Source organism: Strix uralensis, chromosome 3 (assembly GCF_047716275.1).
Source record: "Strix uralensis isolate ZFMK-TIS-50842 chromosome 3, bStrUra1, whole genome shotgun sequence".
Lineage (NCBI taxonomy): Eukaryota > Metazoa > Chordata > Aves > Strigiformes > Strigidae > Strix > Strix uralensis.
In genome coordinates, this window is record NC_133974.1 from 64836704 (window position 1) to 64978623 (window position 141920).

Below are 141920 nucleotides of genomic sequence, written 5' to 3' on the forward strand. Positions count from 1 at the left end.
CTGGAGGTTTGGTCTGGATGTTTTGTGGCAAACCGCACCGAGAAAGCGTCCCAGAAGCGGGAGCTGAGGCGGTCTGTCGTTTCGAAAGGGGCTGTTTCTTCCTGCCGAGCCGCCCGCCCTCTCCTCCCTTCGGGGGAAACGACACGAATAGTCCAGGTGAAAATTTCAAGCGGGCTCCTTCGGGGCAGCGCGGCTCTGGCTGCGCGCGGTGCCGGTGCCGCGGCGGGGCGGGAAGAGACCAGACGCGCGTCAGCAGCCGGCGCGGGGCGGGGCCGGGCCGAGGGGCGGGGCGGGGCCGGGCCGAGGGGCGGGGCCGGGCCGAGGGGCGCGGCGGCGGCGGGGAAGCCCCTTGCATTGTTTCTCTTGTCTCCCCGTTGCCGGGGTTTCCGCGTGTGGCAACCGGGGGCCCAGTGCCTCAGCGCGGGGCGACTCGCTGGGGTGTGGGTGCCGGAGCGCGCCTCCGCCTCTCCGAAGTGCTGTTTGACCGACTCGGGATTTCCTGGCGGTGCGGGAGCATTGAAAAGGACCGGCTTCGACATTTCTGTCACCGCGAGAACCCTTTCCAAGGCAAGCTTGCGGAGATTTTAAAATTTCCTGTCACCTCAGTCAGACGTTTGATGCGGTCCTTGCAGCACAAGGCTGTGCTAAATCTGGAGACGCTAACCAGGGGGTTTTCTGCCGTCCCAGAATCTGACAGTGTCTGCAGCTGAGGAACGGAAAGGAAAGGCAGTGACCGCAGCGATGATGCTGTTTTACGTTGATCGGGCAATAATGCAGTAAAATACCTTAAGAGCTAAGCTTGCTGAAATTGAAGGAAATGCAGAAGTTAGCGTCAGTGATATGTTGTAAAAATGTTTGCATGAGAGAAACGAAGCTCTTGCTCTAGAGCTGTTTTAATTTCAATGAAGCAAAATCCAGAGGAGATTAACGCCGTGGCGGGGGGGGGGGTGTCTGCTTGCACGTGTGGCGGCAGGGTCCCAGCCTGTGATACCAAAACCTCGACGCTGTGTCCGTTGAACTCCGTACATCTCATTTAAGAAAGTAGCGCGTGAGCCACTGAAGTGTGAGAGCTGGCACCATAAACTGATTGGGCTTTGTGAAAAGGTAGTAGTATTTGGAGGAGCAAAGAGTTCAAAGGAAAAGACATCTTGCACTGCTGGTTTTGCACAAACTTCTATCGTTCTATGGGAAACAAAATGGCATTATGAAATTTAAATAAACCAACCCCACTTTTGTTCCTAATGATAACTAACTGACATCAGAGTTTCTCTCGGCTTGCTGTTGTATGCTGTTGGATTTCCTCACTCCTGTTTTTTTTGCTAGAGCTAGTGAATGAATTCAACAAATAGTGGAGGTTTATTAATGCAAAGTACTTTAGCTTTACAACACCTATTGACCACAGAGCCTGTAGAAGCCCTGGTCTGTTTGGAGCTGACCCTGGGGAGGACTGTACGTGATTTGAATCAGTTAGTAGGGGACGAGACATCCTACCGCTGTTTACAATAGGGTTTTCATTAAACTCGATGTTTAATGAGCTTATCACATGCTGAGCCTTTTTCCTCAAGGGTTCTCTACTTTTTTATTTCCTTTTATTGTTAGTAATTAAAGGTTAAACTGCTTTGCAAAAGCAATCTCTGTATAGGGTTGCACAGTGAGATCGTTTGAGGCTTTCCTCATTTAATAATCCTTGTGGAAACTTGGATTTTCACCGCAACACAACTGCTTCTACAGGACACTTTGCAAGAACTACATCTAGCTTGTAGTACAAATCACCGTTTCTTTGAAGGGACGGAGTACCTCTCCTTATTGGTAGGCGGGAGTGTTTTAAGCTATCATGTGTCTAGTTCGTGCAGGTGGAGCTACATCTCCTTTGTGGTGAGTTTGCCTGTGGTGTCTATGTTACTCCTTATGCAGTCGTTTTGCTAAAGAAAATTTTTAATCTGGTTTTCATTGTGCATCGTTAGGAGCTCTCAAGAATGCCCCAACGTAGGAGCCTCATCGTTAGGAGCTGTAAAATGAGCTTTTCTTTTCTTGTCATCATTTTAGGTCAGCACAGTTTTTCGGTTTGGTTTCTTTTTTTTTCTCTCGGAGGTCTCTCTCCGCCCGGAAAGTATACGGAGCTTTGCTTCAGGAATCATTACATAATTTCTGTACATTCTTTGAGTAATGATAGCATAGAAATATTTTTTATTTTCTCACATACGTTTGCCTTGAAGTAAAAAACCAAAACCCAACAAACAACAAAAAACCACAAACACAAAACCCCACAAAAAGACCTGCAAAAGAAGGAAGGAGAATGAGAGGCTGTAAGCTGGAGAGGTGCATTTGCAAATAAACTTCGGAAAGACCCATACAATGACCTGAGGCAGAAGAGGAATTCTAGCAACCTTAGAACAAAAACTAGTCGTTAAAAAAAATTAATAGTAGCGCACAGAAGAGGCACGCAGATAATTAAACAAGCATGTTTAGGAAGGTTCGATAAAAATGAAGAAAAACACATTAAAAAAGTTATATATATTTATATAATGGTATCCTATAGCATTAAATTGAGAAGGAAACTAACTGGTTTTTGTTGTTGTTGTTTACACAGTTGGACAAACAGAACATTCCAGTGCAACTTTGAAAGAAGACACGGAAACTATGGAGGCAAGTCCGTCTGACTCAAGCACCAAGGACGGTGTAGTAGATGCTGAGAAAGAGGATGCTCATACAGTTGAGCAGTTGCCATCTTTGGAAGAAGACGCAGAAGACCGTGCATCTGAGCCACAGTCTTACGATCTGGGTTTTAAAAAGGTTTTTAAATTTTGGGCGTTCAGATTCACAGTGAAGAAGACACGAAAATCAGAACCTGCTGATTTTCAGCCTGTTCAACTGCTTACTGTAAAAAAGCAAACACAAGTCCCTGAAGGAGCTGGTGATCAAAAAGAAGTCGGCTCAGAAGAAACAGCGATGCCTGAGGATGCACTCTCTGCAGAAGACAACACCAAAGACACACTGAAAAATGAAAAAACAGAAGATGAATCTCCTAAAACACCAGAAGCAAAGGAGATTTGTTCTCAGTCAGCTGCCTTAGCCACTGATACTGCATCGCCATTAAGAAAATTTTTTACTCGGGGATGGACTCGATTTGGAAAAAAGAAGAGGTTTAGGAAGCCTAAAGAAGATGAACTACAGTCTCCTACTAAAGAAGATGGGCAAGAAAAAGAGGGGGCAACGTTAATAACTGAAACCAGTGAAAAGGAGGAGAAATCTGAGTTTGAGGAGCAAGATGAGGAGAGGAACGTGACAGAAGTAACTACTGAAGAGCATGAGAAGGAGCAAAGTGAAGATGAAAAACAGCCGTCAAAAAGGATTGTGGCAGACACAGGAGTGGAAGCAAGTGGGAAGGAAGAGCTAATCAAGCATGATGAGCAGGAACAAAAAGAGGCTGTAACAGCAGCAGTTGTTAAAGAAAGTGCGATGGAGAAAAAAGCTGGAGATGATCAAGAAAGAAAACTGGTGGAAGTCTCAGATGATCTTGGTAAAAAGGAAGAAAAAACTGAAGAAGGAGAAAAAGAAAGTGAGCAGCTAAAAACAAGCTCAGTGGTAGCTGTTGTTTCTGATATTGTGAATGGAGAATTGAAAACATCCTCAGAAGTCCTACCGGCGGGAGACAAACTGGAGTCAACAGGGAAGTGTGAAATAGATGTCAGAACTGAAATATCCTCTGAAGAGAGACCTGAAGCAGGGTCTTTGGCAATTGCAATTTCTAGTGAACAGCTTAAAAAATCTGAAGGAAGAGAAGGAAATAAACGTGCTCCGCTAGAGAAAGAAACATTTGATGAAAGAACAGAGGAAGCAGAATTGAAAATATCACCCACAGCAGAAGACATCACACAAGGAGAAGCTCTGGACACAACCACAGAGAAGAAAGAAAGCAAAGAACATGAGACAAAACTGACTCTGGGTGCTCCTGGATTGAAGTCCTTTTCTACTTCTGAATGCTCAGTTGACACAGAGGACGATCAACAGTCTATCAAACCCACTGGTGAAGGATTACAGGGAAAAACTAGCAGAGTTATGACTGATACTATCAAACCAGGTGAAATAACCACAGAAATAACGCCTGAAGAGGCAGCTGGAAAGAGGCCTCCAGAAGGTATCACAAATGAAGCTGAACTGCTGTCTTCTCAAGAAAAAAATAAACTGCAAGGCAGCCCTTTAAAGAAACTCTTTATGGGTACTGGATTAAAAAAACTGTCTGGAAAGAAGCAGAAAGGCAAAAGAGAAGAATCTAAGTTAGGGGAACAGGGTGAGCCAATTCAGCACTTACCAGCTTCCCCAGATAGCCCAGAGGAACAAAAAGGGGAGAGTTCTGCTTCTTCTCCTGAGCAGATGAATGAAATTCCTTCTTTGGAGAAATCTGTAGACGGAATGCAGGTCACTGAAAATGAAGACGCTGCTATTGCAGATGTGGCGCGCAAAAGAGAAGGTCTTACGCCCTGGGCATCATTTAAAAAGATGGTGACTCCCAAGAAGCGTGTCAGAAGACCTTCTGCAAGTGATAAAGAAGAAGAAATTGATAAGACAAAGAGTGTTGCAGTGTCTGCAACCGAAAATACTATTGATGAATATCAGGGAGAATTAAAAGAAGATGGGATGGACCAGAAACCAGAGAAAAGCACAGAAAAGCCCAAAAAAAAGGTTGGCACCTCTGTGTTCTGGGAAGCTTTTTTATGTGGAGGTTCTTCAAAGAAAAGAGCCAGGAAATCATCATCATCATCATCTGATGAAGACACTGAACATAAGCTTGGTCGAGAAAGCCAAAAAACAGACGAGTCTGGACAGAACAAAGAAACGGCAACAGGTGCAGTTCTTACTAGTTCTCAGGAGAGCGATCAAGGACGAGGGAATTCTTCCCCAGAACAAGCTGGAAGCCCATCCGAAGCGGAAGCTATTTCAACACGGGCACCATTTAAAAGGTTAGTCGCTCCAAGAAGGAGATCCAAAACCAGAATGGAAGAGAGAACGGAAGACTCTGTTGTGGGATCTAGCCTTGAGCATTCAATGTCGGACGGTGAGCCTGGAAAAGACGAATCATTCGTTCCATTTAGAAAACTGATGCCTGGGCGTAGGAAGAAAAAGTCAGATGGAAAGCCAGCACCAAGTCATCTTAAACAAGCAAGAGAAGACATGGCAGAAACAACCGAAGAAGATTTGGATATTCCAGCTGTTGTTCCTTTATCTGAATACGAAGCAGCAGAGCAGGAGAAAATGGAAGGCCAACAAGCGAAAGATGCTGAGGCGATGAGAGAACAAACCTCAGAGAAGGAGAGAGCAGAAAAATTGGAGGAGACCCTAAGAGTTGAGCAAGCACATGAGGCACTGGTACATGCAGTTACTGTTGCCCTTGTGGAAGGGGAAAGGGCGGTTACCGGTACCGAAGCAAGGTCACCACCTTGGCTATCTGCTGCTCTGACAGAGTGCATTGAGCAGGCAAAAGAAAAGGAAGAGAAAGAAACTGAGAAAACATTTGAATCAGATGTTCCTGTGGAAGAAGCAGTGGTAGCTGCTAAGACAGTGCCAGAGATGAGAAAGGCTGTAAGTGATGACACCACAGCAAGTGAGCTAGAGCTGACCTCAGAAGCAGTGACAGCTCCGGAGGAGACGGCAGAAGCTTCCTGCACTGAAGAAACAATGGAAGTGTCCCTTGCTGAGGAGACAGCTGAGATGGTTTCTGCTGTTTCACCGTTGTTAGAAACCCCAGATCCTACAGAGGAAGTGACGCCTGTACAAGAAGTAGAGGCCGCTGAACAAAATTCGAAAGAATTAGACAAACAGACACAAAAAGTTCTTCATGAAGTTGTTGAAAGAGTAAAGTTAGCAGGTGTAGCACAGCTGGTTAGTGAAAGACCCGGGTCAGCAGCTATAATTACAACAGTACAAGGCATTGAGTCAGAAGTGAAAGCTGACGCTAAAGATGGGAACACTGTAGGCCAGGAAACTGTTTTGCCTGGACAGTCCTTGGAAAAAGGAGAACACAAGGAGGATGGCCTCCAGCCCCAGGGAAGCGCAGGGAGCGTTCAGGGCCAAAACGGAGTCGAAGAGGGTGTTCTACCCGAAGGTTCAGAGAGAAATGAAGTACCTGCTGCAGTGAAAGAAAGCACAGAAGGATGTGAAAATGTAGATGTATTGAGAGACGAAAGCCAGTGGCAGGCATGTGAAAAAGCAGCTGTAGAAGACCATGAAGAAATACCTGAAGTGGAGGGGACAGTAGAGGAATCTTCATCACACGACAGAGTTTCACAGCGTCAAAGCAGTCACTTCCAAGGAAGAGATATCTGTAAAGGAGGAGCCTTCAGAACCAGAGAAGCTGCCCATAACAGAATTGACAGTAGAGGAGACGAGCGACGAACGTATTCCGGAAGTACAGACTGCAGTGAGTCTTACACATAACACAAAGGTTGATTTGTCAAATTAAAAACCAGCACGTGTTAGATCTTATACCTAATTCAAAACCAGGTCGTGGCCATACTACTGTCAAGGACCTTCCTTGTGCAGCCTGTGGCAACTGAAGTTAATTTCTGGCGAGACACACACACAGATGTCCAGAAGCAGCAGCCACTGAGGCTTGTGTGCAGAGTGAGGTGGATGCAGTTCCTGCAGAAATGGAGTAGGAGATGGTGTGCATTGCTGAAGCAATTGCCATTAGGGCTCCTGCACAGCACAGTGTGACTTAACGGATTATATGAACCCCTGAGATGCCTATGTGAGCCGTATGGCACCATACATAGTGGATGGTAGCTTCGGTTGTAGGCAGAGATACAATTGTAGCTGAAGTACCTCTGCAAAGGGCAGAAATGAAATGACACCACTATGGCCAGTTTTAAATGTGCGGAAATTATTGTGGCTGATGTTCTTCCCTACCTCCCCACCACCTTCCTGGCTTAGTCTTTGTTTCAAGTGCTGTCAGCTGTCCCTTGCTTTAGGCTGCCCTTTGTTTAATGAGCTGTGTGTCCTGAGAAACTGAACACAAGCTAGAATCATGGTGACCCGCTAGTCTCTGTGTCATCACCTCACACTCTTCCCATAACTTGTTTCTTCTCTGTACAGCCACCCTCACTTTAATGGCCTTTGACTCGGCCTGGAGTTTCGGGGGATATTTCTGGGAGGTAGAAAATGTGGCTTCCAGTTCTCCTAGATACGCACTCATACGGCACGTGTTTAATGTGTGGGATTTAATCTGCAAACACTCTTCCTCTCTAACAAAGCTCTTTTTAAAATCCTAAAGGATGTGAGCGTTGCCTTCCGTGGTAAACCTGGAGTGCCTTATGTACCAAATCTCTTTGCACTTCGGTGAAATCTGAATCGGAAATGATAGGCACAGTTTCTCCCTAGGATATTTAACTGCACTTGCTTCACTAAGTCATGAGACCTTTATCTCTGTCTTTGAGACCTGCCTGGGAAAATAAGATATTCTTGAGAGAATAAGTTGTCACTAATAAAGCTTTTTTACTGTCGTCTGTCTTTCAGATGTGCTAAGCATCCACGTGACATTTGGAGAGATGCCAGTCCTAGAGAACAACTGACAACCCTGCGACAGAACCGGGAGCTTTATTCACTACCCTTTATTCTTAGATGTTAAGACAGTTTTGTTATTTCTATTAAAAAAACCCAATGCCTTCAACGTTGGCTATATCCACACATTTGTTCCATTCGAAGGTCATTTGCCTCTGCCCCAAATACACCACTTAGACTGGAGATGCACAACCGAATGGATGGACAGACCACTACAATTTGTACCACAGTTATTGTCGTCCCCTCACTTCATGTGTGTCCTGTCTGTCCCATCTCCTTGAATCCCTTCACTCATCCCTGAATCCCCCCCCCCCTTCTCTCCGCAGTCTTCCTTACCCCCCACATCTTCCGTAGCTGCCTCGATTTGACCTACGAGTGGCTGTAGATGCTGCTTGACTTGTGTGTGAGGGGGAAGAGAAGGGCTGACTGATGGGAACACATGAGAGACTTCTGGCCCAGTGGCAGATGTGGCTTTATCAAACAGCAGGAACTGGATCACGCACAAATTCTTGAGCAAGACGCTCAAGATTGCTGCTGGGGTATACTCCTGACGGCACTGAAAATCCAGAGGTGCTTGTGATTTATGTTCACAGACCTTGGACTTCAGACATTAAATTTTTCTAGCCGTCTACGTGCTACGGGTAAGGATGTTTAGCGGCATTTGTATCTCAAAAGGCTTGCATAGATTCATGCCTGAACTCATTTTGTCAAGCTACATGTTTACTTTCTTATCTCAGCTAAGATGCTAAATCCCGTATCAGCAAATACCTACCTGCACTGGTCACAGCAGATGTAGGGATGTTGAAACACGACAGGGTGCCTGTCCCTCTTCTTGCTTTCATACTGCGTCAGGGGACTCCTGCTGCAGGTGACTGATCTCAGTGTTCAACCCCGGCATTTGGAAGTAGAGATCAAGCCAGCATCTCCCACCAGACTTTGTGCTCAAGGCACACAACCTCTGCCGGTCCTTTTGCAAGGTTTATGCATTTATGCTATCCTGTTACTGGTTAACGTGAAGCCCCTAAACAGGCATCAAAGTAGAGCTCGGAGACCAAACCTCTTGGCACGCCAGGGAGGTTTGTGTGCTGTCTTCTCTTTTGTAAGGCTCTTTTATTGGCAATAGCTCAAGCATCCTGCCTCTTAGCTCAAGCTGTGGAAGCAGATCTGGCTTTCCCATTTAGATCCAGAGCACGCGGGAGGCAGCTGTGCTCCTTGAGGAACCCGCACAGCTCGGATACGGCAAGTGCCTGGGGATGGGCAGGCAGCTTGCCAGAAGCACGGAGGATTCCTGAGATGGTCCCGTCTGGATGCTGAGTGCTGGATATTTGTCATTCACACCGCCACACGGGAGGGGAGCAGGCCTGAGGAGGTTGATGGCCCTGCAAGAAAGGATGTGGTTTGGCATGAGGAGCAATGTGGATCAGGCGGCCAGTGGGATTGGCAGCACAGGGTTTGGAGTGCTGGGTTTTGGGGAGATGGATGAGATGTGGTAAAAGAGGGTGACTCTTAGCTCTGTGAACATTTGAAGACGCCGCCAACAAGATGGAAGCTTAGCCACCACAATACTAATATCCAATTTAGGGCTGATGTCACTTCTAGCCGGACACTAAATTTAACCTTTACAAAAGTAAGAATGAAAGAGAAGGGTGTAGTAAAGGCCTGTGTCTGTCTGGCTCCAACATTCTCTTGAAAAAATATATCAACTCTTCAAAATAGGAAGAACAGTTTTAAGAAGTCTCCTATCCCTCCTTGAAAATTACACCCATTTCCAGAGCTTGAAAAACCGACAGAGCTCAGTCCTTAGTGCAAGGACTGATGATCCGATGGAACGAGGGCAGCAGAAGTCCAATATGCCATGGGAGCTGCTTCCTGGGGACGGTCTCTGTGTAAAGTCCTGTGGCAGCTTGACCCTGTCCTCATCATCTGGCCTGCAGATATGTCTCCATCCCTCCTACAAAGGCACCGGACTAGAAAGAATAACTAGCAAGACGCCTTTTCCTCGAAGCAGCTGGACAAGAGGGAATTGTGAAAAATTGCAAGGCATCTCCAAGCCAGCTGCTGTCCTGGAAGGCAGATGTCCTGAGAAGCCTCCGTCACACTGAGTTTCAGTGTGGAGAAACAGCAATGTTTCACGTGTTTGTTGTTTAGGAGGGGTGAACTCCTTGGGGCGTTTAACTCGCACCTCTGGAGGTTTGGTCTGGATGTTTTGTGGCAAACCGCACCGAGAAAGCGTCCCAGAAGCGGGAGCTGAGGCGGTCTGTCGTTTCGAAAGGGGCTGTTTCTTCCTGCCGAGCCGCCCGCCCTCTCCTCCCTTCGGGGGAAACGACACGAATAGTCCAGGTGAAAATTTCAAGCGGGCTCCTTCGGGGCAGCGCGGCTCTGGCTGCGCGCGGTGCCGGTGCCGCGGCGGGGCGGGAAGAGACCAGACGCGCGTCAGCAGCCGGCGCGGGGCGGGGCCGGGCCGAGGGGCGGGGCGGGGCCGGGCCGAGGGGCGGGGCCGGGCCGAGGGGCGCGGCGGCGGCGGGGAAGCCCCTTGCATTGTTTCTCTTGTCTCCCCGTTGCCGGGGTTTCCGCGTGTGGCAACCGGGGGCCCAGTGCCTCAGCGCGGGGCGACTCGCTGGGGTGTGGGTGCCGGAGCGCGCCTCCGCCTCTCCGAAGTGCTGTTTGACCGACTCGGGATTTCCTGGCGGTGCGGGAGCATTGAAAAGGACCGGCTTCGACATTTCTGTCACCGCGAGAACCCTTTCCAAGGCAAGCTTGCGGAGATTTTAAAATTTCCTGTCACCTCAGTCAGACGTTTGATGCGGTCCTTGCAGCACAAGGCTGTGCTAAATCTGGAGACGCTAACCAGGGGGTTTTCTGCCGTCCCAGAATCTGACAGTGTCTGCAGCTGAGGAACGGAAAGGAAAGGCAGTGACCGCAGCGATGATGCTGTTTTACGTTGATCGGGCAATAATGCAGTAAAATACCTTAAGAGCTAAGCTTGCTGAAATTGAAGGAAATGCAGAAGTTAGCGTCAGTGATATGTTGTAAAAATGTTTGCATGAGAGAAACGAAGCTCTTGCTCTAGAGCTGTTTTAATTTCAATGAAGCAAAATCCAGAGGAGATTAACGCCGTGGCGGGGGGGGGGGGTGTCTGCTTGCACGTGTGGCGGCAGGGTCCCAGCCTGTGATACCAAAACCTCGACGCTGTGTCCGTTGAACTCCGTACATCTCATTTAAGAAAGTAGCGCGTGAGCCACTGAAGTGTGAGAGCTGGCACCATAAACTGATTGGGCTTTGTGAAAAGGTAGTAGTATTTGGAGGAGCAAAGAGTTCAAAGGAAAAGACATCTTGCACTGCTGGTTTTGCACAAACTTCTATCGTTCTATGGGAAACAAAATGGCATTATGAAATTTAAATAAACCAACCCCACTTTTGTTCCTGATGATAACTAACTGACATCAGAGTTTCTCTCGGCTTGCTGTTGTATGCTGTTGGATTTCCTCACTCCTAATGTTTTTGCTAGAGCTAGTGAATGAATTCAACAAATAGTGGAGGTTTATTAATGCAAAGTACTTTAGCTTTACAACACCTATTGACCACAGAGCCTGTAGAAGCCCTGGTCTGTTTGGAGCTGACCCTGGGGAGGACTGTACGTGATTTGAATCAGTTAGTAGGGGACGAGACATCCTACCGCTGTTTACAATAGGGTTTTCATTAAACTCGATGTTTAATGAGCTTATCACATGCTGAGCCTTTTTCCTCAAGGGTTCTCTATTTTTTTTATTTCCTTTTATTGTTAGTAATTAAAGGTTAAACTGCTTTGCAAAAGCAATCTCTGTATAGGGTTGCACAGTGAGATCGTTTGAGGCTTTCCTCATTTAATAATCCTTGTGGAAACTTGGATTTTCACCGCAACACAACTGCTTCTACAGGACACTTTGCAAGAACTACATCTAGCTTGTAGTACAAATCACCGTTTCTTTGAAGGGACGGAGTACCTCTCCTTATTGGTAGGCGGGAGTGTTTTAAGCTATCATGTGTCTAGTTCGTGCAGGTGGAGCTACATCTCCTTTGTGGTGAGTTTGCCTGTGGTGTCTATGTTACTCCTTATGCAGTCGTTTTGCTAAAGAAAATTTTTAATCTGGTTTTCATTGTGCATCGTTAGGAGCTCTCAAGAATGCCCCAACGTAGGAGCCTCATCGTTAGGAGCTGTAAAATGAGCTTTTCTTTTCTTGTCATCATTTTAGGTCAGCACAGTTTTTCGGTTTGGTTTCTTTTTTTTTCTCTCGGAGGTCTCTCTCCGCCCGGAAAGTATACGGAGCTTTGCTTCAGGAATCATTACATAATTTCTGTATATTCTTTGAGTAATGATAGCATAGAAATATTTTTTATTTTCTCACATAAGTTTGCCTTGAAGTAAAAAACCAAAACCCAACAAACAACAAAAAACCACAAACACAAAACCCCACAAAAAGACCTGCAAAAGAAGGAAGGAGAATGAGAGGCTGTAAGCTGGAGAGGTGCATTTGCAAATAAACTTCGGAAAGACCCATACAATGACCTGAGGCAGAAGAGGAATTCTAGCAACCTTAGAACAAAAACTAGTCGTTAAAAAAAATTAATAGTAGCGCACAGAAGAGGCACGCAGATAATTAAACAAGCATGTTTAGGAAGGTTCGATAAAAATGAAGAAAAACACATTAAAAAAGTTATATATATTTATATAATGGTATCCTATAGCATTAAATTGAGAAGGAAACTAACTGGTTTTTGTTGTTGTTGTTTACACAGTTGGACAAACAGAACATTCCAGTGCAACTTTGAAAGAAGACACGGAAACTATGGAGGCAAGTCCGTCTGACTCAAGCACCAAGGACGGTGTAGTAGATGCTGAGAAAGAGGATGCTCATACAGTCGAGCAGTTGCCATCTTTGGAAGAAGACGCAGAAGACCATGCATCTGAGCCACAGTCTTACGATCTGGGTTTTAAAAAGGTTTTTAAATTTTGGGCGTTCAGATTCACAGTGAAGAAGACACGAAAATCAGAACCTGCTGATTTTCAGCCTGTTCAACTGCTTACTGTAAAAAAGCAAACACAAGTCCCTGAAGGAGCTGGTGATCAAAAAGAAGTCGGCTCAGAAGAAACAGCGATGCCTGAGGATGCACTCTCTGCAGAAGACAACACCAAAGACACACTGAAAAATGAAAAAACAGAAGATGAATCTCCTAAAACACCAGAAGCAGATGAGATTTGTTCTCAGTCAGCTGCCTTAGCCACTGATACTGCATCGCCATTAAGAAAATTTTTTACTCGGGGATGGACTCGATTTGGAAAAAAGAAGAGGTTTAGGAAGCCTAAAGAAGATGAACTACAGTCTCCTACTAAAGAAGATGGGCAAGAAAAAGAGGGGGCAACGTTAATAACTGAAACCAGTGAAAAGGAGGAGAAATCTGAGTTTGAGGAGCAAGATGAGGAGAGGAACGTGACAGAAGTAACTACTGAAGAGCATGAGAAGGAGCAAAGTGAAGATGAAAAACAGCCGTCAAAAAGGATTGTGGCAGACACAGGAGTGGAAGCAAGTGGGAAGGAAGAGCTAATCAAGCATGATGAGCAGGAACAAAAAGAGGCTGTAACAGCAGCAGTTGTTAAAGAAAGTGCGATGGAGAAAAAAGCTGGAGATGATCAAGAAAGAAAACTGGTGGAAGTCTCAGATGATCTTGGTAAAAAGGAAGAAAAAACTGAAGAAGGAGAAAAAGAAAGTGAGCAGCTAAAAACAAGCTCAGTGGTAGCTGTTGTTTCTGATATTGTGAATGGAGAATTGAAAACATCCTCAGAAGTCCTACCGGCGGGAGACAAACTGGAGTCAACAGGGAAGTGTGAAATAGATGTCAGAACTGAAATATCCTCTGAAGAGAGACCTGAAGCAGGGTCTTTGGCAATTGCAATTTCTAGTGAACAGCTTAAAAAATCTGAAGGAAGAGAAGGAAATAAACGTGCTCCGCTAGAGAAAGAAACATTTGATGAAAAAACAGAGGAAGCAGAATTGAAAATATCACCCACAGCAGAAGACATCACACAAGGAGAATCTCTGGACACAACCACAGAGAAGAAAGAAAGCAAAGAACATGAGACAAAACTGACTCTGGGTGCTCCTGGATTGAAGTCCTTTTCTACTTCTGAATGCTCAGTTGACACAGAGGACGATCAACAGTCTATCAAACCCACTGGTGAAGGATTACAGGGAAAAACTAGCAGAGTTATGACTGATACTATCAAACCAGGTGAAATAACCACAGAAATAACGCCTGAAGAGGCAGCTGGAAAGAGGCCTCCAGAAGGTATCACAAATGAAGCTGAACTGCTGTCTTCTCAAGAAAAAAATAAACTGCAAGGCAGCCCTTTAAAGAAACTCTTTATGGGTACTGGATTTAAAAAACTGTCTGGAAAGAAGCGGAAAGGCAAAAGAGAAGAATCTAAGTTAGGGGAACAGGGTGAGCCAATTCAGCACTTACCAGCTTCCCCAGATAGCCCAGAGGAACAAAAAGGGGAGAGTTCTGCTTCTTCTCCTGAGCAGATGAATGAAATTCCTTCTTTGGAGAAATCTGTAGACGGAATGCAGGTCACTGAAAATGAAGACGCTGCTATTGCAGATGTGGCGCGCAAAAGAGAAAGTCTTACGCCCTGGGCATCATTTAAAAAGATGGTGACTCCCAAGAAGCGTGTCAGAAGACCTTCTGCAAGTGATAAAGAAGAAGAAATTGATAAGACAAAGAGTGTTGCAGTGTCTGCAACCGAAAATACTATTGATGAATATCAGGGAGAATTAAAAGAAGATGGGATGGACCAGAAACCAGAGAAAAGCACAGAAAAGCCCAAAAAAAAGGTTGGCACCTCTGTGTTCTGGGAAGCTTTTTTATGTGGAGGTTCTTCAAAGAAAAGAGCCAGGAAATCATCATCATCATCATCTGATGAAGACACTGAACATAAGCTTGGTCGAGAAAGCCAAAAAACAGACGAGTCTGGACAGAACAAAGAAACGGCAACAGGTGCAGTTCTTACTAGTTCTCAGGAGAGCGATCAAGGACGAGGGAATTCTTCCCCAGAACAAGCTGGAAGCCCATCCGAAGCGGAAGCTATTTCAACACGGGCACCATTTAAAAGGTTAGTCGCTCCAAGAAGGAGATCCAAAACCAGAATGGAAGAGAGAACGGAAGACTCTGTTGTGGGATCTAGCCTTGAGAATTCAATGTCGGACGGTGAGCCTGGAAAAGACGAATCATTCGTTCCATTTAGAAAACTGATGCCTGGGCGTAGGAAGAAAAAGTCAGATGGAAAGCCAGCACCAAGTCATCTTAAACAAGCAAGAGAAGACATGGCAGAAACAACCGAAGAAGATTTGGATATTCCAGCTGTTGTTCCTTTATCTGAATACGAAGCAGCAGAGCAGGAGAAAATGGAAGGCCAACAAGCGAAAGATGCTGAGGCGATGAGAGAACAAACCTCAGAGAAGGAGAGAGCAGAAAAATTGGAGGAGACCCTAAGAGTTGAGCAAGCACATGAGGCACTGGTACATGCAGTTACTGTTGCCCTTGTGGAAGGGGAAAGGGCGGTTACCGGTACCGAAGCAAGGTCACCACCTTGGCTATCTGCTGCTCTGACAGAGTGCATTGAGCAGGCAAAAGAAAAGGAAGAGAAAGAAACTGAGAAAACATTTGAATCAGATGTTCCTGTGGAAGAAGCAGTGGTAGCTGCTAAGACAGTGCCAGAGATGAGAAAGGCTGTAAGTGATGACACCACAGCAAGTGAGCTAGAGCTGACCTCAGAAGCAGTGACAGCTCCGGAGGAGACGGCAGAAGCTTCCTGCACTGAAGAAACAATGGAAGTGTCCCTTGCTGAGGAGACAGCTGAGATGGTTTCTGCTGTTTCACCGTTGTTAGAAACCGCAGATCCTACAGAGGAAGTGACGCCTGTACAAGAAGTAGAGGCCGCTGAACAAAATTCGAAAGAATTAGACAAACAGACACAAAAAGTTCTTCATGAAGTTGTTGAAAGAGTAAAGTTAGCAGGTGTAGCACAGCTGGTTAGTGAAAGACCCGGGTCAGCAGCTATAATTACAACAGTACAAGGCATTGAGTCAGAAGTGAAAGCTGACGCTAAAGATGGGAACACTGTAGGCCAGGAAACTGTTTTGCCTGGACAGTCCTTGGAAAAAGGAGAACACAAGGAGGATGGCCTCCAGCCCCAGGGAAGCGCAGGGAGCGTTCAGGGCCAAAACGGAGTCGAAGAGGGTGTTCTACCCGAAGGTTCAGAGAGAAATGAAGTACCTGCTGCAGTGAAAGAAAGCACAGAAGGATGTGAAAATGTAGATGTATTGAGAGACGAAAGCCAGTGGCAGGCATGTGAAAAAGCAGCTGTAGAAGACCATGAAGAAATACCTGAAGTGGAGGGGACAGTAGAGGAATCTTCATCACACGACAGAGTTTCACAGCGTCAAAGCAGTCACTTCCAAGGAAGAGATATCTGTAAAGGAGGAGCCTTCAGAACCAGAGAAGCTGCCCATAACAGAATTGACAGTAGAGGAGACGAGCGACGAACGTATTCCGGAAGTACAGACTGCAGTGAGTCTTACACATAACACAAAGGTTGATTTGTCAAATTAAAAACCAGCACGTGTTAGATCTTATACCTAATTCAAAACCAGGTCGTGGCCATACTACTGTCAAGGACCTTCCTTGTGCAGCCTGTGGCAACTGAAGTTAATTTCTGGCGAGACACACACACAGATGTCCAGAAGCAGCAGCCACTGAGGCTTGTGTGCAGAGTGAGGTGGATGCAGTTCCTGCAGAAATGGAGTAGGAGATGGTGTGCATTGCTGAAGCAATTGCCATTAGGGCTCCTGCACAGCACAGTGTGACTTAACGGATTATATGAACCCCTGAGATGCCTATGTGAGCCGTATGGCACCATACATAGTGGATGGTAGCTTCGGTTGTAGGCAGAGATACAATTGTAGCTGAAGTACCTCTGCAAAGGGCAGAAATGAAATGACACCACTATGGCCAGTTTTAAATGTGCGGAAATTATTGTGGCTGATGTTCTTCCCTACCTCCCCACCACCTTCCTGGCTTAGTCTTTGTTTCAAGTGCTGTCAGCTGTCCCTTGCTTTAGGCTGCCCTTTGTTTAATGAGCTGTGTGTCCTGAGAAACTGAACACAAGCTAGAATCATGGTGACCCGCTAGTCTCTGTGTCATCACCTCACACTCTTCCCATAACTTGTTTCTTCTCTGTACAGCCACCCTCACTTTAATGGCCTTTGACTCGGCCTGGAGTTTCGGGGGATATTTCTGGGAGGTAGAAAATGTGGCTTCCAGTTCTCCTAGATACGCACTCATACGGCACGTGTTTAATGTGTGGGATTTAATCTGCAAACACTCTTCCTCTCTAACAAAGCTCTTTTTAAAATCCTAAAGGATGTGAGCGTTGCCTTCCGTGGTAAACCTGGAGTGCCTTATGTACCAAATCTCTTTGCACTTCGGTGAAATCTGAATCGGAAATGATAGGCACAGTTTCTCCCTAGGATATTTAACTGCACTTGCTTCACTAAGTCATGAGACCTTTATCTCTGTCTTTGAGACCTGCCTGGGAAAATAAGATATTCTTGAGAGAATAAGTTGTCACTAATAAAGCTTTTTTACTGTCGTCTGTCTTTCAGATGTGCTAAGCATCCACGTGACATTTGGAGAGATGCCAGTCCTAGAGAACAACTGACAACCCTGCGACAGAACCGGGAGCTTTATTCACTACCCTTTATTCTTAGATGTTAAGACAGTTTTGTTATTTCTATTAAAAAAACCCAATGCCTTCAACGTTGGCTATATCCACACATTTGTTCCATTCGAAGGTCATTTGCCTCTGCCCCAAATACACCACTTAGACTGGAGATGCACAACCGAATGGATGGACAGACCACTACAATTTGTACCACAGTTATTGTCGTCCCCTCACTTCATGTGTGTCCTGTCTGTCCCATCTCCTTGAATCCCTTCACTCATCCCTGAATCCCCCCCCCCCTTCTCTCCGCAGTCTTCCTTACCCCCCACATCTTCCGTAGCTGCCTCGATTTGACCTACGAGTGGCTGTAGATGCTGCTTGACTTGTGTGTGAGGGGGAAGAGAAGGGCTGACTGATGGGAACACATGAGAGACTTCTGGCCCAGTGGCAGATGTGGCTTTATCAAACAGCAGGAACTGGATCACGCACAAATTCTTGAGCAAGACGCTCAAGATTGCTGCTGGGGTATACTCCTGACGGCACTGAAAATCCAGAGGTGCTTGTGATTTATGTTCACAGACCTTGGACTTCAGACATTAAATTTTTCTAGCCGTCTACGTGCTACGGGTAAGGATGTTTAGCGGCATTTGTATCTCAAAAGGCTTGCATAGATTCATGCCTGAACTCATTTTGTCAAGCTACATGTTTACTTTCTTATCTCAGCTAAGATGCTAAATCCCGTATCAGCAAATACCTACCTGCACTGGTCACAGCAGATGTAGGGATGTTGAAACACGACAGGGTGCCTGTCCCTCTTCTTGCTTTCATACTGCGTCAGGGGACTCCTGCTGCAGGTGACTGATCTCAGTGTTCAACCCCGGCATTTGGAAGTAGAGATCAAGCCAGCATCTCCCACCAGACTTTGTGCTCAAGGCACACAACCTCTGCCGGTCCTTTTGCAAGGTTTATGCATTTATGCTATCCTGTTACTGGTTAACGTGAAGCCCCTAAACAGGCATCAAAGTAGAGCTCGGAGACCAAACCTCTTGGCACGCCAGGGAGGTTTGTGTGCTGTCTTCTCTTTTGTAAGGCTCTTTTATTGGCAATAGCTCAAGCATCCTGCCTCTTAGCTCAAGCTGTGGAAGCAGATCTGGCTTTCCCATTTAGATCCAGAGCACGCGGGAGGCAGCTGTGCTCCTTGAGGAACCCGCACAGCTCGGATACGGCGAGTGCCTGGGGATGGGCAGGCAGCTTGCCAGAAGCACGGAGGATTCCTGAGATGGTCCCGTCTGGATGCTGAGTGCTGGATATTTGTCATTCACACCGCCACACGGGAGGGGAGCAGGCCTGAGGAGGTTGATGGCCCTGCAAGAAAGGATGTGGTTTGGCATGAGGAGCAATGTGGATCAGGCGGCCAGTGGGATTGGCAGCACAGGGTTTGGAGTCCTGGGTTTTGGGGAGATGGATGAGATGTGGTAAAAGAGGGTGACTCTTAGCTCTGTGAACATTTGAAGACGCCGCCAACAAGATGGAAGCTTAGCCACCACAATACTAATATCCAATTTAGGGCTGATGTCACTTCTAGCCGGACACTAAATTTAACCTTTACAAAAGTAAGAATGAAAGAGAAGGGTGTAGTAAAGGCCTGTGTCTGTCTGGCTCCAACATTCTCTTGAAAAAATATATCAACTCTTCAAAATAGGAAGAACAGTTTTAAGAAGTCTCCTATCCCTCCTTGAAAATTACACCCATTTCCAGAGCTTGAAAAACCGACAGAGCTCAGTCCTTAGTGCAAGGACTGATGATCCGATGGAACGAGGGCAGCAGAAGTCCAATATGCCATGGGAGCTGCTTCCTGGGGACGGTCTCTGTGTAAAGTCCTGTGGCAGCTTGACCCTGTCCTCATCATCTGGCCTGCAGATATGTCTCCATCCCTCCTACAAAGGCACCGGACTAGAAAGAATAACTAGCAAGACGCCTTTTCCTCGAAGCAGCTGGACAAGAGGGAATTGTGAAAAATTGCAAGGCATCTCCAAGCCAGCTGCTGTCCTGGAAGGCAGATGTCCTGAGAAGCCTCCGTCACACTGAGTTTCAGTGTGGAGAAACAGCAATGTTTCACGTGTTTGTTGTTTAGGAGGGGTGAACTCCTTGGGGCGTTTAACTCGCACCTCTGGAGGTTTGGTCTGGATGTTTTGTGGCAAACCGCACCGAGAAAGCGTCCCAGAAGCGGGAGCTGAGGCGGTCTGTCGTTTCGAAAGGGGCTGTTTCTTCCTGCCGAGCCGCCCGCCCTCTCCTCCCTTCGGGGGAAACGACACGAATAGTCCAGGTGAAAATTTCAAGCGGGCTCCTTCGGGGCAGCGCGGCTCTGGCTGCGCGCGGTGCCGGTGCCGCGGCGGGGCGGGAAGAGACCAGACGCGCGTCAGCAGCCGGCGCGGGGCGGGGCCGGGCCGAGGGGCGGGGCGGGGCCGGGCCGAGGGGCGGGGCCGGGCCGAGGGGCGCGGCGGCGGCGGGGAAGCCCCTTGCATTGTTTCTCTTGTCTCCCCGTTGCCGGGGTTTCCGCGTGTGGCAACCGGGGGCCCAGTGCCTCAGCGCGGGGCGACTCGCTGGGGTGTGGGTGCCGGAGCGCGCCTCCGCCTCTCCGAAGTGCTGTTTGACCGACTCGGGATTTCCTGGCGGTGCGGGAGCATTGAAAAGGACCGGCTTCGACATTTCTGTCACCGCGAGAACCCTTTCCAAGGCAAGCTTGCGGAGATTTTAAAATTTCCTGTCACCTCAGTCAGACGTTTGATGCGGTCCTTGCAGCACAAGGCTGTGCTAAATCTGGAGACGCTAACCAGGGGGTTTTCTGCCGTCCCAGAATCTGACGGTGTCTGCAGCTGAGGAACGGAAAGGAAAGGGAGTGACCGCAGCGATGATGCTGTTTTACGTTGATCGGGCAATAATGCAGTAAAATACCTTAAGAGCTAAGCTTGCTGAAATTGAAGGAAATGCAGAAGTTAGCGTCAGTGATATGTTGTAAAAATGTTTGCATGAGAGAAACGAAGCTCTTGCTCTAGAGCTGTTTTAATTTCAATGAAGCAAAATCCAGAGGAGATTAACGCCGTGGCGGGGGGGGGGGTGTCTGCTTGCACGTGTGGCGGCAGGGTCCCAGCCTGTGATACCAAAACCTCGACGCTGTGTCCGTTGAACTCCGTACATCTCATTTAAGAAAGTAGCGCGTGAGCCACTGAAGTGTGAGAGCTGGCACCATAAACTGATTGGGCTTTGTGAAAAGGTAGTAGTATTTGGAGGAGCAAAGAGTTCAAAGGAAAAGACATCTTGCACTGCTGGTTTTGCACAAACTTCTATCGTTCTATGGGAAACAAAATGGCATTATGAAATTTAAATAAACCAACCCCACTTTTGTTCCTAATGCTAACTAACTGACATCAGAGTTTCTCTCGGCTTGCTGTTGTATGCTGTTGGATTTCCTCACTCCTGTTTTTTTTGCTAGAGCTAGTGAATGAATTCAACAAATAGTGGAGGTTTATTAATGCAAAGTACTTTAGCTTTACAACACCTATTGACCACAGAGCCTGTAGAAGCCCTGGTCTGTTTGGAGCTGACCCTGGGGAGGACTGTACGTGATTTGAATCAGTTAGTAGGGGACGAGACATCCTACCGCTGTTTACAATAGGGTTTTCATTAAACTCGATGTTTAATGAGCTTATCACATGCTGAGCCTTTTTCCTCAAGGGTTCTCTATTTTTTTTATTTCCTTTTATTGTTAGTAATTAAAGGTTAAACTGCTTTGCAAAAGCAATCTCTGTATAGGGTTGCACAGTGAGATCGTTTGAGGCTTTCCTCATTTAATAATCCTTGTGGAAACTTGGATTTTCACCGCAACACAACTGCTTCTACAGGACACTTTGCAAGAACTACATCTAGCTTGTAGTACAAATCACCGTTTCTTTGAAGGGACGGAGTACCTCTCCTTATTGGTAGGCGGGAGTGTTTTAAGCTATCATGTGTCTAGTTCGTGCAGGTGGAGCTACATCTCCTTTGTGGTGAGTTTGCCTGTGGTGTCTATGTTACTCCTTATGCAGTCGTTTTGCTAAAGAAAATTTTTAATCTGGTTTTCATTGTGCATCGTTAGGAGCTCTCAAGAATGCCCCAACGTAGGAGCCTCGTCGTTAGGAGCTGTAAAATGAGCTTTTCTTTTCTTGTCATCATTTTAGGTCAGCACAGTTTTTCGGTTTGGTTTCTTTTTTTTTCTCTCGGAGGTCTCTCTCCGCCCGGAAAGTATACGGAGCTTTGCTTCAGGAATCATTACAATATTTCTGTATATTCTTTGAGTAATGATAGCATAGAAATATTTTTTATTTTCTCACATAAGTTTGCCTTGAAGTAAAAAACCAAAACCCAACAAACACCAAAAAACCACAAACACAAAACCCCACAAAAAGACCTGCAAAAGAAGGAAGGAGAATGAGAGGCTGTAAGCTGGAGAGGTGCATTTGCAAATAAACTTCGGAAAGACCCATACAATGACCTGAGGCAGAAGAGGAATTCTAGCAACCTTAGAACAAAAACTAGTCGTTAAAAAAAATTAATAGTAGCGCACAGAAGAGGCACGCAGATAATTAAACACGCATGTTTAGGAAGGTTCGATAAAAATGAAGAAAAACACATTAAAAAAGTTATATATATTTATATAATGGTATCCTATAGCATTAAATTGAGAAGGAAACTAACTGGTTTTTGTTGTTGTTGTTTACACAGTTGGACAAACAGAACATTCCAGTGCAACTTTGAAAGAAGACACGGAAACTATGGAGGCAAGTCCGTCTGACTCAAGCACCAAGGACGGTGTAGTAGATGCTGAGAAAGAGGATGCTCATACAGTCGAGCAGTTGCCATCTTTGGAAGAAGACGCAGAAGACCATGCATCTGAGCCACAGTCTTACGATCTGGGTTTTAAAAAGGTTTTTAAATTTTGGGCGTTCAGATTCACAGTGAAGAAGACACGAAAATCAGAACCTGCTGATTTTCAGCCTGTTCAACTGCTTACTGTAAAAAAGCAAACACAAGTCCCTGAAGGAGCTGGTGATCAAAAAGAAGTCGGCTCAGAAGAAACAGCGATGCCTGAGGATGCACTCTCTGCAGAAGACAACACCAAAGACACACTGAAAAATGAAAAAACAGAAGATGAATCTCCTAAAACACCAGAAGCAGATGAGATTTGTTCTCAGTCAGCTGCCTTAGCCACTGATACTGCATCGCCATTAAGAAAATTTTTTACTCGGGGATGGACTCGATTTGGAAAAAAGAAGAGGTTTAGGAAGCCTAAAGAAGATGAACTACAGTCTCCTACTAAAGAAGATGGGCAAGAAAAAGAGGGGGCAACGTTAATAACTGAAACCAGTGAAAAGGAGGAGAAATCTGAGTTTGAGGAGCAAGATGAGGAGAGGAACGTGACAGAAGTAACTACTGAAGAGCATGAGAAGGAGCAAAGTGAAGATGAAAAACAGCCGTCAAAAAGGATTGTGGCAGACACAGGAGTGGAAGCAAGTGGGAAGGAAGAGCTAATCAAGCATGATGAGCAGGAACAAAAAGAGGCTGTAACAGCAGCAGTTGTTAAAGAAAGTGCGATGGAGAAAAAAGCTGGAGATGATCAAGAAAGAAAACTGGTGGAAGTCTCAGATGATCTTGGTAAAAAGGAAGAAAAAACTGAAGAAGGAGAAAAAGAAAGTGAGCAGCTAAAAACAAGCTCAGTGGTAGCTGTTGTTTCTGATATTGTGAATGGAGAATTGAAAACATCCTCAGAAGTCCTACCGGCGGGAGACAAACTGGAGTCAACAGGGAAGTGTGAAATAGATGTCAGAACTGAAATATCCTCTGAAGAGAGACCTGAAGCAGGGTCTTTGGCAATTGCAATTTCTAGTGAACAGCTTAAAAAATCTGAAGGAAGAGAAGGAAATAAACGTGCTCCGCTAGAGAAAGAAACATTTGATGAAAGAACAGAGGAAGCAGAATTGAAAATATCACCCACAGCAGAAGACATCACACAAGGAGAAGCTCTGGACACAACCACAGAGAAGAAAGAAAGCAAAGAACATGAGACAAAACTGACTCTGGGTGCTCCTGGATTGAAGTCCTTTTCTACTTCTGAATGCTCAGTTGACACAGAGGACGATCAACAGTCTATCAAACCCACTGGTGAAGGATTACAGGGAAAAACTAGCAGAGTTATGACTGATACTATCAAACCAGGTGAAATAACCACAGAAATAACGCCTGAAGAGGCAGCTGGAAAGAGGCCTCCAGAAGGTATCACAAATGAAGCTGAACTGCTGTCTTCTCAAGAAAAAAATAAACTGCAAGGCAGCCCTTTAAAGAAACTCTTTATGGGTACTGGATTTAAAAAACTGTCTGGAAAGAAGCGGAAAGGCAAAAGAGAAGAATCTAAGTTAGGGGAACAGGGTGAGCCAATTCAGCACTTACCAGCTTCCCCAGATAGCCCAGAGGAACAAAAAGGGGAGAGTTCTGCTTCTTCTCCTGAGCAGATGAATGAAATTCCTTCTTTGGAGAAATCTGTAGACGGAATGCAGGTCACTGAAAATGAAGACGCTGCTATTGCAGATGTGGCGCGCAAAAGAGAAAGTCTTACGCCCTGGGCATCATTTAAAAAGATGGTGACTCCCAAGAAGCGTGTCAGAAGACCTTCTGCAAGTGATAAAGAAGAAGAAATTGATAAGACAAAGAGTGTTGCAGTGTCTGCAACCGAAAATACTATTGATGAATATCAGGGAGAATTAAAAGAAGATGGGATGGACCAGAAACCAGAGAAAAGCACAGAAAAGCCCAAAAAAAAGGTTGGCACCTCTGTGTTCTGGGAAGCTTTTTTATGTGGAGGTTCTTCAAAGAAAAGAGCCAGGAAATCATCATCATCATCATCTGATGAAGACACTGAACATAAGCTTGGTCGAGAAAGCCAAAAAACAGACGAGTCTGGACAGAACAAAGAAACGGCAACAGGTGCAGTTCTTACTAGTTCTCAGGAGAGCGATCAAGGACGAGGGAATTCTTCCCCAGAACAAGCTGGAAGCCCATCCGAAGCGGAAGCTATTTCAACACGGGCACCATTTAAAAGGTTAGTCGCTCCAAGAAGGAGATCCAAAACCAGAATGGAAGAGAGAACGGAAGACTCTGTTGTGGGATCTAGCCTTGAGAATTCAATGTCGGACGGTGAGCCTGGAAAAGACGAATCATTCGTTCCATTTAGAAAACTGATGCCTGGGCGTAGGAAGAAAAAGTCAGATGGAAAGCCAGCACCAAGTCATCTTAAACAAGCAAGAGAAGACATGGCAGAAACAACTGAAGAAGATTTGGATATTCCAGCTGTTGTTCCTTTATCTGAATACGAAGCAGCAGAGCAGGAGAAAATGGAAGGCCAACAAGCGAAAGATGCTGAGGCGATGAGAGAACAAACCTCAGAGAAGGAGAGAGCAGAAAAATTGGAGGAGACCCTAAGAGTTGAGCAAGCACATGAGGCACTGGTACATGCAGTTACTGTTGCCCTTGTGGAAGGGGAAAGGGCGGTTACCGGTACCGAAGCAAGGTCACCACCTTGGCTATCTGCTGCTCTGACAGAGTGCATTGAGCAGGCAAAAGAAAAGGAAGAGAAAGAAACTGAGAAAACATTTGAATCAGATGTTCCTGTGGAAGAAGCAGTGGTAGCTGCTAAGACAGTGCCAGAGATGAGAAAGGCTGTAAGTGATGACACCACAGCAAGTGAGCTAGAGCTGACCTCAGAAGCAGTGACAGCTCCGGAGGAGACGGCAGAAGCTTCCTGCACTGAAGAAACAATGGAAGTGTCCCTTGCTGAGGAGACAGCTGAGATGGTTTCTGCTGTTTCACCGTTGTTAGAAACCGCAGATCCTACAGAGGAAGTGACGCCTGTACAAGAAGTAGAGGCCGCTGAACAAAATTCGAAAGAATTAGACAAACAGACACAAAAAGTTCTTCATGAAGTTGTTGAAAGAGTAAAGTTAGCAGGTGTAGCACAGCTGGTTAGTGAAAGACCCGGGTCAGCAGCTATAATTACAACAGTACAAGGCATTGAGTCAGAAGTGAAAGCTGACGCTAAAGATGGGAACACTGTAGGCCAGGAAACTGTTTTGCCTGGACAGTCCTTGGAAAAAGGAGAACACAAGGAGGATGGCCTCCAGCCCCAGGGAAGCGCAGGGAGCGTTCAGGGCCAAAACGGAGTCGAAGAGGGTGTTCTACCCGAAGGTTCAGAGAGAAATGAAGTACCTGCTGCAGTGAAAGAAAGCACAGAAGGATGTGAAAATGTAGATGTATTGAGAGACGAAAGCCAGTGGCAGGCATGTGAAAAAGCAGCTGTAGAAGACCATGAAGAAATACCTGAAGTGGAGGGGACAGTAGAGGAATCTTCATCACACGACAGAGTTTCACAGCGTCAAAGCAGTCACTTCCAAGGAAGAGATATCTGTAAAGGAGGAGCCTTCAGAACCAGAGAAGCTGCCCATAACAGAATTGACAGTAGAGGAGACGAGCGACGAACGTATTCCGGAAGTACAGACTGCAGTGAGTCTTACACATAACACAAAGGTTGATTTGTCAAATTAAAAACCAGCACGTGTTAGATCTTATACCTAATTCAAAACCAGGTCGTGGCCATACTACTGTCAAGGACCTTCCTTGTGCAGCCTGTGGCAACTGAAGTTAATTTCTGGCGAGACACACACACAGATGTCCAGAAGCAGCAGCCACTGAGGCTTGTGTGCAGAGTGAGGTGGATGCAGTTCCTGCAGAAATGGAGTAGGAGATGGTGTGCATTGCTGAAGCAATTGCCATTAGGGCTCCTGCACAGCACAGTGTGACTTAACGGATTATATGAACCCCTGAGATGCCTATGTGAGCCGTATGGCACCATACATAGTGGATGGTAGCTTCGGTTGTAGGCAGAGATACAATTGTAGCTGAAGTACCTCTGCAAAGGGCAGAAATGAAATGACACCACTATGGCCAGTTTTAAATGTGCGGAAATTATTGTGGCTGATGTTCTTCCCTACCTCCCCACCACCTTCCTGGCTTAGTCTTTGTTTCAAGTGCTGTCAGCTGTCCCTTGCTTTAGGCTGCCCTTTGTTTAATGAGCTGTGTGTCCTGAGAAACTGAACACAAGCTAGAATCATGGTGACCCGCTAGTCTCTGTGTCATCACCTCACACTCTTCCCATAACTTGTTTCTTCTCTGTACAGCCACCCTCACTTTAATGGCCTTTGACTCGGCCTGGAGTTTCGGGGGATATTTCTGGGAGGTAGAAAATGTGGCTTCCAGTTCTCCTAGATACGCACTCATACGGCACGTGTTTAATGTGTGGGATTTAATCTGCAAACACTCTTCCTCTCTAACAAAGCTCTTTTTAAAATCCTAAAGGATGTGAGCGTTGCCTTCCGTGGTAAACCTGGAGTGCCTTATGTACCAAATCTCTTTGCACTTCGGTGAAATCTGAATCGGAAATGATAGGCACAGTTTCTCCCTAGGATATTTAACTGCACTTGCTTCACTAAGTCATGAGACCTTTATCTCTGTCTTTGAGACCTGCCTGGGAAAATAAGATATTCTTGAGAGAATAAGTTGTCACTAATAAAGCTTTTTTACTGTCGTCTGTCTTTCAGATGTGCTAAGCATCCACGTGACATTTGGAGAGATGCCAGTCCTAGAGAACAACTGACAACCCTGCGACAGAACCGGGAGCTTTATTCACTACCCTTTATTCTTAGATGTTAAGACAGTTTTGTTATTTCTATTAAAAAAACCCAATGCCTTCAACGTTGGCTATATCCACACATTTGTTCCATTCGAAGGTCATTTGCCTCTGCCCCAAATACACCACTTAGACTGGAGATGCACAACCGAATGGATGGACAGACCACTACAATTTGTACCACAGTTATTGTCGTCCCCTCACTTCATGTGTGTCCTGTCTGTCCCATCTCCTTGAATCCCTTCACTCATCCCTGAATCCCCCCCCCCCTTCTCTCCGCAGTCTTCCTTACCCCCCACATCTTCCGTAGCTGCCTCGATTTGACCTACGAGTGGCTGTAGATGCTGCTTGACTTGTGTGTGAGGGGGAAGAGAAGGGCTGACTGATGGGAACACATGAGAGACTTCTGGCCCAGTGGCAGATGTGGCTTTATCAAACAGCAGGAACTGGATCACGCACAAATTCTTGAGCAAGACGCTCAAGATTGCTGCTGGGGTATACTCCTGACGGCACTGAAAATCCAGAGGTGCTTGTGATTTATGTTCACAGACCTTGGACTTCAGACATTAAATTTTTCTAGCCGTCTACATGCTACGGGTAAGGATGTTTAGCGGCATTTGTATCTCAAAAGGCTTGCATAGATTCATGCCTGAACTCATTTTGTCAAGCTACACGTTTACTTTCTTATCTCAGCTAAGATGCTAAATCCCGTATCAGCAAATACCTACCTGCACTGGTCACAGCAGATGTAGGGATGTTGAAACACGACAGGGTGCCTGTCCCTCTTCTTGCTTTCATACTGCGTCAGGGGACTCCTGCTGCAGGTGACTGATCTCAGTGTTCAACCCCGGCATTTGGAAGTAGAGATCAAGCCAGCATCTCCCACCAGACTTTGTGCTCAAGGCACACAACCTCTGCCGGTCCTTTTGCAAGGTTTATGCATTTATGCTATCCTGTTACTGGTTAACGTGAAGCCCCTAAACAGGCATCAAAGTAGAGCTCGGAGACCAAACCTCTTGGCACGCCAGGGAGGTTTGTGTGCTGTCTTCTCTTTTGTAAGGCTCTTTTATTGGCAATAGCTCAAGCATCCTGCCTCTTAGCTCAAGCTGTGGAAGCAGATCTGGCTTTCCCATTTAGATCCAGAGCACGCGGGAGGCAGCTGTGCTCCTTGAGGAACCCGCACAGCTCGGATACGGCGAGTGCCTGGGGATGGGCAGGCAGCTTGCCAGAAGCACGGAGGATTCCTGAGATGGTCCCGTCTGGATGCTGAGTGCTGGATATTTGTCATTCACACCGCCACACGGGAGGGGAGCAGGCCTGAGGAGGTTGATGGCCCTGCAAGAAAGGATGTGGTTTGGCATGAGGAGCAATGTGGATCAGGCGGCCAGTGGGATTGGCAGCACAGGGTTTGGAGTCCTGGGTTTTGGGGAGATGGATGAGATGTGGTAAAAGAGGGTGACTCTTAGCTCTGTGAACATTTGAAGACGCCGCCAACAAGATGGAAGCTTAGCCACCACAATACTAATATCCAATTTAGGGCTGATGTCACTTCTAGCCGGACACTAAATTTAACCTTTACAAAAGTAAGAATGAAAGAGAAGGGTGTAGTAAAGGCCTGTGTCTGTCTGGCTCCAACATTCTCTTGAAAAAATATATCAACTCTTCAAAATAGGAAGAACAGTTTTAAGAAGTCTCCTATCCCTCCTTGAAAATTACACCCATTTCCAGAGCTTGAAAAACCGACAGAGCTCAGTCCTTAGTGCAAGGACTGATGATCCGATGGAACGAGGGCAGCAGAAGTCCAATATGCCATGGGAGCTGCTTCCTGGGGACGGTCTCTGTGTAAAGTCCTGTGGCAGCTTGACCCTGTCCTCATCATCTGGCCTGCAGATATGTCTCCATCCCTCCTACAAAGGCACCGGACTAGAAAGAATAACTAGCAAGACGCCTTTTCCTCGAAGCAGCTGGACAAGAGGGAATTGTGAAAAATTGCAAGGCATCTCCAAGCCAGCTGCTGTCCTGGAAGGCAGATGTCCTGAGAAGCCTCCGTCACACTGAGTTTCAGTGTGGAGAAACAGCAATGTTTCACGTGTTTGTTGTTTAGGAGGGGTGAACTCCTTGGGGCGTTTAACTCGCACCTCTGGAGGTTTGGTCTGGATGTTTTGTGGCAAACCGCACCGAGAAAGCGTCCCAGAAGCGGGAGCTGAGGCGGTCTGTCGTTTCGAAAGGGGCTGTTTCTTCCTGCCGAGCCGCCCGCCCTCTCCTCCCTTCGGGGGAAACGACACGAATAGTCCAGGTGAAAATTTCAAGCGGGCTCCTTCGGGGCAGCGCGGCTCTGGCTGCGCGCGGTGCCGGTGCCGCGGCGGGGCGGGAAGAGACCAGACGCGCGTCAGCAGCCGGCGCGGGGCGGGGCCGGGCCGAGGGGCGGGGCGGGGCCGGGCCGAGGGGCGGGGCCGGGCCGAGGGGCGCGGCGGCGGCGGGGAAGCCCCTTGCATTGTTTCTCTTGTCTCCCCGTTGCCGGGGTTTCCGCGTGTGGCAACCGGGGGCCCAGTGCCTCAGCGCGGGGCGACTCGCTGGGGTGTGGGTGCCGGAGCGCGCCTCCGCCTCTCCGAAGTGCTGTTTGACCGACTCGGGATTTCCTGGCGGTGCGGGAGCATTGAAAAGGACCGGCTTCGACATTTCTGTCACCGCGAGAACCCTTTCCAAGGCAAGCTTGCGGAGATTTTAAAATTTCCTGTCACCTCAGTCAGACGTTTGATGCGGTCCTTGCAGCACAAGGCTGTGCTAAATCTGGAGACGCTAACCAGGGGGTTTTCTGCCGTCCCAGAATCTGACAGTGTCTGCAGCTGAGGAACGGAAAGGAAAGGCAGTGACCGCAGCGATGATGCTGTTTTACGTTGATCGGGCAATAATGCAGTAAAATACCTTAAGAGCTAAGCTTGCTGAAATTGAAGGAAATGCAGAAGTTAGCGTCAGTGATATGTTGTAAAAATGTTTGCATGAGAGAAACGAAGCTCTTGCTCTAGAGCTGTTTTAATTTCAATGAAGCAAAATCCAGAGGAGATTAACGCCGTGGCGGGGGGGGGGGGTGTCTGCTTGCACGTGTGGCGGCAGGGTCCCAGCCTGTGATACCAAAACCTCGACGCTGTGTCCGTTGAACTCCGTACATCTCATTTAAGAAAGTAGCGCGTGAGCCACTGAAGTGTGAGAGCTGGCACCATAAACTGATTGGGCTTTGTGAAAAGGTAGTAGTATTTGGAGGAGCAAAGAGTTCAAAGGAAAAGACATCTTGCACTGCTGGTTTTGCACAAACTTCTATCGTTCTATGGGAAACAAAATGGCATTATGAAATTTAAATAAACCAACCCCACTTTTGTTCCTAATGATAACTAACTGACATCAGAGTTTCTCTCGGCTTGCTGTTGTATGCTGCTGGATTTCCTCACTCCTATTGTTTTTGCTAGAGCTAGTGAATGAATTCAACAAATAGTGGAGGTTTATTAATGCAAAGTACTTTAGCTTTACAACACCTATTGACCACAGAGCCTGTAGAAGCCCTGGTCTGTTTGGAGCTGACCCTGGGGAGGACTGTACGTGATTTGAATCAGTTAGTAGGGGACGAGACATCCTACCGCTGTTTACAATAGGGTTTTCATTAAACTCGATGTTTAATGAGCTTATCACATGCTGAGCCTTTTTCCTCAAGGGTTCTCTATTTTTTTTATTTCCTTTTATTGTTAGTAATTAAAGGTTAAACTGCTTTGCAAAAGCAATCTCTGTATAGGGTTGCACAGTGAGATCGTTTGAGGCTTTCCTCATTTAATAATCCTTGTGGAAACTTGGATTTTCACCGCAACACAACTGCTTCTACAGGACACTTTGCAAGAACTACATCTAGCTTGTAGTACAAATCACCGTTTCTTTGAAGGGACGGAGTACCTCTCCTTATTGGTAGGCGGGAGTGTTTTAAGCTATCATGTGTCTAGTTCGTGCAGGTGGAGCTACATCTCCTTTGTGGTGAGTTTGCCTGTGGTGTCTATGTTACTCCTTATGCAGTCGTTTTGCTAAAGAAAATTTTTAATCTGGTTTTCATTGTGCATCGTTAGGAGCTCTCAAGAATGCCCCAACGTAGGAGCCTCATCGTTAGGAGCTGTAAAATGAGCTTTTCTTTTCTTGTCATCATTTTAGGTCAGCACAGTTTTTCGGTTTGGTTTCTTTTTTTTTCTCTCGGAGGTCTCTCTCCGCCCGGAAAGTATACGGAGCTTTGCTTCAGGAATCATTACATAATTTCTGTATATTCTTTGAGTAATGATAGCATAGAAATATTTTTTATTTTCTCACATAAGTTTGCCTTGAAGTAAAAAACCAAAACCCAACAAACACCAAAAAACCACAAACACAAAACCCCACAAAAAGACCTGCAAAAGAAGGAAGGAGAATGAGAGGCTGTAAGCTGGAGAGGTGCATTTGCAAATAAACTTCGGAAAGACCCATACAATGACCTGAGGCAGAAGAGGAATTCTAGCAACCTTAGAACAAAAACTAGTCGTTAAAAAAAATTAATAGTAGCGCACAGAAGAGGCACGCAGATAATTAAACAAGCATGTTTAGGAAGGTTCGATAAAAATGAAGAAAAACACATTAAAAAAGTTATATATATTTATATAATGGTATCCTATAGCATTAAATTGAGAAGGAAACTAACTGGTTTTTGTTGTTGTTGTTTACACAGTTGGACAAACAGAACATTCCAGTGCAACTTTGAAAGAAGACACGGAAACTATGGAGGCAAGTCCGTCTGACTCAAGCACCAAGGACGGTGTAGTAGATGCTGAGAAAGAGGATGCTCATACAGTCGAGCAGTTGCCATCTTTGGAAGAAGACGCAGAAGACCATGCATCTGAGCCACAGTCTTACGATCTGGGTTTTAAAAAGGTTTTTAAATTTTGGGCGTTCAGATTCACAGTGAAGAAGACACGAAAATCAGAACCTGCTGATTTTCAGCCTGTTCAACTGCTTACTGTAAAAAAGCAAACACAAGTCCCTGAAGGAGCTGGTGATCAAAAAGAAGTCGGCTCAGAAGAAACAGCGATGCCTGAGGATGCACTCTCTGCAGAAGACAACACCAAAGACACACTGAAAAATGAAAAAACAGAAGATGAATCTCCTAAAACACCAGAAGCAGATGAGATTTGTTCTCAGTCAGCTGCCTTAGCCACTGATACTGCATCGCCATTAAGAAAATTTTTTACTCGGGGATGGACTCGATTTGGAAAAAAGAAGAGGTTTAGGAAGCCTAAAGAAGATGAACTACAGTCTCCTACTAAAGAAGATGGGCAAGAAAAAGAGGGGGCAACGTTAATAACTGAAACCAGTGAAAAGGAGGAGAAATCTGAGTTTGAGGAGCAAGATGAGGAGAGGAACGTGACAGAAGTAACTACTGAAGAGCATGAGAAGGAGCAAAGTGAAGATGAAAAACAGCCGTCAAAAAGGATTGTGGCAGACATAGGAGTGGAAGCAAGTGGGAAGGAAGAGCTAATCAAGCATGATGAGCAGGAACAAAAAGAGGCTGTAACAGCAGCAGTTGTTAAAGAAAGTGCGATGGAGAAAAAAGCTGGAGATGATCAAGAAAGAAAACTGGTGGAAGTCTCAGATGATCTTGGTAAAAAGGAAGAAAAAACTGAAGAAGGAGAAAAAGAAAGTGAGCAGCTAAAAACAAGCTCAGTGGTAGCTGTTGTTTCTGATATTGTGAATGGAGAATTGAAAACATCCTCAGAAGTCCTACCGGCGGGAGACAAACTGGAGTCAACAGGGAAGTGTGAAATAGATGTCAGAACTGAAATATCCTCTGAAGAGAGACCTGAAGCAGGGTCTTTGGCAATTGCAATTTCTAGTGAACAGCTTAAAAAATCTGAAGGAAGAGAAGGAAATAAACGTGCTCCGCTAGAGAAAGAAACATTTGATGAAAGAACAGAGGAAGCAGAATTGAAAATATCACCCACAGCAGAAGACATCACACAAGGAGAAGCTCTGCACACAACCACAGAGAAGAAAGAAAGCAAAGAACATGAGACAAAACTGACTCTGGGTGCTCCTGGATTGAAGTCCTTTTCTACTTCTGAATGCTCAGTTGACACAGAGGACGATCAACAGTCTATCAAACCCACTGGTGAAGGATTACAGGGAAAAACTAGCAGAGTTATGACTGATACTATCAAACCAGGTGAAATAACCACAGAAATAACGCCTGAAGAGGCAGCTGGAAAGAGGCCTCCAGAAGGTATCACAAATGAAGCTGAACTGCTGTCTTCTCAAGAAAAAAATAAACTGCAAGGCAGCCCTTTAAAGAAACTCTTTATGGGTACTGGATTAAAAAAACTGTCTGGAAAGAAGCGGAAAGGCAAAAGAGAAGAATCTAAGTTAGGGGAACAGGGTGAGCCAATTCAGCACTTACCAGCTTCCCCAGATAGCCCAGAGGAACAAAAAGGGGAGAGTTCTGCTTCTTCTCCTGAGCAGATGAATGAAATTCCTTCTTTGGAGAAATCTGTAGACGGAATGCAGGTCACTGAAAATGAAGACGCTGCTATTGCAGATGTGGCGCGCAAAAGAGAAAGTCTTACGCCCTGGGCATCATTTAAAAAGATGGTGACTCCCAAGAAGCGTGTCAGAAGACCTTCTGCAAGTGATAAAGAAGAAGAAATTGATAAGACAAAGAGTGTTGCAGTGTCTGCAACCAAAAATACTATTGATGAATATCAGGGAGAATTAAAAGAAGATGGGATGGACCAGAAACCAGAGAAAAGCACAGAAAAGCCCAAAAAAAAGGTTGGCACCTCTGTGTTCTGGGAAGCTTTTTTATGTGGAGGTTCTTCAAAGAAAAGAGCCAGGAAATCATCATCATCATCATCTGATGAAGACACTGAACATAAGCTTGGTCGAGAAAGCCAAAAAATAGACGAGTCTGGACAGAACAAAGAAACGGCAACAGGTGCAGTTCTTACTAGTTCTCAGGAGAGCGATCAAGGACAAGGGAATTCTTCCCCAGAACAAGCTGGAAGCCCATCCGAAGCGGAAGCTATTTCAACACGGGCACCATTTAAAAGGTTAGTCGCTCCAAGAAGGAGATCCAAAACCAGAATGGAAGAGAGAACGGAAGACTCTGTTGTGGGATCTAGCCTTGAGCATTCAATGTCGGACGGTGAGCCTGGAAAAGACGAATCATTCGTTCCATTTAGAAAACTGATGCCTGGGCGTAGGAAGAAAAAGTCAGATGGAAAGCCAGCACCAAGTCATCTTAAACAAGCAAGAGAAGACATGGCAGAAACAACCGAAGAAGATTTGGATATTCCAGCTGTTGTTCCTTTATCTGAATACGAAGCAGCAGAGCAGGAGAAAATGGAAGGCCAACAAGCGAAAGATGCTGAGGCGATGAGAGAACAAACCTCAGAGAAGGAGAGAGCAGAAAAATTGGAGGAGACCCTAAGAGTTGAGCAAGCACATGAGGCACTGGTACATGCAGTTACTGTTGCCCTTGTGGAAGGGGAAAGGGCGGTTACCGGTACCGAAGCAAGGTCACCACCTTGGCTATCTGCTGCTCTGACAGAGTGCATTGAGCAGGCAAAAGAAAAGGAAGAGAAAGAAACTGAGAAAACATTTGAATCAGATGTTCCTGTGGAAGAAGCAGTGGTAGCTGCTAAGACAGTGCCAGAGATGAGAAAGGCTGTAAGTGATGACACCACAGCAAGTGAGCTAGAGCTGACCTCAGAAGCAGTGACAGCTCCGGAGGAGACGGCAGAAGCTTCCTGCACTGAAGAAACAATGGAAGTGTCCCTTGCTGAGGAGACAGCTGAGATGGTTTCTGCTGTTTCACCGTTGTTAGAAACCGCAGATCCTACAGAGGAAGTGACGCCTGTACAAGAAGTAGAGGCCGCTGAACAAAATTCGAAAGAATTAGACAAACAGACACAAAAAGTTCTTCATGAAGTTGTTGAAAGAGTAAAGTTAGCAGGTGTAGCACAGCTGGTTAGTGAAAGACCCGGGTCAGCAGCTATAATTACAACAGTACAAGGCATTGAGTCAGAAGTGAAAGCTGACGCTAAAGATGGGAACACTGTAGGCCAGGAAACTGTTTTGCCTGGACAGTCCTTGGAAAAAGGAGAACACAAGGAGGATGGCCTCCAGCCCCAGGGAAGCGCAGGGAGCGTTCAGGGCCAAAACGGAGTCGAAGAGGGTGTTCTACCCGAAGGTTCAGAGAGAAATGAAGTACCTGCTGCAGTGAAAGAAAGCACAGAAGGATGTGAAAATGTAGATGTATTGAGAGACGAAAGCCAGTGGCAGGCATGTGAAAAAGCAGCTGTAGAAGACCATGAAGAAATACCTGAAGTGGAGGGGACAGTAGAGGAATCTTCATCACACGACAGAGTTTCACAGCGTCAAAGCAGTCACTTCCAAGGAAGAGATATCTGTAAAGGAGGAGCCTTCAGAACCAGAGAAGCTGCCCATAACAGAATTGACAGTAGAGGAGACGAGCGACGAACGTATTCCGGAAGTACAGACTGCAGTGAGTCTTACACATAACACAAAGGTTGATTTGTCAAATTAAAAACCAGCACGTGTTAGATCTTATACCTAATTCAAAACCAGGTCGTGGCCATACTACTGTCAAGGACCTTCCTTGTGCAGCCTGTGGCAACTGAAGTTAATTTCTGGCGAGACACACACACAGATGTCCAGAAGCAGCAGCCACTGAGGCTTGTGTGCAGAGTGAGGAGGATGCAGTTCCTGCAGAAATGGAGTAGGAGATGGTGTGCATTGCTGAAGCAATTGCCATTAGGGCTCCTGCACAGCACAGTGTGACTTAACGGATTATATGAACCCCTGAGATGCCTATGTGAGCCGTATGGCACCATACATAGTGGATGGTAGCTTCGGTTGTAGGCAGAGATACAATTGTAGCTGAAGTACCTCTGCAAAGGGCAGAAATGAAATGACACCACTATGGCCAGTTTCAAATGTGCGGAAATTATTGTGGCTGATGTTCTTCCCTACCTCCCCACCACCTTCCTGGCTTAGTCTTTGTTTCAAGTGCTGTCAGCTGTCCCTTGCTTTAGGCTGCCCTTTGTTTAATGAGCTGTGTGTCCTGAGAAACTGAACACAAGCTAGAATCATGGTGACCCGCTAGTCTCTGTGTCATCACCTCACACTCTTCCCATAACTTGTTTCTTCTCTGTACAGCCACCCTCACTTTAATGGCCTTTGACTCGGCCTGGAGTTTCGGGGGATATTTCTGGGAGGTAGAAAATGTGGCTTCCAGTTCTCCTAGATACGCACTCATACGGCACGTGTTTAATGTGTGGGATTTAATCTGCAAACACTCTTCCTCTCTAACAAAGCTCTTTTTAAAATCCTAAAGGATGTGAGCGTTGCCTTCCGTGGTAAACCTGGAGTGCCTTATGTACCAAATCTCTTTGCACTTCGGTGAAATCTGAATCGGAAATGATAGGCACAGTTTCTCCCTAGGATATTTAACTGCACTTGCTTCACTAAGTCATGAGACCTTTATCTCTGTCTTTGAGACCTGCCTGGGAAAATAAGATATTCTTGAGAGAATAAGTTGTCACTAATAAAGCTTTTTTACTGTCGTCTGTCTTTCAGATGTGCTAAGCATCCACGTGACATTTGGAGAGATGCCAGTCCTAGAGAACAACTGACAACCCTGCGACAGAACCGGGAGCTTTATTCACTACCCTTTATTCTTAGATGTTAAGACAGTTTTGTTATTTCTATTAAAAAAACCCAATGCCTTCAACGTTGGCTATATCCACACATTTGTTCCATTCGAAGGTCATTTGCCTCTGCCCCAAATACACCACTTAGACTGGAGATGCACAACCGAATGGATGGACAGACCACTACAATTTGTACCACAGTTATTGTCGTCCCCTCACTTCATGTGTGTCCTGTCTGTCCCATCTCCTTGAATCCCTTCACTCATCCCTGAATCCCCCCCCCCTTCTCTCCGCAGTCTTCCTTACCCCCCACATCTTCCGTAGCTGCCTCGATTTGACCTACGAGTGGCTGTAGATGCTGCTTGACTTGTGTGTGAGGGGGAAGAGAAGGGCTGACTGATGGGAACACATGAGAGACTTCTGGCCCAGTGGCAGATGTGGCTTTATCAAACAGCAGGAACTGGATCACGCACAAATTCTTGAGCAAGACGCTCAAGATTGCTGCTGGGGTATACTCCTGACGGCACTGAAAATCCAGAGGTGCTGGGGATTTATGTTCACAGACCTTGGACTTCAGACATTAAATTTTTCTAGCCGTCTACGTGCTACGGGTAAGGATGTTTAGCGGCATTTGTATCTCAAAAGGCTTGCATAGATTCATGCCTGAACTCATTTTGTCAAGCTACACGTTTACTTTCTTATCTCAGCTAAGATGCTAAATCCCGTATCAGCAAATACCTACCTGCACTGGTCACAGCAGATGTAGGGATGTTGAAACACGACAGGGTGCCTGTCCCTCTTCTTGCTTTCATACTGCGTCAGGGGACTCCTGCTGCAGGTGACTGATCTCAGTGTTCAACCCCGGCATTTGGAAGTAGAGATCAAGCCAGCATCTCCCACCAGACTTTGTGCTCAAGGCACACAACCTCTGCCGGTCCTTTTGCAAGGTTTATGCATTTATGCTATCCTGTTACTGGTTAACGTGAAGCCCCTAAACAGGCATCAAAGTAGAGCTCGGAGACCAAACCTCTTGGCACGCCAGGGAGGTTTGTGTGCTGTCTTCTCTTTTGTAAGGCTCTTTTATTGGCAATAGCTCAAGCATCCTGCCTCTTAGCTCAAGCTGTGGAAGCAGATCTGGCTTTCCCATTTAGATCCAGAGCACGCGGGAGGCAGCTGTGCTCCTTGAGGAACCCGCACAGCTCGGATACGGCGAGTGCCTGGGGATGGGCAGGCAGCTTGCCAGAAGCACGGAGGATTCCTGAGATGGTCCCGTCTGGATGCTGAGTGCTGGATATTTGTCATTCACACCGCCACACGGGAGGGGAGCAGGCCTGAGGAGGTTGATGGCCCTGCAAGAAAGGATGTGGTTTGGCATGAGGAGCAATGTGGATCAGGCGGCCAGTGGGATTGGCAGCACAGGGTTTGGAGTCCTGGGTTTTGGGGAGATGGATGAGATGTGGTAAAAGAGGGTGACTCTTAGCTCTGTGAACATTTGAAGACGCCGCCAACAAGATGGAAGCTTAGCCACCACAATACTAATATCCAATTTAGGGCTGATGTCACTTCTAGCCGGACACTAAATTTAACCTTTACAAAAGTAAGAATGAAAGAGAAGGGTGTAGTAAAGGCCTGTGTCTGTCTGGCTCCAACATTCTCTTGAAAAAATATATCAACTCTTCAAAATAGGAAGAACAGTTTTAAGAAGTCTCCTATCCCTCCTTGAAAATTACACCCATTTCCAGAGCTTGAAAAACCGACAGAGCTCAGTCCTTAGTGCAAGGACTGATGATCCGATGGAACGAGGGCAGCAGAAGTCCAATATGCCATGGGAGCTGCTTCCTGGGGACGGTCTCTGTGTAAAGTCCTGTGGCAGCTTGACCCTGTCCTCATCATCTGGCCTGCAGATATGTCTCCATCCCTCCTACAAAGGCACCGGACTAGAAAGAATAACTAGCAAGACGCCTTTTCCTCGAAGCAGCTGGACAAGAGGGAATTGTGAAAAATTGCAAGGCATCTCCAAGCCAGCTGCTGTCCTGGAAGGCAGATGTCCTGAGAAGCCTCCGTCACACTGAGTTTCAGTGTGGAGAAACAGCAATGTTTCACGTGTTTGTTGTTTAGGAGGGGTGAACTCCTTGGGGCGTTTAACTCGCACCTCTGGAGGTTTGGTCTGGATGTTTTGTGGCAAACCGCACCGAGAAAGCGTCCCAGAAGCGGGAGCTGAGGCGGTCTGTCGTTTCGAAAGGGGCTGTTTCTTCCTGCCGAGCCGCCCGCCCTCTCCTCCCTTCGGGGGAAACGACACGAATAGTCCAGGTGAAAATTTCAAGCGGGCTCCTTCGGGGCAGCGCGGCTCTGGCTGCGCGCGGTGCCGGTGCCGCGGCGGGGCGGGAAGAGACCAGACGCGCGTCAGCAGCCGGCGCGGGGCGGGGCCGGGCCGAGGGGCGGGGCGGGGCCGGGCCGAGGGGCGGGGCCGGGCCGAGGGGCGCGGCGGCGGCGGGGAAGCCCCTTGCATTGTTTCTCTTGTCTCCCCGTTGCCGGGGTTTCCGCGTGTGGCAACCGGGGGCCCAGTGCCTCAGCGCGGGGCGACTCGCTGGGGTGTGGGTGCCGGAGCGCGCCTCCGCCTCTCCGAAGTGCTGTTTGACCGACTCGGGATTTCCTGGCGGTGCGGGAGCATTGAAAAGGACCGGCTTCGACATTTCTGTCACCGCGAGAACCCTTTCCAAGGCAAGCTTGCGGAGATTTTAAAATTTCCTGTCACCTCAGTCAGACGTTTGATGCGGTCCTTGCAGCACAAGGCTGTGCTAAATCTGGAGACGCTAACCAGGGGGTTTTCTGCCGTCCCAGAATCTGACAGTGTCTGCAGCTGAGGAACGGAAAGGAAAGGCAGTGACCGCAGCGATGATGCTGTTTTACGTTGATCGGGCAATAATGCAGTAAAATACCTTAAGAGCTAAGCTTGCTGAAATTGAAGGAAATGCAGAAGTTAGCGTCAGTGATATGTTGTAAAAATGTTTGCATGAGAGAAACGAAGCTCTTGCTCTAGAGCTGTTTTAATTTCAATGAAGCAAAATCCAGAGGAGATTAACGCCGTGGCGGGGGGGGGGGTGTCTGCTTGCACGTGTGGCGGCAGGGTCCCAGCCTGTGATACCAAAACCTCGACGCTGTGTCCGTTGAACTCCGTACATCTCATTTAAGAAAGTAGCGCGTGAGCCACTGAAGTGTGAGAGCTGGCACCATAAACTGATTGGGCTTTGTGAAAAGGTAGTAGTATTTGGAGGAGCAAAGAGTTCAAAGGAAAAGACATCTTGCACTGCTGGTTTTGCACAAACTTCTATCGTTCTATGGGAAACAAAATGGCATTATGAAATTTAAATAAACCAACCCCACTTTTGTTCCTAATGATAACTAACTGACATCAGAGTTTCTCTCGGCTTGCTGTTGTATGCTGTTGGATTTCCTCACTCCTGTTTTTTTTGCTAGAGCTAGTGAATGAATTCAACAAATAGTGGAGGTTTATTAATGCAAAGTACTTTAGCTTTACAACACCTATTGACCACAGAGCCTGTAGAAGCCCTGGTCTGTTTGGAGCTGACCCTGGGGAGGACTGTACGTGATTTGAATCAGTTAGTAGGGGACGAGACATCCTACCGCTGTTTACAATAGGGTTTTCATTAAACTCGATGTTTAATGAGCTTATCACATGCTGAGCCTTTTTCCTCAAGGGTTCTCTATTTTTTTTATTTCCTTTTATTGTTAGTAATTAAAGGTTAAACTGCTTTGCAAAAGCAATCTCTGTATAGGGTTGCACAGTGAGATCGTTTGAGGCTTTCCTCATTTAATAATCCTTGTGGAAACTTGGATTTTCACCGCAACACAACTGCTTCTACAGGACACTTTGCAAGAACTACATCTAGCTTGTAGTACAAATCACCGTTTCTTTGAAGGGACGGAGTACCTCTCCTTATTGGTAGGCGGGAGTGTTTTAAGCTATCATGTGTCTAGTTCGTGCAGGTGGAGCTACATCTCCTTTGTGGTGAGTTTGCCTGTGGTGTCTATGTTACTCCTTATGCAGTCGTTTTGCTAAAGAAAATTTTTAATCTGGTTTTCATTGTGCATCGTTAGGAGCTCTCAAGAATGCCCCAACGTAGGAGCCTCATCGTTAGGAGCTGTAAAATGAGCTTTTCTTTTCTTGTCATCATTTTAGGTCAGCACAGTTTTTCGGTTTGGTTTCTTTTTTTTTCTCTCGGAGGTCTCTCTCCGCCCGGAAAGTATACGGAGCTTTGCTTCAGGAATCATTACAATATTTCTGTATATTCTTTGAGTAATGATAGCATAGAAATATTTTTTATTTTCTCACATAAGTTTGCCTTGAAGTAAAAAACCAAAACCCAACAAACACCAAAAAACCACAAACACAAAACCCCACAAAAAGACCTGCAAAAGAAGGAAGGAGAATGAGAGGCTGTAAGCTGGAGAGGTGCATTTGCAAATAAACTTCGGAAAGACCCATACAATGACCTGAGGCAGAAGAGGAATTCTAGCAACCTTAGAACAAAAACTAGTCGTTAAAAAAAATTAATAGTAGCGCACAGAAGAGGCACGCAGATAATTAAACACGCATGTTTAGGAAGGTTCGATAAAAATGAAGAAAAACACATTAAAAAAGTTATATATATTTATATAATGGTATCCTATAGCATTAAATTGAGAAGGAAACTAACTGGTTTTTGTTGTTGTTGTTTACACAGTTGGACAAACAGAACATTCCAGTGCAACTTTGAAAGAAGACACGGAAACTATGGAGGCAAGTCCGTCTGACTCAAGCACCAAGGACGGTGTAGTAGATGCTGAGAAAGAGGATGCTCATACAGTCGAGCAGTTGCCATCTTTGGAAGAAGACGCAGAAGACCATGCATCTGAGCCACAGTCTTACGATCTGGGTTTTAAAAAGGTTTTTAAATTTTGGGCGTTCAGATTCACAGTGAAGAAGACACGAAAATCAGAACCTGCTGATTTTCAGCCTGTTCAACTGCTTACTGTAAAAAAGCAAACACAAGTCCCTGAAGGAGCTGGTGATCAAAAAGAAGTCGGCTCAGAAGAAACAGCGATGCCTGAGGATGCACTCTCTGCAGAAGACAACACCAAAGACACACTGAAAAATGAAAAAACAGAAGATGAATCTCCTAAAACACCAGAAGCAGATGAGATTTGTTCTCAGTCAGCTGCCTTAGCCACTGATACTGCATCGCCATTAAGAAAATTTTTTACTCGGGGATGGACTCGATTTGGAAAAAAGAAGAGGTTTAGGAAGCCTAAAGAAGATGAACTACAGTCTCCTACTAAAGAAGATGGGCAAGAAAAAGAGGGGGCAACGTTAATAACTGAAACCAGTGAAAAGGAGGAGAAATCTGAGTTTGAGGAGCAAGATGAGGAGAGGAACGTGACAGAAGTAACTACTGAAGAGCATGAGAAGGAGCAAAGTGAAGATGAAAAACAGCCGTCAAAAAGGATTGTGGCAGACACAGGAGTGGAAGCAAGTGGGAAGGAAGAGCTAATCAAGCATGATGAGCAGGAACAAAAAGAGGCTGTAACAGCAGCAGTTGTTAAAGAAAGTGCGATGGAGAAAAAAGCTGGAGATGATCAAGAAAGAAAACTGGTGGAAGTCTCAGATGATCTTGGTAAAAAGGAAGAAAAAACTGAAGAAGGAGAAAAAGAAAGTGAGCAGCTAAAAACAAGCTCAGTGGTAGCTGTTGTTTCTGATATTGTGAATGGAGAATTGAAAACATCCTCAGAAGTCCTACCGGCGGGAGACAAACTGGAGTCAACAGGGAAGTGTGAAATAGATGTCAGAACTGAAATATCCTCTGAAGAGAGACCTGAAGCAGGGTCTTTGGCAATTGCAATTTCTAGTGAACAGCTTAAAAAATCTGAAGGAAGAGAAGGAAATAAACGTGCTCCGCTAGAGAAAGAAACATTTGATGAAAGAACAGAGGAAGCAGAATTGAAAATATCACCCACAGCAGAAGACATCACACAAGGAGAAGCTCTGGACACAACCACAGAGAAGAAAGAAAGCAAAGAACATGAGACAAAACTGACTCTGGGTGCTCCTGGATTGAAGTCCTTTTCTACTTCTGAATGCTCAGTTGACACAGAGGACGATCAACAGTCTATCAAACCCACTGGTGAAGGATTACAGGGAAAAACTAGCAGAGTTATGACTGATACTATCAAACCAGGTGAAATAACCACAGAAATAACGCCTGAAGAGGCAGCTGGAAAGAGGCCTCCAGAAGGTATCACAAATGAAGCTGAACTGCTGTCTTCTCAAGAAAAAAATAAACTGCAAGGCAGCCCTTTAAAGAAACTCTTTATGGGTACTGGATTTAAAAAACTGTCTGGAAAGAAGCGGAAAGGCAAAAGAGAAGAATCTAAGTTAGGGGAACAGGGTGAGCCAATTCAGCACTTACCAGCTTCCCCAGATAGCCCAGAGGAACAAAAAGGGGAGAGTTCTGCTTCTTCTCCTGAGCAGATGAATGAAATTCCTTCTTTGGAGAAATCTGTAGACGGAATGCAGGTCACTGAAAATGAAGACGCTGCTATTGCAGATGTGGCGCGCAAAAGAGAAAGTCTTACGCCCTGGGCATCATTTAAAAAGATGGTGACTCCCAAGAAGCGTGTCAGAAGACCTTCTGCAAGTGATAAAGAAGAAGAAATTGATAAGACAAAGAGTGTTGCAGTGTCTGCAACCGAAAATACTATTGATGAATATCAGGGAGAATTAAAAGAAGATGGGATGGACCAGAAACCAGAGAAAAGCACAGAAAAGCCCAAAAAAAAGGTTGGCACCTCTGTGTTCTGGGAAGCTTTTTTATGTGGAGGTTCTTCAAAGAAAAGAGCCAGGAAATCATCATCATCATCATCTGATGAAGACACTGAACATAAGCTTGGTCGAGAAAGCCAAAAAACAGACGAGTCTGGACAGAACAAAGAAACGGCAACAGGTGCAGTTCTTACTAGTTCTCAGGAGAGCGATCAAGGACGAGGGAATTCTTCCCCAGAACAAGCTGGAAGCCCATCCGAAGCGGAAGCTATTTCAACACGGGCACCATTTAAAAGGTTAGTCGCTCCAAGAAGGAGATCCAAAACCAGAATGGAAGAGAGAACGGAAGACTCTGTTGTGGGATCTAGCCTTGAGAATTCAATGTCGGACGGTGAGCCTGGAAAAGACGAATCATTCGTTCCATTTAGAAAACTGATGCCTGGGCGTAGGAAGAAAAAGTCAGATGGAAAGCCAGCACCAAGTCATCTTAAACAAGCAAGAGAAGACATGGCAGAAACAACTGAAGAAGATTTGGATATTCCAGCTGTTGTTCCTTTATCTGAATACGAAGCAGCAGAGCAGGAGAAAATGGAAGGCCAACAAGCGAAAGATGCTGAGGCGATGAGAGAACAAACCTCAGAGAAGGAGAGAGCAGAAAAATTGGAGGAGACCCTAAGAGTTGAGCAAGCACATGAGGCACTGGTACATGCAGTTACTGTTGCCCTTGTGGAAGGGGAAAGGGCGGTTACCGGTACCGAAGCAAGGTCACCACCTTGGCTATCTGCTGCTCTGACAGAGTGCATTGAGCAGGCAAAAGAAAAGGAAGAGAAAGAAACTGAGAAAACATTTGAATCAGATGTTCCTGTGGAAGAAGCAGTGGTAGCTGCTAAGACAGTGCCAGAGATGAGAAAGGCTGTAAGTGATGACACCACAGCAAGTGAGCTAGAGCTGACCTCAGAAGCAGTGACAGCTCCGGAGGAGACGGCAGAAGCTTCCTGCACTGAAGAAACAATGGAAGTGTCCCTTGCTGAGGAGACAGCTGAGATGGTTTCTGCTGTTTCACCGTTGTTAGAAACCGCAGATCCTACAGAGGAAGTGACGCCTGTACAAGAAGTAGAGGCCGCTGAACAAAATTCGAAAGAATTAGACAAACAGACACAAAAAGTTCTTCATGAAGTTGTTGAAAGAGTAAAGTTAGCAGGTGTAGCACAGCTGGTTAGTGAAAGACCCGGGTCAGCAGCTATAATTACAACAGTACAAGGCATTGAGTCAGAAGTGAAAGCTGACGCTAAAGATGGGAACACTGTAGGCCAGGAAACTGTTTTGCCTGGACAGTCCTTGGAAAAAGGAGAACACAAGGAGGATGGCCTCCAGCCCCAGGGAAGCGCAGGGAGCGTTCAGGGCCAAAACGGAGTCGAAGAGGGTGTTCTACCCGAAGGTTCAGAGAGAAATGAAGTACCTGCTGCAGTGAAAGAAAGCACAGAAGGATGTGAAAATGTAGATGTATTGAGAGACGAAAGCCAGTGGCAGGCATGTGAAAAAGCAGCTGTAGAAGACCATGAAGAAATACCTGAAGTGGAGGGGACAGTAGAGGAATCTTCATCACACGACAGAGTTTCACAGCGTCAAAGCAGTCACTTCCAAGGAAGAGATATCTGTAAAGGAGGAGCCTTCAGAACCAGAGAAGCTGCCCATAACAGAATTGACAGTAGAGGAGACGAGCGACGAACGTATTCCGGAAGTACAGACTGCAGTGAGTCTTACACATAACACAAAGGTTGATTTGTCAAATTAAAAACCAGCACGTGTTAGATCTTATACCTAATTCAAAACCAGGTCGTGGCCATACTACTGTCAAGGACCTTCCTTGTGCAGCCTGTGGCAACTGAAGTTAATTTCTGGCGAGACACACACACAGATGTCCAGAAGCAGCAGCCACTGAGGCTTGTGTGCAGAGTGAGGTGGATGCAGTTCCTGCAGAAATGGAGTAGGAGATGGTGTGCATTGCTGAAGCAATTGCCATTAGGGCTCCTGCACAGCACAGTGTGACTTAACGGATTATATGAACCCCTGAGATGCCTATGTGAGCCGTATGGCACCATACATAGTGGATGGTAGCTTCGGTTGTAGGCAGAGATACAATTGTAGCTGAAGTACCTCTGCAAAGGGCAGAAATGAAATGACACCACTATGGCCAGTTTTAAATGTGCGGAAATTATTGTGGCTGATGTTCTTCCCTACCTCCCCACCACCTTCCTGGCTTAGTCTTTGTTTCAAGTGCTGTCAGCTGTCCCTTGCTTTAGGCTGCCCTTTGTTTAATGAGCTGTGTGTCCTGAGAAACTGAACACAAGCTAGAATCATGGTGACCCGCTAGTCTCTGTGTCATCACCTCACACTCTTCCCATAACTTGTTTCTTCTCTGTACAGCCACCCTCACTTTAATGGCCTTTGACTCGGCCTGGAGTTTCGGGGGATATTTCTGGGAGGTAGAAAATGTGGCTTCCAGTTCTCCTAGATACGCACTCATACGGCACGTGTTTAATGTGTGGGATTTAATCTGCAAACACTCTTCCTCTCTAACAAAGCTCTTTTTAAAATCCTAAAGGATGTGAGCGTTGCCTTCCGTGGTAAACCTGGAGTGCCTTATGTACCAAATCTCTTTGCACTTCGGTGAAATCTGAATCGGAAATGATAGGCACAGTTTCTCCCTAGGATATTTAACTGCACTTGCTTCACTAAGTCATGAGACCTTTATCTCTGTCTTTGAGACCTGCCTGGGAAAATAAGATATTCTTGAGAGAATAAGTTGTCACTAATAAAGCTTTTTTACTGTCGTCTGTCTTTCAGATGTGCTAAGCATCCACGTGACATTTGGAGAGATGCCAGTCCTAGAGAACAACTGACAACCCTGCGACAGAACCGGGAGCTTTATTCACTACCCTTTATTCTTAGATGTTAAGACAGTTTTGTTATTTCTATTAAAAAAACCCAATGCCTTCAACGTTGGCTATATCCACACATTTGTTCCATTCGAAGGTCATTTGCCTCTGCCCCAAATACACCACTTAGACTGGAGATGCACAACCGAATGGATGGACAGACCACTACAATTTGTACCACAGTTATTGTCGTCCCCTCACTTCATGTGTGTCCTGTCTGTCCCATCTCCTTGAATCCCTTCACTCATCCCTGAATCCCCCCCCCCCTTCTCTCCGCAGTCTTCCTTACCCCCCACATCTTCCGTAGCTGCCTCGATTTGACCTACGAGTGGCTGTAGATGCTGCTTGACTTGTGTGTGAGGGGGAAGAGAAGGGCTGACTGATGGGAACACATGAGAGACTTCTGGCCCAGTGGCAGATGTGGCTTTATCAAACAGCAGGAACTGGATCACGCACAAATTCTTGAGCAAGACGCTCAAGATTGCTGCTGGGGTATACTCCTGACGGCACTGAAAATCCAGAGGTGCTTGTGATTTATGTTCACAGACCTTGGACTTCAGACATTAAATTTTTCTAGCCGTCTACATGCTACGGGTAAGGATGTTTAGCGGCATTTGTATCTCAAAAGGCTTGCATAGATTCATGCCTGAACTCATTTTGTCAAGCTACACGTTTACTTTCTTATCTCAGCTAAGATGCTAAATCCCGTATCAGCAAATACCTACCTGCACTGGTCACAGCAGATGTAGGGATGTTGAAACACGACAGGGTGCCTGTCCCTCTTCTTGCTTTCATACTGCGTCAGGGGACTCCTGCTGCAGGTGACTGATCTCAGTGTTCAACCCCGGCATTTGGAAGTAGAGATCAAGCCAGCATCTCCCACCAGACTTTGTGCTCAAGGCACACAACCTCTGCCGGTCCTTTTGCAAGGTTTATGCATTTATGCTATCCTGTTACTGGTTAACGTGAAGCCCCTAAACAGGCATCAAAGTAGAGCTCGGAGACCAAACCTCTTGGCACGCCAGGGAGGTTTGTGTGCTGTCTTCTCTTTTGTAAGGCTCTTTTATTGGCAATAGCTCAAGCATCCTGCCTCTTAGCTCAAGCTGTGGAAGCAGATCTGGCTTTCCCATTTAGATCCAGAGCACGCGGGAGGCAGCTGTGCTCCTTGAGGAACCCGCACAGCTCGGATACGGCGAGTGCCTGGGGATGGGCAGGCAGCTTGCCAGAAGCACGGAGGATTCCTGAGATGGTCCCGTCTGGATGCTGAGTGCTGGATATTTGTCATTCACACCGCCACACGGGAGGGGAGCAGGCCTGAGGAGGTTGATGGCCCTGCAAGAAAGGATGTGGTTTGGCATGAGGAGCAATGTGGATCAGGCGGCCAGTGGGATTGGCAGCACAGGGTTTGGAGTCCTGGGTTTTGGGGAGATGGATGAGATGTGGTAAAAGAGGGTGACTCTTAGCTCTGTGAACATTTGAAGACGCCGCCAACAAGATGGAAGCTTAGCCACCACAATACTAATATCCAATTTAGGGCTGATGTCACTTCTAGCCGGACACTAAATTTAACCTTTACAAAAGTAAGAATGAAAGAGAAGGGTGTAGTAAAGGCCTGTGTCTGTCTGGCTCCAACATTCTCTTGAAAAAATATATCAACTCTTCAAAATAGGAAGAACAGTTTTAAGAAGTCTCCTATCCCTCCTTGAAAATTACACCCATTTCCAGAGCTTGAAAAACCGACAGAGCTCAGTCCTTAGTGCAAGGACTGATGATCCGATGGAACGAGGGCAGCAGAAGTCCAATATGCCATGGGAGCTGCTTCCTGGGGACGGTCTCTGTGTAAAGTCCTGTGGCAGCTTGACCCTGTCCTCATCATCTGGCCTGCAGATATGTCTCCATCCCTCCTACAAAGGCACCGGACTAGAAAGAATAACTAGCAAGACGCCTTTTCCTCGAAGCAGCTGGACAAGAGGGAATTGTGAAAAATTGCAAGGCATCTCCAAGCCAGCTGCTGTCCTGGAAGGCAGATGTCCTGAGAAGCCTCCGTCACACTGAGTTTCAGTGTGGAGAAACAGCAATGTTTCACGTGTTTGTTGTTTAGGAGGGGTGAACTCCTTGGGGCGTTTAACTCGCACCTCTGGAGGTTTGGTCTGGATGTTTTGTGGCAAACCGCACCGAGAAAGCGTCCCAGAAGCGGGAGCTGAGGCGGTCTGTCGTTTCGAAAGGGGCTGTTTCTTCCTGCCGAGCCGCCCGCCCTCTCCTCCCTTCGGGGGAAACGACACGAATAGTCCAGGTGAAAATTTCAAGCGGGCTCCTTCGGGGCAGCGCGGCTCTGGCTGCGCGCGGTGCCGGTGCCGCGGCGGGGCGGGAAGAGACCAGACGCGCGTCAGCAGCCGGCGCGGGGCGGGGCCGGGCCGAGGGGCGGGGCGGGGCCGGGCCGAGGGGCGGGGCCGGGCCGAGGGGCGCGGCGGCGGCGGGGAAGCCCCTTGCATTGTTTCTCTTGTCTCCCCGTTGCCGGGGTTTCCGCGTGTGGCAACCGGGGGCCCAGTGCCTCAGCGCGGGGCGACTCGCTGGGGTGTGGGTGCCGGAGCGCGCCTCCGCCTCTCCGAAGTGCTGTTTGACCGACTCGGGATTTCCTGGCGGTGCGGGAGCATTGAAAAGGACCGGCTTCGACATTTCTGTCACCGCGAGAACCCTTTCCAAGGCAAGCTTGCGGAGATTTTAAAATTTCCTGTCACCTCAGTCAGACGTTTGATGCGGTCCTTGCAGCACAAGGCTGTGCTAAATCTGGAGACGCTAACCAGGGGGTTTTCTGCCGTCCCAGAATCTGACGGTGTCTGCAGCTGAGGAACGGAAAGGAAAGGGAGTGACCGCAGCGATGATGCTGTTTTACGTTGATCGGGCAATAATGCAGTAAAATACCTTAAGAGCTAAGCTTGCTGAAATTGAAGGAAATGCAGAAGTTAGCGTCAGTGATATGTTGTAAAAATGTTTGCATGAGAGAAACGAAGCTCTTGCTCTAGAGCTGTTTTAATTTCAATGAAGCAAAATCCAGAGGAGATTAACGCCGTGGCGGGGGGGGGGGTGTCTGCTTGCACGTGTGGCGGCAGGGTCCCAGCCTGTGATACCAAAACCTCGACGCTGTGTCCGTTGAACTCCGTACATCTCATTTAAGAAAGTAGCGCGTGAGCCACTGAAGTGTGAGAGCTGGCACCATAAACTGATTGGGCTTTGTGAAAAGGTAGTAGTATTTGGAGGAGCAAAGAGTTCAAAGGAAAAGACATCTTGCACTGCTGGTTTTGCACAAACTTCTATCGTTCTATGGGAAACAAAATGGCATTATGAAATTTAAATAAACCAACCCCACTTTTGTTCCTAATGATAACTAACTGACATCAGAGTTTCTCTCGGCTTGCTGTTGTATGCTGCTGGATTTCCTCACTCCTATTGTTTTTGCTAGAGCTAGTGAATGAATTCAACAAATAGTGGAGGTTTATTAATGCAAAGTACTTTAGCTTTACAACACCTATTGACCACAGAGCCTGTAGAAGCCCTGGTCTGTTTGGAGCTGACCCTGGGGAGGACTGTACGTGATTTGAATCAGTTAGTAGGGGACGAGACATCCTACCGCTGTTTACAATAGGGTTTTCATTAAACTCGATGTTTAATGAGCTTATCACATGCTGAGCCTTTTTCCTCAAGGGTTCTCTATTTTTTTTATTTCCTTTTATTGTTAGTAATTAAAGGTTAAACTGCTTTGCAAAAGCAATCTCTGTATAGGGTTGCACAGTGAGATCGTTTGAGGCTTTCCTCATTTAATAATCCTTGTGGAAACTTGGATTTTCACCGCAACACAACTGCTTCTACAGGACACTTTGCAAGAACTACATCTAGCTTGTAGTACAAATCACCGTTTCTTTGAAGGGACGGAGTACCTCTCCTTATTGGTAGGCGGGAGTGTTTTAAGCTATCATGTGTCTAGTTCGTGCAGGTGGAGCTACATCTCCTTTGTGGTGAGTTTGCCTGTGGTGTCTATGTTACTCCTTATGCAGTCGTTTTGCTAAAGAAAATTTTTAATCTGGTTTTCATTGTGCATCGTTAGGAGCTCTCAAGAATGCCCCAACGTAGGAGCCTCATCGTTAGGAGCTGTAAAATGAGCTTTTCTTTTCTTGTCATCATTTTAGGTCAGCACAGTTTTTCGGTTTGGTTTCTTTTTTTTTCTCTCGGAGGTCTCTCTCCGCCCGGAAAGTATACGGAGCTTTGCTTCAGGAATCATTACATAATTTCTGTATATTCTTTGAGTAATGATAGCATAGAAATATTTTTTATTTTCTCACATAAGTTTGCCTTGAAGTAAAAAACCAAAACCCAACAAACACCAAAAAACCACAAACACAAAACCCCACAAAAAGACCTGCAAAAGAAGGAAGGAGAATGAGAGGCTGTAAGCTGGAGAGGTGCATTTGCAAATAAACTTCGGAAAGACCCATACAATGACCTGAGGCAGAAGAGGAATTCTAGCAACCTTAGAACAAAAACTAGTCGTTAAAAAAAATTAATAGTAGCGCACAGAAGAGGCACGCAGATAATTAAACAAGCATGTTTAGGAAGGTTCGATAAAAATGAAGAAAAACACATTAAAAAAGTTATATATATTTATATAATGGTATCCTATAGCATTAAATTGAGAAGGAAACTAACTGGTTTTTGTTGTTGTTGTTTACACAGTTGGACAAACAGAACATTCCAGTGCAACTTTGAAAGAAGACACGGAAACTATGGAGGCAAGTCCGTCTGACTCAAGCACCAAGGACGGTGTAGTAGATGCTGAGAAAGAGGATGCTCATACAGTCGAGCAGTTGCCATCTTTGGAAGAAGACGCAGAAGACCATGCATCTGAGCCACAGTCTTACGATCTGGGTTTTAAAAAGGTTTTTAAATTTTGGGCGTTCAGATTCACAGTGAAGAAGACACGAAAATCAGAACCTGCTGATTTTCAGCCTGTTCAACTGCTTACTGTAAAAAAGCAAACACAAGTCCCTGAAGGAGCTGGTGATCAAAAAGAAGTCGGCTCAGAAGAAACAGCGATGCCTGAGGATGCACTCTCTGCAGAAGACAACACCAAAGACACACTGAAAAATGAAAAAACAGAAGATGAATCTCCTAAAACACCAGAAGCAGATGAGATTTGTTCTCAGTCAGCTGCCTTAGCCACTGATACTGCATCGCCATTAAGAAAATTTTTTACTCGGGGATGGACTCGATTTGGAAAAAAGAAGAGGTTTAGGAAGCCTAAAGAAGATGAACTACAGTCTCCTACTAAAGAAGATGGGCAAGAAAAAGAGGGGGCAACGTTAATAACTGAAACCAGTGAAAAGGAGGAGAAATCTGAGTTTGAGGAGCAAGATGAGGAGAGGAACGTGACAGAAGTAACTACTGAAGAGCATGAGAAGGAGCAAAGTGAAGATGAAAAACAGCCGTCAAAAAGGATTGTGGCAGACATAGGAGTGGAAGCAAGTGGGAAGGAAGAGCTAATCAAGCATGATGAGCAGGAACAAAAAGAGGCTGTAACAGCAGCAGTTGTTAAAGAAAGTGCGATGGAGAAAAAAGCTGGAGATGATCAAGAAAGAAAACTGGTGGAAGTCTCAGATGATCTTGGTAAAAAGGAAGAAAAAACTGAAGAAGGAGAAAAAGAAAGTGAGCAGCTAAAAACAAGCTCAGTGGTAGCTGTTGTTTCTGATATTGTGAATGGAGAATTGAAAACATCCTCAGAAGTCCTACCGGCGGGAGACAAACTGGAGTCAACAGGGAAGTGTGAAATAGATGTCAGAACTGAAATATCCTCTGAAGAGAGACCTGAAGCAGGGTCTTTGGCAATTGCAATTTCTAGTGAACAGCTTAAAAAATCTGAAGGAAGAGAAGGAAATAAACGTGCTCCGCTAGAGAAAGAAACATTTGATGAAAGAACAGAGGAAGCAGAATTGAAAATATCACCCACAGCAGAAGACATCACACAAGGAGAAGCTCTGCACACAACCACAGAGAAGAAAGAAAGCAAAGAACATGAGACAAAACTGACTCTGGGTGCTCCTGGATTGAAGTCCTTTTCTACTTCTGAATGCTCAGTTGACACAGAGGACGATCAACAGTCTATCAAACCCACTGGTGAAGGATTACAGGGAAAAACTAGCAGAGTTATGACTGATACTATCAAACCAGGTGAAATAACCACAGAAATAACGCCTGAAGAGGCAGCTGGAAAGAGGCCTCCAGAAGGTATCACAAATGAAGCTGAACTGCTGTCTTCTCAAGAAAAAAATAAACTGCAAGGCAGCCCTTTAAAGAAACTCTTTATGGGTACTGGATTAAAAAAACTGTCTGGAAAGAAGCGGAAAGGCAAAAGAGAAGAATCTAAGTTAGGGGAACAGGGTGAGCCAATTCAGCACTTACCAGCTTCCCCAGATAGCCCAGAGGAACAAAAAGGGGAGAGTTCTGCTTCTTCTCCTGAGCAGATGAATGAAATTCCTTCTTTGGAGAAATCTGTAGACGGAATGCAGGTCACTGAAAATGAAGACGCTGCTATTGCAGATGTGGCGCGCAAAAGAGAAAGTCTTACGCCCTGGGCATCATTTAAAAAGATGGTGACTCCCAAGAAGCGTGTCAGAAGACCTTCTGCAAGTGATAAAGAAGAAGAAATTGATAAGACAAAGAGTGTTGCAGTGTCTGCAACCAAAAATACTATTGATGAATATCAGGGAGAATTAAAAGAAGATGGGATGGACCAGAAACCAGAGAAAAGCACAGAAAAGCCCAAAAAAAAGGTTGGCACCTCTGTGTTCTGGGAAGCTTTTTTATGTGGAGGTTCTTCAAAGAAAAGAGCCAGGAAATCATCATCATCATCATCTGATGAAGACACTGAACATAAGCTTGGTCGAGAAAGCCAAAAAATAGACGAGTCTGGACAGAACAAAGAAACGGCAACAGGTGCAGTTCTTACTAGTTCTCAGGAGAGCGATCAAGGACAAGGGAATTCTTCCCCAGAACAAGCTGGAAGCCCATCCGAAGCGGAAGCTATTTCAACACGGGCACCATTTAAAAGGTTAGTCGCTCCAAGAAGGAGATCCAAAACCAGAATGGAAGAGAGAACGGAAGACTCTGTTGTGGGATCTAGCCTTGAGCATTCAATGTCGGACGGTGAGCCTGGAAAAGACGAATCATTCGTTCCATTTAGAAAACTGATGCCTGGGCGTAGGAAGAAAAAGTCAGATGGAAAGCCAGCACCAAGTCATCTTAAACAAGCAAGAGAAGACATGGCAGAAACAACCGAAGAAGATTTGGATATTCCAGCTGTTGTTCCTTTATCTGAATACGAAGCAGCAGAGCAGGAGAAAATGGAAGGCCAACAAGCGAAAGATGCTGAGGCGATGAGAGAACAAACCTCAGAGAAGGAGAGAGCAGAAAAATTGGAGGAGACCCTAAGAGTTGAGCAAGCACATGAGGCACTGGTACATGCAGTTACTGTTGCCCTTGTGGAAGGGGAAAGGGCGGTTACCGGTACCGAAGCAAGGTCACCACCTTGGCTATCTGCTGCTCTGACAGAGTGCATTGAGCAGGCAAAAGAAAAGGAAGAGAAAGAAACTGAGAAAACATTTGAATCAGATGTTCCTGTGGAAGAAGCAGTGGTAGCTGCTAAGACAGTGCCAGAGATGAGAAAGGCTGTAAGTGATGACACCACAGCAAGTGAGCTAGAGCTGACCTCAGAAGCAGTGACAGCTCCGGAGGAGACGGCAGAAGCTTCCTGCACTGAAGAAACAATGGAAGTGTCCCTTGCTGAGGAGACAGCTGAGATGGTTTCTGCTGTTTCACCGTTGTTAGAAACCGCAGATCCTACAGAGGAAGTGACGCCTGTACAAGAAGTAGAGGCCGCTGAACAAAATTCGAAAGAATTAGACAAACAGACACAAAAAGTTCTTCATGAAGTTGTTGAAAGAGTAAAGTTAGCAGGTGTAGCACAGCTGGTTAGTGAAAGACCCGGGTCAGCAGCTATAATTACAACAGTACAAGGCATTGAGTCAGAAGTGAAAGCTGACGCTAAAGATGGGAACACTGTAGGCCAGGAAACTGTTTTGCCTGGACAGTCCTTGGAAAAAGGAGAACACAAGGAGGATGGCCTCCAGCCCCAGGGAAGCGCAGGGAGCGTTCAGGGCCAAAACGGAGTCGAAGAGGGTGTTCTACCCGAAGGTTCAGAGAGAAATGAAGTACCTGCTGCAGTGAAAGAAAGCACAGAAGGATGTGAAAATGTAGATGTATTGAGAGACGAAAGCCAGTGGCAGGCATGTGAAAAAGCAGCTGTAGAAGACCATGAAGAAATACCTGAAGTGGAGGGGACAGTAGAGGAATCTTCATCACACGACAGAGTTTCACAGCGTCAAAGCAGTCACTTCCAAGGAAGAGATATCTGTAAAGGAGGAGCCTTCAGAACCAGAGAAGCTGCCCATAACAGAATTGACAGTAGAGGAGACGAGCGACGAACGTATTCCGGAAGTACAGACTGCAGTGAGTCTTACACATAACACAAAGGTTGATTTGTCAAATTAAAAACCAGCACGTGTTAGATCTTATACCTAATTCAAAACCAGGTCGTGGCCATACTACTGTCAAGGACCTTCCTTGTGCAGCCTGTGGCAACTGAAGTTAATTTCTGGCGAGACACACACACAGATGTCCAGAAGCAGCAGCCACTGAGGCTTGTGTGCAGAGTGAGGAGGATGCAGTTCCTGCAGAAATGGAGTAGGAGATGGTGTGCATTGCTGAAGCAATTGCCATTAGGGCTCCTGCACAGCACAGTGTGACTTAACGGATTATATGAACCCCTGAGATGCCTATGTGAGCCGTATGGCACCATACATAGTGGATGGTAGCTTCGGTTGTAGGCAGAGATACAATTGTAGCTGAAGTACCTCTGCAAAGGGCAGAAATGAAATGACACCACTATGGCCAGTTTCAAATGTGCGGAAATTATTGTGGCTGATGTTCTTCCCTACCTCCCCACCACCTTCCTGGCTTAGTCTTTGTTTCAAGTGCTGTCAGCTGTCCCTTGCTTTAGGCTGCCCTTTGTTTAATGAGCTGTGTGTCCTGAGAAACTGAACACAAGCTAGAATCATGGTGACCCGCTAGTCTCTGTGTCATCACCTCACACTCTTCCCATAACTTGTTTCTTCTCTGTACAGCCACCCTCACTTTAATGGCCTTTGACTCGGCCTGGAGTTTCGGGGGATATTTCTGGGAGGTAGAAAATGTGGCTTCCAGTTCTCCTAGATACGCACTCATACGGCACGTGTTTAATGTGTGGGATTTAATCTGCAAACACTCTTCCTCTCTAACAAAGCTCTTTTTAAAATCCTAAAGGATGTGAGCGTTGCCTTCCGTGGTAAACCTGGAGTGCCTTATGTACCAAATCTCTTTGCACTTCGGTGAAATCTGAATCGGAAATGATAGGCACAGTTTCTCCCTAGGATATTTAACTGCACTTGCTTCACTAAGTCATGAGACCTTTATCTCTGTCTTTGAGACCTGCCTGGGAAAATAAGATATTCTTGAGAGAATAAGTTGTCACTAATAAAGCTTTTTTACTGTCGTCTGTCTTTCAGATGTGCTAAGCATCCACGTGACATTTGGAGAGATGCCAGTCCTAGAGAACAACTGACAACCCTGCGACAGAACCGGGAGCTTTATTCACTACCCTTTATTCTTAGATGTTAAGACAGTTTTGTTATTTCTATTAAAAAAACCCAATGCCTTCAACGTTGGCTATATCCACACATTTGTTCCATTCGAAGGTCATTTGCCTCTGCCCCAAATACACCACTTAGACTGGAGATGCACAACCGAATGGATGGACAGACCACTACAATTTGTACCACAGTTATTGTCGTCCCCTCACTTCATGTGTGTCCTGTCTGTCCCATCTCCTTGAATCCCTTCACTCATCCCTGAATCCCCCCCCCCTTCTCTCCGCAGTCTTCCTTACCCCCCACATCTTCCGTAGCTGCCTCGATTTGACCTACGAGTGGCTGTAGATGCTGCTTGACTTGTGTGTGAGGGGGAAGAGAAGGGCTGACTGATGGGAACACATGAGAGACTTCTGGCCCAGTGGCAGATGTGGCTTTATCAAACAGCAGGAACTGGATCACGCACAAATTCTTGAGCAAGACGCTCAAGATTGCTGCTGGGGTATACTCCTGACGGCACTGAAAATCCAGAGGTGCTGGGGATTTATGTTCACAGACCTTGGACTTCAGACATTAAATTTTTCTAGCCGTCTACGTGCTACGGGTAAGGATGTTTAGCGGCATTTGTATCTCAAAAGGCTTGCATAGATTCATGCCTGAACTCATTTTGTCAAGCTACACGTTTACTTTCTTATCTCAGCTAAGATGCTAAATCCCGTATCAGCAAATACCTACCTGCACTGGTCACAGCAGATGTAGGGATGTTGAAACACGACAGGGTGCCTGTCCCTCTTCTTGCTTTCATACTGCGTCAGGGGACTCCTGCTGCAGGTGACTGATCTCAGTGTTCAACCCCGGCATTTGGAAGTAGAGATCAAGCCAGCATCTCCCACCAGACTTTGTGCTCAAGGCACACAACCTCTGCCGGTCCTTTTGCAAGGTTTATGCATTTATGCTATCCTGTTACTGGTTAACGTGAAGCCCCTAAACAGGCATCAAAGTAGAGCTCGGAGACCAAACCTCTTGGCACGCCAGGGAGGTTTGTGTGCTGTCTTCTCTTTTGTAAGGCTCTTTTATTGGCAATAGCTCAAGCATCCTGCCTCTTAGCTCAAGCTGTGGAAGCAGATCTGGCTTTCCCATTTAGATCCAGAGCACGCGGGAGGCAGCTGTGCTCCTTGAGGAACCCGCACAGCTCGGATACGGCGAGTGCCTGGGGATGGGCAGGCAGCTTGCCAGAAGCACGGAGGATTCCTGAGATGGTCCCGTCTGGATGCTGAGTGCTGGATATTTGTCATTCACACCGCCACACGGGAGGGGAGCAGGCCTGAGGAGGTTGATGGCCCTGCAAGAAAGGATGTGGTTTGGCATGAGGAGCAATGTGGATCAGGCGGCCAGTGGGATTGGCAGCACAGGGTTTGGAGTCCTGGGTTTTGGGGAGATGGATGAGATGTGGTAAAAGAGGGTGACTCTTAGCTCTGTGAACATTTGAAGACGCCGCCAACAAGATGGAAGCTTAGCCACCACAATACTAATATCCAATTTAGGGCTGATGTCACTTCTAGCCGGACACTAAATTTAACCTTTACAAAAGTAAGAATGAAAGAGAAGGGTGTAGTAAAGGCCTGTGTCTGTCTGGCTCCAACATTCTCTTGAAAAAATATATCAACTCTTCAAAATAGGAAGAACAGTTTTAAGAAGTCTCCTATCCCTCCTTGAAAATTACACCCATTTCCAGAGCTTGAAAAACCGACAGAGCTCAGTCCTTAGTGCAAGGACTGATGATCCGATGGAACGAGGGCAGCAGAAGTCCAATATGCCATGGGAGCTGCTTCCTGGGGACGGTCTCTGTGTAAAGTCCTGTGGCAGCTTGACCCTGTCCTCATCATCTGGCCTGCAGATATGTCTCCATCCCTCCTACAAAGGCACCGGACTAGAAAGAATAACTAGCAAGACGCCTTTTCCTCGAAGCAGCTGGACAAGAGGGAATTGTGAAAAATTGCAAGGCATCTCCAAGCCAGCTGCTGTCCTGGAAGGCAGATGTCCTGAGAAGCCTCCGTCACACTGAGTTTCAGTGTGGAGAAACAGCAATGTTTCACGTGTTTGTTGTTTAGGAGGGGTGAACTCCTTGGGGCGTTTAACTCGCACCTCTGGAGGTTTGGTCTGGATGTTTTGTGGCAAACCGCACCGAGAAAGCGTCCCAGAAGCGGGAGCTGAGGCGGTCTGTCGTTTCGAAAGGGGCTGTTTCTTCCTGCCGAGCCGCCCGCCCTCTCCTCCCTTCGGGGGAAACGACACGAATAGTCCAGGTGAAAATTTCAAGCGGGCTCCTTCGGGGCAGCGCGGCTCTGGCTGCGCGCGGTGCCGGTGCCGCGGCGGGGCGGGAAGAGACCAGACGCGCGTCAGCAGCCGGCGCGGGGCGGGGCCGGGCCGAGGGGCGGGGCGGGGCCGGGCCGAGGGGCGGGGCCGGGCCGAGGGGCGCGGCGGCGGCGGGGAAGCCCCTTGCATTGTTTCTCTTGTCTCCCCGTTGCCGGGGTTTCCGCGTGTGGCAACCGGGGGCCCAGTGCCTCAGCGCGGGGCGACTCGCTGGGGTGTGGGTGCCGGAGCGCGCCTCCGCCTCTCCGAAGTGCTGTTTGACCGACTCGGGATTTCCTGGCGGTGCGGGAGCATTGAAAAGGACCGGCTTCGACATTTCTGTCACCGCGAGAACCCTTTCCAAGGCAAGCTTGCGGAGATTTTAAAATTTCCTGTCACCTCAGTCAGACGTTTGATGCGGTCCTTGCAGCACAAGGCTGTGCTAAATCTGGAGACGCTAACCAGGGGGTTTTCTGCCGTCCCAGAATCTGACAGTGTCTGCAGCTGAGGAACGGAAAGGAAAGGGAGTGACCGCAGCGATGATGCTGTTTTACGTTGATCGGGCAATAATGCAGTAAAATACCTTAAGAGCTAAGCTTGCTGAAATTGAAGGAAATGCAGAAGTTAGCGTCAGTGATATGTTGTAAAAATGTTTGCATGAGAGAAACGAAGCTCTTGCTCTAGAGCTGTTTTAATTTCAATGAAGCAAAATCCAGAGGAGATTAACGCCGTGGCGGGGGGGGGGGTGTCTGCTTGCACGTGTGGCGGCAGGGTCCCAGCCTGTGATACCAAAACCTCGACGCTGTGTCCGTTGAACTCCGTACATCTCATTTAAGAAAGTAGCGCGTGAGCCACTGAAGTGTGAGAGCTGGCACCATAAACTGATTGGGCTTTGTGAAAAGGTAGTAGTATTTGGAGGAGCAAAGAGTTCAAAGGAAAAGACATCTTGCACTGCTGGTTTTGCACAAACTTCTATCGTTCTATGGGAAACAAAATGGCATTATGAAATTTAAATAAACCAACCCCACTTTTGTTCCTAATGATAACTAACTGACATCAGAGTTTCTCTCGGCTTGCTGTTGTATGCTGTTGGATTTCCTCACTCCTATTGTTTTTGCTAGAGCTAGTGAATGAATTCAACAAATAGTGGAGGTTTATTAATGCAAAGTACTTTAGCTTTACAACACCTATTGACCACAGAGCCTGTAGAAGCCCTGGTCTGTTTGGAGCTGACCCTGGGGAGGACTGTACGTGATTTGAATCAGTTAGTAGGGGACGAGACATCCTACCGCTGTTTACAATAGGGTTTTCATTAAACTCGATGTTTAATGAGCTTATCACATGCTGAGCCTTTTTCCTCAAGGGTTCTCTATTTTTTTTATTTCCTTTTATTGTTAGTAATTAAAGGTTAAACTGCTTTGCAAAAGCAATCTCTGTATAGGGTTGCACAGTGAGATCGTTTGAGGCTTTCCTCATTTAATAATCCTTGTGGAAACTTGGATTTTCACCGCAACACAACTGCTTCTACAGGACACTTTGCAAGAACTACATCTAGCTTGTAGTACAAATCACCGTTTCTTTGAAGGGACGGAGTACCTCTCCTTATTGGTAGGCGGGAGTGTTTTAAGCTATCATGTGTCTAGTTCGTGCAGGTGGAGCTACATCTCCTTTGTGGTGAGTTTGCCTGTGGTGTCTATGTTACTCCTTATGCAGTCGTTTTGCTAAAGAAAATTTTTAATCTGGTTTTCATTGTGCATCGTTAGGAGCTCTCAAGAATGCCCCAACGTAGGAGCCTCATCGTTAGGAGCTGTAAAATGAGCTTTTCTTTTCTTGTCATCATTTTAGGTCAGCACAGTTTTTCGGTTTGGTTTCTTTTTTTTTCTCTCGGAGGTCTCTCTCCGCCCGGAAAGTATACGGAGCTTTGCTTCAGGAATCATTACATAATTTCTGTACATTCTTTGAGTAATGATAGCATAGAAATATTTTTTATTTTCTCACATAAGTTTGCCTTGAAGTAAAAAACCAAAACCCAACAAACACCAAAAAACCACAAACACAAAACCCCACAAAAAGACCTGCAAAAGAAGGAAGGAGAATGAGAGGCTGTAAGCTGGAGAGGTGCATTTGCAAATAAACTTCGGAAAGACCCATACAATGACCTGAGGCAGAAGAGGAATTCTAGCAACCTTAGAACAAAAACTAGTCGTTAAAAAAAATTAATAGTAGCGCACAGAAGAGGCACGCAGATAATTAAACAAGCATGTTTAGGAAGGTTCGATAAAAATGAAGAAAAACACATTAAAAAAGTTATATATATTTATATAATGGTATCCTATAGCATTAAATTGAGAAGGAAACTAACTGGTTTTTGTTGTTGTTGTTTACACAGTTGGACAAACAGAACATTCCAGTGCAACTTTGAAAGAAGACACGGAAACTATGGAGGCAAGTCCGTCTGACTCAAGCACCAAGGACGGTGTAGTAGATGCTGAGAAAGAGGATGCTCATACAGTTGAGCAGTTGCCATCTTTGGAAGAAGACGCAGAAGACCATGCATCTGAGCCACAGTCTTACGATCTGGGTTTTAAAAAGGTTTTTAAATTTTGGGCGTTCAGATTCACAGTGAAGAAGACACGAAAATCAGAACCTGCTGATTTTCAGCCTGTTCAACTGCTTACTGTAAAAAAGCAAACACAAGTCCCTGAAGGAGCTGGTGATCAAAAAGAAGTCGGCTCAGAAGAAACAGCGATGCCTGAGGACGCACTCTCTGCAGAAGACAACACCAAAGACACACTGAAAAATGAAAAAACAGAAGATGAATCTCCTAAAACACCAGAAGCAAAGGAGATTTGTTCTCAGTCAGCTGCCTTAGCCACTGATACTGCATCGCCATTAAGAAAATTTTTTACTCGGGGATGGACTCGATTTGGAAAAAAGAAGAGGTTTAGGAAGCCTAAAGAAGATGAACTACAGTCTCCTACTAAAGAAGATGGGCAAGAAAAAGAGGGGGCAACGTTAATAACTGAAACCAGTGAAAAGGAGGAGAAATCTGAGTTTGAGGAGCAAGATGAGGAGAGGAACGTGACAGAAGTAACTACTGAAGAGCATGAGAAGGAGCAAAGTGAAGATGAAAAACAGCCGTCAAAAAGGATTGTGGCAGACATAGGAGTGGAAGCAAGTGGGAAGGAAGAGCTAATCAAGCATGATGAGCAGGAACAAAAAGAGGCTGTAACAGCAGCAGTTGTTAAAGAAAGTGCGATGGAGAAAAAAGCTGGAGATGATCAAGAAAGAAAACTGGTGGAAGTCTCAGATGATCTTGGTAAAAAGGAAGAAAAAACTGAAGAAGGAGAAAAAGAAAGTGAGCAGCTAAAAACAAGCTCAGTGGTAGCTGTTGTTTCTGATATTGTGAATGGAGAATTGAAAACATCCTCAGAAGTCCTACCGGCGGGAGACAAACTGGAGTCAACAGGGAAGTGTGAAATAGATGTCAGAACTGAAATATCCTCTGAAGAGAGACCTGAAGCAGGGTCTTTGGCAATTGCAATTTCTAGTGAACAGCTTAAAAAATCTGAAGGAAGAGAAGGAAATAAACGTGCTCCGCTAGAGAAAGAAACATTTGATGAAAGAACAGAGGAAGCAGAATTGAAAATATCACCCACAGCAGAAGACATCACACAAGGAGAAGCTCTGCACACAACCACAGAGAAGAAAGAAAGCAAAGAACATGAGACAAAACTGACTCTGGGTGCTCCTGGATTGAAGTCCTTTTCTACTTCTGAATGCTCAGTTGACACAGAGGACGATCAACAGTCTATCAAACCCACTGGTGAAGGATTACAGGGAAAAACTAGCAGAGTTATGACTGATACTATCAAACCAGGTGAAATAACCACAGAAATAACGCCTGAAGAGGCAGCTGGAAAGAGGCCTCCAGAAGGTATCACAAATGAAGCTGAACTGCTGTCTTCTCAAGAAAAAAATAAACTGCAAGGCAGCCCTTTAAAGAAACTCTTTATGGGTACTGGATTAAAAAAACTGTCTGGAAAGAAGCGGAAAGGCAAAAGAGAAGAATCTAAGTTAGGGGAACAGGGTGAGCCAATTCAGCACTTACCAGCTTCCCCAGATAGCCCAGAGGAACAAAAAGGGGAGAGTTCTGCTTCTTCTCCTGAGCAGATGAATGAAATTCCTTCTTTGGAGAAATCTGTAGACGGAATGCAGGTCACTGAAAATGAAGACGCTGCTATTGCAGATGTGGCGCGCAAAAGAGAAAGTCTTACGCCCTGGGCATCATTTAAAAAGATGGTGACTCCCAAGAAGCGTGTCAGAAGACCTTCTGCAAGTGATAAAGAAGAAGAAATTGATAAGACAAAGAGTGTTGCAGTGTCTGCAACCGAAAATACTATTGATGAATATCAGGGAGAATTAAAAGAAGATGGGATGGACCAGAAACCAGAGAAAAGCACAGAAAAGCCCAAAAAAAAGGTTGGCACCTCTGTGTTCTGGGAAGCTTTTTTATGTGGAGGTTCTTCAAAGAAAAGAGCCAGGAAATCATCATCATCATCATCTGATGAAGACACTGAACATAAGCTTGGTCGAGAAAGCCAAAAAATAGACGAGTCTGGACAGAACAAAGAAACGGCAACAGGTGCAGTTCTTACTAGTTCTCAGGAGAGCGATCAAGGACAAGGGAATTCTTCCCCAGAACAAGCTGGAAGCCCATCCGAAGCGGAAGCTATTTCAACACGGGCACCATTTAAAAGGTTAGTCGCTCCAAGAAGGAGATCCAAAACCAGAATGGAAGAGAGAACGGAAGACTCTGTTGTGGGATCTAGCCTTGAGCATTCAATGTCGGACGGTGAGCCTGGAAAAGACGAATCATTCGTTCCATTTAGAAAACTGATGCCTGGGCGTAGGAAGAAAAAGTCAGATGGAAAGCCAGCACCAAGTCATCTTAAACAAGCAAGAGAAGACATGGCAGAAACAACCGAAGAAGATTTGGATATTCCAGCTGTTGTTCCTTTATCTGAATACGAAGCAGCAGAGCAGGAGAAAATGGAAGGCCAACAAGCGAAAGATGCTGAGGCGATGAGAGAACAAACCTCAGAGAAGGAGAGAGCAGAAAAATTGGAGGAGACCCTAAGAGTTGAGCAAGCACATGAGGCACTGGTACATGCAGTTACTGTTGCCCTTGTGGAAGGGGAAAGGGCGGTTACCGGTACCGAAGCAAGGTCACCACCTTGGCTATCTGCTGCTCTGACAGAGTGCATTGAGCAGGCAAAAGAAAAGGAAGAGAAAGAAACTGAGAAAACATTTGAATCAGATGTTCCTGTGGAAGAAGCAGTGGTAGCTGCTAAGACAGTGCCAGAGATGAGAAAGGCTGTAAGTGATGACACCACAGCAAGTGAGCTAGAGCTGACCTCAGAAGCAGTGACAGCTCCGGAGGAGACGGCAGAAGCTTCCTGCACTGAAGAAACAATGGAAGTGTCCCTTGCTGAGGAGACAGCTGAGATGGTTTCTGCTGTTTCACCGTTGTTAGAAACCGCAGATCCTACAGAGGAAGTGACGCCTGTACAAGAAGTAGAGGCCGCTGAACAAAATTCGAAAGAATTAGACAAACAGACACAAAAAGTTCTTCATGAAGTTGTTGAAAGAGTAAAGTTAGCAGGTGTAGCACAGCTGGTTAGTGAAAGACCCGGGTCAGCAGCTATAATTACAACAGTACAAGGCATTGAGTCAGAAGTGAAAGCTGACGCTAAAGATGGGAACACTGTAGGCCAGGAAACTGTTTTGCCTGGACAGTCCTTGGAAAAAGGAGAACACAAGGAGGATGGCCTCCAGCCCCAGGGAAGCGCAGGGAGCGTTCAGGGCCAAAACGGAGTCGAAGAGGGTGTTCTACCCGAAGGTTCAGAGAGAAATGAAGTACCTGCTGCAGTGAAAGAAAGCACAGAAGGATGTGAAAATGTAGATGTATTGAGAGACGAAAGCCAGTGGCAGGCATGTGAAAAAGCAGCTGTAGAAGACCATGAAGAAATACCTGAAGTGGAGGGGACAGTAGAGGAATCTTCATCACACGACAGAGTTTCACAGCGTCAAAGCAGTCACTTCCAAGGAAGAGATATCTGTAAAGGAGGAGCCTTCAGAACCAGAGAAGCTGCCCATAACAGAATTGACAGTAGAGGAGACGAGCGACGAACGTATTCCGGAAGTACAGACTGCAGTGAGTCTTACACATAACACAAAGGTTGATTTGTCAAATTAAAAACCAGCACGTGTTAGATCTTATACCTAATTCAAAACCAGGTCGTGGCCATACTACTGTCAAGGACCTTCCTTGTGCAGCCTGTGGCAACTGAAGTTAATTTCTGGCGAGACACACACACAGATGTCCAGAAGCAGCAGCCACTGAGGCTTGTGTGCAGAGTGAGGAGGATGCAGTTCCTGCAGAAATGGAGTAGGAGATGGTGTGCATTGCTGAAGCAATTGCCATTAGGGCTCCTGCACAGCACAGTGTGACTTAACGGATTATATGAACCCCTGAGATGCCTATGTGAGCCGTATGGCACCATACATAGTGGATGGTAGCTTCGGTTGTAGGCAGAGATACAATTGTAGCTGAAGTACCTCTGCAAAGGGCAGAAATGAAATGACACCACTATGGCCAGTTTCAAATGTGCGGAAATTATTGTGGCTGATGTTCTTCCCTACCTCCCCACCACCTTCCTGGCTTAGTCTTTGTTTCAAGTGCTGTCAGCTGTCCCTTGCTTTAGGCTGCCCTTTGTTTAATGAGCTGTGTGTCCTGAGAAACTGAACACAAGCTAGAATCATGGTGACCCGCTAGTCTCTGTGTCATCACCTCACACTCTTCCCATAACTTGTTTCTTCTCTGTACAGCCACCCTCACTTTAATGGCCTTTGACTCGGCCTGGAGTTTCGGGGGATATTTCTGGGAGGTAGAAAATGTGGCTTCCAGTTCTCCTAGATACGCACTCATACGGCACGTGTTTAATGTGTGGGATTTAATCTGCAAACACTCTTCCTCTCTAACAAAGCTCTTTTTAAAATCCTAAAGGATGTGAGCGTTGCCTTCCGTGGTAAACCTGGAGTGCCTTATGTACCAAATCTCTTTGCACTTCGGTGAAATCTGAATCGGAAATGATAGGCACAGTTTCTCCCTAGGATATTTAACTGCACTTGCTTCACTAAGTCATGAGACCTTTATCTCTGTCTTTGAGACCTGCCTGGGAAAATAAGATATTCTTGAGAGAATAAGTTGTCACTAATAAAGCTTTTTTACTGTCGTCTGTCTTTCAGATGTGCTAAGCATCCACGTGACATTTGGAGAGATGCCAGTCCTAGAGAACAACTGACAACCCTGCGACAGAACCGGGAGCTTTATTCACTACCCTTTATTCTTAGATGTTAAGACAGTTTTGTTATTTCTATTAAAAAAACCCAATGCCTTCAACGTTGGCTATATCCACACATTTGTTCCATTCGAAGGTCATTTGCCTCTGCCCCAAATACACCACTTAGACTGGAGATGCACAACCGAATGGATGGACAGACCACTACAATTTGTACCACAGTTATTGTCGTCCCCTCACTTCATGTGTGTCCTGTCTGTCCCATCTCCTTGAATCCCTTCACTCATCCCTGAATCCCCCCCCCCTTCTCTCCGCAGTCTTCCTTACCCCCCACATCTTCCGTAGCTGCCTCGATTTGACCTACGAGTGGCTGTAGATGCTGCTTGACTTGTGTGTGAGGGGGAAGAGAAGGGCTGACTGATGGGAACACATGAGAGACTTCTGGCCCAGTGGCAGATGTGGCTTTATCAAACAGCAGGAACTGGATCACGCACAAATTCTTGAGCAAGACGCTCAAGATTGCTGCTGGGGTATACTCCTGACGGCACTGAAAATCCAGAGGTGCTGGGGATTTATGTTCACAGACCTTGGACTTCAGACATTAAATTTTTCTAGCCGTCTACGTGCTACGGGTAAGGATGTTTAGCGGCATTTGTATCTCAAAAGGCTTGCATAGATTCATGCCTGAACTCATTTTGTCAAGCTACACGTTTACTTTCTTATCTCAGCTAAGATGCTAAATCCCGTATCAGCAAATACCTACCTGCACTGGTCACAGCAGATGTAGGGATGTTGAAACACGACAGGGTGCCTGTCCCTCTTCTTGCTTTCATACTGCGTCAGGGGACTCCTGCTGCAGGTGACTGATCTCAGTGTTCAACCCCGGCATTTGGAAGTAGAGATCAAGCCAGCATCTCCCACCAGACTTTGTGCTCAAGGCACACAACCTCTGCCGGTCCTTTTGCAAGGTTTATGCATTTATGCTATCCTGTTACTGGTTAACGTGAAGCCCCTAAACAGGCATCAAAGTAGAGCTCGGAGACCAAACCTCTTGGCACGCCAGGGAGGTTTGTGTGCTGTCTTCTCTTTTGTAAGGCTCTTTTATTGGCAATAGCTCAAGCATCCTGCCTCTTAGCTCAAGCTGTGGAAGCAGATCTGGCTTTCCCATTTAGATCCAGAGCACGCGGGAGGCAGCTGTGCTCCTTGAGGAACCCGCACAGCTCGGATACGGCGAGTGCCTGGGGATGGGCAGGCAGCTTGCCAGAAGCACGGAGGATTCCTGAGATGGTCCCGTCTGGATGCTGAGTGCTGGATATTTGTCATTCACACCGCCACACGGGAGGGGAGCAGGCCTGAGGAGGTTGATGGCCCTGCAAGAAAGGATGTGGTTTGGCATGAGGAGCAATGTGGATCAGGCGGCCAGTGGGATTGGCAGCACAGGGTTTGGAGTCCTGGGTTTTGGGGAGATGGATGAGATGTGGTAAAAGAGGGTGACTCTTAGCTCTGTGAACATTTGAAGACGCCGCCAACAAGATGGAAGCTTAGCCACCACAATACTAATATCCAATTTAGGGCTGATGTCACTTCTAGCCGGACACTAAATTTAACCTTTACAAAAGTAAGAATGAAAGAGAAGGGTGTAGTAAAGGCCTGTGTCTGTCTGGCTCCAACATTCTCTTGAAAAAATATATCAACTCTTCAAAATAGGAAGAACAGTTTTAAGAAGTCTCCTATCCCTCCTTGAAAATTACACCCATTTCCAGAGCTTGAAAAACCGACAGAGCTCAGTCCTTAGTGCAAGGACTGATGATCCGATGGAACGAGGGCAGCAGAAGTCCAATATGCCATGGGAGCTGCTTCCTGGGGACGGTCTCTGTGTAAAGTCCTGTGGCAGCTTGACCCTGTCCTCATCATCTGGCCTGCAGATATGTCTCCATCCCTCCTACAAAGGCACCGGACTAGAAAGAATAACTAGCAAGACGCCTTTTCCTCGAAGCAGCTGGACAAGAGGGAATTGTGAAAAATTGCAAGGCATCTCCAAGCCAGCTGCTGTCCTGGAAGGCAGATGTCCTGAGAAGCCTCCGTCACACTGAGTTTCAGTGTGGAGAAACAGCAATGTTTCACGTGTTTGTTGTTTAGGAGGGGTGAACTCCTTGGGGCGTTTAACTCGCACCTCTGGAGGTTTGGTCTGGATGTTTTGTGGCAAACCGCACCGAGAAAGCGTCCCAGAAGCGGGAGCTGAGGCGGTCTGTCGTTTCGAAAGGGGCTGTTTCTTCCTGCCGAGCCGCCCGCCCTCTCCTCCCTTCGGGGGAAACGACACGAATAGTCCAGGTGAAAATTTCAAGCGGGCTCCTTCGGGGCAGCGCGGCTCTGGCTGCGCGCGGTGCCGGTGCCGCGGCGGGGCGGGAAGAGACCAGACGCGCGTCAGCAGCCGGCGCGGGGCGGGGCCGGGCCGAGGGGCGGGGCGGGGCCGGGCCGAGGGGCGGGGCCGGGCCGAGGGGCGCGGCGGCGGCGGGGAAGCCCCTTGCATTGTTTCTCTTGTCTCCCCGTTGCCGGGGTTTCCGCGTGTGGCAACCGGGGGCCCAGTGCCTCAGCGCGGGGCGACTCGCTGGGGTGTGGGTGCCGGAGCGCGCCTCCGCCTCTCCGAAGTGCTGTTTGACCGACTCGGGATTTCCTGGCGGTGCGGGAGCATTGAAAAGGACCGGCTTCGACATTTCTGTCACCGCGAGAACCCTTTCCAAGGCAAGCTTGCGGAGATTTTAAAATTTCCTGTCACCTCAGTCAGACGTTTGATGCGGTCCTTGCAGCACAAGGCTGTGCTAAATCTGGAGACGCTAACCAGGGGGTTTTCTGCCGTCCCAGAATCTGACAGTGTCTGCAGCTGAGGAACGGAAAGGAAAGGGAGTGACCGCAGCGATGATGCTGTTTTACGTTGATCGGGCAATAATGCAGTAAAATACCTTAAGAGCTAAGCTTGCTGAAATTGAAGGAAATGCAGAAGTTAGCGTCAGTGATATGTTGTAAAAATGTTTGCATGAGAGAAACGAAGCTCTTGCTCTAGAGCTGTTTTAATTTCAATGAAGCAAAATCCAGAGGAGATTAACGCCGTGGCGGGGGGGGGGGTGTCTGCTTGCACGTGTGGCGGCAGGGTCCCAGCCTGTGATACCAAAACCTCGACGCTGTGTCCGTTGAACTCCGTACATCTCATTTAAGAAAGTAGCGCGTGAGCCACTGAAGTGTGAGAGCTGGCACCATAAACTGATTGGGCTTTGTGAAAAGGTAGTAGTATTTGGAGGAGCAAAGAGTTCAAAGGAAAAGACATCTTGCACTGCTGGTTTTGCACAAACTTCTATCGTTCTATGGGAAACAAAATGGCATTATGAAATTTAAATAAACCAACCCCACTTTTGTTCCTAATGATAACTAACTGACATCAGAGTTTCTCTCGGCTTGCTGTTGTATGCTGTTGGATTTCCTCACTCCTATTGTTTTTGCTAGAGCTAGTGAATGAATTCAACAAATAGTGGAGGTTTATTAATGCAAAGTACTTTAGCTTTACAACACCTATTGACCACAGAGCCTGTAGAAGCCCTGGTCTGTTTGGAGCTGACCCTGGGGAGGACTGTACGTGATTTGAATCAGTTAGTAGGGGACGAGACATCCTACCGCTGTTTACAATAGGGTTTTCATTAAACTCGATGTTTAATGAGCTTATCACATGCTGAGCCTTTTTCCTCAAGGGTTCTCTATTTTTTTTATTTCCTTTTATTGTTAGTAATTAAAGGTTAAACTGCTTTGCAAAAGCAATCTCTGTATAGGGTTGCACAGTGAGATCGTTTGAGGCTTTCCTCATTTAATAATCCTTGTGGAAACTTGGATTTTCACCGCAACACAACTGCTTCTACAGGACACTTTGCAAGAACTACATCTAGCTTGTAGTACAAATCACCGTTTCTTTGAAGGGACGGAGTACCTCTCCTTATTGGTAGGCGGGAGTGTTTTAAGCTATCATGTGTCTAGTTCGTGCAGGTGGAGCTACATCTCCTTTGTGGTGAGTTTGCCTGTGGTGTCTATGTTACTCCTTATGCAGTCGTTTTGCTAAAGAAAATTTTTAATCTGGTTTTCATTGTGCATCGTTAGGAGCTCTCAAGAATGCCCCAACGTAGGAGCCTCATCGTTAGGAGCTGTAAAATGAGCTTTTCTTTTCTTGTCATCATTTTAGGTCAGCACAGTTTTTCGGTTTGGTTTCTTTTTTTTTCTCTCGGAGGTCTCTCTCCGCCCGGAAAGTATACGGAGCTTTGCTTCAGGAATCATTACATAATTTCTGTACATTCTTTGAGTAATGATAGCATAGAAATATTTTTTATTTTCTCACATAAGTTTGCCTTGAAGTAAAAAACCAAAACCCAACAAACAACAAAAAACCACAAACACAAAACCCCACAAAAAGACCTGCAAAAGAAGGAAGGAGAATGAGAGGCTGTAAGCTGGAGAGGTGCATTTGCAAATAAACTTCGGAAAGACCCATACAATGACCTGAGGCAGAAGAGGAATTCTAGCAACCTTAGAACAAAAACTAGTCGTTAAAAAAAATTAATAGTAGCGCACAGAAGAGGCACGCAGATAATTAAACAAGCATGTTTAGGAAGGTTCGATAAAAATGAAGAAAAACACATTAAAAAAGTTATATATATTTATATAATGGTATCCTATAGCATTAAATTGAGAAGGAAACTAACTGGTTTTTGTTGTTGTTGTTTACACAGTTGGACAAACAGAACATTCCAGTGCAACTTTGAAAGAAGACACGGAAACTATGGAGGCAAGTCCGTCTGACTCAAGCACCAAGGACGGTGTAGTAGATGCTGAGAAAGAGGATGCTCATACAGTTGAGCAGTTGCCATCTTTGGAAGAAGACGCAGAAGACCATGCATCTGAGCCACAGTCTTACGATCTGGGTTTTAAAAAGGTTTTTAAATTTTGGGCGTTCAGATTCACAGTGAAGAAGACACGAAAATCAGAACCTGCTGATTTTCAGCCTGTTCAACTGCTTACTGTAAAAAAGCAAACACAAGTCCCTGAAGGAGCTGGTGATCAAAAAGAAGTCGGCTCAGAAGAAACAGCGATGCCTGAGGATGCACTCTCTGCAGAAGACAACACCAAAGACACACTGAAAAATGAAAAAACAGAAGATGAATCTCCTAAAACACCAGAAGCAAAGGAGATTTGTTCTCAGTCAGCTGCCTTAGCCACTGATACTGCATCGCCATTAAGAAAATTTTTTACTCGGGGATGGACTCGATTTGGAAAAAAGAAGAGGTTTAGGAAGCCTAAAGAAGATGAACTACAGTCTCCTACTAAAGAAGATGGGCAAGAAAAAGAGGGGGCAACGTTAATAACTGAAACCAGTGAAAAGGAGGAGAAATCTGAGTTTGAGGAGCAAGATGAGGAGAGGAACGTGACAGAAGTAACTACTGAAGAGCATGAGAAGGAGCAAAGTGAAGATGAAAAACAGCCGTCAAAAAGGATTGTGGCAGACACAGGAGTGGAAGCAAGTGGGAAGGAAGAGCTAATCAAGCATGATGAGCAGGAACAAAAAGAGGCTGTAACAGCAGCAGTTGTTAAAGAAAGTGCGATGGAGAAAAAAGCTGGAGATGATCAAGAAAGAAAACTGGTGGAAGTCTCAGATGATCTTGGTAAAAAGGAAGAAAAAACTGAAGAAGGAGAAAAAGAAAGTGAGCAGCTAAAAACAAGCTCAGTGGTAGCTGTTGTTTCTGATATTGTGAATGGAGAATTGAAAACATCCTCAGAAGTCCTACCGGCGGGAGACAAACTGGAGTCAACAGGGAAGTGTGAAATAGATGTCAGAACTGAAATATCCTCTGAAGAGAGACCTGAAGCAGGGTCTTTGGCAATTGCAATTTCTAGTGAACAGCTTAAAAAATCTGAAGGAAGAGAAGGAAATAAACGTGCTCCGCTAGAGAAAGAAACATTTGATGAAAGAACAGAGGAAGCAGAATTGAAAATATCACCCACAGCAGAAGACATCACACAAGGAGAAGCTCTGGACACAACCACAGAGAAGAAAGAAAGCAAAGAACATGAGACAAAACTGACTCTGGGTGCTCCTGGATTGAAGTCCTTTTCTACTTCTGAATGCTCAGTTGACACAGAGGACGATCAACAGTCTATCAAACCCACTGGTGAAGGATTACAGGGAAAAACTAGCAGAGTTATGACTGATACTATCAAACCAGGTGAAATAACCACAGAAATAACGCCTGAAGAGGCAGCTGGAAAGAGGCCTCCAGAAGGTATCACAAATGAAGCTGAACTGCTGTCTTCTCAAGAAAAAAATAAACTGCAAGGCAGCCCTTTAAAGAAACTCTTTATGGGTACTGGATTAAAAAAACTGTCTGGAAAGAAGCGGAAAGGCAAAAGAGAAGAATCTAAGTTAGGGGAACAGGGTGAGCCAATTCAGCACTTACCAGCTTCCCCAGATAGCCCAGAGGAACAAAAAGGGGAGAGTTCTGCTTCTTCTCCTGAGCAGATGAATGAAATTCCTTCTTTGGAGAAATCTGTAGACGGAATGCAGGTCACTGAAAATGAAGACGCTGCTATTGCAGATGTGGCGCGCAAAAGAGAAAGTCTTACGCCCTGGGCATCATTTAAAAAGATGGTGACTCCCAAGAAGCGTGTCAGAAGACCTTCTGCAAGTGATAAAGAAGAAGAAATTGATAAGACAAAGAGTGTTGCAGTGTCTGCAACCGAAAATACTATTGATGAATATCAGGGAGAATTAAAAGAAGATGGGATGGACCAGAAACCAGAGAAAAGCACAGAAAAGCCCAAAAAAAAGGTTGGCACCTCTGTGTTCTGGGAAGCTTTTTTATGTGGAGGTTCTTCAAAGAAAAGAGCCAGGAAATCATCATCGTCATCATCTGATGAAGACACTGAACATAAGCTTGGTCGAGAAAGCCAAAAAACAGACGAGTCTGGACAGAACAAAGAAACGGCAACAGGTGCAGTTCTTACTAGTTCTCAGGAGAGCGATCAAGGACGAGGGAATTCTTCCCCAGAACAAGCTGGAAGCCCATCCGAAGGGGAAGCTATTTCAACACGGGCACCATTTAAAAGGTTAGTCGCTCCAAGAAGGAGATCCAAAACCAGAATGGAAGAGAGAACGGAAGACTCTGTTGTGGGATCTAGCCTTGAGCATTCAATGTCGGACGGTGAGCCTGGAAAAGACGAATCATTCGTTCCATTTAGAAAACTGATGCCTGGGCGTAGGAAGAAAAAGTCAGATGGAAAGCCAGCACCAAGTCATCTTAAACAAGCAAGAGAAGACATGGCAGAAACAACTGAAGAAGATTTGGATATTCCAGCTGTTGTTCCTTTATCTGAATACGAAGCAGCAGAGCAGGAGAAAATGGAAGGCCAACAAGCGAAAGATGCTGAGGCGATGAGAGAACAAACCTCAGAGAAGGAGAGAGCAGAAAAATTGGAGGAGACCCTAAGAGTTGAGCAAGCACATGAGGCACTGGTACATGCAGTTACTGTTGCCCTTGTGGAAGGGGAAAGGGCGGTTACCGGTACCGAAGAAAGGTCACCACCTTGGCTATCTGCTGCTCTGACAGAGTGCATTGAGCAGGCAAAAGAAAAGGAAGAGAAAGAAACTGAGAAAACACTTGAATCAGATGTTGCTGTGGAAGAAGCAGTGGTAGCTGCTAAGACAGTGCCAGAGATGAGAAAGGCTGTAAGTGATGACACCACAGCAAGTGAGCTAGAGCTGACCTCAGAAGCAGTGACAGCTCCGGAGGAGACGGCAGAAGCTTCCTGCACTGAAGAAACAATGGAAGTGTCCCTTGCTGAGGAGACAGCTGAGATGGTTTCTGCTGTTTCACCGTTGTTAGAAACCGCAGATCCTACAGAGGAAGTGACGCCTGTACAAGAAGTAGAGGCCGCTGAACAAAATTCGAAAGAATTAGACAAACAGACACAAAAAGTTCTTCATGAAGTTGTTGAAAGAGTAAAGTTAGCAGGTGTAGCACAGCTGGTTAGTGAAAGACCCGGGTCAGCAGCTATAATTACAACAGTACAAGGCATTGAGTCAGAAGTGAAAGCTGACGCTAAAGATGGGAACACTGTAGGCCAGGAAACTGTTTTGCCTGGACAGTCCTTGGAAAAAGGAGAACACAAGGAGGATGGCCTCCAGCCCCAGGGAAGCGCAGGGAGCGTTCAGGGCCAAAACGGAGTCGAAGAGGGTGTTCTACCCGAAGGTTCAGAGAGAAATGAAGTACCTGCTGCAGTGAAAGAAAGCACAGAAGGATGTGAAAATGTAGATGTATTGAGAGACGAAAGCCAGTGGCAGGCATGTGAAAAAGCAGCTGTAGAAGACCATGAAGAAATACCTGAAGTGGAGGGGACAGTAGAGGAATCTTCATCACACGACAGAGTTTCACAGCGTCAAAGCAGTCACTTCCAAGGAAGAGATATCTGTAAAGGAGGAGCCTTCAGAACCAGAGAAGCTGCCCATAACAGAATTGACAGTAGAGGAGACGAGCGACGAACGTATTCCGGAAGTACAGACTGCAGTGAGTCTTACACATAACACAAAGGTTGATTTGTCAAATTAAAAACCAGCACGTGTTAGATCTTATACCTAATTCAAAACCAGGTCGTGGCCATACTACTGTCAAGGACCTTCCTTGTGCAGCCTGTGGCAACTGAAGTTAATTTCTGGCGAGACACACACACAGATGTCCAGAAGCAGCAGCCACTGAGGCTTGTGTGCAGAGTGAGGTGGATGCAGTTCCTGCAGAAATGGAGTAGGAGATGGTGTGCATTGCTGAAGCAATTGCCATTAGGGCTCCTGCACAGCACAGTGTGACTTAACGGATTATATGAACCCCTGAGATGCCTATGTGAGCCGTATGGCACCATACATAGTGGATGGTAGCTTCGCTTGTAGGCAGAGATACAATTGTAGCTGAAGTACCTCTGCAAAGGGCAGAAATGAAATGACACCACTATGGCCAGTTTTAAATGTGCGGAAATTATTGTGGCTGATGTTCTTCCCTACCTCCCCACCACCTTCCTGGCTTAGTCTTTGTTTCAAGTGCTGTCAGCTGTCCCTTGCTTTAGGCTGCCCTTTGTTTAATGAGCTGTGTGTCCTGAGAAACTGAACACAAGCTAGAATCATGGTGACCCGCTAGTCTCTGTGTCATCACCTCACACTCTTCCCATAACTTGTTTCTTCTCTGTACAGCCACCCTCACTTTAATGGCCTTTGACTCGGCCTGGAGTTTCGGGGGATATTTCTGGGAGGTAGAAAATGTGGCTTCCAGTTCTCCTAGATACGCACTCATACGGCACGTGTTTAATGTGTGGGATTTAATCTGCAAACACTCTTCCTCTCTAACAAAGCTCTTTTTAAAATCCTAAAGGATGTGAGCGTTGCCTTCCGTGGTAAACCTGGAGTGCCTTATGTACCAAATCTCTTTGCACTTCGGTGAAATCTGAATCGGAAATGATAGGCACAGTTTCTCCCTAGGATATTTAACTGCACTTGCTTCACTAAGTCATGAGACCTTTATCTCTGTCTTTGAGACCTGCCTGGGAAAATAAGATATTCTTGAGAGAATAAGTTGTCACTAATAAAGCTTTTTTACTGTCGTCTGTCTTTCAGATGTGCTAAGCATCCACGTGACATTTGGAGAGATGCCAGTCCTAGAGAACAACTGACAACCCTGCGACAGAACCGGGAGCTTTATTCACTACCCTTTATTCTTAGATGTTAAGACAGTTTTGTTATTTCTATTAAAAAAACCCAATGCCTTCAACGTTGGCTATATCCACACATTTGTTCCATTCGAAGGTCATTTGCCTCTGCCCCAAATACACCACTTAGACTGGAGATGCACAACCGAATGGATGGACAGACCACTACAATTTGTACCACCGTTATTGTCGTCCCCTCACTTCATGTGTGTCCTGTCTGTCCCATCTCCTTGAATCCCTTCACTCATCCCTGAATCCCCCCCCCCCTTCTCTCCGCAGTCTTCCTTACCCCCCACATCTTCCGTAGCTGCCTCGATTTGACCTACGAGTGGCTGTAGATGCTGCTTGACTTGTGTGTGAGGGGGAAGAGAAGGGCTGACTGATGGGAACACATGAGAGACTTCTGGCCCAGTGGCAGATGTGGCTTTATCAAACAGCAGGAACTGGATCACGCACAAATTCTTGAGCAAGACGCTCAAGATTGCTGCTGGGGTATACTCCTGACGGCACTGAAAATCCAGAGGTGCTTGTGATTTATGTTCACAGACCTTGGACTTCAGACATTAAATTTTTCTAGCCGTCTACGTGCTACGGGTAAGGATGTTTAGCGGCATTTGTATCTCAAAAGGCTTGCATAGATTCATGCCTGAACTCATTTTGTCAAGCTACATGTTTACTTTCTTATCTCAGCTAAGATGCTAAATCCCGTATCAGCAAATACCTACCTGCACTGGTCACAGCAGATGTAGGGATGTTGAAACACGACAGGGTGCCTGTCCCTCTTCTTGCTTTCATACTGCGTCAGGGGACTCCTGCTGCAGGTGACTGATCTCAGTGTTCAACCCCGGCATTTGGAAGTAGAGATCAAGCCAGCATCTCCCACCAGACTTTGTGCTCAAGGCACACAACCTCTGCCGGTCCTTTTGCAAGGTTTATGCATTTATGCTATCCTGTTACTGGTTAACGTGAAGCCCCTAAACAGGCATCAAAGTAGAGCTCGGAGACCAAACCTCTTGGCACGCCAGGGAGGTTTGTGTGCTGTCTTCTCTTTTGTAAGGCTCTTTTATTGGCAATAGCTCAAGCATCCTGCCTCTTAGCTCAAGCTATGGAAGCAGATCTGGCTTTCCCATTTAGATCCAGAGCACGCGGGAGGCAGCTGTGCTCCTTGAGGAACCCGCACAGCTCGGATACGGCGAGTGCCTGGGGATGGGCAGGCAGCTTGCCAGAAGCACGGAGGATTCCTGAGATGGTCCCGTCTGGATGCTGAGTGCTGGATATTTGTCATTCACACCGCCACACGGGAGGGGAGCAGGCCTGAGGAGGTTGATGGCCCTGCAAGAAAGGATGTGGTTTGGCATGAGGAGCAATGTGGATCAGGCGGCCAGTGGGATTGGCAGCACAGGGTTTGGAGTCCTGGGTTTTGGGGAGATGGATGAGATGTGGTAAAAGAGGGTGACTCTTAGCTCTGTGAACATTTGAAGACGCCGCCAACAAGATGGAAGCTTAGCCACCACAATACTAATATCCAATTTAGGGCTGATGTCACTTCTAGCCGGACACTAAATTTAACCTTTACAAAAGTAAGAATGAAAGAGAAGGGTGTAGTAAAGGCCTGTGTCTGTCTGGCTCCAACATTCTCTTGAAAAAATATATCAACTCTTCAAAATAGGAAGAACAGTTTTAAGAAGTCTCCTATTCCTCCTTGAAAATTACACCCATTTCCAGAGCTTGAAAAACCGACAGAGCTCAGTCCTTAGTGCAAGGACTGATGATCCGATGGAACGAGGGCAGCAGAAGTCCAATATGCCATGGGAGCTGCTTCCTGGGGACGGTCTCTGTGTAAAGTCCTGTGGCAGCTTGACCCTGTCCTCATCATCTGGCCTGCAGATATGTCTCCATCCCTCCTACAAAGGCACCGGACTAGAAAGAATAACTAGCAAGACGCCTTTTCCTCGAAGCAGCTGGACAAGAGGGAATTGTGAAAAATTGCAAGGCATCTCCAAGCCAGCTGCTGTCCTGGAAGGCAGATGTCCTGAGAAGCCTCCGTCACACTGAGTTTCAGTGTGGAGAAACAGCAATGTTTCACGTGTTTGTTGTTTAGGAGGGGTGAACTCCTTGGGGCGTTTAACTCGCACCTCTGGAGGTTTGGTCTGGATGTTTTGTGGCAAACCGCACCGAGAAAGCGTCCCAGAAGCGGGAGCTGAGGCGGTCTGTCGTTTCGAAAGGGGCTGTTTCTTCCTGCCGAGCCGCCCGCCCTCTCCTCCCTTCGGGGGAAACGACACGAATAGTCCAGGTGAAAATTTCAAGCGGGCTCCTTCGGGGCAGCGCGGCTCTGGCTGCGCGCGGTGCCGGTGCCGCGGCGGGGCGGGAAGAGACCAGACGCGCGTCAGCAGCCGGCGCGGGGCGGGGCCGGGCCGAGGGGCGGGGCGGGGCCGGGCCGAGGGGCGGGGCCGGGCCGAGGGGCGCGGCGGCGGCGGGGAAGCCCCTTGCATTGTTTCTCTTGTCTCCCCGTTGCCGGGGTTTCCGCGTGTGGCAACCGGGGGCCCAGTGCCTCAGCGCGGGGCGACTCGCTGGGGTGTGGGTGCCGGAGCGCGCCTCCGCCTCTCCGAAGTGCTGTTTGACCGACTCGGGATTTCCTGGCGGTGCGGGAGCATTGAAAAGGACCGGCTTCGACATTTCTGTCACCGCGAGAACCCTTTCCAAGGCAAGCTTGCGGAGATTTTAAAATTTCCTGTCACCTCAGTCAGACGTTTGATGCGGTCCTTGCAGCACAAGGCTGTGCTAAATCTGGAGACGCTAACCAGGGGGTTTTCTGCCGTCCCAGAATCTGACAGTGTCTGCAGCTGAGGAACGGAAAGGAAAGGGAGTGACCGCAGCGATGATGCTGTTTTACGTTGATCGGGCAATAATGCAGTAAAATACCTTAAGAGCTAAGCTTGCTGAAATTGAAGGAAATGCAGAAGTTAGCGTCAGTGATATGTTGTAAAAATGTTTGCATGAGAGAAACGAAGCTCTTGCTCTAGAGCTGTTTTAATTTCAATGAAGCAAAATCCAGAGGAGATTAACGCCGTGGCGGGGGGGGGGGTGTCTGCTTGCACGTGTGGCGGCAGGGTCCCAGCCTGTGATACCAAAACCTCGACGCTGTGTCCGTTGAACTCCGTACATCTCATTTAAGAAAGTAGCGCGTGAGCCACTGAAGTGTGAGAGCTGGCACCATAAACTGATTGGGCTTTGTGAAAAGGTAGTAGTATTTGGAGGAGCAAAGAGTTCAAAGGAAAAGACATCTTGCACTGCTGGTTTTGCACAAACTTCTATCGTTCTATGGGAAACAAAATGGCATTATGAAATTTAAATAAACCAACCCCACTTTTGTTCCTGATGATAACTAACTGACATCAGAGTTTCTCTCGGCTTGCTGTTGTATGCTGCTGGATTTCCTCACTCCTATTGTTTTTGCTAGAGCTAGTGAATGAATTCAACAAATAGTGGAGGTTTATTAATGCAAAGTACTTTAGCTTTACAACACCTATTGACCACAGAGCCTGTAGAAGCCCTGGTCTGTTTGGAGCTGACCCTGGGGAGGACTGTACGTGATTTGAATCAGTTAGTAGGGGACGAGACATCCTACCGCTGTTTACAATAGGGTTTTCATTAAACTCGATGTTTAATGAGCTTATCACATGCTGAGCCTTTTTCCTCAAGGGTTCTCTATTTTTTTTATTTCCTTTTATTGTTAGTAATTAAAGGTTAAACTGCTTTGCAAAAGCAATCTCTGTATAGGGTTGCACAGTGAGATCGTTTGAGGCTTTCCTCATTTAATAATCCTTGTGGAAACTTGGATTTTCACCGCAACACAACTGCTTCTACAGGACACTTTGCAAGAACTACATCTAGCTTGTAGTACAAATCACCGTTTCTTTGAAGGGACGGAGTGCCTCTCCTTATTGGTAGGCGGGAGTGTTTTAAGCTATCATGTGTCTAGTTCGTGCAGGTGGAGCTACATCTCCTTTGTGGTGAGTTTGCCTGTGGTGTCTATGTTACTCCTTATGCAGTCGTTTTGCTAAAGAAAATTTTTAATCTGGTTTTCATTGTGCATCGTTAGGAGCTCTCAAGAATGCCCCAACGTAGGAGCCTCATCGTTAGGAGCTGTAAAATGAGCTTTTCTTTTCTTGTCATCATTTTAGGTCAGCACAGTTTTTCGGTTTGGTTTCTTTTTTTTTCTCTCGGAGGTCTCTCTCCGCCCGGAAAGTATACGGAGCTTTGCTTCAGGAATCATTACATAATTTCTGTACATTCTTTGAGTAATGATAGCATAGAAATATTTTTTATTTTCTCACATAAGTTTGCCTTGAAGTAAAAAACCAAAACCCAACAAACAACAAAAAACCACAAACACAAAACCCCACAAAAAGACCTGCAAAAGAAGGAAGGAGAATGAGAGGCTGTAAGCTGGAGAGGTGCATTTGCAAATAAACTTCGGAAAGACCCATACAATGACCTGAGGCAGAAGAGGAATTCTAGCAACCTTAGAACAAAAACTAGTCGTTAAAAAAAATTAATAGTAGCGCACAGAAGAGGCACGCAGATAATTAAACAAGCATGTTTAGGAAGGTTCGATAAAAATGAAGAAAAACACATTAAAAAAGTTATATATATTTATATAATGGTATCCTATAGCATTAAATTGAGAAGGAAACTAACTGGTTTTTGTTGTTGTTGTTTACACAGTTGGACAAACAGAACATTCCAGTGCAACTTTGAAAGAAGACACGGAAACTATGGAGGCAAGTCCGTCTGACTCAAGCACCAAGGACGGTGTAGTAGATGCTGAGAAAGAGGATGCTCATACAGTCGAGCGGTTGCCATCTTTGGAAGAAGACGCAGAAGACCGTGCATCTGAGCCACAGTCTTACGATCTGGGTTTTAAAAAGGTTTTTAAATTTTGGGCGTTCAGATTCACAGTGAAGAAGACACGAAAATCAGAACCTGCTGATTTTCAGCCTGTTCAACTGCTTACTGTAAAAAAGCAAACACAAGTCCCTGAAGGAGCTGGTGATCAAAAAGAAGTCGGCTCAGAAGAAACAGCGATGCCTGAGGATGCACTCTCTGCAGAAGACAACACCAAAGACACACTGAAAAATGAAAAAACAGAAGATGAATCTCCTAAAACACCAGAAGCAAAGGAGATTTGTTCTCAGTCAGCTGCCTTAGCCACTGATACTGCATCGCCATTAAGAAAATTTTTTACTCGGGGATGGACTCGATTTGGAAAAAAGAAGAGGTTTAGGAAGCCTAAAGAAGATGAACTACAGTCTCCTACTAAAGAAGACGGGCAAGAAAAAGAGGGGGCAACGTTAATAACTGAAACCAGTGAAAAGGAGGAGAAATCTGAGTTTGAGGAGCAAGATGAGGAGAGGAACGTGACAGAAGTAACTACTGAAGAGCATGAGAAGGAGCAAAGTGAAGATGAAAAACAGCCGTCAGAAAGGATTGTGGCAGACATAGGAGTGGAAGCAAGTGGGAAGGAAGAGCTAATCAAGCATGATGAGCAGGAACAAAAAGAGGCTGTAACAGCAGCAGTTGTTAAAGAAAGTGCGATGGAGAAAAAAGCTGGAGATGATCAAGAAAGAAAACTGGTGGAAGTCTCAGATGATCTTGGTAAAAAGGAAGAAAAAACTGAAGAAGGAGAAAAAGAAAGTGAGCAGCTAAAAACAAGCTCAGTGGTAGCTGTTGTTTCTGATATTGTGAATGGAGAATTGAAAACATCCTCAGAAGTCCTACCGGCGGGAGACAAACTGGAGTCAACAGGGAAGTGTGAAATAGATGTCAGAACTGAAATATCCTCTGAAGAGAGACCTGAAGCAGGGTCTTTGGCAATTGCAATTTCTAGTGAACAGCTTAAAAAATCTGAAGGAAGAGAAGGAAATAAACGTGCTCCGCTAGAGAAAGAAACATTTGATGAAAGAACAGAGGAAGCAGAATTGAAAATATCACCCACAGCAGAAGACATCACACAAGGAGAAGCTCTGGACACAACCACAGAGAAGAAAGAAAGCAAAGAACATGAGACAAAACTGACTCTGGGTGCTCCTGGATTGAAGTCCTTTTCTACTTCTGAATGCTCAGTTGACACAGAGGACGATCAACAGTCTATCAAACCCACTGGTGAAGGATTACAGGGAAAAACTAGCAGAGTTATGACTGATACTATCAAACCAGGTGAAATAACCACAGAAATAACGCCTGAAGAGGCAGCTGGAAAGAGGCCTCCAGAAGGTATCACAAATGAAGCTGAACTGCTGTCTTCTCAAGAAAAAAATAAACTGCAAGGCAGCCCTTTAAAGAAACTCTTTATGGGTACTGGATTTAAAAAACTGTCTGGAAAGAAGCGGAAAGGCAAAAGAGAAGAATCTAAGTTAGGGGAACAGGGTGAGCCAATTCAGCACTTACCAGCTTCCCCAGATAGCCCAGAGGAACAAAAAGGGGAGAGTTCTGCTTCTTCTCCTGAGCAGATGAATGAAATTCCTTCTTTGGAGAAATCTGTAGACGGAATGCAGGTCACTGAAAATGAAGACGCTGCTATTGCAGATGTGGCGCGCAAAAGAGAAGGTCTTACGCCCTGGGCATCATTTAAAAAGATGGTGACTCCCAAGAAGCGTGTCAGAAGACCTTCTGCAAGTGATAAAGAAGAAGAAATTGATAAGACAAAGAGTGTTGCAGTGTCTGCAACCGAAAATACTATTGATGAATATCAGGGAGAATTAAAAGAAGATGGGATGGACCAGAAACCAGAGAAAAGCACAGAAAAGCCCAAAAAAAAGGTTGGCACCTCTGTGTTCTGGGAAGCTTTTTTATGTGGAGGTTCTTCAAAGAAAAGAGCCAGGAAATCATCATCATCATCATCTGATGAAGACACTGAACATAAGCTTGGTCGAGAAAGCCAAAAAACAGACGAGTCTGGACAGAACAAAGAAACGGCAACAGGTGCAGTTCTTACTAGTTCTCAGGAGAGCGATCAAGGACGAGGGAATTCTTCCCCAGAACAAGCTGGAAGCCCATCCGAAGGGGAAGCTATTTCAACACGGGCACCATTTAAAAGGTTAGTCGCTCCAAGAAGGAGATCCAAAACCAGAATGGAAGAGAGAACGGAAGACTCTGTTGTGGGATCTAGCCTTGAGCATTCAATGTCGGACGGTGAGCCTGGAAAAGACGAATCATTCGTTCCATTTAGAAAACTGATGCCTGGGCGTAGGAAGAAAAAGTCAGATGGAAAGCCAGCACCAAGTCATCTTAAACAAGCAAGAGAAGACATGGCAGAAACAACTGAAGAAGATTTGGATATTCCAGCTGTTGTTCCTTTATCTGAATACGAAGCAGCAGAGCAGGAGAAAATGGAAGGCCAACAAGCGAAAGATGCTGAGGCGATGAGAGAACAAACCTCAGAGAAGGAGAGAGCAGAAAAATTGGAGGAGACCCTAAGAGTTGAGCAAGCACATGAGGCACTGGTACATGCAGTTACTGTTGCCCTTGTGGAAGGGGAAAGGGCGGTTACCGGTACCGAAGAAAGGTCACCACCTTGGCTATCTGCTGCTCTGACAGAGTGCATTGAGCAGGCAAAAGAAAAGGAAGAGAAAGAAACTGAGAAAACACTTGAATCAGATGTTGCTGTGGAAGAAGCAGTGGTAGCTGCTAAGACAGTGCCAGAGATGAGAAAGGCTGTAAGTGATGACACCACAGCAAGTGAGCTAGAGCTGACCTCAGAAGCAGTGACAGCTCCGGAGGAGACGGCAGAAGCTTCCTGCACTGAAGAAACAATGGAAGTGTCCCTTGCTGAGGAGACAGCTGAGATGGTTTCTGCTGTTTCACCGTTGTTAGAAACCCCAGATCCTACAGAGGAAGTGACGCCTGTACAAGAAGTAGAGGCCGCTGAACAAAATTCGAAAGAATTAGACAAACAGACACAAAAAGTTCTTCATGAAGTTGTTGAAAGAGTAAAGTTAGCAGGTGTAGCACAGCTGGTTAGTGAAAGACCCGGGTCAGCAGCTATAATTACAACAGTACAAGGCATTGAGTCAGAAGTGAAAGCTGACGCTAAAGATGGGAACACTGTAGGCCAGGAAACTGTTTTGCCTGGACAGTCCTTGGAAAAAGGAGAACACAAGGAGGATGGCCTCCAGCCCCAGGGAAGCGCAGGGAGCGTTCAGGGCCAAAACGGAGTCGAAGAGGGTGTTCTACCCGAAGGTTCAGAGAGAAATGAAGTACCTGCTGCAGTGAAAGAAAGCACAGAAGGATGTGAAAATGTAGATGTATTGAGAGACGAAAGCCAGTGGCAGGCATGTGAAAAAGCAGCTGTAGAAGACCATGAAGAAATACCTGAAGTGGAGGGGACAGTAGAGGAATCTTCATCACACGACAGAGTTTCACAGCGTCAAAGCAGTCACTTCCAAGGAAGAGATATCTGTAAAGGAGGAGCCTTCAGAACCAGAGAAGCTGCCCATAACAGAATTGACAGTAGAGGAGACGAGCGACGAACGTATTCCGGAAGTACAGACTGCAGTGAGTCTTACACATAACACAAAGGTTGATTTGTCAAATTAAAAACCAGCACGTGTTAGATCTTATACCTAATTCAAAACCAGGTCGTGGCCATACTACTGTCAAGGACCTTCCTTGTGCAGCCTGTGGCAACTGAAGTTAATTTCTGGCGAGACACACACACAGATGTCCAGAAGCAGCAGCCACTGAGGCCTGTGTGCAGAGTGAGGTGGATGCAGTTCCTGCAGAAATGGAGTAGGAGATGGTGTGCATTGCTGAAGCAATTGCCATTAGGGCTCCTGCACAGCACAGTGTGACTTAACGGATTATATGAACCCCTGAGATGCCTATGTGAGCCGTATGGCACCATACATAGTGGATGGTAGCTTCGCTTGTAGGCAGAGATACAATTGTAGCTGAAGTACCTCTGCAAAGGGCAGAAATGAAATGACACCACTATGGCCAGTTTTAAATGTGCGGAAATTATTGTGGCTGATGTTCTTCCCTACCTCCCCACCACCTTCCTGGCTTAGTCTTTGTTTCAAGTGCTGTCAGCTGTCCCTTGCTTTAGGCTGCCCTTTGTTTAATGAGCTGTGTGTCCTGAGAAACTGAACACAAGCTAGAATCATGGTGACCCGCTAGTCTCTGTGTCATCACCTCACACTCTTCCCATAACTTGTTTCTTCTCTGTACAGCCACCCTCACTTTAATGGCCTTTGACTCGGCCTGGAGTTTCGGGGGATATTTCTGGGAGGTAGAAAATGTGGCTTCCAGTTCTCCTAGATACGCACTCATACGGCACGTGTTTAATGTGTGGGATTTAATCTGCAAACACTCTTCCTCTCTAACAAAGCTCTTTTTAAAATCCTAAAGGATGTGAGCGTTGCCTTCCGTGGTAAACCTGGAGTGCCTTATGTACCAAATCTCTTTGCACTACGGTGAAATCTGAATCGGAAATGATAGGCACAGTTTCTCCCTAGGATATTTAACTGCACTTGCTTCACTAAGTCATGAGACCTTTATCTCTGTCTTTGAGACCTGCCTGGGAAAATAAGATATTCTTGAGAGAATAAGTTGTCACTAATAAAGCTTTTTTACTGTCGTCTGTCTTTCAGATGTGCTAAGCATCCACGTGACATTTGGAGAGATGCCAGTCCTAGAGAACAACTGACAACCCTGCGACAGAACCGGGAGCTTTATTCACTACCCTTTATTCTTAGATGTTAAGACAGTTTTGTTATTTCTATTAAAAAAACCCAATGCCTTCAACGTTGGCTATATCCACACATTTGTTCCATTCGAAGGTCATTTGCCTCTGCCCCAAATACACCACTTAGACTGGAGATGCACAACCGAATGGATGGACAGACCACTACAATTTGTACCACCGTTATTGTCGTCCCCTCACTTCATGTGTGTCCTGTCTGTCCCATCTCCTTGAATCCCTTCACTCATCCCTGAATCCCCCCCCCCCTTCTCTCCGCAGTCTTCCTTACCCCCCACATCTTCCGTAGCTGCCTCGATTTGACCTACGAGTGGCTGTAGATGCTGCTTGACTTGTGTGTGAGGGGGAAGAGAAGGGCTGACTGATGGGAACACATGAGAGACTTCTGGCCCAGTGGCAGATGTGGCTTTATCAAACAGCAGGAACTGGATCACGCACAAATTCTTGAGCAAGACGCTCAAGATTGCTGCTGGGGTATACTCCTGACGGCACTGAAAATCCAGAGGTGCTTGTGATTTATGTTCACAGACCTTGGACTTCAGACATTAAATTTTTCTAGCCGTCTACGTGCTACGGGTAAGGGTGTTTAGCGGCATTTGTATCTCAAAAGGCTTGCATAGATTCATGCCTGAACTCATTTTGTCAAGCTACATGTTTACTTTCTTATCTCAGCTAAGATGCTAAATCCCGTATCAGCAAATACCTACCTGCACTGGTCACAGCAGATGTAGGGATCTTGAAACACGACAGGGTGCCTGTCCCTCTTCTTGCTTTCATACTGCGTCAGGGGACTCCTGCTGCAGGTGACTGATCTCAGTGTTCAACCCCGGCATTTGGAAGTAGAGATCAAGCCAGCATCTCCCACCAGACTTTGTGCTCAAGGCACACAACCTCTGCCGGTCCTTTTGCAAGGTTTATGCATTTATGCTATCCTGTTACTGGTTAACGTGAAGCCCCTAAACAGGCATCAAAGTAGAGCTCGGAGACCAAACCTCTTGGCACGCCAGGGAGGTTTGTGTGCTGTCTTCTCTTTTGTAAGGCTCTTTTATTGGCAATAGCTCAAGCATCCTGCCTCTTAGCTCAAGCTATGGAAGCAGATCTGGCTTTCCCATTTAGATCCAGAGCACGCGGGAGGCAGCTGTGCTCCTTGAGGAACCCGCACAGCTCGGATACGGCAAGTGCCTGGGGATGGGCAGGCAGCTTGCCAGAAGCACGGAGGATTCCTGAGATGGTCCCGTCTGGATGCTGAGTGCTGGATATTTGTCATTCACACCGCCACACGGGAGGGGAGCAGGCCTGAGGAGGTTGATGGCCCTGCAAGAAAGGATGTGGTTTGGCATGAGGAGCAATGTGGATCAGGCGGCCAGTGGGATTGGCAGCACAGGGTTTGGAGTCCTGGGTTTTGGGGAGATGGATGAGATGTGGTAAAAGAGGGTGACTCTTAGCTCTGTGAACATTTGAAGACGCCGCCAACAAGATGGAAGCTTAGCCACCACAATACTAATATCCAATTTAGGGCTGATGTCACTTCTAGCCGGACACTAAATTTAACCTTTACAAAAGTAAGAATGAAAGAGAAGGGTGTAGTAAAGGCCTGTGTCTGTCTGGCTCCAACATTCTCTTGAAAAAATATATCAACTCTTCAAAATAGGAAGAACAGTTTTAAGAAGTCTCCTATCCCTCCTTGAAAATTACACCCATTTCCAGAGCTTGAAAAACCGACAGAGCTCAGTCCTTAGTGCAAGGACTGATGATCCGATGGAACGAGGGCAGCAGAAGTCCAATATGCCATGGGAGCTGCTTCCTGGGGACGGTCTCTGTGTAAAGTCCTGTGGCAGCTTGACCCTGTCCTCATCATCTGGCCTGCAGATATGTCTCCATCCCTCCTACAAAGGCACCGGACTAGAAAGAATAACTAGCAAGACGCCTTTTCCTCGAAGCAGCTGGACAAGAGGGAATTGTGAAAAATTGCAAGGCATCTCCAAGCCAGCTGCTGTCCTGGAAGGCAGATGTCCTGAGAAGCCTCCGTCACACTGAGTTTCAGTGTGGAGAAACAGCAATGTTTCACGTGTTTGTTGTTTAGGAGGGGTGAACTCCTTGGGGCGTTTAACTCGCACCTCTGGAGGTTTGGTCTGGATGTTTTGTGGCAAACCGCACCGAGAAAGCGTCCCAGAAGCGGGAGCTGAGGCGGTCTGTCGTTTCGAAAGGGGCTGTTTCTTCCTGCCGAGCCGCCCGCCCTCTCCTCCCTTCGGGGGAAACGACACGAATAGTCCAGGTGAAAATTTCAAGCGGGCTCCTTCGGGGCAGCGCGGCTCTGGCTGCGCGCGGTGCCGGTGCCGCGGCGGGGCGGGAAGAGACCAGACGCGCGTCAGCAGCCGGCGCGGGGCGGGGCCGGGCCGAGGGGCGGGGCGGGGCCGGGCCGAGGGGCGGGGCCGGGCCGAGGGGCGCGGCGGCGGCGGGGAAGCCCCTTGCATTGTTTCTCTTGTCTCCCCGTTGCCGGGGTTTCCGCGTGTGGCAACCGGGGGCCCAGTGCCTCAGCGCGGGGCGACTCGCTGGGGTGTGGGTGCCGGAGCGCGCCTCCGCCTCTCCGAAGTGCTGTTTGACCGACTCGGGATTTCCTGGCGGTGCGGGAGCATTGAAAAGGACCGGCTTCGACATTTCTGTCACCGCGAGAACCCTTTCCAAGGCAAGCTTGCGGAGATTTTAAAATTTCCTGTCACCTCAGTCAGACGTTTGATGCGGTCCTTGCAGCACAAGGCTGTGCTAAATCTGGAGACGCTAACCAGGGGGTTTTCTGCCGTCCCAGAATCTGACAGTGTCTGCAGCTGAGGAACGGAAAGGAAAGGGAGTGACCGCAGCGATGATGCTGTTTTACGTTGATCGGGCAATAATGCAGTAAAATACCTTAAGAGCTAAGCTTGCTGAAATTGAAGGAAATGCAGAAGTTAGCGTCAGTGATATGTTGTAAAAATGTTTGCATGAGAGAAACGAAGCTCTTGCTCTAGAGCTGTTTTAATTTCAATGAAGCAAAATCCAGAGGAGATTAACGCCGTGGCGGGGGGGGGGGTGTCTGCTTGCACGTGTGGCGGCAGGGTCCCAGCCTGTGATACCAAAACCTCGACGCTGTGTCCGTTGAACTCCGTACATCTCATTTAAGAAAGTAGCGCGTGAGCCACTGAAGTGTGAGAGCTGGCACCATAAACTGATTGGGCTTTGTGAAAAGGTAGTAGTATTTGGAGGAGCAAAGAGTTCAAAGGAAAAGACATCTTGCACTGCTGGTTTTGCACAAACTTCTATCGTTCTATGGGAAACAAAATGGCATTATGAAATTTAAATAAACCAACCCCACTTTTGTTCCTAATGATAACTAACTGACATCAGAGTTTCTCTCGGCTTGCTGTTGTATGCTGTTGGATTTCCTCACTCCTAATGTTTTTGCTAGAGCTAGTGAATGAATTCAACAAATAGTGGAGGTTTATTAATGCAAAGTACTTTAGCTTTACAACACCTATTGACCACAGAGCCTGTAGAAGCCCTGGTCTGTTTGGAGCTGACCCTGGGGAGGACTGTACGTGATTTGAATCAGTTAGTAGGGGACGAGACATCCTACCGCTGTTTACAATAGGGTTTTCATTAAACTCGATGTTTAATGAGCTTATCACATGCTGAGCCTTTTTCCTCAAGGGTTCTCTATTTTTTTTATTTCCTTTTATTGTTAGTAATTAAAGGTTAAACTGCTTTGCAAAAGCAATCTCTGTATAGGGTTGCACAGTGAGATCGTTTGAGGCTTTCCTCATTTAATAATCCTTGTGGAAACTTGGATTTTCACCGCAACACAACTGCTTCTACAGGACACTTTGCAAGAACTACATCTAGCTTGTAGTACAAATCACCGTTTCTTTGAAGGGACGGAGTACCTCTCCTTATTGGTAGGCGGGAGTGTTTTAAGCTATCATGTGTCTAGTTCGTGCAGGTGGAGCTACATCTCCTTTGTGGTGAGTTTGCCTGTGGTGTCTATGTTACTCCTTATGCAGTCGTTTTGCTAAAGAAAATTTTTAATCTGGTTTTCATTGTGCATCGTTAGGAGCTCTCAAGAATGCCCCAACGTAGGAGCCTCATCGTTAGGGCTGTAAAATGAGCTTTTCTTTTCTTGTCATCATTTTAGGTCAGCACAGTTTTTCGGTTTGGTTTCTTTTTTTTTCTCTCGGAGGTCTCTCTCCGCCCGGAAAGTATACGGAGCTTTGCTTCAGGAATCATTACATAATTTCTGTACATTCTTTGAGTAATGATAGCATAGAAATATTTTTTATTTTCTCACATAAGTTTGCCTTGAAGTAAAAAACCAAAACCCAACAAACAACAAAAAACCACAAACACAAAACCCCACAAAAAGACCTGCAAAAGAAGGAAGGAGAATGAGAGGCTGTAAGCTGGAGAGGTGCATTTGCAAATAAACTTCGGAAAGACCCATACAATGACCTGAGGCAGAAGAGGAATTCTAGCAACCTTAGAACAAAAACTAGTCGTTAAAAAAAATTAATAGTAGCGCACAGAAGAGGCACGCAGATAATTAAACAAGCATGTTTAGGAAGGTTCGATAAAAATGAAGAAAAACACATTAAAAAAGTTATATATATTTATATAATGGTATCCTATAGCATTAAATTGAGAAGGAAACTAACTGGTTTTTGTTGTTGTTGTTTACACAGTTGGACAAACAGAACATTCCAGTGCAACTTTGAAAGAAGACACGGAAACTATGGAGGCAAGTCCGTCTGACTCAAGCACCAAGGACGGTGTAGTAGATGCTGAGAAAGAGGATGCTCATACAGTCGAGCAGTTGCCATCTTTGGAAGAAGACGCAGAAGACCGTGCATCTGAGCCACAGTCTTACGATCTGGGTTTTAAAAAGGTTTTTAAATTTTGGGCGTTCAGATTCACAGTGAAGAAGACACGAAAATCAGAACCTGCTGATTTTCAGCCTGTTCAACTGCTTACTGTAAAAAAGCAAACACAAGTCCCTGAAGGAGCTGGTGATCAAAAAGAAGTCGGCTCAGAAGAAACAGCGATGCCTGAGGATGCACTCTCTGCAGAAGACAACACCAAAGACACACTGAAAAATGAAAAAACAGAAGATGAATCTCCTAAAACACCAGAAGCAGATGAGATTTGTTCTCAGTCAGCTGCCTTAGCCACTGATACTGCATCGCCATTAAGAAAATTTTTTACTCGGGGATGGACTCGATTTGGAAAAAAGAAGAGGTTTAGGAAGCCTAAAGAAGATGAACTACAGTCTCCTACTAAAGAAGATGGGCAAGAAAAAGAGGGGGCAACGTTAATAACTGAAACCAGTGAAAAGGAGGAGAAATCTGAGTTTGAGGAGCAAGATGAGGAGAGGAACGTGACAGAAGTAACTACTGAAGAGCATGAGAAGGAGCAAAGTGAAGATGAAAAACAGCCGTCAAAAAGGATTGTGGCAGACACAGGAGTGGAAGCAAGTGGGAAGGAAGAGCTAATCAAGCATGATGAGCAGGAACAAAAAGAGGCTGTAACAGCAGCAGTTGTTAAAGAAAGTGCGATGGAGAAAAAAGCTGGAGATGATCAAGAAAGAAAACTGGTGGAAGTCTCAGATGATCTTGGTAAAAAGGAAGAAAAAACTGAAGAAGGAGAAAAAGAAAGTGAGCAGCTAAAAACAAGCTCAGTGGTAGCTGTTGTTTCTGATATTGTGAATGGAGAATTGAAAACATCCTCAGAAGTCCTACCGGCGGGAGACAAACTGGAGTCAACAGGGAAGTGTGAAATAGATGTCAGAACTGAAATATCCTCTGAAGAGAGACCTGAAGCAGGGTCTTTGGCAATTGCAATTTCTAGTGAACAGCTTAAAAAATCTGAAGGAAGAGAAGGAAATAAACGTGCTCCGCTAGAGAAAGAAACATTTGATGAAAAAACAGAGGAAGCAGAATTGAAAATATCACCCACAGCAGAAGACATCACACAAGGAGAAGCTCTGGACACAACCACAGAGAAGAAAGAAAGCAAAGAACATGAGACAAAACTGACTCTGGGTGCTCCTGGATTGAAGTCCTTTTCTACTTCTGAATGCTCAGTTGACACAGAGGACGATCAACAGTCTATCAAACCCACTGGTGAAGGATTACAGGGAAAAACTAGCAGAGTTATGACTGATACTATCAAACCAGGTGAAATAACCACAGAAATAACGCCTGAAGAGGCAGCTGGAAAGAGGCCTCCAGAAGGTATCACAAATGAAGCTGAACTGCTGTCTTCTCAAGAAAAAAATAAACTGCAAGGCAGCCCTTTAAAGAAACTCTTTATGGGTACTGGATTTAAAAAACTGTCTGGAAAGAAGCGGAAAGGCAAAAGAGAAGAATCTAAGTTAGGGGAACAGGGTGAGCCAATTCAGCACTTACCAGCTTCCCCAGATAGCCCAGAGGAACAAAAAGGGGAGAGTTCTGCTTCTTCTCCTGAGCAGATGAATGAAATTCCTTCTTTGGAGAAATCTGTAGACGGAACGCAGGTCACTGAAAATGAAGACGCTGCTATTGCAGATGTGGCGCGCAAAAGAGAAAGTCTTACGCCCTGGGCATCATTTAAAAAGATGGTGACTCCCAAGAAGCGTGTCAGAAGACCTTCTGCAAGTGATAAAGAAGAAGAAATTGATAAGACAAAGAGTGTTGCAGTGTCTGCAACCGAAAATACTACTGATGAATATCAGGGAGAATTAAAAGAAGATGGGATGGACCAGAAACCAGAGAAAAGCACAGAAAAGCCCAAAAAAAAGGTTGGCACCTCTGTGTTCTGGGAAGCTTTTTTATGTGGAGGTTCTTCAAAGAAAAGAGCCAGGAAATCATCATCATCATCATCTGATGAAGACACTGAACATAAGCTTGGTCGAGAAAGCCAAAAAACAGACGAGTCTGGACAGAACAAAGAAACGGCAACAGGTGCAGTTCTTACTAGTTCTCAGGAGAGCGATCAAGGACGAGGGAATTCTTCCCCAGAACAAGCTGGAAGCCCATCCGAAGGGGAAGCTATTTCAACACGGGCACCATTTAAAAGGTTAGTCGCTCCAAGAAGGAGATCCAAAACCAGAATGGAAGAGAGAACGGAAGACTCTGTTGTGGGATCTAGCCTTGAGCATTCAATGTCGGACGGTGAGCCTGGAAAAGACGAATCATTCGTTCCATTTAGAAAACTGATGCCTGGGCGTAGGAAGAAAAAGTCAGATGGAAAGCCAGCACCAAGTCATCTTAAACAAGCAAGAGAAGACATGGCAGAAACAACTGAAGAAGATTTGGATATTCCAGCTGTTGTTCCTTTATCTGAATACGAAGCAGCAGAGCAGGAGAAAATGGAAGGCCAACAAGCGAAAGATGCTGAGGCGATGAGAGAACAAACCTCAGAGAAGGAGAGAGCAGAAAAATTGGAGGAGACCCTAAGAGTTGAGCAAGCACATGAGGCACTGGTACATGCAGTTACTGTTGCCCTTGTGGAAGGGGAAAGGGCGGTTACCGGTACCGAAGCAAGGTCACCACCTTGGCTATCTGCTGCTCTGACAGAGTGCATTGAGCAGGCAAAAGAAAAGGAAGAGAAAGAAACTGAGAAAACACTTGAATCAGATGTTGCTGTGGAAGAAGCAGTGGTAGCTGCTAAGACAGTGCCAGAGATGAGAAAGGCTGTAAGTGATGACACCACAGCAAGTGAGCTAGAGCTGACCTCAGAAGCAGTGACAGCTCCGGAGGAGACGGCAGAAGCTTCCTGCACTGAAGAAACAATGGAAGTGTCCCTTGCTGAGGAGACAGCTGAGATGGTTTCTGCTGTTTCACCGTTGTTAGAAACCGCAGATCCTACAGAGGAAGTGACGCCTGTACAAGAAGTAGAGGCCGCTGAACAAAATTCGAAAGAATTAGACAAACAGACACAAAAAGTTCTTCATGAAGTTGTTGAAAGAGTAAAGTTAGCAGGTGTAGCACAGCTGGTTAGTGAAAGACCCGGGTCAGCAGCTATAATTACAACAGTACAAGGCATTGAGTCAGAAGTGAAAGCTGACGCTAAAGATGGGAACACTGTAGGCCAGGAAACTGTTTTGCCTGGACAGTCCTTGGAAAAAGGAGAACACAAGGAGGATGGCCTCCAGCCCCAGGGAAGCGCAGGGAGCGTTCAGGGCCAAAACGGAGTCGAAGAGGGTGTTCTACCCGAAGGTTCAGAGAGAAATGAAGTACCTGCTGCAGTGAAAGAAAGCACAGAAGGATGTGAAAATGTAGATGTATTGAGAGACGAAAGCCAGTGGCAGGCATGTGAAAAAGCAGCTGTAGAAGACCATGAAGAAATACCTGAAGTGGAGGGGACAGTAGAGGAATCTTCATCACACGACAGAGTTTCACAGCGTCAAAGCAGTCACTTCCAAGGAAGAGATATCTGTAAAGGAGGAGCCTTCAGAACCAGAGAAGCTGCCCATAACAGAATTGACAGTAGAGGAGACGAGCGACGAACGTATTCCGGAAGTACAGACTGCAGTGAGTCTTACACATAACACAAAGGTTGATTTGTCAAATTAAAAACCAGCACGTGTTAGATCTTATACCTAATTCAAAACCAGGTCGTGGCCATACTACTGTCAAGGACCTTCCTTGTGCAGCCTGTGGCAACTGAAGTTAATTTCTGGCGAGACACACACACAGATGTCCAGAAGCAGCAGCCACTGAGGCTTGTGTGCAGAGTGAGGTGGATGCAGTTCCTGCAGAAATGGAGTAGGAGATGGTGTGCATTGCTGAAGCAATTGCCATTAGGGCTCCTGCACAGCACAGTGTGACTTAACGGATTATATGAACCCCTGAGATGCCTATGTGAGCCGTATGGCACCATACATAGTGGATGGTAGCTTCGGTTGTAGGCAGAGATACAATTGTAGCTGAAGTACCTCTGCAAAGGGCAGAAATGAAATGACACCACTATGGCCAGTTTTAAATGTGCGGAAATTATTGTGGCTGATGTTCTTCCCTACCTCCCCACCACCTTCCTGGCTTAGTCTTTGTTTCAAGTGCTGTCAGCTGTCCCTTGCTTTAGGCTGCCCTTTGTTTAATGAGCTGTGTGTCCTGAGAAACTGAACACAAGCTAGAATCATGGTGACCCGCTAGTCTCTGTGTCATCACCTCACACTCTTCCCATAACTTGTTTCTTCTCTGTACAGCCACCCTCACTTTAATGGCCTTTGACTCGGCCTGGAGTTTCGGGGGATATTTCTGGGAGGTAGAAAATGTGGCTTCCAGTTCTCCTAGATACGCACTCATACGGCACGTGTTTAATGTGTGGGATTTAATCTGCAAACACTCTTCCTCTCTAACAAAGCTCTTTTTAAAATCCTAAAGGATGTGAGCGTTGCCTTCCGTGGTAAACCTGGAGTGCCTTATGTACCAAATCTCTTTGCACTTCGGTGAAATCTGAATCGGAAATGATAGGCACAGTTTCTCCCTAGGATATTTAACTGCACTTGCTTCACTAAGTCATGAGACCTTTATCTCTGTCTTTGAGACCTGCCTGGGAAAATAAGATATTCTTGAGAGAATAAGTTGTCACTAATAAAGCTTTTTTACTGTCGTCTGTCTTTCAGATGTGCTAAGCATCCACGTGACATTTGGAGAGATGCCAGTCCTAGAGAACAACTGACAACCCTGCGACAGAACCGGGAGCTTTATTCACTACCCTTTATTCTTAGATGTTAAGACAGTTTTGTTATTTCTATTAAAAAAACCCAATGCCTTCAACGTTGGCTATATCCACACATTTGTTCCATTCGAAGGTCATTTGCCTCTGCCCCAAATACACCACTTAGACTGGAGATGCACAACCGAATGGATGGACAGACCACTACAATTTGTACCACAGTTATTGTCGTCCCCTCACTTCATGTGTGTCCTGTCTGTCCCATCTCCTTGAATCCCTTCACTCATCCCTGAATCCCCCCCCCCCTTCTCTCCGCAGTCTTCCTTACCCCCCACATCTTCCGTAGCTGCCTCGATTTGACCTACGAGTGGCTGTAGATGCTGCTTGACTTGTGTGTGAGGGGGAAGAGAAGGGCTGACTGATGGGAACACATGAGAGACTTCTGGCCCAGTGGCAGATGTGGCTTTATCAAACAGCAGGAACTGGATCACGCACAAATTCTTGAGCAAGACGCTCAAGATTGCTGCTGGGGTATACTCCTGACGGCACTGAAAATCCAGAGGTGCTTGTGATTTATGTTCACAGACCTTGGACTTCAGACATTAAATTTTTCTAGCCGTCTACGTGCTACGGGTAAGGGTGTTTAGCGGCATTTGTATCTCAAAAGGCTTGCATAGATTCATGCCTGAACTCATTTTGTCAAGCTACATGTTTACTTTCTTATCTCAGCTAAGATGCTAAATCCCGTATCAGCAAATACCTACCTGCACTGGTCACAGCAGATGTAGGGATGTTGAAACACGACAGGGTGCCTGTCCCTCTTCTTGCTTTCATACTGCGTCAGGGGACTCCTGCTGCAGGTGACTGATCTCAGTGTTCAACCCCGGCATTTGGAAGTAGAGATCAAGCCAGCATCTCCCACCAGACTTTGTGCTCAAGGCACACAACCTCTGCCGGTCCTTTTGCAAGGTTTATGCATTTATGCTATCCTGTTACTGGTTAACGTGAAGCCCCTAAACAGGCATCAAAGTAGAGCTCGGAGACCAAACCTCTTGGCACGCCAGGGAGGTTTGTGTGCTGTCTTCTCTTTTGTAAGGCTCTTTTATTGGCAATAGCTCAAGCATCCTGCCTCTTAGCTCAAGCTATGGAAGCAGATCTGGCTTTCCCATTTAGATCCAGAGCACGCGGGAGGCAGCTGTGCTCCTTGAGGAACCCGCACAGCTCGGATACGGCAAGTGCCTGGGGATGGGCAGGCAGCTTGCCAGAAGCACGGAGGATTCCTGAGATGGTCCCGTCTGGATGCTGAGTGCTGGATATTTGTCATTCACACCGCCACACGGGAGGGGAGCAGGCCTGAGGAGGTTGATGGCCCTGCAAGAAAGGATGTGGTTTGGCATGAGGAGCAATGTGGATCAGGCGGCCAGTGGGATTGGCAGCACAGGGTTTGGAGTCCTGGGTTTTGGGGAGATGGATGAGATGTGGTAAAAGAGGGTGACTCTTAGCTCTGTGAACATTTGAAGACGCCGCCAACAAGATGGAAGCTTAGCCACCACAATACTAATATCCAATTTAGGGCTGATGTCACTTCTAGCTGGACACTAAATTTAACCTTTACAAAAGTAAGAATGAAAGAGAAGGGTGTAGTAAAGGCCTGTGTCTGTCTGGCTCCAACATTCTCTTGAAAAAATATATCAACTCTTCAAAATAGGAAGAACAGTTTTAAGAAGTCTCCTATTCCTCCTTGAAAATTACACCCATTTCCAGAGCTTGAAAAACCGACAGAGCTCAGTCCTTAGTGCAAGGACTGATGATCCGATGGAACGAGGGCAGCAGAAGGCCAATATGCCATGGGAGCTGCTTCCTGGGGACGGTCTCTGTGTAAAGTCCTGTGGCAGCTTGACCCTGTCCTCATCATCTGGCCTGCAGATATGTCTCCATCCCTCCTACAAAGGCACCGGACTAGAAAGAATAACTAGCAAGACGCCTTTTCCTCGAAGCAGCTGGACAAGAGGGAATTGTGAAAAATTGCAAGGCATCTCCAAGCCAGCTGCTGTCCTGGAAGGCAGATGTCCTGAGAAGCCTCCGTCACACTGAGTTTCAGCGTGGAGAAACAGCAATGTTTCACGTGTTTGTTGTTTAGGAGGGGTGAACTCCTTGGGGCGTTTAACTCGCACCTCTGGAGGTTTGGTCTGGATGTTTTGTGGCAAACCGCACCGAGAAAGCGTCCCAGAAGCGGGAGCTGAGGCGGTCTGTCGTTTCGAAAGGGGCTGTTTCTTCCTGCCGAGCCGCCCGCCCTCTCCTCCCTTCGGGGGAAACGACACGAATAGTCCAGGTGAAAATTTCAAGCGGGCTCCTTCGGGGCAGCGCGGCTCTGGCTGCGCGCGGTGCCGGTGCCGCGGCGGGGCGGGAAGAGACCAGACGCGCGTCAGCAGCCGGCGCGGGGCGGGGCCGGGCCGAGGGGCGGGGCGGGGCCGGGCCGAGGGGCGGGGCCGGGCCGAGGGGCGCGGCGGCGGCGGGGAAGCCCCTTGCATTGTTTCTCTTGTCTCCCCGTTGCCGGGGTTTCCGCGTGTGGCAACCGGGGGCCCAGTGCCTCAGCGCGGGGCGACTCGCTGGGGTGTGGGTGCCGGAGCGCGCCTCCGCCTCTCCGAAGTGCTGTTTGACCGACTCGGGATTTCCTGGCGGTGCGGGAGCATTGAAAAGGACCGGCTTCGACATTTCTGTCACCGCGAGAACCCTTTCCAAGGCAAGCTTGCGGAGATTTTAAAATTTCCTGTCACCTCAGTCAGACGTTTGATGCGGTCCTTGCAGCACAAGGCTGTGCTAAATCTGGAGACGCTAACCAGGGGGTTTTCTGCCGTCCCAGAATCTGACGGTGTCTGCAGCTGAGGAACGGAAAGGAAAGGGAGTGACCGCAGCGATGATGCTGTTTTACGTTGATCGGGCAATAATGCAGTAAAATACCTTAAGAGCTAAGCTTGCTGAAATTGAAGGAAATGCAGAAGTTAGCGTCAGTGATATGTTGTAAAAATGTTTGCATGAGAGAAACGAAGCTCTTGCTCTAGAGCTGTTTTAATTTCAATGAAGCAAAATCCAGAGGAGATTAACGCCGTGGCGGGGGGGGGGGTGTCTGCTTGCACGTGTGGCGGCAGGGTCCCAGCCTGTGATACCAAAACCTCGACGCTGTGTCCGTTGAACTCCGTACATCTCATTTAAGAAAGTAGCGCGTGAGCCACTGAAGTGTGAGAGCTGGCACCATAAACTGATTGGGCTTTGTGAAAAGGTAGTAGTATTTGGAGGAGCAAAGAGTTCAAAGGAAAAGACATCTTGCACTGCTGGTTTTGCACAAACTTCTATCGTTCTATGGGAAACAAAATGGCATTATGAAATTTAAATAAACCAACCCCACTTTTGTTCCTAATGCTAACTAACTGACATCAGAGTTTCTCTCGGCTTGCTGTTGTATGCTGCTGGATTTCCTCACTCCTGTTTTTTTTGCTAGAGCTAGTGAATGAATTCAACAAATAGTGGAGGTTTATTAATGCAAAGTACTTTAGCTTTACAACACCTATTGACCACAGAGCCTGTAGAAGCCCTGGTCTGTTTGGAGCTGACCCTGGGGAGGACTGTACGTGATTTGAATCAGTTAGTAGGGGACGAGACATCCTACCGCTGTTTACAATAGGGTTTTCATTAAACTCGATGTTTAATGAGCTTATCACATGCTGAGCCTTTTTCCTCAAGGGTTCTCTATTTTTTTTATTTCCTTTTATTGTTAGTAATTAAAGGTTAAACTGCTTTGCAAAAGCAATCTCTGTATAGGGTTGCACAGTGAGATCGTTTGAGGCTTTCCTCATTTAATAATCCTTGTGGAAACTTGGATTTTCACCGCAACACAACTGCTTCTACAGGACACTTTGCAAGAACTACATCTAGCTTGTAGTACAAATCACCGTTTCTTTGAAGGGACGGAGTACCTCTCCTTATTGGTAGGCGGGAGTGTTTTAAGCTATCATGTGTCTAGTTCGTGCAGGTGGAGCTACATCTCCTTTGTGGTGAGTTTGCCTGTGGTGTCTATGTTACTCCTTATGCAGTCGTTTTGCTAAAGAAAATTTTTAATCTGGTTTTCATTGTGCATCGTTAGGAGCTCTCAAGAATGCCCCAACGTAGGAGCCTCATCGTTAGGAGCTGTAAAATGAGCTTTTCTTTTCTTGTCATCATTTTAGGTCAGCACAGTTTTTCGGTTTGGTTTCTTTTTTTTTCTCTCGGAGGTCTCTCTCCGCCCGGAAAGTATACGGAGCTTTGCTTCAGGAATCATTACATAATTTCTGTACATTCTTTGAGTAATGATAGCATAGAAATATTTTTTATTTTCTCACATAAGTTTGCCTTGAAGTAAAAAACCAAAACCCAACAAACAACAAAAAACCACAAACACAAAACCCCACAAAAAGACCTGCAAAAGAAGGAAGGAGAATGAGAGGCTGTAAGCTGGAGAGGTGCATTTGCAAATAAACTTCGGAAAGACCCATACAATGACCTGAGGCAGAAGAGGAATTCTAGCAACCTTAGAACAAAAACTAGTCGTTAAAAAAAATTAATAGTAGCGCACAGAAGAGGCACGCAGATAATTAAACAAGCATGTTTAGGAAGGTTCGATAAAAATGAAGAAAAACACATTAAAAAAGTTATATATATTTATATAATGGTATCCTATAGCATTAAATTGAGAAGGAAACTAACTGGTTTTTGTTGTTGTTGTTTACACAGTTGGACAAACAGAACATTCCAGTGCAACTTTGAAAGAAGACACGGAAACTATGGAGGCAAGTCCGTCTGACTCAAGCACCAAGGACGGTGTAGTAGATGCTGAGAAAGAGGATGCTCATACCGTTGAGCAGTTGCCATCTTTGGAAGAAGACGCAGAAGACCATGCATCTGAGCCACAGTCTTACGATCTGGGTTTTAAAAAGGTTTTTAAATTTTGGGCGTTCAGATTCACAGTGAAGAAGACACGAAAATCAGAACCTGCTGATTTTCAGCCTGTTCAACTGCTTACTGTAAAAAAGCAAACACAAGTCCCTGAAGGAGCTGGTGATCAAAAAGAAGTCGGCTCAGAAGAAACAGCGATGCCTGAGGACGCACTCTCTGCAGAAGACAACACCAAAGACACACTGAAAAATGAAAAAACAGAAGATGAATCTCCTAAAACACCAGAAGCAGATGAGATTTGTTCTCAGTCAGCTGCCTTAGCCACTGATACTGCATCGCCATTAAGAAAATTTTTTACTCGGGGATGGACTCGATTTGGAAAAAAGAAGAGGTTTAGGAAGCCTAAAGAAGATGAACTACAGTCTCCTACTAAAGAAGATGGGCAAGAAAAAGAGGGGGCAACGTTAATAACTGAAACCAGTGAAAAGGAGGAGAAATCTGAGTTTGAGGAGCAAGATGAGGAGAGGAACGTGACAGAAGTAACTACTGAAGAGCATGAGAAGGAGCAAAGTGAAGATGAAAAACAGCCGTCAAAAAGGATTGTGGCAGACACAGGAGTGGAAGCAAGTGGGAAGGAAGAGCTAATCAAGCATGATGAGCAGGAACAAAAAGAGGCTGTAACAGCAGCAGTTGTTAAAGAAAGTGCGATGGAGAAAAAAGCTGGAGATGATCAAGAAAGAAAACTGGTGGAAGTCTCAGATGATCTTGGTAAAAAGGAAGAAAAAACTGAAGAAGGAGAAAAAGAAAGTGAGCAGCTAAAAACAAGCTCAGTGGTAGCTGTTGTTTCTGATATTGTGAATGGAGAATTGAAAACATCCTCAGAAGTCCTACCGGCGGGAGACAAACTGGAGTCAACAGGGAAGTGTGAAATAGATGTCAGAACTGAAATATCCTCTGAAGAGAGACCTGAAGCAGGGTCTTTGGCAATTGCAATTTCTAGTGAACAGCTTAAAAAATCTGAAGGAAGAGAAGGAAATAAACGTGCTCCGCTAGAGAAAGAAACATTTGATGAAAGAACAGAGGAAGCAGAATTGAAAATATCACCCACAGCAGAAGACATCACACAAGGAGAAGCTCTGGACACAACCACAGAGAAGAAAGAAAGCAAAAAACATGAGACAAAACTGACTCTGGGTGCTCCTGGATTGAAGTCCTTTTCTACTTCTGAATGCTCAGTTGACACAGAGGATGATCAACAGTCTATCAAACCCACTGGTGAAGGATTACAGGGAAAAACTAGCAGAGTTATGACTGATACTATCAAACCAGGTGAAATAACCACAGAAATAACGCCTGAAGAGGCAGCTGGAAAGAGGCCTCCAGAAGGTATCACAAATGAAGCTGAACTGCTGTCTTCTCAAGAAAAAAATAAACTGCAAGGCAGCCCTTTAAAGAAACTCTTTATGGGTACTGGATTTAAAAAACTGTCTGGAAAGAAGCGGAAAGGCAAAAGAGAAGAATCTAAGTTAGGGGAACAGGGTGAGCCAATTCAGCACTTACCAGCTTCCCCAGATAGCCCAGAGGAACAAAAAGGGGAGAGTTCTGCTTCTTCTCCTGAGCAGATGAATGAAATTCCTTCTTTGGAGAAATCTGTAGACGGAATGCAGGTCACTGAAAATGAAGACGCTGCTATTGCAGATGTGGCGCGCAAAAGAGAAAGTCTTACGCCCTGGGCATCATTTAAAAAGATGGTGACTCCCAAGAAGCGTGTCAGAAGACCTTCTGCAAGTGATAAAGAAGAAGAAATTGATAAGACAAAGAGTGTTGCAGTGTCTGCAACCGAAAATACTATTGATGAATATCAGGGAGAATTAAAAGAAGATGGGATGGGCCAGAAACCAGAGAAAAGCACAGAAAAGCCCAAAAAAAAGGTTGGCACCTCTGTGTTCTGGGAAGCTTTTTTATGTGGAGGTTCTTCAAAGAAAAGAGCCAGGAAATCATCATCATCATCATCTGATGAAGACACTGAACATAAGCTTGGTCGAGAAAGCCAAAAAACAGACGAGTCTGGACAGAACAAAGAAACGGCAACAGGTGCAGTTCTTACTAGTTCTCAGGAGAGCGATCAAGGACGAGGGAATTCTTCCCCAGAACAAGCTGGAAGCCCATCCGAAGGGGAAGCTATTTCAACACGGGCACCATTTAAAAGGTTAGTCGCTCCAAGAAGGAGATCCAAAACCAGAATGGAAGAGAGAACGGAAGACTCTGTTGTGGGATCTAGCCTTGAGCATTCAATGTCGGACGGTGAGCCTGGAAAAGATGAATCATTCGTTCCATTTAGAAAACTGATGCCTGGGCGTAGGAAGAAAAAGTCAGATGGAAAGCCAGCACCAAGTCATCTTAAACAAGCAAGAGAAGACATGGCAGAAACAACTGAAGAAGATTTGGATATTCCAGCTGTTGTTCCTTTATCTGAATACGAAGCAGCAGAGCAGGAGAAAATGGAAGGCCAACAAGCGAAAGATGCTGAGGCGATGAGAGAACAAACCTCAGAGAAGGAGAGAGCAGAAAAATTGGAGGAGACCCTAAGAGTTGAGCAAGCACATGAGGCACTGGTACATGCAGTTACTGTTGCCCTTGTGGAAGGGGAAAGGGCGGTTACCGGTACCGAAGCAAGGTCACCACCTTGGCTATCTGCTGCTCTGACAGAGTGCATTGAGCAGGCAAAAGAAAAGGAAGAGAAAGAAACTGAGAAAACACTTGAATCAGATGTTGCTGTGGAAGAAGCAGTGGTAGCTGCTAAGACAGTGCCAGAGATGAGAAAGGCTGTAAGTGATGACACCACAGCAAGTGAGCTAGAGCTGACCTCAGAAGCAGTGACAGCTCCGGAGGAGACGGCAGAAGCTTCCTGCACTGAAGAAACAATGGAAGTGTCCCTTGCTGAGGAGACAGCTGAGATGGTTTCTGCTGTTTCACCGTTGTTAGAAACCCCAGATCCTACAGAGGAAGTGACGCCTGTACAAGAAGTAGAGGCCGCTGAACAAAATTCGAAAGAATTAGACAAACAGACACAAAAAGTTCTTCATGAAGTTGTTGAAAGAGTAAAGTTAGCAGGTGTAGCACAGCTGGTTAGTGAAAGACCCGGGTCAGCAGCTATAATTACAACAGTACAAGGCATTGAGTCAGAAGTGAAAGCTGACGCTAAAGATGGGAACGCTGTAGGCCAGGAAACTGTTTTGCCTGGACAGTCCTTGGAAAAAGGAGAACACAAGGAGGATGGCCTCCAGCCCCAGGGAAGCGCAGGGAGCGTTCAGGGCCAAAACGGAGTCAAAGAGGGTGTTCTACCCGAAGGTTCAGAGAGAAATGAAGTACCTGCTGCAGTGAAAGAAAGCACAGAAGGATGTGAAAATGTAGATGTATTGAGAGACGAAAGCCAGTGGCAGGCATGTGAAAAAGCAGCTGTAGAAGACCATGAAGAAATACCTGAAGTGGAGGGGACAGTAGAGGAATCTTCATCACACGACAGAGTTTCACAGCATCAAAGCAGTCACTTCCAAGGAAGAGATATCTGTAAAGGAGGAGCCTTCAGAACCAGAGAAGCTGCCCATAACAGAATTGACAGTAGAGGAGACGAGCGACGAACGTATTCCGGAAGTACAGACTGCAGTGAGTCTTACACATAACACAAAGGTTGATTTGTCAAATTAAAAACCAGCACGTGTTAGATCTTATACCTAATTCAAAACCAGGTCGTGGCCATACTACTGTCAAGGACCTTCCTTGTGCAGCCTGTGGCAACTGAAGTTAATTTCTGGCGAGACACACACACAGATGTCCAGAAGCAGCAGCCACTGAGGCCTGTGTGCAGAGTGAGGTGGATGCAGTTCCTGCAGAAATGGAGTAGGAGATGGTGTGCATTGCTGAAGCAATTGCCATTAGGGCTCCTGCACAGCACAGTGTGACTTAACGGATTATATGAACCCCTGAGATGCCTATGTGAGCCGTATGGCACCATACATAGTGGATGGTAGCTTCGGTTGTAGGCAGAGATACAATTGTAGCTGAAGTACCTCTGCAAAGGGCAGAAATGAAATGACACCACTATGGCCAGTTTTAAATGTGCGGAAATTATTGTGGCTGATGTTCTTCCCTACCTCCCCACCACCTTCCTGGCTTAGTCTTTGTTTCAAGTGCTGTCAGCTGTCCCTTGCTTTAGGCTGCCCTTTGTTTAATGAGCTGTGTGTCCTGAGAAACTGAACACAAGCTAGAATCATGGTGACCCGCTAGTCTCTGTGTCATCACCTCACACTCTTCCCATAACTTGTTTCTTCTCTGTACAGCCACCCTCACTTTAATGGCCTTTGACTCGGCCTGGAGTTTCGGGGGATATTTCTGGGAGGTAGAAAATGTGGCTTCCAGTTCTCCTAGATACGCACTCATACGGCACGTGTTTAATGTGTGGGATTTAATCTGCAAACACTCTTCCTCTCTAACAAAGCTCTTTTTAAAATCCTAAAGGATGTGAGCGTTGCCTTCCGTGGTAAACCTGGAGTGCCTTATGTACCAAATCTCTTTGCACTTCGGTGAAATCTGAATCGGAAATGATAGGCACAGTTTCTCCCTAGGATATTTAACTGCACTTGCTTCACTAAGTCATGAGACCTTTATCTCTGTCTTTGAGACCTGCCTGGGAAAATAAGATATTCTTGAGAGAATAAGTTGTCACTAATAAAGCTTTTTTACTGTCGTCTGTCTTTCAGATGTGCTAAGCATCCACGTGACATTTGGAGAGATGCCAGTCCTAGAGAACAACTGACAACCCTGCGACAGAACCGGGAGCTTTATTCACTACCCTTTATTCTTAGATGTTAAGACAGTTTTGTTATTTCTATTAAAAAAACCCAATGCCTTCAACGTTGGCTATATCCACACATTTGTTCCATTCGAAGGTCATTTGCCTCTGCCCCAAATACACCACTTAGACTGGAGATGCACAACCGAATGGATGGACAGACCACTACAATTTGTACCACAGTTATTGTCGTCCCCTCACTTCATGTGTGTCCTGTCTGTCCCATCTCCTTGAATCCCTTCACTCATCCCTGAATCCCCCCCCCCCTTCTCTCCGCAGTCTTCCTTACCCCCCACATCTTCCGTAGCTGCCTCGATTTGACCTACGAGTGGCTGTAGATGCTGCTTGACTTGTGTGTGAGGGGGAAGAGAAGGGCTGACTGATGGGAACACATGAGAGACTTCTGGCCCAGTGGCAGATGTGGCTTTATCAAACAGCAGGAACTGGATCACGCACAAATTCTTGAGCAAGACGCTCAAGATTGCTGCTGGGGTATACTCCTGACGGCACTGAAAATCCAGAGGTGCTTGTGATTTATGTTCACAGACCTTGGACTTCAGACATTAAATTTTTCTAGCCGTCTACGTGCTACGGGTAAGGATGTTTAGCGGCATTTGTATCTCAAAAGGCTTGCATAGATTCATGCCTGAACTCATTTTGTCAAGCTACATGTTTACTTTCTTATCTTAGCTAAGATGCTAAATCCCGTATCAGCAAATACCTACCTGCACTGGTCACAGCAGATGTAGGGATCTTGAAACACGACAGGGTGCCTGTCCCTCTTCTTGCTTTCATACTGCGTCAGGGGACTCCTGCTGCAGGTGACTGATCTCAGTGTTCAACCCCGGCATTTGGAAGTAGAGATCAAGCCAGCATCTCCCACCAGACTTTGTGCTCAAGGCACACAACCTCTGCCGGTCCTTTTGCAAGGTTTATGCATTTATGCTATCCTGTTACTGGTTAACGTGAAGCCCCTAAACAGGCATCAAAGTAGAGCTCGGAGACCAAACCTCTTGGCACGCCAGGGAGGTTTGTGTGCTGTCTTCTCTTTTGTAAGGCTCTTTTATTGGCAATAGCTCAAGCATCCTGCCTCTTAGCTCAAGCTATGGAAGCAGATCTGGCTTTCCCATTTAGATCCAGAGCACGCGGGAGGCAGCTGTGCTCCTTGAGGAACCCGCACAGCTCGGATACGGCAAGTGCCTGGGGATGGGCAGGCAGCTTGCCAGAAGCACGGAGGATTCCTGAGATGGTCCCGTCTGGATGCTGAGTGCTGGATATTTGTCATTCACACCGCCACACGGGAGGGGAGCAGGCCTGAGGAGGTTGATGGCCCTGCAAGAAAGGATGTGGTTTGGCATGAGGAGCAATGTGGATCAGGCGGCCAGTGGGATTGGCAGCACAGGGTTTGGAGTCCTGGGTTTTGGGGAGATGGATGAGATGTGGTAAAAGAGGGTGACTCTTAGCTCTGTGAACATTTGAAGACGCCGCCAACAAGATGGAAGCTTAGCCACCACAATACTAATATCCAATTTAGGGCTGATGTCACTTCTAGCCGGACACTAAATTTAACCTTTACAAAAGTAAGAATGAAAGAGAAGGGTGTAGTAAAGGCCTGTGTCTGTCTGGCTCCAACATTCTCTTGAAAAAATATATCAACTCTTCAAAATAGGAAGAACAGTTTTAAGAAGTCTCCTATCCCTCCTTGAAAATTACACCCATTTCCAGAGCTTGAAAAACCGACAGAGCTCAGTCCTTAGTGCAAGGACTGATGATCCGATGGAACGAGGGCAGCAGAAGTCCAATATGCCATGGGAGCTGCTTCCTGGGGACGGTCTCTGTGTAAAGTCCTGTGGCAGCTTGACCCTGTCCTCATCATCTGGCCTGCAGATATGTCTCCATCCCTCCTACAAAGGCACCGGACTAGAAAGAATAACTAGCAAGACGCCTTTTCCTCGAAGCAGCTGGACAAGAGGGAATTGTGAAAAATTGCAAGGCATCTCCAAGCCAGCTGCTGTCCTGGAAGGCAGATGTCCTGAGAAGCCTCCGTCACACTGAGTTTCAGCGTGGAGAAACAGCAATGTTTCACGTGTTTGTTGTTTAGGAGGGGTGAACTCCTTGGGGCGTTTAACTCGCACCTCTGGAGGTTTGGTCTGGATGTTTTGTGGCAAACCGCACCGAGAAAGCGTCCCAGAAGCGGGAGCTGAGGCGGTCTGTCGTTTCGAAAGGGGCTGTTTCTTCCTGCCGAGCCGCCCGCCCTCTCCTCCCTTCGGGGGAAACGACACGAATAGTCCAGGTGAAAATTTCAAGCGGGCTCCTTCGGGGCAGCGCGGCTCTGGCTGCGCGCGGTGCCGGTGCCGCGGCGGGGCGGGAAGAGACCAGACGCGCGTCAGCAGCCGGCGCGGGGCGGGGCCGGGCCGAGGGGCGGGGCGGGGCCGGGCCGAGGGGCGGGGCCGGGCCGAGGGGCGCGGCGGCGGCGGGGAAGCCCCTTGCATTGTTTCTCTTGTCTCCCCGTTGCCGGGGTTTCCGCGTGTGGCAACCGGGGGCCCAGTGCCTCAGCGCGGGGCGACTCGCTGGGGTGTGGGTGCCGGAGCGCGCCTCCGCCTCTCCGAAGTGCTGTTTGACCGACTCGGGATTTCCTGGCGGTGCGGGAGCATTGAAAAGGACCGGCTTCGACATTTCTGTCACCGCGAGAACCCTTTCCAAGGCAAGCTTGCGGAGATTTTAAAATTTCCTGTCACCTCAGTCAGACGTTTGATGCGGTCCTTGCAGCACAAGGCTGTGCTAAATCTGGAGACGCTAACCAGGGGGTTTTCTGCCGTCCCAGAATCTGACGGTGTCTGCAGCTGAGGAACGGAAAGGAAAGGGAGTGACCGCAGCGATGATGCTGTTTTACGTTGATCGGGCAATAATGCAGTAAAATACCTTAAGAGCTAAGCTTGCTGAAATTGAAGGAAATGCAGAAGTTAGCGTCAGTGATATGTTGTAAAAATGTTTGCATGAGAGAAACGAAGCTCTTGCTCTAGAGCTGTTTTAATTTCAATGAAGCAAAATCCAGAGGAGATTAACGCCGTGGCGGGGGGGGGGGTGTCTGCTTGCACGTGTGGCGGCAGGGTCCCAGCCTGTGATACCAAAACCTCGACGCTGTGTCCGTTGAACTCCGTACATCTCATTTAAGAAAGTAGCGCGTGAGCCACTGAAGTGTGAGAGCTGGCACCATAAACTGATTGGGCTTTGTGAAAAGGTAGTAGTATTTGGAGGAGCAAAGAGTTCAAAGGAAAAGACATCTTGCACTGCTGGTTTTGCACAAACTTCTATCGTTCTATGGGAAACAAAATGGCATTATGAAATTTAAATAAACCAACCCCACTTTTGTTCCTAATGCTAACTAACTGACATCAGAGTTTCTCTCGGCTTGCTGTTGTATGCTGCTGGATTTCCTCACCCCTGTTTTTTTTGCTAGAGCTAGTGAATGAATTCAACAAATAGTGGAGGTTTATTAATGCAAAGTACTTTAGCTTTACAACACCTATTGACCACAGAGCCTGTAGAAGCCCTGGTCTGTTTGGAGCTGACCCTGGGGAGGACTGTACGTGATTTGAATCAGTTAGTAGGGGACGAGACATCCTACCGCTGTTTACAATAGGGTTTTCATTAAACTCGATGTTTAATGAGCTTATCACATGCTGAGCCTTTTTCCTCAAGGGTTCTCTATTTTTTTTATTTCCTTTTATTGTTAGTAATTAAAGGTTAAACTGCTTTGCAAAAGCAATCTCTGTATAGGGTTGCACAGTGAGATCGTTTGAGGCTTTCCTCATTTAATAATCCTTGTGGAAACTTGGATTTTCACCGCAACACAACTGCTTCTACAGGACACTTTGCAAGAACTACATCTAGCTTGTAGTACAAATCACCGTTTCTTTGAAGGGACGGAGTACCTCTCCTTATTGGTAGGCGGGAGTGTTTTAAGCTATCATGTGTCTAGTTCGTGCAGGTGGAGCTACATCTCCTTTGTGGTGAGTTTGCCTGTGGTGTCTATGTTACTCCTTATGCAGTCGTTTTGCTAAAGAAAATTTTTAATCTGGTTTTCATTGTGCATCGTTAGGAGCTCTCAAGAATGCCCCAACGTAGGAGCCTCATCGTTAGGAGCTGTAAAATGAGCTTTTCTTTTCTTGTCATCATTTTAGGTCAGCACAGTTTTTCGGTTTGGTTTCTTTTTTTTTCTCTCGGAGGTCTCTCTCCGCCCGGAAAGTATACGGAGCTTTGCTTCAGGAATCATTACATAATTTCTGTACATTCTTTGAGTAATGATAGCATAGAAATATTTTTTATTTTCTCACATAAGTTTGCCTTGAAGTAAAAAACCAAAACCCAACAAACAACAAAAAAACACAAACACAAAACCCCACAAAAAGACCTGCAAAAGAAGGAAGGAGAATGAGAGGCTGTAAGCTGGAGAGGTGCATTTGCAAATAAACTTCGGAAAGACCCATACAATGACCTGAGGCAGAAGAGGAATTCTAGCAACCTTAGAACAAAAACTAGTCGTTAAAAAAAATTAATAGTAGCGCACAGAAGAGGCACGCAGATAATTAAACAAGCATGTTTAGGAAGGTTCGATAAAAATGAAGAAAAACACATTAAAAAAGTTATATATATTTATATAATGGTATCCTATAGCATTAAATTGAGAAGGAAACTAACTGGTTTTTGTTGTTGTTGTTTACACAGTTGGACAAACAGAACATTCCAGTGCAACTTTGAAAGAAGACACGGAAACTATGGAGGCAAGTCCGTCTGACTCAAGCACCAAGGACGGTGTAGTAGATGCTGAGAAAGAGGATGCTCATACAGTTGAGCAGTTGCCATCTTTGGAAGAAGACGCAGAAGACCATGCATCTGAGCCACAGTCTTACGATCTGGGTTTTAAAAAGGTTTTTAAATTTTGGGCGTTCAGATTCACAGTGAAGAAGACACGAAAATCAGAACCTGCTGATTTTCAGCCTGTTCAACTGCTTACTGTAAAAAAGCAAACACAAGTCCCTGAAGGAGCTGGTGATCAAAAAGAAGTCGGCTCAGAAGAAACAGCGATGCCTGAGGACGCACTCTCTGCAGAAGACAACACCAAAGACACACTGAAAAATGAAAAAACAGAAGATGAATCTCCTAAAACACCAGAAGCAGATGAGATTTGTTCTCAGTCAGCTGCCTTAGCCACTGATACTGCATCGCCATTAAGAAAATTTTTTACTCGGGGATGGACTCGATTTGGAAAAAAGAAGAGGTTTAGGAAGCCTAAAGAAGATGAACTACAGTCTCCTACTAAAGAAGATGGGCAAGAAAAAGAGGGGGCAACGTTAATAACTGAAACCAGTGAAAAGGAGGAGAAATCTGAGTTTGAGGAGCAAGATGAGGAGAGGAACGTGACAGAAGTAACTACTGAAGAGCATGAGAAGGAGCAAAGTGAAGATGAAAAACAGCCGTCAAAAAGGATTGTGGCAGACACAGGAGTGGAAGCAAGTGGGAAGGAAGAGCTAATCAAGCATGATGAGCAGGAACAAAAAGAGGCTGTAACAGCAGCAGTTGTTAAAGAAAGTGCGATGGAGAAAAAAGCTGGAGATGATGAAGAAAGAAAACTGGTGGAAGTCTCAGATGATCTTGGTAAAAAGGAAGAAAAAACTGAAGAAGGAGAAAAAGAAAGTGAGCAGCTAAAAACAAGCTCAGTGGTAGCTGTTGTTTCTGATATTGTGAATGGAGAATTGAAAACATCCTCAGAAGTCCTACCGGCGGGAGACAAACTGGAGTCAACAGGGAAGTGTGAAATAGATGACAGAACTGAAATATCCTCTGAAGAGAGACCTGAAGCAGGGTCTTTGGCAATTGCAATTTCTAGTGAACAGCTTAAAAAATCTGAAGGAAGAGAAGGAAATAAACGTGCTCCGCTAGAGAAAGAAACATTTGATGAAAAAACAGAGGAAGCAGAATTGAAAATATCACCCACAGCAGAAGACATCACACAAGGAGAAGCTCTGGACACAACCACAGAGAAGAAAGAAAGCAAAGAACATGAGACAAAACTGACTCTGGGTGCTCCTGGATTGAAGTCCTTTTCTACTTCTGAATGCTCAGTTGACACAGAGGACGATCAACAGTCTATCAAACCCACTGGTGAAGGATTACAGGGAAAAACTAGCAGAGTTATGACTGATACTATCAAACCAGGTGAAATAACCACAGAAATAACGCCTGAAGAGGCAGCTGGAAAGAGGCCTCCAGAAGGTATCACAAATGAAGCTGAACTGCTGTCTTCTCAAGAAAAAAATAAACTGCAAGGCAGCCCTTTAAAGAAACTCTTTATGGGTACTGGATTTAAAAAACTGTCTGGAAAGAAGCGGAAAGGCAAAAGAGAAGAATCTAAGTTAGGGGAACAGGGTGAGCCAATTCAGCACTTACCAGCTTCCCCAGATAGCCCAGAGGAACAAAAAGGGGAGAGTTCTGCTTCTTCTCCTGAGCAGATGAATGAAATTCCTTCTTTGGAGAAATCTGTAGACGGAATGCAGGTCACTGAAAATGAAGACGCTGCTATTGCAGATGTGGCGCGCAAAAGAGAAAGTCTTACGCCCTGGGCATCATTTAAAAAGATGGTGACTCCCAAGAAGCGTGTCAGAAGACCTTCTGCAAGTGATAAAGAAGAAGAAATTGATAAGACAAAGAGTGTTGCAGTGTCTGCAACCGAAAATACTATTGATGAATATCAGGGAGAATTAAAAGAAAATGGGATGGGCCAGAAACCAGAGAAAAGCACAGAAAAGCCCAAAAAAAAGGTTGGCACCTCTGTGTTCTGGGAAGCTTTTTTATGTGGAGGTTCTTCAAAGAAAAGAGCCAGGAAATCATCATCATCATCATCTGATGAAGACACTGAACATAAGCTTGGTCGAGAAAGCCAAAAAACAGACGAGTCTGGACAGAACAAAGAAACGGCAACAGGTGCAGTTCTTACTAGTTCTCAGGAGAGCGATCAAGGACGAGGGAATTCTTCCCCAGAACAAGCTGGAAGCCCATCCGAAGGGGAAGCTATTTCAACACGGGCACCATTTAAAAGGTTAGTCGCTCCAAGAAGGAGATCCAAAACCAGAATGGAAGAGAGAACGGAAGACTCTGTTGTGGGATCTAGCCTTGAGCATTCAATGTCGGACGGTGAGCCTGGAAAAGATGAATCATTCGTTCCATTTAGAAAACTGATGCCTGGGCGTAGGAAGAAAAAGTCAGATGGAAAGCCAGCACCAAGTCATCTTAAACAAGCAAGAGAAGACATGGCAGAAACAACTGAAGAAGATTTGGATATTCCAGCTGTTGTTCCTTTATCTGAATACGAAGCAGCAGAGCAGGAGAAAATGGAAGGCCAACAAGCGAAAGATGCTGAGGCGATGAGAGAACAAACCTCAGAGAAGGAGAGAGCAGAAAAATTGGAGGAGACCCTAAGAGTTGAGCAAGCACATGAGGCACTGGTACATGCAGTTACTGTTGCCCTTGTGGAAGGGGAAAGGGCGGTTACCGGTACCGAAGCAAGGTCACCACCTTGGCTATCTGCTGCTCTGACAGAGTGCATTGAGCAGGCAAAAGAAAAGGAAGAGAAAGAAACTGAGAAAACACTTGAATCAGATGTTGCTGTGGAAGAAGCAGTGGTAGCTGCTAAGACAGTGCCAGAGATGAGAAAGGCTGTAAGTGATGACACCACAGCAAGTGAGCTAGAGCTGACCTCAGAAGCAGTGACAGCTCCGGAGGAGACGGCAGAAGCTTCCTGCACTGAAGAAACAATGGAAGTGTCCCTTGCTGAGGAGACAGCTGAGATGGTTTCTGCTGTTTCACCGTTGTTAGAAACCCCAGATCCTACAGAGGAAGTGACGCCTGTACAAGAAGTAGAGGCCGCTGAACAAAATTTGAAAGAATTAGACAAACAGACACAAAAAGTTCTTCATGAAGTTGTTGAAAGAGTAAAGTTAGCAGGTGTAGCACAGCTGGTTAGTGAAAGACCCGGGTCAGCAGCTATAATTACAACAGTACAAGGCATTGAGTCAGAAGTGAAAGCTGACGCTAAAGATGGGAACGCTGTAGGCCAGGAAACTGTTTTGCCTGGACAGTCCTTGGAAAAAGGAGAACACAAGGAGGATGGCCTCCAGCCCCAGGGAAGCGCAGGGAGCGTTCAGGGCCAAAACGGAGTCGAAGAGGGTGTTCTACCCGAAGGTTCAGAGAGAAATGAAGTACCTGCTGCAGTGAAAGAAAGCACAGAAGGATGTGAAAATGTAGATGTATTGAGAGACGAAAGCCAGTGGCAGGCATGTGAAAAAGCAGCTGTAGAAGACCATGAAGAAATACCTGAAGTGGAGGGGACAGTAGAGGAATCTTCATCACACGACAGAGTTTCACAGCGTCAAAGCAGTCACTTCCAAGGAAGAGATATCTGTAAAGGAGGAGCCTTCAGAACCAGAGAAGCTGCCCATAACAGAATTGACAGTAGAGGAGACGAGCGACGAACGTATTCCGGAAGTACAGACTGCAGTGAGTCTTACACATAACACAAAGGTTGATTTGTCAAATTAAAAACCAGCACGTGTTAGATCTTATACCTAATTCAAAACCAGGTCGTGGCCATACTACTGTCAAGGACCTTCCTTGTGCAGCCTGTGGCAACTGAAGTTAATTTCTGGCGAGACACACACACAGATGTCCAGAAGCAGCAGCCACTGAGGCCTGTGTGCAGAGTGAGGTGGATGCAGTTCCTGCAGAAATGGAGTAGGAGATGGTGTGCATTGCTGAAGCAATTGCCATTAGGGCTCCTGCACAGCACAGTGTGACTTAACGGATTATATGAACCCCTGAGATGCCTATGTGAGCCGTATGGCACCATACATAGTGGATGGTAGCTTCGGTTGTAGGCAGAGATACAATTGTAGCTGAAGTACCTCTGCAAAGGGCAGAAATGAAATGACACCACTATGGCCAGTTTTAAATGTGCGGAAATTATTGTGGCTGATGTTCTTCCCTACCTCCCCACCACCTTCCTGGCTTAGTCTTTGTTTCAAGTGCTGTCAGCTGTCCCTTGCTTTAGGCTGCCCTTTGTTTAATGAGCTGTGTGTCCTGAGAAACTGAACACAAGCTAGAATCATGGTGACCCGCTAGTCTCTGTGTCATCACCTCACACTCTTCCCATAACTTGTTTCTTCTCTGTACAGCCACCCTCACTTTAATGGCCTTTGACTCGGCCTGGAGTTTCGGGGGATATTTCTGGGAGGTAGAAAATGTGGCTTCCAGTTCTCCTAGATACGCACTCATACGGCACGTGTTTAATGTGTGGGATTTAATCTGCAAACACTCTTCCTCTCTAACAAAGCTCTTTTTAAAATCCTAAAGGATGTGAGCGTTGCCTTCCGTGGTAAACCTGGAGTGCCTTATGTACCAAATCTCTTTGCACTACGGTGAAATCTGAATCGGAAATGATAGGCACAGTTTCTCCCTAGGATATTTAACTGCACTTGCTTCACTAAGTCATGAGACCTTTATCTCTGTCTTTGAGACCTGCCTGGGAAAATAAGATATTCTTGACAGAATAAGTTGTCACTAATAAAGCTTTTTTACTGTCGTCTGTCTTTCAGATGTGCTAAGCATCCACGTGACATTTGGAGAGATGCCAGTCCTAGAGAACAACTGACAACCCTGCGACAGAACCGGGAGCTTTATTCACTACCCTTTATTCTTAGATGTTAAGACATTTTTGTTATTTCTATTAAAAAAACCCAATGCCTTCAACGTTGGCTATATCCACACATTTGTTCCATTCGAAGGTCATTTGCCTCTGCCCCAAATACACCACTTAGACTGGAGATGCACAACCGAATGGATGGACAGACCACTACAATTTGTACCACAGTTATTGTCGTCCCCTCACTTCATGTGTGTCCTGTCTGTCCCATCTCCTTGAATCCCTTCACTCATCCCTGAATCCCCCCCCCCTTCTCTCCGCAGTCTTCCTTACCCCCCACATCTTCCGTAGCTGCCTCGATTTGACCTACGAGTGGCTGTAGATGCTGCTTGACTTGTGTGTGAGGGGGAAGAGAAGGGCTGACTGATGGGAACACATGAGAGACTTCTGGCCCAGTGGCAGATGTGGCTTTATCAAACAGCAGGAACTGGATCACGCACAAATTCTTGAGCAAGACGCTCAAGATTGCTGCTGGGGTATACTCCTGACGGCACTGAAAATCCAGATGTGCTTGTGATTTATGTTCACAGACCTTGGACTTCAGACATTAAATTTTTCTAGCCGTCTACGTGCTACGGGTAAGGATGTTTAGCGGCATTTGTATCTCAAAAGGCTTGCATAGATTCATGCCTGAACTCATTTTGTCAAGCTACATGTTTACTTTCTTATCTTAGCTAAGATGCTAAATCCCGTATCAGCAAATACCTACCTGCACTGGTCACAGCAGATGTAGGGATCTTGAAACACGACAGGGTGCCTGTCCCTCTTCTTGCTTTCATACTGCGTCAGGGGACTCCTGCTGCAGGTGACTGATCTCAGTGTTCAACCCCGGCATTTGGAAGTAGAGATCAAGCCAGCATCTCCCACCAGACTTTGTGCTCAAGGCACACAACCTCTGCCGGTCCTTTTGCAAGGTTTATGCATTTATGCTATCCTGTTACTGGTTAACGTGAAGCCCCTAAACAGGCATCAAAGTAGAGCTCGGAGACCAAACCTCTTGGCACGCCAGGGAGGTTTGTGTGCTGTCTTCTCTTTTGTAAGGCTCTTTTATTGGCAATAGCTCAAGCATCCTGCCTCTTAGCTCAAGCTATGGAAGCAGATCTGGCTTTCCCATTTAGATCCAGAGCACGCGGGAGGCAGCTGTGCTCCTTGAGGAACCCGCACAGCTCGGATACGGCAAGTGCCTGGGGATGGGCAGGCAGCTTGCCAGAAGCACGGAGGATTCCTGAGATGGTCCCGTCTGGATGCTGAGTGCTGGATATTTGTCATTCACACCGCCACACGGGAGGGGAGCAGGCCTGAGGAGGTTGATGGCCCTGCAAGAAAGGATGTGGTTTGGCATGAGGAGCAATGTGGATCAGGCGGCCAGTGGGATTGGCAGCACAGGGTTTGGAGTCCTGGGTTTTGGGGAGATGGATGAGATGTGGTAAAAGAGGGTGACTCTTAGCTCTGTGAACATTTGAAGACGCCGCCAACAAGATGGAAGCTTAGCCACCACAATACTAATATCCAATTTAGGGCTGATGTCACTTCTAGCCGGACACTAAATTTAACCTTTACAAAAGTAAGAATGAAAGAGAAGGGTGTAGTAAAGGCCTGTGTCTGTCTGGCTCCAACATTCTCTTGAAAAAATATATCAACTCTTCAAAATAGGAAGAACAGTTTTAAGAAGTCTCCTATTCCTCCTTGAAAATTACACCCATTTCCAGAGCTTGAAAAACCGACAGAGCTCAGTCCTTAGTGCAAGGACTGATGATCCGATGGAACGAGGGCAGCAGAAGTCCAATATGCCATGGGAGCTGCTTCCTGGGGACGGTCTCTGTGTAAAGTCCTGTGGCAGCTTGACCCTGTCCTCATCATCTGGCCTGCAGATATGTCTCCATCCCTCCTACAAAGGCACCGGACTAGAAAGAATAACTAGCAAGACGCCTTTTCCTCGAAGCAGCTGGACAAGAGGGAATTGTGAAAAATTGCAAGGCATCTCCAAGCCAGCTGCTGTCCTGGAAGGCAGATGTCCTGAGAAGCCTCCGTCACACTGAGTTTCAGTGTGGAGAAACAGCAATGTTTCACGTGTTTGTTGTTTAGGAGGGGTGAACTCCTTGGGGCGTTTAACTCGCACCTCTGGAGGTTTGGTCTGGATGTTTTGTGGCAAACCGCACCGAGAAAGCGTCCCAGAAGCGGGAGCTGAGGCGGTCTGTCGTTTCGAAAGGGGCTGTTTCTTCCTGCCGAGCCGCCCGCCCTCTCCTCCCTTCGGGGGAAACGACACGAATAGTCCAGGTGAAAATTTCAAGCGGGCTCCTTCGGGGCAGCGCGGCTCCGGCTGCGCGCGGTGCCGGTGCCGCGGCGGGGCGGGAAGAGACCAGACGCGCGTCAGCAGCCGGCGCGGGGCGGGGCCGGGCCGAGGGGCGGGGCGGGGCCGGGCCGAGGGGCGGGGCCGGGCCGAGGGGCGCGGCGGCGGCGGGGAAGCCCCTTGCATTGTTTCTCTTGTCTCCCCGTTGCCGGGGTTTCCGCGTGTGGCAACCGGGGGCCCAGTGCCTCAGCGCGGGGCGACTCGCTGGGGTGTGGGTGCCGGAGCGCGCCTCCGCCTCTCCGAAGTGCTGTTTGACCGACTCGGGATTTCCTGGCGGTGCGGGAGCATTGAAAAGGACCGGCTTCGACATTTCTGTCACCGCGAGAACCCTTTCCAAGGCAAGCTTGCGGAGATTTTAAAATTTCCTGTCACCTCAGTCAGACGTTTGATGCGGTCCTTGCAGCACAAGGCTGTGCTAAATCTGGAGACGCTAACCAGGGGGTTTTCTGCCGTCCCAGAATCTGACGGTGTCTGCAGCTGAGGAACGGAAAGGAAAGGGAGTGACCGCAGCGATGATGCTGTTTTACGTTGATCGGGCAATAATGCAGTAAAATACCTTAAGAGCTAAGCTTGCTGAAATTGAAGGAAATGCAGAAGTTAGCGTCAGTGATATGTTGTAAAAATGTTTGCATGAGAGAAACGAAGCTCTTGCTCTAGAGCTGTTTTAATTTCAATGAAGCAAAATCCAGAGGAGATTAACGCCGTGGCGGGGGGGGGGGTGTCTGCTTGCACGTGTGGCGGCAGGGTCCCAGCCTGTGATACCAAAACCTCGACGCTGTGTCCGTTGAACTCCGTACATCTCATTTAAGAAAGTAGCGCGTGAGCCACTGAAGTGTGAGAGCTGGCACCATAAACTGATTGGGCTTTGTGAAAAGGTAGTAGTATTTGGAGGAGCAAAGAGTTCAAAGGAAAAGACATCTTGCACTGCTGGTTTTGCACAAACTTCTATCGTTCTATGGGAAACAAAATGGCATTATGAAATTTAAATAAACCAACCCCACTTTTGTTCCTAATGCTAACTAACTGACATCAGAGTTTCTCTCGGCTTGCTGTTGTATGCTGCTGGATTTCCTCACTCCTGTTTTTTTGGCTAGAGCTAGTGAATGAATTCAACAAATAGTGGAGGTTTATTAATGCAAAGTACTTTAGCTTTACAACACCTATTGACCACAGAGCCTGTAGAAGCCCTGGTCTGTTTGGAGCTGACCCTGGGGAGGACTGTACGTGATTTGAATCAGTTAGTAGGGGACGAGACATCCTACCGCTGTTTACAATAGGGTTTTCATTAAACTCGATGTTTAATGAGCTTATCACATGCTGAGCCTTTTTCCTCAAGGGTTCTCTATTTTTTTTATTTCCTTTTATTGTTAGTAATTAAAGGTTAAACTGCTTTGCAAAAGCAATCTCTGTATAGGGTTGCACAGTGAGATCGTTTGAGGCTTTCCTCATTTAATAATCCTTGTGGAAACTTGGATTTTCACCGCAACACAACTGCTTCTACAGGACACTTTGCAAGAACTACATCTAGCTTGTAGTACAAATCACCGTTTCTTTGAAGGGACGGAGTACCTCTCCTTATTGGTAGGCGGGAGTGTTTTAAGCTATCATGTGTCTAGTTCGTGCAGGTGGAGCTACATCTCCTTTGTGGTGAGTTTGCCTGTGGTGTCTATGTTACTCCTTATGCAGTCGTTTTGCTAAAGAAAATTTTTAATCTGGTTTTCATTGTGCATCGTTAGGAGCTCTCAAGAATGCCCCAACGTAGGAGCCTCATCGTTAGGAGCTGTAAAATGAGCTTTTCTTTTCTTGTCATCATTTTAGGTCAGCACAGTTTTTCGGTTTGGTTTCTTTTTTTTTCTCTCGGAGGTCTCTCTCCGCCCGGAAAGTATACGGAGCTTTGCTTCAGGAATCATTACATAATTTCTGTACATTCTTTGAGTAATGATAGCATAGAAATATTTTTTATTTTCTCACATAAGTTTGCCTTGAAGTAAAAAACCAAAACCCAACAAACAACAAAAAACCACAAACACAAAACCCCACAAAAAGACCTGCAAAAGAAGGAAGGAGAATGAGAGGCTGTAAGCTGGAGAGGTGCATTTGCAAATAAACTTCGGAAAGACCCATACAATGACCTGAGGCAGAAGAGGAATTCTAGCAACCTTAGAACAAAAACTAGTCGTTAAAAAAAATTAATAGTAGCGCACAGAAGAGGCACGCAGATAATTAAACAAGCATGTTTAGGAAGGTTCGATAAAAATGAAGAAAAACACATTAAAAAAGTTATATATATTTATATAATGGTATCCTATAGCATTAAATTGAGAAGGAAACTAACTGGTTTTTGTTGTTGTTGTTTACACAGTTGGACAAACAGAACATTCCAGTGCAACTTTGAAAGAAGACACGGAAACTATGGAGGCAAGTCCGTCTGACTCAAGCACCAAGGACGGTGTAGTAGATGCTGAGAAAGAGGATGCTCATACAGTTGAGCAGTTGCCATCTTTGGAAGAAGACGCAGAAGACCATGCATCTGAGCCACAGTCTTACGATCTGGGTTTTAAAAAGGTTTTTAAATTTTGGGCGTTCAGATTCACAGTGAAGAAGACACGAAAATCAGAACCTGCTGATTTTCAGCCTGTTCAACTGCTTACTGTAAAAAAGCAAACACAAGTCCCTGAAGGAGCTGGTGATCAAAAAGAAGTCGGCTCAGAAGAAACAGCGATGCCTGAGGACGCACTCTCTGCAGAAGACAACACCAAAGACACACTGAAAAATGAAAAAACAGAAGATGAATCTCCTAAAACACCAGAAGCAGATGAGATTTGTTCTCAGTCAGCTGCCTTAGCCACTGATACTGCATCGCCATTAAGAAAATTTTTTACTCGGGGATGGACTCGATTTGGAAAAAAGAAGAGGTTTAGGAAGCCTAAAGAAGATGAACTACAGTCTCCTACTAAAGAAGATGGGCAAGAAAAAGAGGGGGCAACGTTAATAACTGAAACCAGTGAAAAGGAGGAGAAATCTGAGTTTGAGGAGCAAGATGAGGAGAGGAACGTGACAGAAGTAACTACTGAAGAGCATGAGAAGGAGCAAAGTGAAGATGAAAAACAGCCGTCAAAAAGGATTGTGGCAGACACAGGAGTGGAAGCAAGTGGGAAGGAAGAGCTAATCAAGCATGATGAGCAGGAACAAAAAGAGGCTGTAACAGCAGCAGTTGTTAAAGAAAGTGCGATGGAGAAAAAAGCTGGAGATGATGAAGAAAGAAAACTGGTGGAAGTCTCAGATGATCTTGGTAAAAAGGAAGAAAAAACTGAAGAAGGAGAAAAAGAAAGTGAGCAGCTAAAAACAAGCTCAGTGGTAGCTGTTGTTTCTGATATTGTGAATGGAGAATTGAAAACATCCTCAGAAGTCCTACCGGCGGGAGACAAACTGGAGTCAACAGGGAAGTGTGAAATAGATGACAGAACTGAAATATCCTCTGAAGAGAGACCTGAAGCAGGGTCTTTGGCAATTGCAATTTCTAGTGAACAGCTTAAAAAATCTGAAGGAAGAGAAGGAAATAAACGTGCTCCGCTAGAGAAAGAAACATTTGATGAAAAAACAGAGGAAGCAGAATTGAAAATATCACCCACAGCAGAAGACATCACACAAGGAGAAGCTCTGGACACAACCACAGAGAAGAAAGAAAGCAAAGAACATGAGACAAAACTGACTCTGGGTGCTCCTGGATTGAAGTCCTTTTCTACTTCTGAATGCTCAGTTGACACAGAGGACGATCAACAGTCTATCAAACCCACTGGTGAAGGATTACAGGGAAAAACTAGCAGAGTTATGACTGATACTATCAAACCAGGTGAAATAACCACAGAAATAACGCCTGAAGAGGCAGCTGGAAAGAGGCCTCCAGAAGGTATCACAAATGAAGCTGAACTGCTGTCTTCTCAAGAAAAAAATAAACTGCAAGGCAGCCCTTTAAAGAAACTCTTTATGGGTACTGGATTTAAAAAACTGTCTGGAAAGAAGCGGAAAGGCAAAAGAGAAGAATCTAAGTTAGGGGAACAGGGTGAGCCAATTCAGCACTTACCAGCTTCCCCAGATAGCCCAGAGGAACAAAAAGGGGAGAGTTCTGCTTCTTCTCCTGAGCAGATGAATGAAATTCCTTCTTTGGAGAAATCTGTAGACGGAATGCAGGTCACTGAAAATGAAGACGCTGCTATTGCAGATGTGGCGCGCAAAAGAGAAAGTCTTACGCCCTGGGCATCATTTAAAAAGATGGTGACTCCCAAGAAGCGTGTCAGAAGACCTTCTGCAAGTGATAAAGAAGAAGAAATTGATAAGACAAAGAGTGTTGCAGTGTCTGCAACCGAAAATACTATTGATGAATATCAGGGAGAATTAAAAGAAGATGGGATGGGCCAGAAACCAGAGAAAAGCACAGAAAAGCCCAAAAAAAAGGTTGGCACCTCTGTGTTCTGGGAAGCTTTTTTATGTGGAGGTTCTTCAAAGAAAAGAGCCAGGAAATCATCATCATCATCATCTGATGAAGACACTGAACATAAGCTTGGTCGAGAAAGCCAAAAAATAGACGAGTCTGGACAGAACAAAGAAACGGCAACAGGTGCAGTTCTTACTAGTTCTCAGGAGAGCGATCAAGGACGAGGGAATTCTTCCTCAGAACAAGCTGGAAGCCCATCTGAAGCGGAAGCTATTTCAACACGGGCACCATTTAAAAGGTTAGTCGCTCCAAGAAGGAGATCCAAAACCAGAATGGAAGAGAGAACGGAAGACTCTGTTGTGGGATCTAGCCTTGAGCATTCAATGTCGGACGGTGAGCCTGGAAAAGATGAATCATTCGTTCCATTTAGAAAACTGATGCCTGGGCGTAGGAAGAAAAAGTCAGATGGAAAGCCAGCACCAAGTCATCTTAAACAAGCAAGAGAAGACATGGCAGAAACAACTGAAGAAGATTTGGATATTCCAGCTGTTGTTCCTTTATCTGAATACGAAGCAGCAGAGCAGGAGAAAATGGAAGGCCAACAAGCGAAAGATGCTGAGGCGATGAGAGAACAAACCTCAGAGAAGGAGAGAGCAGAAAAATTGGAGGAGACCCTAAGAGTTGAGCAAGCACATGAGGCACTGGTACATGCAGTTACTGTTGCCCTTGTGGAAGGGGAAAGGGCGGTTACCGGTACCGAAGCAAGGTCACCACCTTGGCTATCTGCTGCTCTGACAGAGTGCATTGAGCAGGCAAAAGAAAAGGAAGAGAAAGAAACTGAGAAAACACTTGAATCAGATGTTGCTGTGGAAGAAGCAGTGGTAGCTGCTAAGACAGTGCCAGAGATGAGAAAGGCTGTAAGTGATGACACCACAGCAAGTGAGCTAGAGCTGACCTCAGAAGCAGTGACAGCTCCGGAGGAGACGGCAGAAGCTTCCTGCACTGAAGAAACAATGGAAGTGTCCCTTGCTGAGGAGACAGCTGAGATGGTTTCTGCTGTTTCACCGTTGTTAGAAACCCCAGATCCTACAGAGGAAGTGACGCCTGTACAAGAAGTAGAGGCCGCTGAACAAAATTTGAAAGAATTAGACAAACAGACACAAAAAGTTCTTCATGAAGTTGTTGAAAGAGTAAAGTTAGCAGGTGTAGCACAGCTGGTTAGTGAAAGACCCGGGTCAGCAGCTATAATTACAACAGTACAAGGCATTGAGTCAGAAGTGAAAGCTGACGCTAAAGATGGGAACGCTGTAGGCCAGGAAACTGTTTTGCCTGGACAGTCCTTGGAAAAAGGAGAACACAAGGAGGATGGCCTCCAGCCCCAGGGAAGCGCAGGGAGCGTTCAGGGCCAAAACGGAGTCGAAGAGGGTGTTCTACCCGAAGGTTCAGAGAGAAATGAAGTACCTGCTGCAGTGAAAGAAAGCACAGAAGGATGTGAAAATGTAGATGTATTGAGAGACGAAAGCCAGTGGCAGGCATGTGAAAAAGCAGCTGTAGAAGACCATGAAGAAATACCTGAAGTGGAGGGGACAGTAGAGGAATCTTCATCACACGACAGAGTTTCACAGCGTCAAAGCAGTCACTTCCAAGGAAGAGATATCTGTAAAGGAGGAGCCTTCAGAACCAGAGAAGCTGCCCATAACAGAATTGACAGTAGAGGAGACGAGCGACGAACGTATTCCGGAAGTACAGACTGCAGTGAGTCTTACACATAACACAAAGGTTGATTTGTCAAATTAAAAACCAGCACGTGTTAGATCTTATACCTAATTCAAAACCAGGTCGTGGCCATACTACTGTCAAGGACCTTCCTTGTGCAGCCTGTGGCAACTGAAGTTAATTTCTGGCGAGACACACACACAGATGTCCAGAAGCAGCAGCCACTGAGGCCTGTGTGCAGAGTGAGGTGGATGCAGTTCCTGCAGAAATGGAGTAGGAGATGGTGTGCATTGCTGAAGCAATTGCCATTAGGGCTCCTGCACAGCACAGTGTGACTTAACGGATTATATGAACCCCTGAGATGCCTATGTGAGCCGTATGGCACCATACATAGTGGATGGTAGCTTCGGTTGTAGGCAGAGATACAATTGTAGCTGAAGTACCTCTGCAAAGGGCAGAAATGAAATGACACCACTATGGCCAGTTTTAAATGTGCGGAAATTATTGTGGCTGATGTTCTTCCCTACCTCCCCACCACCTTCCTGGCTTAGTCTTTGTTTCAAGTGCTGTCAGCTGTCCCTTGCTTTAGGCTGCCCTTTGTTTAATGAGCTGTGTGTCCTGAGAAACTGAACACAAGCTAGAATCATGGTGACCCGCTAGTCTCTGTGTCATCACCTCACACTCTTCCCATAACTTGTTTCTTCTCTGTACAGCCACCCTCACTTTAATGGCCTTTGACTCGGCCTGGAGTTTCGGGGGATATTTCTGGGAGGTAGAAAATGTGGCTTCCAGTTCTCCTAGATACGCACTCATACGGCACGTGTTTAATGTGTGGGATTTAATCTGCAAACACTCTTCCTCTCTAACAAAGCTCTTTTTAAAATCCTAAAGGATGTGAGCGTTGCCTTCCGTGGTAAACCTGGAGTGCCTTATGTACCAAATCTCTTTGCACTACGGTGAAATCTGAATCGGAAATGATAGGCACAGTTTCTCCCTAGGATATTTAACTGCACTTGCTTCACTAAGTCATGAGACCTTTATCTCTGTCTTTGAGACCTGCCTGGGAAAATAAGATATTCTTGACAGAATAAGTTGTCACTAATAAAGCTTTTTTACTGTCGTCTGTCTTTCAGATGTGCTAAGCATCCACGTGACATTTGGAGAGATGCCAGTCCTAGAGAACAACTGACAACCCTGCGACAGAACCGGGAGCTTTATTCACTACCCTTTATTCTTAGATGTTAAGACATTTTTGTTATTTCTATTAAAAAAACCCAATGCCTTCAACGTTGGCTATATCCACACATTTGTTCCATTCGAAGGTCATTTGCCTCTGCCCCAAATACACCACTTAGACTGGAGATGCACAACCGAATGGATGGACAGACCACTACAATTTGTACCACAGTTATTGTCGTCCCCTCACTTCATGTGTGTCCTGTCTGTCCCATCTCCTTGAATCCCTTCACTCATCCCTGAATCCCCCCCCCCTTCTCTCCGCAGTCTTCCTTACCCCCCACATCTTCCGTAGCTGCCTCGATTTGACCTACGAGTGGCTGTAGATGCTGCTTGACTTGTGTGTGAGGGGGAAGAGAAGGGCTGACTGATGGGAACACATGAGAGACTTCTGGCCCAGTGGCAGATGTGGCTTTATCAAACAGCAGGAACTGGATCACACACAAATTCTTGAGCAAGACGCTCAAGATTGCTGCCTTTCAGTCCCATTCAGGTATCTCTCTCTGTCCTTCAGTTGTATTTGTGCAGGCCTGATTTAGTCAGAAATTACTTCTACAGTGTAGCTTGAAAGGAGATTGAGAATACCCTTCTTCTGTCGTTCCAGACTTCAGGTCTCAGGAGTGGACTGTAATGTGTTGAATATTTATATGTATGTCTTAAACCCAGTTCTGATTTTAATGTAGAGCTATGATACTTCTGTACTATTTAGGCGTACCCTTAAATGAATTTTGTAGAGTAGCCTGGAGAGGAAATTGATACCATTGGAGCAGAAATTGATAACATGTAGCTTCCTATTTATTGTTCCAGGATTTCCCCCTTGTAAAATCTCTCAAAAACTTGGCTGTCTTGCTTTGGATATTGATATGTGTATCCTAAACCCAGTTCTGATTTTAATGTAGAGCTGTGATATTTCTAAAGACAAAAGGAGAGCCCTGACCTGTGTCAGATCTACCACTCACTTCTACTTGCAGTACTCCCTGGTTTCTCAGAACCCTCCAGACTTACCATTTCCCTGTCGTCTCGCTCATGTAGCAACCTGAGTGGTACCACAACCCGCAAATTGCATCCTTCTCATTCCAGAGTCTGCTCATTTCTGGTCACTGCCCCAACCAACCCCAAGACTTTTGCCACACCTACACTGTCTAACATCCTTCCAGCTTACAAGCTTCCTCCTTTCCCAAGCCCTGCCTGAACCTCTTTCCCACCACAGCATTTCCTGAAATCCTCCCCGCTCCTTATCAATTCCGTCTCCTCAGTGAGACGGGCATAGGAAGGGGGGTAAGGACTTGGTGATTAATTCTGTTTTGTATTGCAAAAAGTTGATGAGACCTTTGGGGTGCTGAGATCTTAAAAACCCTCCTGTAAGGTGGATTGGACTGACAACAGCTGTAGACCAGAATGAGCAGGGTGGTTTCAAGATGACAAGAAGCCCCAAGACCCAGAGTCCAGGGCCGTCTGTCCCCAACAGGAGTTGGCCCTCTCTTTTGTTGTTTACATTAAAATCAAACATGGGGTACAAGTCAGTACTTTCAGCTCTGGTTTCTAAAGTGAAGGTTACAGATCGCACTTTGTGAAACTGATGCCCGTCGAGTTGAACAATAACTCACTATCCTACCTGTATAGTAATTTATTTTAAAGTCAACTTTTAGTGTACAAATGCTCTTGTTACGGCAGGTGCTTGCTTCTGCTTGAGGCTGCACTTACAGCAAGCAATGTGACTGATTGCACTGGTGTGATTGCACCCTCTGGTGCTGCCCTGCGTGGAAGCATCAAAAGATTTTTTCCTTACCTCAGAGCAAATTATATAAATATTTAAAGCCAAACAATGTGGTTTCAAACAATCCAGTCTATCTCTGTCCATCATTAGCGGCAGCTTTCCCCCTTAGCTTCGGGCAATTCCAACAACGTTGGCTGGTTTGCACAGGTTTAAGTTGTCTTGCAAGTTAATCATGCTCTTAACAACACCTCACAAGTGCAAACTTGGCTGAATTTGTACAAATTGTATGCGTATGTACGTTAAGCCATATTGCAATAACTGCTCAACACGTTTCTTCTCTGTACAGCTACCCTCACTTTAATGGCCTTTGACTTGACCTGTAGTTTAGGGTGATATTTCTGGGAGGTAGAAAATGTGGCTTCCAGTTTAATATATATATATCTATAAGAAATTGTAACATTTCATAATATTTAAAATTACATATTTTCTTGTCAGTGAGGATGCAAAAATGTCCCCCCTTGCATACCTGCCGCTGCAAGCCTCGGGACCTTGTGCTTTTGAGTGCTCTGTGGCCCACCGTGCAAAGGGCTCTGCTCTCTGGGGCGAGCCTGCTGAAGGCAGGGGGGCTGTGAGAGTCCTCCCTGCCGGCAGCCCTTTGGCTTTCCAGTGCAGCCTCTCGGTACAGGAATGCTGTTGCGGAATGGCTCTTCGGGGTATGCAGTGCCTGTCCCCTGGCAGGGCCTGGGGCCAGCCAGCCAGGACGCCTGGGTGGTTGCTCTGGTGTCACTGCACCATCTAGTGCCGTCCTCTGCAAACTCACCGCCGGCCTCAGCCAAAAGGAGGCTCAGCCGGTTCCTCACAAGCCCACGGGGATTGCACCTCACATGCGCGTAGAGCCGTGCTTCCTGTGTCATAACGCCCCAAAAGCTGGAGAAATCAGTGTGGCAAAGGCAGCGACTTCTGGCCGTTTCTTCCCTGTTGGGTGAGCTTCCATCCAGCGTGGACAGCGGCTAAAGAGGAAGGAGCAGGGCGTAGCGCTAGCTTGCGCCAGTGATGTGTGTGCACAGAAGGCACGTGGGAAGTAATAAGCTGCTTCGGTGGGCTCTGAAGGGAAAATGTGGATTCAGTTGTAGATTGCTAGCTGTACCCAGTGCCAGTCTGAGTCACGTCAGGAGGCGATAAGGCAACAGCAGAAATAGGGCCCAGAGCCACAGCGGCTGCTCACTCGGCTCCTGCTCAGGTGCTGCCCCAAGGCAGAGCTCCTGCGAAGGCCTGATGTGTGCCGGGAGCAGCGCCTTTCGGCTGCCGAAAGAGCGGCATGGACGCTGGGTACCGAGGCCAGAAAGAGAGAAGGTCTGTGCCTCTGCAGCTGTGCAGAAGTAACTGTTTGGTAGTTGCTGATAAGCCTGAAAGTCTTCAGAACTAACTGCAACAAGCCACGGGAAAGGCGTAAACCAGACTTTGGAGCTGGAAGGCAGGAATATGCCAGCCTACCCCAAAAAGCCTTTGGCAGCAGGTCCAGCAGCAGCCGGGCTGCTGAGGCTCTGCTGCTTCCTGGGGTGATAGAGGGGACACCTGCAGTGTGATGGAGAGGAAGCAGAGGGAGCACTGGAATCATTAGCCTTAGCCAGGGTTAAGTTAATACCTTCCAAAAGGTTCTCCAGCATATCTTGGCAGATATACCAGTATATACCACAAATTATAAAAACCGGAGAACACCAGCTAAAACAAATACAAAGGAAAAGAGCCAGCCTGTCTCTATGCAAAAAAGAGAAAGCAAAATGGGGAAATAGAGGAACCCCCACAGTTACCACTGAGCATAATTAGTTATGGAAAGTGTATTTAGATAAAGAGGGATCTCCGAGTCAGTTAAATACACTGACAATACCTGTTTTACAGCAGTTGGCTGAGTTTGCCTCATTGACCCTTCATGATAGTCCTCTGGGATCCATATGCAGGGATGGCGGTGACACAGCATGATTTAAGAAAGTAATGACTAAGGCAGAGGATTTTAGGGATGTGAGCTCTGGGATACCCACATTTGTCAGCACTGACCCTAGACCATGAATATGCAGGAAACCAAGGCTGGGGCTTCATCCTGTGGCTGTCCAAGCAGCTGCTACTTGCCCTGCTGAGGATCCACGTGCCGAGGTGATGGTGGCAGTCAATGACCACTGCTTTACGACATTTCCCATCAACACAGGAGGTGTAGGTGGTAGATAAGGGCACTTACCAAGGACAGCCTTCACTTAGCAAACAATTAGTTTCAATTGTAGGCGTTCATGGGCAAGTCACTACACTGGCCAGGGCTAAATTAATTCTGTCTAATGGACCAGCAGTACACCCCACTTTACTCGTAGGTCCTCCCGATAGGTGCCTTTTAAGTATAGATTTAAGTGGACCCATGGGGAAAATAGCAAACAAGGTCAACCACCCCCTTTACCGCACAGTTTGCCTCAGATCGATGCACCCCCGTTAGCCTGTTACAAACAGGTGCTGCCTTCGCCCACAGCAAGCTAGCTAGCACTCCACAATGCAAGTTCCCTCCTGGTGCCACCCATCCCCTTACTGAAATGACAAAACAGGCAAAAGAACAGGGGATCATTGGTAAGTCTCATCCTCCTACAAGTCTCCTGTATGGCCTTGAAAGAAGCCTAATGGCAAAGGGCAACTAACAGCAGATTATGGAGGCCTGACCATTGCTTCCAAACTGCTCACTGCAGCTGGTCCCAGTATAGCTGATATATAGTCAACCCTCTTAATGATGGATGGCAACTATCGATGTGAAATAAGTGGTTTTTATGATCCCAGCACTGGAGGCAGATAGGATGAGCTTTGCTTTCATCTGACAGAGACTCCAGTATACATTTACCCGCTTATTGCAAGGCTTAAACAATAGTCCCACCGTATGTGTAGCTCATGCTACATTGGCTAAAAAGCTGGAAATGTTAAAATTTCCACAAGAGGTCACTGTGGGGCAGCGCATCGGTGATATCTTAAGAGGTGACCTCAGACCTTGTAAACGGGCTACGAACACTTGCTACAACACACCCACAGTCAACTGGGGTACAGACACCAGAAGAACAGAAACAAGGGCCCAGTCACGAATCCATCGTTTGGGGAGTCAGATGGATAGGTGGGAGAAAAACAGACCCCGATGAGGTGCTACAAGAAATCCACGGGTTACCCCTAACCCAGAATAGGAAAGGAGTTATGTGCCATGCTAAGGACTTTAGGATCTTGGAGGTCACATATTCCAGGATTTGGTGTAACAGCCTGACCACTACATAACTTACTAAATCAAAATGCAATCTGGAAATGGACCCCACAACACAACGAGGCCTCCAGAGCTGTTAAAGAAAACCATAAATGTGTATCAGTCACTGGGAGTCATCCACCCTACGTGGCCCCTCTCACTACAGGCCCAGGTGGGAGAGAAGGTATATTGGTGGGGACTAGAGCAATAGAGGCTGCCTGAATCCATGCAACATCGCATCAGCTTGGGCTTCAAATCAGAGCAGAATTTTGTGTAAGAATGCAGTCACATATAACAATAAGACTACTATTAAAGAATTATGAAAATAAAGCCTAATTTTGAATAGGAAACCAGAGATTATGTCTCTACAGGAAGACCATGAAGCTGGGCAGTAGGGTCATCATGAGGGCACATACACTTCCCCTCTAGTAAAACCTTCTCAAAATCTGAAAGAGCATGACTATTTCTTTCCGTGGTGAGCATGGAGTGCCTCACTCCCAAAGTTTTTCACACTTCAGTGAATTCTGAAACAGAAAAGATGATAGGTATAGTCTCTCCCTAGACCATTTATTGCACTTGCTTAACTGAGACCTTCATTATCTCCATCTCCGAGAACTGCTTGGGAAAATAAGATGATCTTGAGAGAGTAAGTTGTCATTAATAAAGCTTTCTTAATTGTCTTCTTTCCGTCAGATGCGCTAAGAGTTCATGTGCCATTTGGAGAGATGCCAATCTTAGAGAACAACTGGCAAAGCTGTGGCAAAGCTTTATCCGTGAGGCTTAATTCAGGGATGCTAACACTTGCTCTTTTGAAGTCTTCACCTTTTGGTCATGGTCATTAAAAAGCAATGCTGGTAATGCTCAGTATAGCTACACGTGTTCTCCATGCAAAGGTCTACACAACTGACCCAAGATCCCCACAGGTATTTCAACACCCTCCCCTCACAGGGGGCAGCAAGGACCCCCCACCTCCTCCCCTTTCCTACCAGGAGACAGGGACAGAAACAGGGGCATCTCCTGCACACGCTCTCAGGTGAAAGGGAAAACTGAAACTACAATTAGGGAAGGACAGAGAAAGGAGAAAAACACATTCTGCTTAGTGCTGACACGCTTGAAATACTCGTTTGGTGTCATTCCAGCTGAACAGGCAGTGTCCTGTGCACTCTCCACCAGACGTTACACAAACTTTTTGCAGCCTCCCCCTTCCTTCGGCAGCTCCTTTGCAGCCTCACTCTGGTGAGAGGCTCCTGCTCTGTTTCTCTCCCAGTCCTAACTCTAATCCTAAACCTACACCCTAGTTGCGAGTTGAGCCTTGTCCAAAACCCCCAGCCCTGGCAGAGGTGAAAAACTCCTTGTGAGGGCAGAGTGTGGCCCCTCAGTCACATTTAAATGACTTGTTCCAGGTTGTGTCTTTTCTGCATCAAAACTGCAGTCTAAGAGAGCGCTGGGGTTGTGGCCTTCTTGACAGGCCCAGTGTGGCTGGCTGCAGCATAAGCCTTTGCCACAGATGGCCCTGTCAGCTGGAGAGGCAGTCCACTCCTGGACCTAGCCGTCTCTTCAGCAGGTGCTTGACCTGCTCTAGTTATACCCTGGAGTCTCTCCTGGGTTTCTGAGTAGCTGGAGCAACTCGTCTGTGTAATCTTAATACATTTCTTACTGCAGAATGACACCAAGAAATGCACCCTCGTGGTCCCATCAGACATTGAAGAAGGATTTTGCCATTCAGCTGGTAGGTTTTAAAGACAAACTGAGGAACTGCCCTCTTCTGTAGTGCTTGCAAGCTGGCACTTCTGCAAAACTGCCTGCTTCACTTCAGAGCAATTCAATGCTATGCAGGAGACAGCTTAAAGCCTGGAATGTTACTCTTGCAAATGACTCTTCTCCCTTATGCTCAGTGGCAGAGACATCAGTGCAAAGTGCAAGTGGTATTGTATCCTTATTTCTTGGTTCTCAGAGCCATGTTTAATTGCGTTCCTTGACAGCAATAGGAAATAAATGTGCTCATTTCTCATGTAAGAGTCACCACCGAGGTGTGGCACTGCAAGTGAGTACTGCTACCAGCAACTACGTGCCAGAGCAAATAAATCCTCTTGGCAGCAGCAACTGCACTTGTTTCCTCTCACCATGCAAAACCTCCACTCCTGTAAGCACTCCGGAGACCATCAGCAGGGCATGGCCAGATGCAGAGTAAGCCATCACCTCACACTCCCTTGCAGGAGTATCAGAAGCAGGAAAATACTTTATATGACAATACAACACTAGGCTGGTTTACCAAGGACTTGTGCCGTGACACAAATAAATGTCTTGAGAACTTTTAATTTCTGTAGGGCAATTTATTTTTGGAGCAGAAAGCAACTCCTTTAGGAGCAAGAGGATCTACCACAGTTTCTGAAGGGGAAAAAAGCAGCAATACAACCATCATCTCCAAATTCCTAGTATGCTCTTCTCTTTAAGACACAGATGCTGATGTGTTCCTACCTTCTTCCCTACCTCCCCACCACCTTCCTGGCTTAGTCTTTGTTTCAAGTGCTGTCAGCTGTCCCTTGCTTTAGGCTGCCCTTTGTTTAATGAGCTGTGTGTCCTGAGAAACTGAACACAAGCCAGAATCATGGTGACCCGCTAGTCTCTGTGTCATCACCTCACACTCTTCCCATAACTCTCCTTGGTAATTTTTTTCTGGTGCTTTTTCACCCAGAACATTCCTGGTCACTCTCTGCTTGTACCCTTTTTCACAGGTCTGCTGCAATTCTCTGCAGGTGCAGGACAAGACAGAGGATGAAACTGTTATGAAGGGTGTTTATTTGACCACCAAAAATAAAAAAAATATTATTAACACAATTAACTAGCTCTCTGTAAATTACAGGTTCAAATGTCTCTGAGAGGAGGACAGAACGACTTCCTAGGGTTTAACGGCAATCCAAAACACATAACAAGGAACTCTATAAGGTTTAACGGCAACCCAAAATGCAGAACAAAGCCTCACTACCTAGGGTTTAACGGCAACCCAAAACGCTTTATCACTCACCTGATAAGTGAGTGCTCTCAACCTCGAGGACCTGCTCAGGGCAGCGTCCCAGCCCAGGGCCCCTCGAGGAGTTTCCTTGGGCAGCGTCCTGGCCCAAGGGGAGAATCCTTGACTGCACTGTGCTGCGCCAGGGGATGAGCTCAAAATGGCTCCCCCAGGGGACTCCATTGATACCCAGGCGAATCTGACCTGTAGTCAATAGCGGCTCCCATTGGCCAAAGGACCCAATTACCATGGAGCCCTGAGATCAAAGGCAATCAGGAGAACAAAATGCAGCCAAGAAGCTCTGTTTTCATTGGGCGGGTGCACCTGCCACACCCCTCTTAGAGGCAAATAATAATTTAGATCAATTTCTGCTGCTTCAGGTCAACTGAGAGGCTTTCTTGCTTGTTTTACAGAATTAGTCTTTTATATGTTCACTTCTTAAAAAGCATCAATTTTTTCATATAGCTGAATCGCAATTCTAGACTTAATTGTAATATTAGACTCAGAAAATGTGTGTTCTCTTACACAAAAAAAAAGTCTGAATGCTACAATATTCTCAAGGTAGCTGAATGCTGTTCTCAGTTTTACTATTTGATAGACAGTCTGATAAGAATTGCTGTGAAAAGAACTCCAAAGGCATACTTTGCCTTCTTGTAATCACTGCACTGCAACTACACAAAGCCCTGTTTGTGGAGTAAAAGAGTTATCCTCATCTCTTTTAGAGGCATCCTGAAAAGGAAAATTTGTCAGATCACTTATCTAAAAATAGAAAAATATACGGAATTTTGTAACTTTTTAGTGAATTAGCTGTCAACTCTAAATGGCTAAAGGTAAGACACTTCAATTTCACAGTGCTCTTTGGACTTTAAAAAAAATGATCACTACATGCTCAAAATATCACGTTTCTCAGCCATAGAGGAGGACTAAGTTGTCCCCTAATACGTACTGTTGTTCCCGTGACCCACACGTGCTGTGGAACTTCATCATCTCTCAAGTAGTTTGCAGCAGACAGCGTTTGCTTGCTTCAGACCCAAGTTTCTGCCTCTCATTAAAAAAAAAAAAAAAAGTCAGAATTTTCTTTTTGAATATATGCACTGCTTATTTTTTAGTAACACAGAGGTGTAAATATATATCAGAAATAAGGGGCTTTTTTCACTGAAAAACACCTTTTTCTTTTAAACTTTGCTTTGTTTGTTTCTTTACACATTATTCTCTTTTCAATTAAAAGACTTTAAAGAATTTCTGATTTTCCTATGCTTTTTTTTTTTCCTAGTTTACTCAGCTATGATATAAGGCAACTTGGATGACAGAGGCATTGATGTCTTGTGCCCTTGTGTCAGACTGGTTTCATTGGTAATATTCCCACATTTAGTCAGGCATTTCATACGTTTTGTGCTTGACCATACAAACCTCACGCTGGTCCAAGGCCAGAGAGGAATCACAGTTTAATCTGCTGTTATCTGCACCATCAACTGTCACAATGTTTTCATTAATTGGTGGGTTTCAGCTAAAACTGTGGTGCCTGTTTCACTGTCTTCCCGAGCTCTTTGGAAAGAGCATCCTTAGCGCCCAGCTAGGCTTTGTCTGGCCACCTCTGTGGTGGCAGCACTGCCTCGGGAGACAGGCCCTGCTTTCTCCTTACCACTTCAGGAGTCTGGTCTGGTCTCAAAGCCAGAAAGGGAGAAGTAGAAAGTCCACCTGTTTGAGGGAGTTCAGCTGTTTCTTTCTTAACCTGTGACTGATAGAGTTATTTTCTTCATCCTTCTTTTTCCTTTTGGTGTATCGGTTGGAAGTGCTCTAATTTGATAGCTTGGAGGAAGCAGAGATGAGACAGAGAAGAGCAGAATGAACTTGTGGGCAAGTTTGGTTTGGGGCCCAGGGGTTTGACATATACAGAATCATGAACTCCTGTAGCAGAAGCTGAAATTGTCTTCTCTACTATAGTGTCATGTTTGAAATAAGACTAGCTGTGATTTAGATGTACCTAATATAAGCATATCCTTACCTCCATCATTTTCTCGTTCATGATCATGTGTAGTTGTTACAAAGAGCTGATAGAAAAGTAATTCTTAATTATGCAATTATACAATAACTAATCTTCAAATGTATATACTATAGAAAAATTCTGTAGTGAAATGAGCTTGTGTGTACAAGTCCTAAAAAAAGATCCTGTCACACTCAGTTTACACAGAAAAGCCAGTGTAAGAATGTGCTTCTTTGTTGATAAATGAAGTATTCAATCTCTAGAATTATCTAACCATGGGCTGCTTTTTAGGCACAAACTGCATTTCATTAGCAAAGAAGTTGAAATTTGTTATCTCTATTAAAATGACTACCAAGATTAAAGATTACAGGAAATATGCAAGGGTATATTTACACTCGGGGGGGTTTCCTTACTCTACTCCAAATAGTAGTTCTTAAGAAGGCCGTGCCCGGAGGTGCCGTTCTTCCAAGAACCGGGTCACACTTTTAACCACTGCAAAAATTTTCCACTAAGTTTCAAGTCTGCCAACTAGGCAGAGCAGAGACGCTCCAAACAGAATGTCCAAATGACCCTCTGTGTATTTTTGTAATTTCTCTTTGTATTTTTTCTCCAAATGTAGTAATATATTCTTTGTAATGTAATCTTTTTAATGTACTGAAATAAACTTACTCTTACTTTTTTCCTACATCTTTTCTGGTCCTAAGTCTGATTTCATGGTGGCAAATAGTAGATATTCCATTCCCCCCATGGGTGGGAACATCATTAGCATGTCCTGACTCCTCTTGGAGCATCATGCCATTATAGAGGTTGGGAAGTCCTGAAGAATCTGGTGGGAACATCAAGTGAACTGAAATGCTTTGATAACTGCCTGGCAACTTGGGCACCAGATTTGGTGAAAGAAGCCTCTCAACGAGTACGAGTAGAAGTCTTTCTCTAGGGAGAGAGGATCTGCTATTAAGGGATTGCCTTAGACTGTCCTGTTCATACTCTGGGCAAAGCTGGCAAGTTAATGAGTTATTGCTGACCTACATTCTTCAGGGACAAAGGAGCTGAGGGAAAAAAAAAAACAACCTAATCAAAAGACAGATCCTCAAAATCAGAACACAGTAAGTGTTCTTTATAAAAAAAAAGATTTTTTTTCTCTTGTAATATTGGACCACTTCTGTCCATAAGCTTTCAAAAATGCTTACAATGAAATCATGAAGTTAAGGACCATTTATGTATTTAGATAACATACACAGAAGAGCTTGAGATGGCTTATTTGTTACAAGGAATATGCTCACTTTTCCTTGGGAAGGATGGCATTGTAGAGACTGGAGAACACAAACTTTCTTCAGCAAACAGGGAAGGAGTGATTGCTTTCAGAAAGGAGAAATCAAGGTATTCATGTAGATTTCTCTGAGGCTATGAAAGGTCTAGAAATTAGCTGAGTGGGTGTTGCTCTATGAAAATTGTTTATGAGAACCTCAGGACCTCCCTGAGGAGTGGAAGACTCTGAAAACAGACTAACAGGAGGAAGAATAATTTTAATTTAGTCCTAGTTTCACTGTCCACCTGGTGTTGAGTAGATGAAGGGACTTTTCACCTGAACCCTTATAACACCTCCTTAGTTAATATATCCTTCAGAGTAGAGAGAGAAAACTTTGCTGGTAGTTCACTGTCCCTCCACAGATGAGGATCACACAAAGGCTTTTAATTCTGTCACTTTCAGTTGTTTTGCAGAAGCCTCACCTTTCAGATTTGGCATATAATGCAAACATGGGGATGTGAACTGAGCTACATGTTCACAAAAATATTAAATCATAATGATACCAAGTTTCCTCCTGGGTGAGGAGAATGCAAAGCCAATATTTCTTATGTGGTTTCTGTTCAGAACTGCTACTGTTTTGCACAGAAACTGAGTAAGATATGCTTAAATTTACTGTTTGTAGAGTTTTATTCTCACTTGGATCTTCCACACATTCCTTTTCTCAAGCAAATGAGGCCAAGAGTTTTATTTTGACTTTGACAACTTTGTACAGCTCCATTCAGCACTAAAATGCATGATGCACTGGTGAAAAAAGCCAGTCTTTCTTTTAAAGCAAACAGATTCTGTCTGAATGCTATGCTCTGAACAGAAAATAAAAATCTTAAAAAAGTGACACTCCTTTTCAATAGGAGTAGGCAATAGTCTAAATTAAGAAAACAAAATTGCTTCTCTTGTGTACCTAGAGTTCTGCATGAGCAATAATTAAAAATACAATGTCTTTGTTTAAAAAAAAAAATATTTCCAGCTTTCACATGTGGCAAACAAAAAAGAATTACCACCTTTCTACAAGTTTAAAACATTGCTTCATATGCATTCAGCTTTTCTTTTAATGCCAAACCTTCTCATAGAGTGCTACATTATTATTTTCTGAACAAAACTGTGTTGATCCGTTTAGTAAGTTTCTGAATAAATTTGTGTCCTGTTTTCTCATGATTATCATATTAATTTCCACTTACTACTTTCCAAATGCAATAAATAGAAAAGCTGAATAAAAGTTTCAGTGAAACTTTCTTCTTACTTTTAAAGTGTCATGATGGACTTCCACAATATAGAGAAAGAGAGAAAAGAAATAAATTACTGTAGAGATAGACTAGAAGAGATTTTACAAGGTGATAAAAGCTAGCTGATTTTCTGTGATTTTATTCTGGGTCTTGGGTTTGGGTAGGGTTTTTTTCCCCTACTTTTATTTCTGTGGCAACCCAAGGAAACCTAGGAACTTAAGGAAAGCATTGCACATTTAACATGCAGATCAAATATTTTCAGATTAAAAATAGTCATAATGACTTTGTTTCTGCACACTTTGATTATGAGGTGGGACTGTGTCTTAATTGATACTGAAGACTAATGAGCAGTGATGAATCAATTCAATACTACCCTGCCTGCTGCAGTTACTCATTAAATTTATCATCAGTTTTGTCACCTTGAACTTTTTTTAAGAGGTTATGACTTACAAGAAACTGCTGAGGATTTAACTTTTTGTAGACATAGTTCTTTCATGATGAAGTAGTTGATTATAATACAACTGATATCTGAAATTTGCAGTCCCTGTTGGGTACTTCGTATAGCTTTATTCACAAAAGTGTAAAGTGAGAATTTCAGCATGAAATTTAAATTGTGAAACACTGACTCTGGGCACACTTTAATAAATTCATTATTAATAGTCTTGCTATATAACTAGATAGTCAAGCTAAATATGTGGTGGATCATTAAAGAGAAAGTCATATTCCACATTTGAGACCTTTGTTACTTAAACAGGGGAAAAAAATAATTAATTTTGTTTGTTTTTTTTTTAATAAAAATAATTTCTGAGCTACCAATTTGCAACAAATTTAAACACAAAGGACTTTATTACCATGCTCATGTAATGAAATCACGCACCTATTTAAATATTAAGAAATCAACCATTTTTAAGTATTTCAGTAGACTTCCTTGCCTGAGACACTTGTGGGCATAATACTTACTAGTTGACAATATTATTATTACTAATTACCTATCATAAGCCTGTTCAGCTGCTTACATCTTTGAGTTCCACTATACATCTTGAACAGTAAATTAAGCAGGTGCAAATTCATCTATTTATTTTTACAAAAACTTCATAAACAGGGTCTCCATCTCCTAAGATGCACTACTGTTGCTATTTGCTCCAATGGTCTTCATATTTGGACAACTTTGCAGTCCTACTGGCTGAAAGACAAAGACCAACTCTCAGATTTTTTTGTTAAAAACAAATGTGAAAACTGCTAGACACTTAAAATTCATTTTTGACTAAGACAAAATACATTTAGCATTTGCACAGATGAGTGTAGTAGATGTAGTATTAACTATGTTCTGAAATATCCTCCTGCAATGAAGACAGTCAGATGTTCCAAAATTACAAAAATGGGGAGAAGCCAGTTGTCTGGCTTCACCAGCACCTTTTATTAAGGCAGTACTAGATATTACAAGAACAAAGGCATTATTAATTAGATTGAGATGTTAATATTTGGACACACTGAGTAGAGAAATTAAACGATCTACATATAAGTAACACATACCATACTGTTTTGACACTCAGAGTTCCCTAGCATAGAAAAATTGTGTCTTCTGTATTGTCTTACAGATGTTAATATACTGACTACATTAAGCCAATCAGTTTTTCTAGGATAAAGGTAGGAAGAAAGTAACTATCACAGTGATGGCAAAGCTGTGTTCTGTAACAAATTTAAGTTAAAAGATTTGCAACTCATTGTCACTGCCAGTCTAAATATTTGTGCCAATTGTGACTCCTATGCAAATCATTATTTTTCCTAGATTTAATAATAGCCAAGCAGTCCATAACTGCCCTGTCATAAGCCATCGTTTCTCACAGCATTAGCTATGTTCTGCTACTGCAGGTCTTGCAGAATTAAGCATAGTTTATACTGTAAGACCCACTAATACTTCCCAACCCAAGTACAGGCAAATGCCATCATCCCAGCAAGGGATGAGACCCCAGGACACAATACTGTTTAAATTTCAACTCCCATATGAGAATTGGTCTTAACTGCAGGATCCACGCTCCCCTAGAAACTTCCATAAGCAACTCGGCATTTCCTACATTCCCAGCATCAGATCTCACCCTAGGCTGTAAAGGATCCATCATTAAAACTAACTTCCAGACCCTACTCTATCAAAGCATAACCTTAAACTTAATTCAAACCAGTTATAATCATTGCCATGCAACTCTGATGCAACACTAAGCTGGCCCTATTCACCCTTGCCACGATTAGTTTCTATGCTACTTCTCTTAAACTCACATAGTGCAGCAAAGCCAACTTAACAGCTCTGCTGCCTTAAATCCTAAGCATAATACTGATCTTGGCTAACTACAGCCCAGTGACCACCAGATGCCCAATAATCTGCCATGAATCTTTCATTGCTGCTGCTTGCGTCAGCACCATAGTCCTTGCAATTTCCAGGATAAACATAGGTCCTCAGTCCCTGCTGTCCTTAATTCAAAACCTGACACAATCAGACCTGAACCCTGGCCTTAACTGCAGGCCAACAACCTGTACGCTGTGCCAGATGAACTGTGAGCCAAAACCCACTTGCCAGCTCCAGCCTCCTAGGCCTTACAGGATCTAGCAGCAACCTTAGCTTTTCAGCCCTGTGCTTCACTGTGAAGAATGTCTTCAGCTAGGTCCTAAATCTGACTTTTAGAGGAAATTCCATGTGGTGTTTGGGAACCATGTACTGATTTTGGTGAGCAAATTTAGACTAACTCTTAGCATTTTCATAATACAATAGAACTCTCATTTCAAATACTGCCAATAAAGCAAAATTATTTCATACCACCACAGGTTAGCTGGAGTACATTTTTATTAACTGAACTATAGTATTACCCATTTAAAATAATCTGAAGCAGCAAAGGATGCGTGCTGTTAATACTTACCCTGTATTTCATTGTCATGATAAATTACTAAGTTGTTTTTCTGCAAAATTTTGTTCTCAAATTTAACAAGCAGCTGCTAAATTTTAGCTATGTACACCCAGAACTAGATTTTATAGCTTGAAGCTACATAGCTTACCTTGAGTTGCTAATGGGAAAAATAACTGGTACAGAAGAAAAATTGAAGGTCATCTTTTGTGCTGACTGATACTCTCAAGTAGAGCTTCAGAACCACGAGATCAGTCATGATGTTTCTTCTATCCATAGTGATTATACAATTGTAGCTTAGGAACTGAAAAAGAAACAGGTATACTGATACTAATAATTAAAAATCCCAATTATTAGTACTACTTATTTTGAGTTATTTAGGGGGGAAATTGACAACATAAAGTATTTTGCCTTATACGTCTCCTGCAGATAAGTTGTTCTGCTATATTCTTAGGATCCCCAAAAGACCAAATCACTTAAAAACCAGTTACTAAGGTTGCTCTTTTTAAAAAAAAAAAATAAGTTTTTTTTCATCTTTTAAGTAGTAGTATATGCAGAAGCAGCTTCACTAGGTGAATGAAAAAGCTTAGACATTAATATTCTGTAATGTGCTTTTAATAACCAGACATAGTAGCAGTATCAAATGACCTCTTATAGTACTAATGCTAATATGCTGACTTACTAAGACACTTTACAGGTCACAAACTAGGAAACCTTAGTGGATTGTACTGAAATCTCATGGTGATGTGTTACTTAATTTATGCCTCTGTTAACATACTGACCTTTATCAGCACAAATGTATTATTACATACATAACTTGCTTCTTGACAAAATCATCCTAAGAGGCTGATAGAGGGTGATGCACTACAAGGCTGCTATTTCCTAGTTTTATAGTGAATTCTTTCAGGTTGACTTAATAAGCAACAATAACAGCAAATATACAAAATACAGAGGGGTTCTGTAGTCAAAACCAGCTACCAACTTGAAGAAGGACAAAAGAGAAAAAGCCAGAAACAGCCCAAAGCACCTGGCACAGCCTGAGCTTAAATGGGGCTCAGCCAATTGGCAGAAGGTGTCAGTGGAGTCCCCAGCCGAGGCTGATAAAGGCCATTAAGCCCTGTTAGGGTACTCAGGGTCCTGACAAAGGCATTGTCTTGTTCTCCTGAACCAAAGCTGTGTGTTAGCATGTCAGCTGACTTACTCAAGATGCACTGCAGAAGACCAAAAGTGTATAACTCCTGCAGTGCTAACTGGCTAACAGTGTCCAAAAGAGCTGATGCAGTTGATAAGTACAAACATGTGCAACAGTTGTATGCAGCATTGCCCCAAGAATCGCCCTAAACTCAACGATCAGCTCAGCTTCCATAGAAAAACAACATTTTTTACCCACTCAGGTTTTGAGAAAACTCTTGTAAGCTGCGGGAAAAAGTTTTTCACTTTGCATGATAGTGACTTTGGAGATGTCATGGGCCTTCACAGAGCTCCTTCCTTCCTTCCCTTGTGCAATGAACCCACAAGCAGGAGCAATTCCAAGCACTGCATCCTGGTGCACTTCTGAGCTCAGTACATGCAGTGTCCAGGCCTCTCAGGATCACTCCCTGTGTCTACGGAAATATTTGTTTGTTGTTAAAAACATCAGCTTAAGTTTACTTTAGCCCTTTGTCTTCTAAAATACATGTTCTCATCCATACTTATATCAAATAGTTGCATTTTCCTTTGAAATTACTTTTGGGCTAACTAATGCAAGCTGGCAAACCTAATTTCAGTTCTGTGGAAATTTTCAAGATTTGCATATATTTTTCATCCCACATTGGGACAAAATGTCAAGAAATGTACCCACTTGGGAAGAACTAAAACCCCACTAAAATCCTCAAATACACAATATTTCAGAATGGTGTGTTCAAAACTGTTGGATGTTTACATTCAAGTTCTTAATCCTTCAGTGGCAAGAAGTAGGTAGCGGATACTCACTGCTTCTATGGTCTGAGAGGACACCCTGTTTTAAGGAAGTACT

General features: G+C 45.7%; 13 protein-coding genes across 13 annotated transcripts; all 13 read left to right on the forward strand.

The window, feature by feature from the left end:
• The first annotated feature begins 1976 nt into the window (after window positions 1–1976).
• Window positions 1977–7681, forward strand: LOC141941627 (A-kinase anchor protein 12-like). Its single transcript, XM_074864597.1, is given in 4 exon segments — window positions 1977–1986; window positions 2591–6260; window positions 6262–6418; window positions 7513–7681. Coding segments are annotated over 4 exon segments (3846 nt in total). The 3' UTR covers window positions 7522–7681.
• A 4038-nt stretch (window positions 7682–11719) lies between these two features.
• LOC141941628 (A-kinase anchor protein 12-like) lies at window positions 11720–17424 on the forward strand. Its single transcript, XM_074864598.1, is given in 4 exon segments — window positions 11720–11729; window positions 12334–16003; window positions 16005–16161; window positions 17256–17424. Coding segments are annotated over 4 exon segments (3846 nt in total). The 3' UTR covers window positions 17265–17424.
• A 4037-nt stretch (window positions 17425–21461) lies between these two features.
• On the forward strand, window positions 21462–27166 carry LOC141941629 (A-kinase anchor protein 12-like). The gene is given in 4 exon segments (XM_074864599.1): window positions 21462–21471; window positions 22076–25745; window positions 25747–25903; window positions 26998–27166. Coding segments are annotated over 4 exon segments (3846 nt in total). The 3' UTR covers window positions 27007–27166.
• A 4038-nt stretch (window positions 27167–31204) lies between these two features.
• LOC141941631 (A-kinase anchor protein 12-like) lies at window positions 31205–36909 on the forward strand. Its single transcript, XM_074864600.1, is given in 4 exon segments — window positions 31205–31214; window positions 31819–35488; window positions 35490–35646; window positions 36741–36909. Coding segments are annotated over 4 exon segments (3846 nt in total). The 3' UTR covers window positions 36750–36909.
• A 4036-nt stretch (window positions 36910–40945) lies between these two features.
• LOC141941632 (A-kinase anchor protein 12-like) lies at window positions 40946–46650 on the forward strand. Its single transcript, XM_074864601.1, is given in 4 exon segments — window positions 40946–40955; window positions 41560–45229; window positions 45231–45387; window positions 46482–46650. Coding segments are annotated over 4 exon segments (3846 nt in total). The 3' UTR covers window positions 46491–46650.
• A 4037-nt stretch (window positions 46651–50687) lies between these two features.
• Window positions 50688–56392, forward strand: LOC141941633 (A-kinase anchor protein 12-like). The gene is given in 4 exon segments (XM_074864602.1): window positions 50688–50697; window positions 51302–54971; window positions 54973–55129; window positions 56224–56392. Coding segments are annotated over 4 exon segments (3846 nt in total). The 3' UTR covers window positions 56233–56392.
• Window positions 56393–60428: 4036 nt separating this feature from the next.
• Window positions 60429–66133, forward strand: LOC141941634 (A-kinase anchor protein 12-like). The gene is given in 4 exon segments (XM_074864603.1): window positions 60429–60438; window positions 61043–64712; window positions 64714–64870; window positions 65965–66133. Coding segments are annotated over 4 exon segments (3846 nt in total). The 3' UTR covers window positions 65974–66133.
• A 4036-nt stretch (window positions 66134–70169) lies between these two features.
• LOC141941635 (A-kinase anchor protein 12-like) lies at window positions 70170–75874 on the forward strand. The gene is given in 4 exon segments (XM_074864604.1): window positions 70170–70179; window positions 70784–74453; window positions 74455–74611; window positions 75706–75874. Coding segments are annotated over 4 exon segments (3846 nt in total). The 3' UTR covers window positions 75715–75874.
• A 4037-nt stretch (window positions 75875–79911) lies between these two features.
• Window positions 79912–85616, forward strand: LOC141941636 (A-kinase anchor protein 12-like). Its single transcript, XM_074864605.1, is given in 4 exon segments — window positions 79912–79921; window positions 80526–84195; window positions 84197–84353; window positions 85448–85616. Coding segments are annotated over 4 exon segments (3846 nt in total). The 3' UTR covers window positions 85457–85616.
• A 4037-nt stretch (window positions 85617–89653) lies between these two features.
• On the forward strand, window positions 89654–95357 carry LOC141941637 (A-kinase anchor protein 12-like). The gene is given in 4 exon segments (XM_074864606.1): window positions 89654–89663; window positions 90267–93936; window positions 93938–94094; window positions 95189–95357. Coding segments are annotated over 4 exon segments (3846 nt in total). The 3' UTR covers window positions 95198–95357.
• Window positions 95358–99394: 4037 nt separating this feature from the next.
• On the forward strand, window positions 99395–105099 carry LOC141941639 (A-kinase anchor protein 12-like). The gene is given in 4 exon segments (XM_074864607.1): window positions 99395–99404; window positions 100009–103678; window positions 103680–103836; window positions 104931–105099. Coding segments are annotated over 4 exon segments (3846 nt in total). The 3' UTR covers window positions 104940–105099.
• Window positions 105100–109136: 4037 nt separating this feature from the next.
• On the forward strand, window positions 109137–114799 carry LOC141941640 (A-kinase anchor protein 12-like). The gene is given in 4 exon segments (XM_074864608.1): window positions 109137–109146; window positions 109751–113420; window positions 113422–113578; window positions 114673–114799. Coding segments are annotated over 4 exon segments (3846 nt in total). The 3' UTR covers window positions 114682–114799.
• Window positions 114800–118877: 4078 nt separating this feature from the next.
• LOC141941641 (A-kinase anchor protein 12-like) lies at window positions 118878–124540 on the forward strand. The gene is given in 4 exon segments (XM_074864609.1): window positions 118878–118887; window positions 119492–123161; window positions 123163–123319; window positions 124414–124540. Coding segments are annotated over 4 exon segments (3846 nt in total). The 3' UTR covers window positions 124423–124540.
• The last annotated feature ends 17380 nt before the right edge of the window (window positions 124541–141920 follow it).